Source organism: Lontra canadensis, unplaced genomic scaffold, assembly GCF_010015895.1.
Source record: "Lontra canadensis isolate GAN:19392208 unplaced genomic scaffold, GSC_riverotter_1.0 scaffold9, whole genome shotgun sequence".
Taxonomy (NCBI): Eukaryota; Metazoa; Chordata; class Mammalia; order Carnivora; family Mustelidae; genus Lontra; species Lontra canadensis.
This window is the reverse complement of record NW_022631003.1, coordinates 24,303,478-24,447,656: the sequence shown is the minus strand read 5'-3', so window position 1 is coordinate 24,447,656 and position 144,179 is coordinate 24,303,478. Positions and strand designations below refer to the sequence as shown.

The 144,179-nt window shown below is 35.1% G+C and overlaps 2 protein-coding genes, 1 non-coding gene and 1 pseudogene across 4 annotated transcripts; 2 read left to right on the top strand and 2 right to left on the bottom strand.

The window, feature by feature from the left end:
* Positions 1 to 30,174: 30,174 nt before the first annotated feature.
* Positions 30,175 to 40,141, top strand: RERGL (RERG like). Of its 2 annotated transcripts, XM_032855091.1 has the most exons (5): positions 30,175 to 30,277; positions 31,593 to 31,649; positions 35,859 to 35,932; positions 36,987 to 37,135; positions 39,533 to 40,141. In XM_032855091.1, exons 1-5 carry the CDS (start codon positions 30,175 to 30,177, stop codon positions 39,813 to 39,815), a joined length of 666 nt encoding a protein of 221 aa, XP_032710982.1. In that variant the 3' UTR covers positions 39,816 to 40,141. The 2 variants fall into 2 exon arrangements, with proteins under 2 accessions (XP_032710982.1, XP_032710983.1); XM_032855092.1 differs by lacking the exon at positions 31,593 to 31,649 and having other exon boundaries at positions 30,177 to 30,277.
* An 11,688-nt stretch (positions 40,142 to 51,829) lies between these two features.
* Positions 51,830 to 55,427, bottom strand: LOC116866399 (annotated as a pseudogene).
* An 88-nt stretch (positions 55,428 to 55,515) lies between these two features.
* LOC116866398 (60S ribosomal protein L21-like) lies at positions 55,516 to 95,640 on the bottom strand. Its single transcript, XM_032855391.1, has 4 exons — positions 95,138 to 95,640; positions 91,423 to 91,481; positions 82,374 to 82,557; positions 55,516 to 55,524 (listed from the first exon to the last, which is right to left on the bottom strand). Exons 1-4 carry the CDS (start codon positions 95,612 to 95,614, stop codon positions 55,516 to 55,518), a joined length of 729 nt encoding a protein of 242 aa, XP_032711282.1. The 5' UTR covers positions 95,615 to 95,640.
* On the top strand, positions 58,694 to 58,844 carry LOC116866485. Its single transcript, XR_004382414.1, has one exon. It is a non-coding gene; the product is annotated as a U11 spliceosomal RNA (small nuclear RNA).
* Positions 95,641 to 144,179: the final 48,539 nt, after the last annotated feature.

Genomic DNA, 144,179 nt, shown 5'->3' with positions numbered 1-144,179 from the left:
AATATTTATAAACAAAATTATGGTTTAGAAATAAATGATAAGAAACCAAAATAAATCAGAGATAGAAGATACACAGTGGACTGTCTAGTGAATGCAGGCACATTTTCAATGGAATTTTATGTTAGACATTTCACTAAATGAGCTGAAACTTTTTCCAGATACATGTTATAAAACAAGTTCATCTGCAAGTAATTTAATTTACTTATGTGAAAAAGCTCAGCAATGCTCTGTGTGGCATTAGGTGTCTGAGACATATCACAAAAGCAATTAGATCATATGGGAAACCAGCTGTGCATCAAGTAGATTGCTTTTATCTAAGTGATAAAAACCTTGTAGAGTGTGAACAATATTGGGTATAAAATGTAACATTTTAAAGAGCAACATAAAAGAGGAATAGAATGAACAAGGGAAATGGCAAATTTGCACAGGGTGTGTGCAACTGGAGGAAGAGAAAAAGGAAGGGATAAAGATTTGTATTGGTTTGTGATAAACTATTCACCTGTTCTGAATTTAATCAGAAAAACCTCAACATCATTTAATTTATCAAATAGGTGATCCCAATTTGTAGTTCAGTCACTCTGGGAAAATTCAGTTTGTAGGTTATATTCTAAAGGAAGGTAGACATGATGTTATCAAAACCTGTTCTTTACCAGGGAAGGTTTGGAGAAAAAGAGGTGAGAAGGAAGGGAGGAAGGGAAGTGGGCAGGTAGGCAGCATAGATGAAGAGTAAGAGAGAGTCTTGTTATTGGATTATTTCGATGGACATTCATGATTAAGAGGCTAGTTCAGACAGACCAGCTCCTATCATCCACACGGGACACTGTGATTTTGGAGTCACTGAATAAATGTTAGACGAATGAATGGATGGATGATCTTGCCTGAGTTGGAGAAATAAATTTCAAGCCAAGGAAAAGGGTAGTCAAGAGTACCACAAGGTTTTCTAAGTATTATTAAGGAGGATGTTACTTAATAACTTTCTAATGTAACTTTTAACATCCACTGAGTCTGTTTCTTACTAATGAGATTTTATATTTTAAATAGTCCCAAACTTTGTTGCAGTTTAAGAACACAGCTGCAAACTACATCTGATTATGAACAATCACATATCTGGGGACAAGAGAGTATTATTTCCCATTCTAAATTATTTATAATTGTTACCATGTATTGAGCATTTACTATGTGCCAGGCCATCTACTAACCATATTATGTTTATTAAGTTTTTTTAGTTAATTCAAACAACTTTTTAAATTTAAAAATCTTATTTATTTGTTTTTAAAAACTTATTTATTTATTTGAGGGGAGAGAGAGTTAAGTAGACCCTGTGCTGAGGGTCTTGATCTCATGACCCTGGGATCATAAACTGAGCTGAAACCAAGAGTGAGATGCTTAACTGATTGAGCCACCCAGGTGCCCTCACCATGTTTTTAAAAACTTCTTTGATTTGATTGTGATGTGCATCTGTTTTTCACGTAGTGATGTATGGACAGAAGAGCTAATATAAAATGGAAAATCATATTTGAATTGTGCTGTTCGGGAGACTGGTGTTATTTAACTAAATTGTAGCCACTGAAATTTTTGCATATCAGAACCATACAAAGCAAGGGCTGTTTGTGTGTGTGTGTGTGCCCATGTGTGTATATGTGTGTGTGTTTAGAGAGACTTATTTCAATATTGAATTCTTACAGTAAACATATAAAGCACTCCACTTAAAATTTTTAAAAATCATCTTACAATAAAATTAAATAGGTCTTCTGTGTTTATTCCTAAGTAGTTCATAATACGCTGCTATTTTCTGAATGACATATTTTACTTTCAGCATTTCTAACTGGTAATTGGATATTTTTCTTAACATACTGACCATTTGTAAGATAATTTGTTTTCATTTTGTTTCTTAGGTTTCTCAAAATATGACCATAACATCTGGAAATAATTTTATGTTGTTTTTACTTTCATAGCAATTATAACTCATAAATTATACAATTATTCAAAATTTATAAATGTGTAATTTTTCCTATTTTACTGCATCAACTAGTATGTCCACAATTCTCTCTCTAAGGTTCTAAATTAAATGTAAAATCTAGTATTTTATACTTGATTAAGTTGTTGACTATTAGTTTCTCATCATGGTTTGGAAATTTTATTACATTATTAATTTTTTTTAAAGATTTTATTTCTTTATTTGACATACACAGAGAGAGAGAGAGATCACAAGTAGGCAGAGAGGCAGGCAGAAAGAGAGGCAGAAGCAGGCTCCCTGCTGAGCAGAGAGCCTGATGCAGGGCTCAATCCCAGGACCCTGAGATCATGACCTGAGCCGAAGGCAAAGGCTAAACCCACTGAGCCACCCAGGCATCCCACATTATTAATTTTTAAATAATACTATAAAATCAGATAATAAACTATCAAACATTTACCTTCTGACTCACAGATATTTTTATAGGTTTCCTAATATTACTTCCTGAGGGTACTGCTTACCCACTGAAAAGAGTTACAACTTTATCCAAGATGCTTCCTTCTATTTGGCAGGTCATGTCCCATGTCTAATTAGAAATGTTCCAATGTGTACTTGATATGCTTCCTGAATTTATAACATTGATTTGGGATTTTCTTTACATAACCTCTTGGTCATCAGAATAGAGAAATAGAGATTAAAAAAGATCTGTGTCTTCACTCAAGTCAATTTTTCAGCCAGAACCTGAACTTCTATATTTTTTTCATAACCTAGTCACATCATCAGAGATGGGAGAGAAATAATTTAAAAATTAAAATAAGAAATGATCAATATAATTGTCACCATAATGTACTGCAAAAAGCAAAATGGCTAGAAATAAGGAAAACTCAAATCTAGAAAATTTTTGTCTTTTGCCTTCCTTTCAGTGCCCCACAGCCACAATCATGAACATATCTATACTGTTTTATCAATAAGTTTTTCATTACATTTTACTCCAGAAACTCAGATACTTTCATAAGGATTATAGAAAACACATAGGGTATTATTTTTGATATTTTGTTTTATGTCACCTCTTCTTCATCTGTTTCACGTGCACAGTAGAATGAAACTATTCAGTGAACATTTAAAAGAATGAATGTTTGTGTGGTCTTGTGTTTGCTAAGAGCAATTATATTTTAAGCAGAATAAGCACAATTGTGTATATTTGTTTTCTGTATACTTCCGTTCTTTCTTCATCTACGGGTTATTTTGGGGTAGTGATAGGCAGCTTGGCTCCTTTTAAGAAGTTCCATACTGGTAGCTTCCTGTTCTAACAATTATATTTCAGCTGTGGACAAGCTTAAATTAATATGGATTTGGTTATAAGGAGAATTTACTAATTTCTGCCATCAGGCCCATTTAATTACCCTTAGATTCCTAGGCATTGAGCTAATAATTATTTTTATTAATACCGTCTCACATTCACATAGATTTTAAAAGAACTTTGAAAACAATAACTATGATGTTATAACTCATAAGCTCACAGGACATTGAAATATAATATTTTATATGTTGCCATTCAAATTAATTTTAAATCTTAAAAGAGGCACTTGTGTAGCACAGTTGGTTAAGCATCCAACTCTTGGTTACAGCTCAGGTCATGATCTCAGGGTCGTGAGATCAAGCCTGCATTGGGCTCCATACTGAACATGGAGTCTTCTCTCTCTCCTTCTTCCCCTCCCCACCACTTGTACACACTTTCTCTCTCTAAAATAAAAAACAAATCTTAAAAAAAAAAAGGTAAATTATTTTAATATAAAAAATGCTTCAAAAGAAGTCAAATAATTGAAACCTATTATCAATAAATTATAATAGTACTTAAATGAATAGAGTTCAGTATCACTATGAGAATAGGTGACAGATAAATGAGGTAGAATACAAAGTATGTATGTAAATATAAGTTACATTCCAGCTGGGGTTATCCCTCTTTTCACTACTATCTAGCTGTGAGTCCCTTGCTGGCCTCTCAGTTCCAGTGGCTTATGTGTCATAATCACTTCAGCCTCAGAATTCCTGTCTCTGCTTCCTTTCTGTGTACTCCATATTAGCCTATTGAGGGAAGTCATCCTTGCTTGAATATTAGACTTTGTAGCAGAATATACAAGTGTGAGTATGACAGAATTTTTATGTGGCAGCAATAGAAATATTTTAACATGTCTTTCTTAACTATCCATCCCATCTCACTTTCCATATCAAGCACATTCTGTCATTATCTTGTTTAGCATTTTATTTTCTAAATATTGGGCTTAGAAATTTTTATTTATTTTGTTGACTTTGTATTTTTTGTCTTTCCCTGGACCAAAAAGTAAAATATATAAGAGCTTTGTCACCTAATATCTACATTATTCACATTAATGTCTTTGCCATAAGCATTCAATAAATATTTGTTGAATAAAAGAGGGAGAAATCTCCATTCTTCAAAGTCCTTCTGCCACCTGGCAAAATATCCTAATATTTCACCTGGGACTTGCTCTGTTATTTGACATTCTCCTTTCTGCCTTTTGTTACTACCCTCTTTAGGAATTCTCTTTCCCCTTTTTTAGCTTATGTCTTCGGAGCAAATACATCTTGCCCCATGATTTCAAAGAATCATCTTCCATCCCTAAGCAACTGTCAAAATATTTCTCCTTAAAGAAAGTTCTGGGGGTGCCTGCCTGGCTCAGATGGTAGAGCATGTGATTCTTGATCTCAGGGTGATGGTTTGAGCCCCATGGGTGCCCTGCAGTTTACTTAAAATTAAAAATTTAAAAAAAGAGAGAGAGAAAGTTTTGTATTAAAAGGAATTCTGTCCCTAGCAATTGAAATGATATTCATTTATTTTGCCTCACACAAAGTTAGTTGGTAAATAATGAAGGTTATATTTGAAACCATTTGAGAAATCATTCATTATATATAATAATTAAGATAAATAAATTCAAAATCAATTAATAACAGAATTATTATTTAATTATTAAGGAGAAACATGTAAATACCTCAAACTATCAAATTTCAAATGGATCAAAAAGTTGAAGGTAAGAATCTCATAAACAATTAGATGCCTACGTATAAGTAATTATATAGCTAATCTTCTGGTGGCAAAGTATTTCATCACCACTAAAATACATGAAAAAAAAACTGTGAATTAAAATGATTAACAATAAATTATCTTTTTTCCAATCAAGGTTTTAGTGAGTAAAAATAAAATAATTTTATTTAGTGCTTATGATTGAGGATTGCCTTCCATCAGTATCTAGGCTAGACAGAATTCCTCTGCTCATGAGGTGACTGAAACCTGCATATTTACATAGATTGAATACTTGGTGGTCATGTCTCTATCAAGCTGGCATTTAAAAATTTCCAGTGTACCAACATTCTCATATAAGGAAACTAAGCACTGCATCAGTGGTAGCTTCTGGTTTTCAAACATAACTCATTCTCACTGAGTAATAGTGGCTCAGTTTCATCTGAGAAATTGGATTCAGTCACTATAATGATTCTATACTTTGCTTTCCTGAACCTGCATGGAGAGCTTTTTAATCTTGTAAAGATTGTAATTCCATTTATATATATGGATCTTTAATCCAGGACCAAATTTTTGTAGTAAGAACTTCAGTAGAGTTAAATATATTCAAAGCAGTAATCAAGGCAGAGTGTGTTTAAATGCTGTGAATGAAGGATAAACCGTGAAGTCTTTTTTTTTTTTTGAAATACAACTAATATATAAAATTATATTAGTTTTAGGTATTCAGCAAAATATTGATATTTGTGTATACTGTGAAATTATCACCTCAGTAAGTCTAGTTAACATCTGTCCCCATAAATAGTTACACATTTTTCTTCTTGTGATGAAGGCTTTTCAGATCTGTTTTCTTAGTGGCCTTCAAAAATGCCCTATAGTATTATTAACTGTAGTCACCATCATGTATATTACATCTCCATGACTTAGTTATTTTATAACTAGAAGTATATACCTTTTGACACCCTTCAACCATTTTGCCCACCTCCCACTCTCTGCTTCTGGCAACCACCAATCTATTCTCTGTATCTGTGAGCTTGGTTGTGGTTTTTTGTTGTTGAAATCTTTAAGTAGAGGAAAGATTAAATATATCTGGGTAGACCAGGGTAAATATGAAGGACAAAGTAAATTCTGAACTGGGCCTGATGAGTACTAAAATTTCAACAGCAGATATATTCTTGCTCTTTTTTAAGAGAAGAAATGCGAATTCCAACTTCACAATGTTCTTTCAACACATGCCAGTTTGCATAGATAAAACACTGAGAGATAAAAACATACGTTTTTGTCTCAAAATTTTAGGAAGAGAGGACACATTCACAAAACAAATATGTAATAGAAATGATAATTGCTAGGTAACCAGGATTTGATTAACCAGTCTCATATTTCCATAATAGACATTTTGTGCTATTTTTAGAAAAGAACATTCTTTAGAGTTTTTAGCATCAAATTATCAAAATAACATCAAATTTTATCATAGCTATTCTCCATGGCTATAAAGTGAAAAATGTATGGACATCAATCATATCAAACTCAAGGGTAAAGTTCCTAATTTTTTAAAGTTCCCAAAAGTCATGTGAATGTTTCCTTCAAAACCTATGCCTGAGAAAGGTCAGCCCTATTCTAAAAGTAGAAACAGTAAAGTCATGAGTAGATTCAGAACTTTTCAACCTCTATTTTCTCATTATTGTGGAAATGCTGAGGTTTTAGCATAAACTTCTGCTGATATAGTGAAGGCTTCTTTAGGTCAGAAGATAAGTCAATATTAAGAAGTTAAGTCACAAAACACATTTCTTAATTGCAATAAAACCTCAAGAATTCTAGAACACTTTTTCCCGGATTTATAACCATTTTACTTTAATGTGAATGTCAAATTTGTAAATAAGTTTAGCTAAAAGGATAGAGTTATTAACAAGATGGAAAAGGTTTAATGTAATTTAAAATAATAAAATACAGATTAAACTGTTTAAGCCAATATAAAATATTTTCATATTCTTTAGAATGTTTTAAATTACAAACCTTCTATGTGAGAAACATCTTGAACTGTGAGAAACAGATTGCATCTTGTAAAAGATAATGGGGGGCAATTTGGATTAACAAAGAGACTACTATACCTGCCTTTATGTTGAAAATTTCTTCAAGTCCCTTAGTAGTTATTGACTGCAGTTAGTTCATCTGTTGGAAAATACATGATGTCTACATTTCAAATTTCTCAAAGTTATTCTTTCCTTATCTTTTATCAATGCTTCTAAATATTTAAAGATAAAAATGCATATTTCTTATTGTAATAAGACTCTGACTCCATTTTTAATGTTTCACTGCTGATAGCTTTAACACCATACCATTCCCCCTCCTCCTTCTACCACACATTTGGTCAAGTTGAGAAAAAAGCCTAGGGGTTTCCACATTTGGTACCAGCAGTTTGAATACTATCAGCCCTCTCCATGTGCCCTGGAACCTTCACCTCAGCTCCACCCTGTAATCTTAAAAAAAAGTCCAGAGAATGTCTTTTTTTTTTTTTTTTAAATCACCTAAGCCATTTTGGATCCTCCTGGAAGCCTCACTGCCCTTCCCAGAAAGCCTCAGTATGTGAGCAATGAACCTTCTTAGAACCCCTGGATGTGTGCTATTGGTCTCAGCATCCAAAACAAATTTTTGGTTGGTGGTACATCCTGTTCCTATGGGTGTAGCTGCAACACTTATTTATGAATAAAAACTTTTAAAAAATCTATCCATATTCTTAATTTAATTAATCTGTGACTTATTTAGATGTATTTCTATTAACTTCATACACACAAAATGGTCATTTAGTTTTAAAATAAAGAGTAGTTTTTGGTTAAAAAAGAAGAATTTTTAACTAAAAAGACGTAATTGTAGAAGTCAAATTACATTATAATATTAAAGAATAATAGAAAGAGTAATTTAGAGAGGATGATGTTACACAGCTACAAAGCATATGGACCTTGTATTGACTTCATGAAACGTGGAAGTTTAAAAGAGCAGTTGAGAAAAAAAAAGTGGTCTGGAATTTAAGTGATATAAATTCCTAACATTGAAACAATGAACTGAGTAAATTCTTCCAAGAGCCCTTCCTTTATTTTATTTTATTTATTTATTTTTTCAAGTTTTTATTTAAATTCCAATTAGTTAACATGCAGTGTAATATCAGTTTTGGGTATAGACTTTATAATGATCATCATTAATCCCCATCACCCATTTAACTCATATCTCTGCCCATGTCCCCTCCAGCAATGTTTTGTTCTCTGTAATTAAGAGTCTGTTTTTTGGTTTGCTTCCCAAAAGTCGCCTTTAAAATACCTGCTAGCTTAAAGGACTGAATTAATCTCTAGGATATCCTTAGTTACACAGTTTACAGTTCTAGATGAAAAATGGCTCTGAATTTGGTCACTTGCCTTCAGTTTCCCCTTGAGATGCTATATATTGACATTTACATAAAACTCATAGATAGGTATTGACACTATGTAGATGAAGAAAATATTATTCTAGACCTCGATGAAGACTATGCATCTTTCTCATGGTAATGGTTGGCGAGTCCTTTTGCATAACTGTGTGTAGCAGCAAGAGAAGCAGCACACAAATGCATATTAAAGTTTGATTAGAATTATTTTAAAACCCTGGAGGCCAGGTCAGAGGCCCCAGCTCCCCATGTATAGTGGTAGTACTGTCTCCCCTTAATTCTTTTTCCTCTTCCACCATTCTTTTTCCTTTTCCACCATTCCATAAACTAGAGTGGTGTTATCTTGTACTTCTGTGTGCATATGAATGTCCTAGGTATTTTGTTAAAATATAGATACTAATTTAGTAAATCAGGCATGGGGCCTGCAATTCTATATTTCTAACATGATTCCAGATTATGTTGACACTGCTGGTGTAATAGCAAAAGCATTCTTAGAAAGAAAACTCTCCTTTCAAATGAAATTTTACAAGAAACAGTACATAAACTAGAAAAGTGGTGATCGTTGTTTCTCAGACAGTTCAAATCTCTATGATTGGCAGAAATGTTTCCTTTTATATACATCCTCCATGTTTATGCTGCTGATACCCAACTTTTGTAGCAACATGGACGGGACTGGAAGAGATTATGCTGAGTGAAATAAGTCAAGCAGAGAGAGTCAATTATCATATGGTTTCACTTATTTGTGGAGCATAACAAATAGCACGGAGGACATGGGGAGTTAGGAGAAGGCATTTGGGGGAAATTGGAAGGGGAGGTGAACAATGAGAGACTATGGACTCTCAAAAACAATCTGAAGGGTTTGAAGAGGTGGGGGGGTGGGAGGTTGGGGGAACCAGGTGGTGGGTATTAGAGAGGGCACGGACCTCATGGAGCACTGGGTGTGGTACAAAAACAATGAATACTGTTATGCTGAAAATAAAAAAAAATAATTAAAAAAAATTAAAAAAACAAAACAAAACAACCCCCCCCAAAAAACCCAAAATATACATATTTATCCAGACATGTCCTCTGAGAAGCTGACTCATATCTAACATCCTGAACTTTAAAAGATGAAGTTCTTGATTCTTCATATCTTCTAAGTTGTTCCCAGATCCCACCAACTTTTTTTTTTTTTTTTTTTTTAATCTTAGTACCGGTACCATAAACCATACATCCTGTTCCTTTCAATTCAAAATCGTTAAAGGATGTTGATTTCTTCCTTTACCTTTTTTCATTACTTTCAACTTATTTCCAAATTCTTGCTTATTCTCTCCTCATACATCTTGAATCCAAACTCTTCTTTCCATTTCTGTTGCTTCATTTAAATCACCATTGTCCTTCCCTGCACAGGTTGTTCTGTTAACCTGTCTCATCTCTCCGCTTCCGCTTGTGCCTCTTTTAACACGTTCTCTACACAGTGGCAAAAGTGGTCACCGATAAAGGCTTCCCCTAGCTCTCAAAATACAATCAAAATCTTTGCTTTAACCTACAAGTTACTCCATGGCCTGCTCCATGCCTATCTTTACATTATCTAGTATAAATCCTTCTCCTCAATTTACTACATCAAGAAGTATTAGTTTTCAGTTCCTCAGACATGCCAGATATGCAAAATGGCTCTCCATTCCATAGTGCATGGCTTAAACTTCATGCTCACTCTATAAAATACAACTGAGGAACATCACGTTCCTCCAACCAGATGTATCATCTACGTCAGTGGCCATAGAATATACTTGGACAGGAACTACTTTGGAAATTGGTAAGAATGTAGGGGGTGAACTGGTCTCTAACTACATTGTATTGACTGGATGAAGAAGTTCATTAGGGCTTTGTATGCATCTCCTTTACTTGGACCTTTAGTTATGGCTGAAGTTGAAAAGTGTTTTCAATCATATTGTAACCAACTACAATCTGCTTCAAGATTACTTAAGGTACATGTTAAAATGCCATTTCTTGAGGCAGATTCCCACAGAAATTCTTATTTAATAGGTTTTGTTGTGGCCCTGGAAGCTGTGTTTTAACAAGTCTTCAAGGAGCTCAGTCAGGGGCACTAGTGTGTTAAGACTACTATTTAAGAGGAAATCATCTTTCCAGGTATAATCTTGGCTCGAGATTGTAACTCTGTTGCACAGAAGTTGACAGAGCCTTCATCACAATAAAGCAGTAAAAGTTGCACTTACTATACTTCGTGTCACCTGGGACAGATAATACAGATGTGTCATCTGCTAGTTTTAATGTATGAGTAAATTCTACAGAAATGTTCAGAATCCAGAAAACCCAGAGTGAATATTTGTTTGCTTGTAATTGTGGGTTTTGATACAACACATTTTTCCCCTTTGCTAAAAGAAAGAAGGACAAGAATAACCTCTCAGCCTTCCATAGAAACTGGAGATTTGGAGAATCATAAAGTTCCTAATCTGAAAAGGAACACTGAAATCGTAATGAGGGGGCATTTATTGTGTGTTTATGCATTAACTTACTTATTTCTCCATCATCTGCTTGACAGAGGCACTATAATTATACCTACTTTATGGTTAAAAACACTGCCACCCAGAAAGATTAAGAAAATTATCCAAATTTATATGGCGATGGTGGCAGTTGTTGAGAATTAGGAGTTCCAACTTCTAACCACTACAATTTTTTGTTGGATCTTCTATTGTCTTGGGGGTCAATTTATCACATGCAGGACTGTTGAGACTGCCCTGCTGTTTAAAAAAAAAAAAAAAGTCAACTTTATCAACAAATACTCTGTAAACACCGTTTTAACAGGACATTTTTCCACCCACAGATCAGATGCTTTCTCTAGAAGAGGTGAATTGTCGATTTGAAATGACATTAATGTTTTTTATTTGTTTTCCAAGTCTCATTGATCTGTGAAATAGAGGACTTAAAAAATGTCAAAAATCTGACTCTATTAGACTTAAAGCTGATGGAAGTTTTGGTTTTAATATGGTGGTCTGCAGTCATGAAACCACATTAAGGAGAACTAGGAGACTTGCTAAAGGTAAAAGTGGATTAATTAGGAATTTAGTTAAATATGAGCAAATTTTGAAGAGAGACGAACTGTGGGCAAGAAGGTGAAAATTAGGTCAGAAATTACATATATCAGAGCCAACACCAAAGACAGAAGTGCTTAAAAAAAGGTAAGCAGGATTCTGGAAAGAGGAAGTGGAAAGCCTGATATGGAATAAGCAGCAGAAAGGGTAAAGTGTGAAGAAATATAGATATGCTAAAAAAAAAAAGTTATTATTTGGAACAATGGATACTGGAATTTACTCATGTTCTTTGGCTCTCCCACCAAGCTTGGGTGGGGAATTAAAGACATAGCCTACTATTAAAAACCATGGACTTTTAGTCTACTATTCCTTCAAAAATGAAGTTAGATTACTCAAGAATAGTTAATATAAATTAGATGGTAAAAATCACAAAACATATATAGGATCTATTTCTAATGTTAAGCCCATAGTGTTCTTTAATACCTATAAGTCCTTCAAAATAACTAAGTTATTCCTAAGTTACTTTCCATGAAAAATCAACATAGTTGGAAATTACAAAGATTTGGAAAGACTAATCTTCTGAGCTCTAAGTTTTTGAGAACACTGTCAAATGAATTTAATTGGCATAATTATCTCTTCACAAATAGATTTAAATTGTTTATTTGGATCTGGTTAAAAATTATCAAGGGAAAAAGGAAAGAGCAATTAATTTCATGAGTCCAGATTTTAACCTTTTTGAAATTGCATGGAGGCTATTTAAGGATTATACTTCTAAACTGATAAATTACCACAAACTAGAATTTAAATCAGAGACTAAAATTAATTATCTTAAATTTTTATCTGACATTAGTCTAAATTATTGTACATGAAAGAGCACTGAAATGCTTTTTTTAAATTTAAATTCAGCCACAGAGATTTTGAGAGTAATCGTTCTCTTTTTTTGAAGATTTTATTTATTTATTTGGAGAGAGAGAGAGAGCGTGTGCATCCAAGTGGGATGGGAAGGGGCAGAGAGAGGAGGGCAAACAGACTCCAAGCTGAGTGGGGAGTCCCACTCGGGGCTCAATCCCAGGATCCTGATATCATAACCTGAACCAAAGTCAGACACTTAACTAATGATGATAATAATAACTGGGGAATGAATAAAAATGAAGATGAAACAAGTGAGTATTAGACTTCTGTATTTTTGCAAAAGAAAATTTCACCACATTCACTCCAAAATTGAACGCCTTAATGAATAAATCTAATATCTACTTTATTCTCAGTACCTAAAAAAAAAAAAAAAAGGATCTTATTTATTTGTGTGAGAGAGAGAATGAGTAGGGGGAGGAGCAGAGGGAGAGGGACAGGCCAATGCAGGGCTCGATCCCAGGACTCTGAGACCATGACCTGAGCTGAAGTCAGATGCTTAACCAACTGAGCCACCCAGGTGTCCCTATTCTCAGTACTTCAGTGAACTTTTTGACGTTAATAGTGAGTGAAAACAGAGGACAATATCAGGCTTATGCGTTGAATGACTCACATATTTCTAAAGAACTTTACTCTAGCACCCAATACAATGGCAGCAGTTGCTTCTTCTTTCTTTGTTGTTGTTGTTGTGTTTTTGAAAAAAAAATTTAAAAAATAATCGTATGTGGGGGTACCTGGTTGTCACATTCAGAAGAGCATGGGAACTTATAAGGATGTAATTTCAGTAGAAGGAAATTATTCTATAGGGAAGATTTGAAATACAAGAGGCAATGGTGGACATTTGTACTTTTTAAAAAAATATTTTGTTTATTTATTTGTTCATTTGGCAGGGGGTAGGGGCAGAGGAAGAGAGAGAATCTCAAGCAGACTTCATGCTGAGCCTGGAGCCTGACACAGCTCTATCTCACAATCCTGAGATCATGACCCGAGCTGAAATCAAGAGTCAGATGTTCAATGGACTGAGCCACCCACGTGCCCCTGAACATTTGTATTATGAGGATAAATCTTTTAAAAAGTCACTTTGACTATAGAAACTAATAATAATAAAAACATGTAATTTTAAGGATTAGGAAAAAGAACTATTATTGATACCAGTATTGTGAGGTTTGAATTGATACAGGGTTTGCAAAAGCTTGTATTTTTACCTAACAATATTTAGTAAGGGCTGCAGCTCTACAATCAGATTCCTTTCAGGGTAAGTGTATTTGTTTTGTTCCCATATGTTTTATTTTTAGCTTCTCTTATAATTTATTTTCAACTTTATTTTTGGTAGTGTATTCTTTTTCTTTTTTGGTTTTCTCTTTGAGATATTTTAGTCCTGGATTTGAACCAATAGTTTAAGGACATAAATCTTGATTCCTTATGTTTAGGTGCATTCAAAATTATTGAAAATCATAATCAAATTATGTTTTACATCATGTTAAAAATTGAAAAATTCACAAGATAATCCAAAATTTAGTCACTTGTAAGAGGGTTTTTAAAACTGGTGATTTGGGGGACAAGTCCTGCCAGAGAATATTATCTTGTATTTTTGTTCTAACTTTATATTTGAACACCTTTAAATGGGTTTTAGACATAAAACGATTTCATGGCATTTCATGCATTTGTGTTACCTGCCTAATACTTAAATGTATTTTAGTTCTTGATTAGTGTCTTACAAGATGACAAGTATCTGAAAATATGTGTATTCTAGTTTAAAAAAATACTAGAAATTTCATAAACTTGCTTTTATTTTTCTAAGAAAGTATAAGCTTGTAAAATTGATGCCAAGATTTATTTAAAGCATATATTTGCCAATTTTTAATGTAAAATTTAAGACCTCTGAGTCTGCTTATCATCTGTAAATTAAGTGTAATAATAATTACCTGGTCCATTTCAACCAGTGTGCTATGTAGATTTCTAACTACCACATTCCTCCCCACCCCCCAGATCAAACATAGCTGTCTATTATGTGAGGAGCTTAGAAGTTCTCGCCACTAACAACAGGAAACAAGCTGTACAAACTGAAAAATCAGTAACTCTTCCTAAATTCCTCAAAAGAGTGAGGGCACAGGGCAAACTATTGGGCCACAATTGGAGAGATAGGCAAGTGTGAGCAATCACAATTTACGAGAGCAGGAAGCTCTGTGGGAACCAGTACCGGGATAGGAAAACCTGAACTGGAATTGATGAATTTGCTGGAGACAGTTGTGAGAGTTAAAGTCTCCAGGGGACCCAGTTCTAGGGAGAACCTACACTTTTATGAGTTTTACTTCTAGGAGTTTACCAGATACTCAGAGTGTACATCAGAGAACAATGTCCTCATACTCCTGGTAAGAGGAGAGGAAAAGGAATCATTTTTAAATACCCCAGATCACTCTGTTCTCAACAAAGCCTGCCCGTAGGAGAAAATGACATTATAGAACCTGACCTGCTGGCATAGGACATTACGGGATAACAACTAAGGGTTATATGGGCACTATAAGGGGGATTGTAATATCGGAAAGTTTTTTTTTTTTAAGATTTTATTTATTTATTTGACAGACAGAGATCACAAGTAGGTAGAGAGACAGGCAGAGAGAGAGGAGGAAGCAGGCTTCCAGCTGAGCAGAGAGCCTGATGCGGGGCTCAATCCCAGGACCCTGAGATCATGACCTGAGCTGAAGGCAGAGGCTTAACCCACTGAGCCACCCAGGTGCCCCTATATCAGAAAGTTTTAAAATAAACATATATTTAAAAGATTGAAACACAGGTCATCTCTCCATATGGACTATCTAAGATACTCATTCATATTCATATCCAGATACTCTTATTTTCTGCTTTCTAAAGCTGAGTAATATCATTGAGATTCTAGGTAATATATTTCTTCTTAAAAATTTAATAGTTATTTTATTTTTTTTAATTTTTTTTCTTTTAATCTTTTATAAAATATTTGAATAAATCGAAATTTTAATGATGGGCTCATTAGAAATGAATAAAACCACGACAATACATACAAACACTAGTGAAATTGAAAAGTGGTACTCAAAAAATGATTTTTTAAAAAATTTTTAATTTTTTATTTTTTATAAACATATAATATATTTTTATCCCCAGGGGTAATAGTTATTTTAATAATCAGCTTAATCTCCAATGCAATAGATCCTGAAACTAAAATTATCTTCTCTAATCAGTTTCCATACTGATGTTAATAAGGCAGTTAGCACCCCAATATGATAGCCCTGAAAACATTTCATCATCCTTAACCTATTCTGTTTTTGCAAATAAATTTTCATATTTTTCAGAATTTCTCATTCATTTTCATTACCACTGATCATTCCCAAAGTTATTACCATGTATAGTTGTCTCAGACATTTTTCACCATTTTTGTCTCTTCAGACATGCCTCATTTTATTGTACTTCACAGATACTGCATTTTTTTTTCTTCTAAAGACTTTATTTACTTAATTTGACAGGGATCACAAGTAGGCAGAGAGGCAGACAGAGAAAGAGAGAGAGAGAGGAGGAGGCAGGCTCCCTGCTAAGCAGAAAGCCCGATGTGGGGCTCGATCCCAGGACCCCGGGACCATGACCTGAGCCAAAGGCAGAGGCTCTAACCCACTGAGCCACCCAGGCGCCCCCAGATACTGCATTTTTAAAAATTGAAGCTTTGTGGCAACCTTGCCCCAAGCAAGTCCATTGGCGCCATTTTCCTAACAACATTTGCTCACTTTGTATCTGTATTAAATTTTGGTGATTCTTACAGTATTTCAAATCTTATTTTTTAAGAAGATTTTATTTATTTATTTGATAGAGAGAAATCACAAGGAGGCAGAGAGGCAGGCAGAAAGAGAGGGGGAAGCAGGTTCCTCGCTGAGCAGAGAGCAGGATGCGGGGTTTGATCCCAGGACCATGAGATCACAACCTAAGCTGAAAGCAGAGGCTTAACCCACTGAGCCACCCAGGTGCCCCTTCAAATCTTATTGTTATTATGATATTTATTATGGTGATCTGTGGTCAGTGATTATGACTCATTGAAAGCTCCAGTGATGGTTGGCATTTTCAGCAATAAATATTTTTTAAAGTATGCACATTTTTAAAGATATGCTATTGCATACTTGGTAGACTACAGTGTAGTGTAAACATAACTTTAAAATACACTGAGAAACCAAAAATGACTTTGATTTAGGATGCCTGGGGACTTTAGTTGGTTAAGTGTCTGCCTTCAGCCCAGGTCACGATCAGAGATCCTGGGATAGAGCCCCATCTTGGGTGCCTTGCTCAGCAGGGAGTCTGCTTCTTCCTCTGCCTCTGTCCCTCCCCACACTCACACTCTCTCTCAAATAAATAAATAAAATCTTTACCAAAGAAAAATGACTTTGATTTACTTTGTTATGATATTTGCTTCATTTTGGTGGTCTGGAACCAACCCAGCCTACAATATCTCTGAGGTATGCTTGTATATATTAATTCTGTTCAGTTTCAGCATGTCTTGATTGATGTATTAAAACTTACTTGATATCAATGATCACTAAAGAATAGATCACCCCAAACTGAAGGGTGTGCTGGGTTGGAATGGAGGTGGACATGTGGAACCCAACTCCAAAGATGAATCCATGAGGAGCAGCTGGACTGTCCAGTCGTAAAGTCCAGAGGAGCTCGATGCTTAACTTGAATTCTCCAAATGGTCACTATTTCAACTTCACATCTGGTGCACAGGGAATAGTGGGAACAAATCCAAGTTCCTAGGAACTAAGCTAGTGGTGGAAATGGTTTTTAAATATGTGTCTAAATAGGGCAAAAAACCAACCAAGGCATTGGTGATATGAAAAAAAAATCAGTCTTGAGGAAGAAAATTTCAACATGGTTCCTTAATCAAGTATACTTTTTGTGATTATATTTTCAAAGATTCCTGACAAAATACAGTTCCCTTTGCAACTAGGAAAGAACATAGTTAACTATTGTCACCACTGAATAAAAAAAAAAAAAAACAAGTGTAAGAATAAAGACCACTAAATTAAAGAGATTTACAAAAGGAAATTCTACTTCATATTCTAATGGGGAGGTTTCTGTTCTCGGCTGGAGTTCCTTTGAGAAGAATTTATTTATTTTTTTAAAGATTTTATTTATTTATTTGACAGAGAGAGAGATCACAAGTAGGCAGAGGCTGGCAGAGAGAGAGAGAAGGAAGCAGGCTCCCTGCTGAGCAGAGAGCCCCATGCGGGGCTCAATCCCAGGAACCTCAGATCATGACCTGAGCCGAAGGCAGAGGTTTTAACCCACTGAGCCACCCAGGCACCCCGGGAAGAATTTAATTATTAGAGTGACAGAGACCAAGTTTTTGCTTAGATTAAAACAAACAAACAAACAAGCAAACAAAAACAAGTCTATCAGAGACAGAAGATTTCTTTGTACTACAAGTTATAATAATACTTGGACTTTATACATCTCATCATGTATTAAAACAAATTTAGTAATTTGTCTTGGTTTGATTGCAATCAAAATTGTCAGTCAGCAATTAATACATGGCATGCGGGACACCTACTGTATATTTCATGCATGCTATATATTTATAGGACTGTAATTTGTTTCGAAAATTAAGTTCTGTAACATTTTTGTTTTTTTACATGATACTACAAGCTGATTTAAAAAAATCAGCTTCAAAAAATGCTAGGAGTACGAATCCTTTAGCTTTGCAAAGAGGTATATTAAAACCAAGAGACAGCAAGTTACAGAGGAAAAAAACATTGTAATTATGTATCAAAGAAACTGTAGCTTAAATTCTAGGTTCTACTTACTAAGAGTATTTCTCTGGGTTACATCCTTAAAATCCCCTCTGAGCCTCAGATAGCATGCCTACAAACTGGGACAAATACGATCTATAAGGCTTATTTATGGGTTGTTAAAATAAGCAGAAATATTTTATTTAGTGGTTTTTTTTTTTTAGAATTTCCAAAATATCTAAGGCATTTTGGCTTAAGAAACCATCTAGAAAACCAAATGTGGAGAAGTCTACGTAAACAACTTTCCCTCTTCTCTAGAGATCAAAGTGTGTGTGTGTGTGTGTGTGTGTGTGTGTGTGTGTGTTTTCCAGAAGATCACATAACAATTTGCAATCCCTGTTATAAAAACAAGCTTCACTCTGCACTGAAAGTGTACAGATAAGATGAACTAACTTTCCCATCGGTTCTGAGGTTTTTCTCATGTTAGACTTGTAGAGTCAGCTCACTACTAGACACCCTCATGATGTTTTAAACCTAACATGTCCAAAACTGTAAGCATTTGCTCCTTCCACCTGCTTCTCATAGTGAAATTAAACAACAGTAAATTCTCCGGTAATGACACCACTGTTGATTTAATCATATGAAGTCCGAACTTGGTACCCATCTTTAGATTTATTCTCTCTTTCTCATACCACCTCCCCAGACAAACAATCACCAAATCCTGCTGGTTTTAAAGCTTTCATTGACTAAGTATTTCTCAAACAATATTCCCTTGATCTCATTGCCACTCTAACTCAGACCCTTTGTGAGTTCAAAATAGCCTTGGAACAGCTGTTGCTAGTTCCTTTGTTTTTCTACTTCTAAACCATATTTTATATTACTTTCCAGAATGGAACATTTAATAATAATGCATTACTCTCCTACTTTAAAATTCTTTTTTTAAAAGATTTTTTATTCTTTTATTTTTGAAGATTTTATTTATTTATTTGTCAGAGAGAGAGAGAGAGTACAAGCAGAGAGAATAGCAGGCAGAGTGAGAACCAGGCTCTCTGCTGAGCAAGGAACCCAATATGGGACTTGATCCCAGGACCCTGTGATGGTGACCTGAGCCAAAGGCAGATGCCCAGCTGACTGAGTCACCCAGATGTCCCAAGATTCTTTATTTTTAAGTAATCTGTACACCCAATGTGGGGTTTGAATTTATAACCCCGATATCAAAAGTCCCATGCTCTACTGACTGAGCCAGCCAGACATCTCTCTTACTTAAAAATTCTTGATAACTATTGATGTCCTATAGGATGCAGTGCTTAGCATGCCATATAAGGCCACCATAATTTCACTTGGTTTGTGAATGAGCCCCACTTCCCACCATTTCTACTTATTTTTGCTCTCAAGTAATGTAGAGGTATTTCAGTGCCCAGTAGTATCACCCACTTTCTACCTTCATGACTGTTAAAAAGCTGATCTCTCTGTCTGTAACCTTCTCTACTAGTTTCCAATGGCTTCTGTAAAAAATTACCACAAAGGTTGTAGTATAAAACCACATACAAATATTTTCTATAGTTCCTGAGATCAAAAGCCCAAAATCCATTTCAGTGGGTTGAAATCAATGTGTCAGCAGGGTCCTGCTCCCTCAGAATCTCTAGGGGAGAAGCCATTCCTTGCTTCTTCCAGCTGCTCATGGCTGCCAGCATTCCTTGGCTTGTGGCAACATCACTCTGGTTTTCATCTCTGTGGTTACATTGTCTTCTCCTTTGTGTCAAATACTTCTCTGCCTCCTTCTTACAAGGAGGCTTGTGGTCCCACTTAAGACCCACTCCAATAATCTAGGATAATCTCTTCATCTCAAGATTCTTAACGTAATTACATTTGCAAATGATTTTTTTCTACATAATTTAACATTTACCAAGCTTCCAGATTAACTAGAACCTGATATCTTAAGGGGCCATTATTCTGCCTATTACACCTGCCCTGTAGAATGTACCTAGGTTTCTCTTATCTGGGCACCCTGTGCTTATCTCAATTTGTACTTGATATATAGATATTAAATCTTCCTCACTAAAATGAAAACTTTTCAAGGGCAAAAGATGGATGATTTTATTCATTTTCCTTTCTTACTTGCCCATAATAGGAACTCAATGTGTATTTCTTGATCTTTTGAAATGAAGGCAACTCTGCTCTTTTATTTTCAAAGTAGATGACTTACCCAGTGGGAATAAAGAAGAAAGATAGTATAGCTTATCTCACTGTCCAAAGCACTCACAGCCAGTGTGGCTTGCTTTCTGACCCCAGTGAAATAGCACAAATAAAAATACTTGACTTTTCAAATGCTTATTTGAAGTAATACTTATTATTTCAAACACTTATTAATTCATTTTCTTAGGATAAAAATTCCAAGACAAAACTGGCTAATGGGATTATACAGAGAGTACTGACTCAGAATTATATGGCACACATTAAATAATAGTTATGTCCACACCTGCTTATCTAGTAATGTGAAATGTGATCTAACACCACCATCATTTTTTGCATCTATCAATAAACAAAATAAGGATATACTTTGTTGAGAACAAGCATCAAATAGAGATTTAGGGCACATGACTGATACATGCTGCAGTGATCCCCAGGGAATCCCATCTTATGTAAGTGCAAGCAGGGCCTACGATTTGCTTCTAACTACTAGACTATGGCAAAGATGATGAAATATCAGTCCTAGAATTATGTTACAAGACAAATATATATAAGATACAAACACTAGATCAGTATCTATCATCTATGTATCTGCAAGGGCGTATGGACAAAGCCAAGTGACAAGGAATCATGGGGGGCATCCAAGAACCGAGAGGCCCTGGCTGAAAACCACCACCACCACCAAACAGAGGAATCAGAGTTCTCTAACTGCAGGGAGACTGGAAGTAGCTCTTTTACCAGCAGGGCTACAGGGGAGATCACAGCCCCAGATGCACCTGGATGGCAGTCTGGTGAGATCCTAAATCAGAAAATTCAGTTGAACAGTGCTACCTGGATCTGATCTGTTGAAGTTCTGAGATAAATATGTGTTGTTTTAAGTCATCAGTTTGTGGTAATTTTTTATGCAGCCATAGCAAACTAATGTAGGACATAGCCTTTTTTGGTAATACATAATCAGCAAAAAGATAAGGAAGTCATGGTCTTATAGTAGTAAAAGCCATAGAAGAAAATACTTGGTATAAAGCAAAACTGGGGAAAAAAAATTACATTTACTTCAAATGAGAAAGGAAATAGGATATCTTAAAAATTAACCATGGCTTTATGTTTATGAATATAAAGAAATAGTGCTCTAATGACATAACTTTTTGAAAAAATTACCAATGAGATGAGGTAAGAAAAAAAAGTCACATGTAAACACGTATCATAAATCTGTTGGAATAACATCACTGAAGCTAGAGCACAGTATCAAAATCTTACCAAAAAAAGTTGAAAAAGATAAATGCTGTTTCACATAAGAACAGATGAACAGGAAAAGGAGAGATCTGTGGTGGGTGGTGGTGTGTTACAGTGAAAAGACTGCAGGCTTTAGGCCCACCTGCTTCACTGTTTAGCCTTTGTATAACCCTGAGCAAATTACATTTTGAAATATGCTACTAGGGAAAATAAAATTAATTCTTGGAAATTACATTAGGGTTCTCCACAGAAATAAAACCAATAGGACCTGATATCCATCTATCTATCTATCTATCTATCTATCAAGAAATACATATATATACACATAATATATACATTATATATATGTATACAAATACATAATATATAATTATACTTTATATAAGTAATGTATAATGTAATGTATATTATGTAAAGATAATATATAATATATAGTTACATAAAATAATATATAATATAATATGTATAAAGAAATCTATATAGATATACAAATAATATACAAAATATATAGACATTATAAAAAATTGACTTATATGACTATGGAAGCTGAGAAGTACTAGGATCTATAGTCAGTGAGCTGGAGATCCAGGAGAATCAATGGTGTAGTTCCAGTCCAAACCCAAAGGCCCAAGAACCAGAAATGAGGGCATAATTTCGAGTCCAAAGGCGAGCACATGTGAGACCCAAGAGGAGGTAAACAGCTGATGTTTCATTTATGATTCAAATTTATGTGAACAGAAGCGAGGCGCACCTATTCCAGGCTAGTCCCCCCAAACCTCCCACACATGATTTGTCATGCCCTTTCCCTTTCCACTGCCCCCGGGGGCAGGATGTTTGGAAGCCAGGCATTGAAGATGTTGGATGAGAGCTGTTTCACTGATCAGGAACACATATTTAGTATTTTATGTGAGCAGGAAATACACTTTTCTTCTGTTTGAACCATTACATATTTTGAGGTCTATTTATAACAGTCTTTCAGAGGAATCATACTTTTTATTCATTCAATTCCATTTAATTGTAGGATTCAGCTTGAATTCTGGAAATTTAATTTTGGAATATTTATTTCTAAAGGGTAATGAAAGGAGTTGAGAAAATATGAGTAACGTATCCTTCTCACATCTGCATCGCTCAGCCTTTCAAAGTCCTATTTCTGCAGAATGTGCACTCGGTGAAGTAAACCACGCGTTGCTCACTCAAGCTTCCTGTTAGAGCAGCTGCATTACAGAGGATGACTGTTTTTGAAGACCATAGTCACTATGTTCTACTGACCAACTTCAAGTGATTAGGAGAGAGCTAAGAGCTAACTAAAATTTTAGTTCACTTGCAAACTTCTGACAAAAACTAAAGTAGCTTCGACGAAAATTACCAGTGTCTGCAGAAAAACTGACAGTCATTTTTAGAAAAGAGAAAGAGGGCGGATGGTTGAGTTGTAATTATTATTAGCTATCATGTTTCAACTATTATAAACGTAGCAGGAAACTAAAACCTTACGAAACAATAAACACTTCAAGAATAATTTAAAAGTGTAAAATAAATACTGAATCATTTACCTTGAAAAGATAATTGCAATTATAAGTATACACGCTGAGAAAAATTAGCAGAGGTATTCAATTATTTAGTCCCACACATGCTTTGAAAACCTTTGCAAATTGGTGAGGTATTCATTATTTTTCTTTAAAAAATAAAAAACAAAAACAAAACGGGCCCATGTAATTTAGTTAATTACAAACATCACATATTGAATAAAATTTTTCTTTAGACTACGATACTGAAATGAAAGATTATCTTTCAAAACTTGTTTTAAAAGTGATTAGAATTATAAAGGCATAACTGTCATAGGTCAATTTTATTAATGATGTAAACTGAGTTTTTAAATTGTTTGGGAATGATATAAGCCTCTTTACCTTGTTTAATTGAAATTCACACACACACAGTATATAGTAAAAATTATCTATTTGTTATGTATTGCAGTGTAACTTAGAAAAATACTGGTTTATAAACGTGAAGCTAATTATGATAGGGATTATATATTCAAGTTCTACTGAAGAATGTATCAAACTTTATATTTTTCTTTAAATTGAAATTAATGTGTACAATATTTCAATACAATGGCTGCAAATAAGAAAGCACTCTTAAAAATTGTGTGTGTGTGTGTGTGTATATTTTTATATGTATACTCAAGGTATAATCTTTGTAATAAGCTATAAAGGAGAAGGTAAAGATATAGAACAGGTCTGTAGGAGAGAAGATGTCATTCATCACGAATCAATCTTGTAATTTCAAAATCTGATTAACGTCAGCTTCAACCAGGAAGAACACATAAGATAGAACTGAATAAATAGTTAAAGGAATGATACAAAAACAATTCCTCGAACTGAGAAGCGGAATGTCTAGAATGAGAGGGCCAAAGGAATGACAGTACAATGAATGAAAACAATGACATGCTCCAGAAAATAAGGGTGTGAAGTTTTAGAACACTGCTGAGAGAGAAGAGCATCTGAAAACTCCTAAAACCAGTCAATAAAGGAAGAGAGAGAGACACATTCACACCAAGAGGAAGGGAGCTGAGGCATGAGGGGAGGAGAGGAAAAAGAAGGGGTAAACCCAAATTAGTTGCAGTTTGTAGACTAGGTTGGTGTTCAGTATTCAGATTGATTTGTTAAATTTTAAGCAAAGACACTTGAGAGGCTCTAAGCCAAGAACTATAACCATAAATAGGTACAGACTCTAAAAATAGTCTTCCCAGACCAAATCATGTGGGAGTAGTTTTGTTGCATGCAATCTGTTTCACATACAAGTTCAGGTAAATAGCCAATCCATCAAAAAGGAATCACACATACCAAAAAGAAATCTATGTGGGCAAATGTAATGAGCAAACTGTTAGAATATAAATTGATGAACTAAGCAATTATTAGTTCTAAGATACATATATTATAGCCAAAAAAATATTGAATAGAAATTTGTGTATTCTAGCCACTATTAATACTAACCGAGGTTTTGTAACAATTGCAATAGCTTCAGCATTTGGTTAGGTAAATGTCTGGGTGTGAATAATTTCTTTGCAAGAGATTTGGAGGATTTGTGATTGCAGAGAAATTGCTTCTAATCTCTGGCTGAGAATGCTATCTGTGCTATTTATGTCATGATACATGGCATAGAGTGCTTTTGGAACAGAAGAGAGATAGAGCTTAGCAATCAAATGTTATTTTTTTCTGTAAATTTTCCCTCTAGATTGCTTACCTTACCTCAACATAATGTGGAAACACCTGAACACTCTCGATGTAGTTTAAATCTGTTAGCTGTTTGAAAACATGTGCTTTGTGAGATTAGAAGAATACCATTTTCTTCTTTTTAAAAAAAAGCTAGTCTTTCCTGAAAAATTTCCATATTATCACATAAAAGTATCCAGAAGTAATTCCATTTTAAAAACATTTGTTTGTTTCCTGCTAGAACTTTATTTCCTGCAGTAACATGGTGTATAATTTCAGGTGGAAAAAAAAAAAAAACACCTCAATTCTGATGAAAAGAATCCATTTGTATCTAGATACTTACTTTGCTATTAATAAATCTACAAATTCACACAATTTGGTCAATCATCCCATGGGACAAACATAACCAACACTTAAAGATCAACTATGAAGTTATTAGATAGGTTTTTTGGTATATATTTTTCGTTATGTATTTGTATATTTTTCTTAAGAAGACTGTTCCCTCCCTACATGTATTTGAAAGATTATCTCATATATATGTCAAAGACTATGTAACTTTTCTTTTTTTTTTTTTTAAGATTTTTTTTTTTTAATCTATTTGACAGAGAGAGATCACAAGTAGGCAGAGAGGCAGGCAGAGAGAGAGGTGGAAGCAGGCTCCCTGCCAAGCAGAGAGCCCGATGCGGGGCTCGATTCCAGGACCCTGGGATCATGACCTGAGCAGAAGGCAGAGGCTTAACCCACTGAGCCACCCAGGTGCCCCTGTAACTTTTCTTAGTTTAACTTTCAGACTAAGATTTTTAATATTTATAACTTATTTTTCCGCATGCTATGAGGTACACACATAACTTGTTCTATGATTTTTTCTAATAGCATCCACACAATTTAAAAATAACATGTATAAAAAATGTTATATTCATAATGAACGCAGTTTCTATACTCAAAAATCTATTCTATTAATGAGCATATCAATCCCATTCTAATAAAATAGTATTTTTTTATTATTATTTGGTTCAGGAAAGGTATTTTGTCACTCTCTTGCCTAAAAATCTCTCAATTACTCTTGCATATTTTCATTTCCCAAATAAGCTTTCTACATTCAATTGAAACATCTTTGTTGGGATTTTAATTTTCATTGCATTTTACTTTTAGATTAATTTGGTAATTATTACAACATTGGATCTTCGTATTTGCTTGTCCATGTATTCAAATCTTATTTCATAAACTTTAATGAACAGAGAATTTGTCATAGAAATATTATACATTCTTTTCTGGTTTTATTCTTATTTCTTTTTTTCCTTTCTTTGTGAAAAGGACTAGGTTTCTATTATATTAGAAGTTAATAACGTACCCACTTGAAGTTTCTCAGAGGATAAATGTAGTATACCTGGAAAACATTTTATTTATTTTTTTTTATTTTTTAAGATTTTATTTATTTATTTGACAGAGAGGGAACACAGCAGGGAGAGTGGGAGAGGGAGAAGCAGGCTTCCCGCCAAGCAGGATGCCCAGTGCGGGGCTCGATGCCAGGACTCTGGGATCCTGACCTGAGCAAAGGCAGACGCTTAACGACTGAGCCACCCAGGCGCCCCCTTGGAAAGCATTTTAAAAACTACATGTTATATGCTGTGTTAAACATGTGTTAGTTGTTATTTTTATCATTTGGAACTACTGTTTTTATGTTTATCTTTTACCTGGTCATCTTACTGAATGGTTTTATGTATGCTAATAATGTAGATAATATAGTTAAGGAAAAAATGCCATTTGTAAATCATAATCATTTTTCTTCCCTTTTTCATATGTGCTATTTCTTCCCCTCATTGTGTTGAATAGGACTACCAGTTCTATGCTAAAATTAACAGACAAAATACTTTTTTCTAGAGGAATATTAAGAGTAATAATTCTATAGGTATTTGTTATTTTTCTAATATTTGATTTTTAAAAAATATATAACCTTAATAAAGTTAAGAAATCCCTTACATCTGGATTACAAAATTTTTTTTTTATTTACTTTTTTAAGATTTTATTTATTATTTATTTATTTGAGAGAAAGAGAGAGAAAGCATTTGTGATTTGTTGGGGAGTGGAGGAGGAATAGAGGGAAGGACAAGCAGATTCTGTGCTGAGTGGGAGCCTGCCATGGGGCTGTATCCCTCAACACTGAGATCATGACTGAGACAAAATCAAGAGGCCGACTCTTGGGGTTCCTGGGTGGCGCAGTCTGTTAAACAACCGGCTTTTGTTTTCAGTTCAGGTTATGATCCCAGGGTCATGATCCCATGGTTGTGGGATCAAGCCCCATGTTGAGTCCTATGCGGGAGAATCTTAGTTTGCTTGAGTCTGTCCCTCTCCCTCTGCTGCTCCCTGCCCCACATGGGAGCTCTCTCTCTCTCAAAATAAATAAGTAAGTAAAAAAAAAAAAAAAAAGAGTTGAATGCTTAACTGACTGAGCCACCCAGTCCTCTCTCTTTGTTTGTTTACTTTAAGCGGCTGTTAAATTCCATAAAATGCTTTAGGTTGCATATTATTCATATACTTTTTCTCTTTTATCTTGGTGCAGTGTATTGGAAAATTCTACCAAATTTCCTGTTGTTCAATCAACTTGTCATTCTACTAGTTCATGACAATTGGCTCTTTGAATAACATTTCTGGATTTGATTTGCTAATATACTTAGGCCCTGGGAATCTATATTAATAAATAACATTGTATTTATATGTATTTGTTTACTATTTGTACATGTGTACCATTCGTGTCTTGTTTAGATTATGATAGACACAGAAAATGAGATGGGAAGTAGCCCATCTTTTCAAGGTTCTAGACTAGTAGAATGGAACAAAGATATTCTCTTTCCTTAGAGATTTTATTTAATCCACCCTTCTGAATCTGAAACAATTGGTGGAGAAACTCTGCATCTATTCTGTCAGAAATTACAGGGAAATGAGATTAGCTGAGAAGGGCTGGTTAACCTGACCTCAGAAAAACAAAAATTAAACATTAATATTATAGAATTAATTAATACCTGATGTGTAATTAGCTGCTTATTTTTTTTTATTTTAATGTCCATCTCCTATGACTAGAATCTACAAGTACTTTGTTCACGAATATGTTTTTAGCACTAAAAATAAGTCAAGTCCATATTAGACACTCAATAATTTTTTTCATTCAATAAATGAATAAAGTAATAAACTAATTTTGTTTTGGTTGTGCATAAATATATATTTAGGGAAAAGTGAGAGGATTCAGGTAGTATAAGTAATATGTCTATCAGAATATTGATATTTTAGCACACTTTACCTGAGGCCACAAACAAATATAAACACTCTGTTTCTTAGAAAAGTGTGTACATAGTTATATTCTCTCTATTCTGGTTTATAACTTCACTCTCCTTCAACAGTAGGCTGTTTTTTTAATCAGATTATTTTTGGAATTCAGTAGAAGTGGGGAGGAGGAGGATATGGTGTAAGAATGGAGGTATTTTGATAACCAACTATATAGTATTTTCAATATCATGCATACTATGAAGTTAAGTTTTTCCTTCCTATCAGTAGATATACTAAACTTCCTAAAGGCAGTGATCAGAACTTTCTTAAGAGGATAAGAATAGAATTTCTCCAAATAGAGGGGGAAACATCCAGTTCCATAGTATAATAAATCATCTGGTAAACTTCCTTTTTAAAAAAAGAATTTATTTATTTATTTTTTTGAGAGAGAAAGAAAGAGAGAGCATGAGCAGGGGGGAGGTGTGGAAGGAGAGGGGAGAAGCAGGCTTCCCTCTGAGCAGGGAGCTGGATGGGAGATTTGATCCCAGGACCCTGGGATCATGACCTGAGCCAAAGGCAAACGCTTAACCTACTGAGCCATCCAGGTGCCCTGGTAAACTTTTAATTTTTTAATAAAAAATAATTACTTGTTACTTTTAATATAGGTGCATGGGTTAAAGATAAAATAGCTCATTTAAAAATTTTTTTATACTTTGTAATGAAAGGAAAATTTTGTTTCAGCTGTTACTTTGTTGATCGCACAATTTGCCATTTGCCATATGTTCTTTTCCCTTTTTTTTTTTCTTTACAGAATATATTTCTTCTTTTGGAATAGATACATCTCCCTAATCCCCAATCACTCTTTCTTTCTTCTGTTGGGTTTCAAGCTTCTGCTTATGTTTCAAGCTTTATCTACTTTTTGAAGTCCTTTCCATCCACTGCTCAGTTTTCCCCAGCCTTTGGTTAGAGCCCTATTTTAGCCATGATCATGTTTATTGTAATTATAATTGTTTCATTTTTCATCATAGTATACTGTAGCTTCATTAAGGCCAAAAAAGTTCTTTATAATTATTGACCTTGTAAACCCAACATAGCTTCAATGAAAAGTGGCAGTTACTGAACATTTGTTAAATAAATGCATTTAAAAAAAATCGCGTTATACCTGTGATCAACCCAGCTTAGAAATGGAACTCCTTTACCGGGGCCTCAAAATTGAGTAGATAAAATTGAATTCTTGTATTTGTTGTACTTTTTTCTCAACCCTCTGATTCATACATATACAAATGGGGAAAGAGAAAGGGAAGAAAGTAATACAGGGATTTGTGGTAGGGAAAAGTGGTTAAAAGTATGAAAGATCCATCATTTTGCATATTAAATGTACCTCTTTAGGTCATAGCAGGAGTAAATATATCATAATACCCCATCCAAATCTTATTCCTTTTTTTGAATTTCTTTTCTTACTAATTATTAAGTACTCTAGAAGGAAATGTAGGTTTCTGTTTATTGCTTTTTAAGCAAAATGAAGCTGCTTGGTTTATTTTTTTTTCTCAGAAAACTCACTATTGTCTATTGGCATAAAATTTAAAAAAGAGAGAAGGATTGTTTATCAGGAAAGACAATGTAAAACCCTTTGTGTCCACATATCTCATTCAGAGCCTCATATGACTCACATGAGCCCCAAAACATGGGCTGCATATTTGCCCTATTGTCAACCCTAAACTAATACATTTGAGGTAGCCATCCTCTTCCTTCTCTCATTTATTTTCATGAGTGAGTTAACTTATTCCCCTTGTCTTTCACAGAAGAAGCCCAAGAAGCTGTAGGCTCATGTATTAATAGAAAAATCAAAACTGATCCAATCTAAGTAGATTTACAGGAATGTATACTCATCATCTAAAAGCTTTCTTAATGAAATCATCTTTCTACATCCTAAGGAAAGGAAGATTCTGTGTACATAAAAATAGAGGATTGGGAGCTAAGCTTTCTTAGCTTAGTCTAGAAATTCTTAACTATTGACTTAAGAAGACTTTAAGTCTGAACAGTAACTGCAGTGTTTTGTTTTGTTTTCCTTAGCGAAATATGTTTAAAAAGACTCCAGGAAAACATTTTTTAAAGTTATTATTGGATGATAGGACTATGGGGCGGAGTTGGCCTTAGAGAAATTATAGCAGCATTAATAAAAAGTATTTTAAAAAGCACATGCTGGACTCAAGTCAGTATAGCTCCAGAAGACAGGAGCAGAAAGACAAGATGAATGATGTGAAACTTGCTGTCTTGGGTGGTGAAGGAACAGGCAAATCTGGTGAGTGGTGTTGTTTCCTATGGCGTGGTTCAGAGAGGAGAAAGAGAGAGAAATATATTGACCTAATAGATAGATACAGCTATATAATTATGCATATTACTTTTATTTTATTTTGTTACTATATAATTATTACATATTACTTTTCATAAGGAATTTTCATTTTTATGAGTAAATAATATAATTAACTGTATATTTATAGAATTTATAGACAGTTTGAGAAAGATATGTGTTAATTTATACCTTTTTAAAATTCACAGGAATAATAGTAAATGCCTCCATCACTGTCCCACCTACTTGTCACTCCACCACACCGGACCTCACATCCACTAGTAGCCAAACAATGGTGTTGAACTGATTCTTCTGCTCTGAAACTAAGGGTAGAGGAAAGTTCATGGAGACCTGTGGATTTTTAAAATCAACTAATTAATTAATTAATTAAAGAGAGAGCATGAGCAGAGGGAGGGACAGAGGGAGAAGGAAAGGGACAAGCAGACTCCGCTGAGTGTGGAGCCCAGCTCCGGGCTCGATCCCAGGAGCCCTAGATCATGACCTGAGCTGAAGTCGGATGCTTAACAAACTGAGCCCCCTAGGCATTTACTGTTGTCTAGTGGCTTGGATTATTTTTTAAATGCAACATTACTAGAGTGAAAAAACTAAGGATGGGCATGGCTTTATAGATGCCCGGGGACTGAGCAACAGGTGCCCTGACTTTGGAAGCCATGGATTTGTTTTATTTCACTGGATTTCATTTTTGGTTCCATCATGATGGTCAGGACACCACCAACAGAGCTACCTGAACTTCCTGAGCCATACACCTGGCCAGACCCAGGAGCTAGAACAAGATGAACTGACACTAGAGGTCCTTTTCCGGGTGTCCTGGAGTTTGAAGTCCCAGTATCTTCACAACCAGCTATAAATGCTTGGTCTTGTCTTTGTCACTATTAGCACGCAGCACCTTGGAGCCAGATTTAATCCAATCAAGAATATAAAGAGATGTTATAGTTCTTGAATTTCAAACTTAATGAGAACTCTGTTTCTGTTACATAAAGTAAGCTGCTTTACCTGTTCGCATTCATGAATTAATTACATAGTGTTTTGAATAGGCAGATCACTTTCTTTCTAGTCTTTTGATCTTTATGGTTGTACAGTGAAAATCTTGCTGACTATTATTTAGACTAGAATTTAATAAAGCTTTAAGGTCTGCATTAATGCTTGGTAATTTTTGAGCTGAAAGATAAAACCTTATGTATATAGCTAAGTTGTCTGTGTCCTAAAACAGAAAAAAACCCTAAGTCTAGCATGTTTGTTTTTGCAGCCCTCACAGTAAGGTTTCTTACCAAGCGATTCATTGGAGAATATGCCTCTAATTTTGGTAAGTTACCACTCGAGACTTTTTTTCACCTTTAAAATGTCAGCATTTCAATTAAACCACAATTAAGATCACTGAAGCATTTTGATAGAATTTTCCATTGTTGCACTTTTATACAGTGCAATATATTTATAAATATGCAACATATTTATACAGGTTCTGGTTGGAAATGCCAAAATAGGTACTTGAATTGAATGTTCTTATATGATGTTAAGTGAGATGGATTAGAAAGGCTGATTGTTTCAGGCTAGAATTAGAAGAACATTGAAACTGAGATTCCCCTCCCCCAATATTGTAAAGCATGTGAGTATGAATAATTTTGTAAACGATAAAACAGTTCTGAAATTAAATAAACATCTGTTGAAAGATAAGGACAAATTAATTATAAAATTACTAGAACTACAAAATAAAGCTTATTTTAATTGTAAAACTGTGTGAAAATAACAGGAAAATTATGCCTTGATTAAAGATCATATCATAATTATCTAGGTGGCTTATCTAAGTTTCAGAGAAATTCAAAACAGGTGCCAGAGCACCTTAATATAATCTTAGAAGCATTTTACTAACTTTGCTCTAAATTCATTTTGATCAGAATTAGCATGACATATGGGAAATACCACAGTGGGGCATTAATAAAAAGTGAGGAATTTTGCCAGAGTTTGAGTATATTTTTGACTCAGCAATTAATCAATATAATGGTACTAATATCTCACCTGACTTAAGGCATGAGGGAAAAGTATTTTTGCATTTTAAACAAGAACAACAGATTTATTAAAAACAAACAAACATGAGAATTGGGAAAAAGGGATGGGACCCCTGGGTGGCTCAGTGGGTTAAGCCTCTGCCTGCAGCTCAGGTCATGATCTGAGGGTCTTGGGATCGAGTCCCGCATGGGGCTCTCTGCTCAGCAGGGAGCCTGCTTCCCTCCCACCCCACTCTGCCTGCCTCTCTGCCTACTTGTGATCTCTCTCTCTGTGTCAAATAAAGAAATAAAATCTTTAAAAAAAAAAGAGTTGGGAAAAAGGGGAATGATTTTGATTTTTTTGTTTAATAATTCCTCGAGTAATAGGAAGTTATCATTACAAGTGTATTTTTCCATGAGAAATAATTCCCTCCACTAAAAAATATTTTTTAGTGCCTCCATTCGTGAGGTAACATTTCTAGAGAATTTTAAAAGTAACTTTAAAGTATTGTATTGCTTTCTACATGTATCTAAGATACTATTTTAGTAATAAGACATTGTCAATATGTTAGGGAAAGTGCTTGGAAAATTATTTAAAAAGAAATACATAGAAAGAGAAATTCCTATTGTTTCATTTCTCAGGTCAAAAACCTCAGTCAATATAACACAAAATAGGGGCTCCTGAGTGGCTCAGTGGGTTAAAGTCTCTGCCTTCAGCTCAGGTCATGATCTCAGGGTCCTGGGATCGAGCCCCGCATCAGGCTCTCTGGTCAGTAGGGAGCCTGCTTCCCCCTCTTTCTCTGCCTGCCTCTCTGCCTACTTGTGATCTCTCTCTCTGTCAAATAAGTAAATAAAATCTTAAAATCTATCTATCTATCTATCTATATAGACACACAAAATAGGAGTCAGGCATGAAAAAATGTTCCAGAACAACAAAACAAAGCAAAATATAACATAAATAAAACCACACCTAAAAATAACAGCAGCAACAAAAAACGTCCCATTAATCTTTTATAAGATATAGGTATGTAAACAAATGAAGTATGTACAATTTTGGCTGGTATATTTTCATTAAAAAAATAAAACTTGGAGACATTTTGAAAAGATAGTCAAATGAGCAAAAGGTTATCCTTGCATAAGGACAAAACAGAAAAAATGACCTCATCTTGTAAGTGAAAACCAGAAGGGAAAAATAATAAAATTCTAAAAAGTTAAGAGTTTGTGACCCCTGCTGGCAGTTTTTGAGTTGAGAGTAGATGTTTTTAAATTTCTAGAAGGAACTTTTATGGTTCACAGTCAGTAGTAAACCTATGAAGTTAGACGGAACTGTCTGAAAATGTACTTTAAGGTTTAATTAAACTATAACAGATTTTATTAAATGTAACCTAGAAGGAATTTAATATTCATCCCTAACCCCCTGAAGTTAGTTTCCCAAATGCTTGCTACATCTTTTAAACTATGGGTTACATTGCCAGAGTGGGGCATGATTTTTGTCAGTGTACCATTTTGGAGAGAAGTAGGTCTTAAATTAAACCCCAGAGGAAAAGTTACAGAAAGGTAGTCCCTTGTTCATTTAACAAATATTTATTGAGCACCTACCATGTCCCAGATACTCTTCTAGGTATAGAAGCTATAGCAGTGAACAAAAAAGACAATTATCTAAGCCTCCATAACATTTAGATTCCAGAAGAGAGGATCAATTTAAAAAATTAAGTTATGTCACATGATCATAAATGCTATGAAGAAAAAGAAAACAGCATGGGGGAATGGCACTAGTATGGTATGTGGCCATTTAAAATTGGGTAGTTAGGGTAGACTTCTCTGAGAAGGTGACATTTGGACAGAGACATAAAGGTGGCGAAAACTGAGCCATGAAGATATCTGTGGGGTTACGGGCAGGCAGGAGGAACAATTATCAAAATTCCGAGGCAGGAAATTTCTGAAAAAGTTGAGGAATGGTATGGAGGATGGTGTAGCTTAGGTGCGAAAAATTCGAGGGAAATAGCCAGAGAAGTCATGGGGGACTAGACAATGAGGGCCATTCTTAGTCATTTTAAAGGCTTTGCTTTATCCGAGTGAGATGGGGAGCCACTCGGAGAGATTTGATCAGACAAGTGATATGATTTGGGTACAAGATTCCCTTTTGCTCCCGTGTTGAGAATAGAGTAAGCATGAGAAGGGAATTAGGAGAGGGTTAAAGCACAGAGATGAAATAGGAGGGGTTTTGTAATAATCTAAACAAAATATAATGATGTTCTAATAATAGAGATGATGAGAACAGACAAATTTAAAATATACTTTAAAGATAGGATAAAAAGGAATTTTTAATAGGATAAATATGGAAGGTAAGAGAAAGACAGGATCAAGGGTGACTTAAAGATTTTAACCTGATCAGCTGGATTTATGGGTATGTCATGTAATGAAATGGAAAACTGTGGAAGATAAAATCTTTTTAGGGAGATCTGAGATTCATTTTTGAGTGTTTAAGGGTGAGATGTCTGTTCGGTGTTTAAAGGAAGATGTGCAATTGCAGGAGTTGTTTGCATCTGAAGTTCAAGGAAGTGGTCTAGGTACCGATATAAATTGGGTTCCTTAGCAAAAATTGTTCTATAGAACTCTGAATGAGTTTAGCAAGGGAGTCAAGATAGAGAAGAGATCCATAAACTGGACCCATGTTTTGAGAGGGAGAGGATATGTTGGGGAAAAATAAAAAAGATTAATACTGAGCAACAAGGAACAAAGGAAAATAAAAAACAGGGGAATATGTTGCTTTGAAAACCATGTGAAGGAAACCTTTTAAAGAGGCAGGAGTGATTGACTGTATTAATGCTAGTAGGGCAAGTAAGATCAAGATATAGAATTACCCATTGAATCTAAAACCATAACTTTGATAAGAACAGTTTTAGTTAAGTTATTGGAGCTAAAGCCTGATTGGAATAACTAAAAGAACTTGGGGGAGAGAAATTGGACATGGGGTGGGGGCGGGGGCTGGATATGTAACTAAAAGGCCAACAGAGAAATAGGGCAATTGTTGAAGAGATTGGGGGTTCTAAAGGATTGTTGTTAGAAACTCAGCTGTTAATAATGATGTAGTAAAGAAAAATTTATGATGCAGAAGAAAGAGATAAAATTGGTGGGGTCATGTCTTTCAGTAGATCAGAGTAATTGGTAACTAGTGTATAATGAATGCATTGACCTTAGATAGAAACACAGATAACTCATCCATAGTTATAGGATGGGAGATAAGTATATAAGCACCATATTATGTAGTTGAATAGATATGGTGGTGAAGTTTATTTGTAAGAAATACACACACACACACACACACACACACATATGTATATACACATATATATGAACAAATAAATACATGTATTTGACCACTAACATTTAAAAAAAAGCCACTGTACTATTCTATTAGAAGATAACCAATTGCATTTGAAAGATTGTGATTCAAATATGAGTTCCTTTTTTTTTTTTTTAATTCTGGAGTATTTCCATACTGCAACAAATATATGCATATTTTTCAGAATCTATCTATAGCAAGCATTTGTATTTGGAAGGGAAGCAACTGAATCTAGAAATATACGATCCTGGTTCTCAAGTAAGTAAAACAAAATATGCTTTTATTTTATTTTTTCAATCATGATTTGAAGAAGATTGGAGAGAGTAAGTGAAAATAAAGTTGCCAATCTTAAAACTGAAATTTATTCTCAATTAAAGTTTTAAAAGATTATTTTTAATATTATAAATTCCATTATCTAGCTTCTCTTTAAAGTTATGACAAAAATTACCATAGTACAAATATCTTTAAAATAGCGATATCAGACTGCATTTATATTTCAAGGATTTCACAGTATAGCTATTAGAAGTTAATAGTTTAGGGGCGCTTGGTTGGCTCAGTTGGTTAAGCATCCACCTTCGGCTCAGGTCATAATCCCATGGTCCCTGGGCTTCGGCTCCCTGCTCAGTGGGAGCATCTGCCTTAGGCTCAGGTCCTGGTCCCAGGGTCCTGGAATCTAACCCTGCATCAGGCTCCCTGCTCAGCGGGAGGCCTGCTTCTCCCTCTCCCACCCCCTGCTTGTGTTCCCTCTCTCGCTGTGTCTCTCTCTGTCAAATAAATAAATAAAATCTTTAAAAAATATATAAAAAATAAATAAAACAACTCCAGGACACAGATTCATTTAGTTATGTAAAATATCCCTTTAATGTTCTCAGCTAAACCTTATCGGTGTTTTTTTTTTTTCTCTGATTTAAATCTAGTATCAAAAATCAATAGATAACCCATTTGCTAATACTGATAGAAAATATTTTCTCTTTTCAAAACAAATTTGTGAATATTAATTCAAAGGGCAATTATTACAGCTTATCCAACTTTCAAAAAATTTAAGATATTTTCTTAAAGAAAAGTTGCAAATGAGATAGATAATAAAACTTTATTATACTTTCTCTTTATTTAAAGCATTTAATCACTTTTAATTAAAGAAAGAGTGATAAGGAAGAGAGAATAAAGGAAACTACATTTTAGAAAATATCATCAGTCTTTGGCTTATTAATGTCTCTTTTAGGTGAAATGGGCTTTCTATTAATTAATTGTCTAAGGTGTAAAATGCAGGTGAACTGTACTACCAGTTTCAATGTGCTTGATTTGTTTTCAGCCACAGAAAGCAAAATTTTCCCTCACAAGTGAGCTGCACTGGGCAGATGGGTTTGTTATTGTGTATGACATCAGTGACAGGTCCTCATTTGCTTTTGCAAAAGCACTGATCTACAGAATTCGGGAGCCACAAACTAGTCATTGTAAAAGGTAAGATATTCTTCATTCCTATCTCCTTTCTTTTGAGTAAATCATCGTATAGCTATAAGCATCATTAGGAAGAGTTTAATACAGCCTTCCAATTACAAAATTTAACAGCCCTGAACAATTCACCTTCCATTCCACAGGAGTTAGACATGTAGTAAAAGGAATAAGATGAGAATACTTTATATCCCGGCTGACATAAACAGTTACTTGCTCTGAGTAAATGGCTATTTTACAAGACAGACTCTGTTGTTAACATGACACTCACTTGCAAAACCCTGGTCCTCTGTATACAAGACAGTTCACTTTGCAACCTTTTCTTTTCATTCCCACAGAAATGTTAAGGATACTAAATAAATCCAAATTTATTACATTTGGCATCCAATTCCTAGTCATTGGGTTGCTCAATCTATCAAAGCAAAATAGACTGAAGAGTCAAACCATTACAATTTCTAAATGTGAGAATACATTTTTCTCTTTCACCTCCTAAAATAAAGAGCTGATCAATGATTTCCCATTGTAATTGTTTTGACACAAGTAGCTTGAAGGAAGACAGAACTGTCTCTTAAACCCTTCTTGTATTAGTAGGTGTAAGTTTAACCATATGAATTTCCCACTTAGCTTTCCTTATTTTTTTGTTTTAGCCTTTTGCATTTAAAATATTGATGTTTGTTCAAGATGCTGCTACAAAAGATTCTTTGTGCTCTGGATCAGATTTGCCCTGAGAGCCTGAAATAACATTCTAATCTGAGAATCAAGAAACACAGTATTAGTTCTGAAAATGTGTATATGTGTTTTATATCTATTTTAATGCCCCCTATCAAGAAAACATGGATAATAATTGATCAAGGGTATTTCCCTGGAGTCAATCAGCGTACATTCTTGTTATATCTGATTGACCTTAGGAAAACCACTTTAATCTCTAGACCTAATTTTTCTGATTATAAAACTGATAGAAACATGGTAGAAGAAAAGGATATGATTTTACCAACGTACCTCAGAGCTCTGATTTCCTTTAATATTACAGATTTTTTTGAACTCCATTGTTTTAAGCATTAAATACCTCATATTTAAGTAGCATGACTTAGATAAGTTATAGTAATAAACTTTTTTTGCTATTCCTCCAAATCAAAAGAATCACTTAAGAATAATCAAAAACATAAAAGTGAGAACACCTATTTGATATTTTCCAGGCAATTTTATTAATGTACATAATGTATTAATGTATTTTTCAGCATTTCTGGTTCTCAGTCTGTAGATAGACTAGAATAGCAAAATATGTTACTGTTTTATTTAAAAATTGCATCTGATATTTGTGACTCAGTCTTCAAAATATTTCACTTACTCTTTCCCATTAATCCTTTACGATAATTTTCTGAATTTCACAGAAAAAGATATTAATACTCTGAAAAGTCTACATACTGTGCTTTTTTTCCCCTCACCACTCACACCATCATGTAAATGAAGCCAGCTTTGAGCAGAATATAAAGACAGTATCTCTTCAGATAGAGTTGAAGACTGCATTTGTCCATATTTCCCCTCAAGTGGATAACTTGGCAGAGTTCCATGGCATTTGAGGACTAGTTGTCTTACTATAGCCTTCAAATGAAATTCTGTTTTAGAAATGTGTCACTATAACCAAGGAGAATACATTGATATTTGCTGAAGACATTATCTTAACAAAGAAACGTATTGATTAAATAAATAAAAAATTGTACAAGGTCCTGAGATCATAACGTTTTTCTCTAGAGTATGGTATAATGGGTATTCACAAAGAACAAACAGCAGTGAGTATTGAGTAATATTTTCTCTGGGGAAATCCTATCTAAATTGTTAAATTACAGTAACTATTCAGCAAAGAGACATTAGTTAGTCCTTCTCTTTCCATTGATAAGGAAATGAAAAATAATACTTGGTAAGCATCTTTTGTTGCCTGTCACTGTGCTAGGTATTTTTACATCCATCATTCAATTTAATCTCTATGAGAATTCTGTGTAATGAGTGTTATTTTACCATTGTTTTACATATAGGAAAATTGAAAGTGGGAAGACTCACAATCATGCCTTATTAGTAAACAGACCCATAATTCAAGAATAGGTTTATATCAGTGCAGATCCTATGCTTTAAGAGTCTTGCTGCTTCTGTGTCACACACTACGTTCTATCTAAAATAATTTTTGCAAGTAAGTGGGGATATGTGTCATAGACATACATAAGACTTTAAGGAACACAAACGCATGTGCGCACACACACACACACACGCACTATACACACACACACACATATATATATATATCTATATATATATATATATATTTTGGTCAGTAATTAATTTTGATATACACTTAATGAGAAAAAAAAAAGATGCAAAATAATCTTGCCAGAGTTGTGTTCTATATTTCAGAGCTGTGGAATCAGCTGTGCTTTTGGTTGGTAACAAGCAAGATCTCTGTCATGTACGAGAGGTTGGATGGGAAGAAGGGCAGAAGCTGGCATTGGATAACCGATGCCAGTTCTGTGAATTGTCTGCAGCAGAGCAGTCTCTGGAGGTAGAAATGATGTTTATCAGAATTATCAAGGACATCCTGACAAACTTCAAACTCAAAGAAAAGAGAAGACCCAGTGGATCTAAATCAATGGCTAAATTGATCAATAATGTATTCGGAAAGAGACGGAAATCTGTTTAGTAGATGTGTAATCCTAGGGGATTTATTATATCAGAGAGTTTCAAATATTCACATGATAATGAAATTTACCCTTTGTATGCAGTCTTTTTTTTTTTTTTAATAATTCTCTTAGAAAAGTGAAATGGCTGAGCATAAGCCATAGCTTTGTTTTCAGATACACAGTTTGCCTTTTTGGTTGTTTGTATCTGTATGCTCTGCTTCACATGAAACCTTTTTCTCTGTTACACAGAATAGCACTCGCTATAACTTACTGATGCATTGCTATCTGATTTGCCTTGCCAAATAAACTCTGCTTAATAATGTTATTAAACTACCATTCCAGAGGCCTCAGTTGACCTTTATTTTATTTATTTCTTTTGAATGAAGTATGTAATTATATTTCATATAGTTAATGTGTTATAGAGCTGAATTTATAAATTTGTAGAAGTTCATAATTTAGTAGAAATGCATGAATTTAATTTTGAAAATGCCTTTACAGGAATTCAGTGAGTTCTTGATATTGCTTACATCTGGATATTACTTATTACTCATACTACTTATTTTACCTATACCTTAGGCCTTAAAGACTTAAATTCCTTGCCTGTAAGTGTAGTCTGTATTTGGTCTCATGATGAAAAATTCTGCCTCTCCTTGTATTCTTTGCTAAGAAGGGTAATTATCATAGAGAAATTAACTTATACAGCTTTTCATATGAAAAAGAGCAGTTGATTTTAGTTCACATAGAGATCCAAACATCACAGGGAAAGAAAAAATAAATGCTATTTGCTAAATATATAACCTTGAAGACCTTATTGCCCTGAAAGAAACACCATATTAGATAGACATTTGGGCCTTCTCAGATTTCTTTGAGTACAGTTTCCTTCAGAAAGCAACTGTTTACCCCCTGCACTTCAGTACCACTGCCGTTGGCCTTGCTCCATTTCAAGTCAAGGTCCTAGACCTAACTTCAGCCAAATCACTGATAAATTAAGGTTAGGTCTCTGAGAAGTTAAACTGGGAGCACAGGCAATGGTACATATGTTGGTTAACATGTATTGGCAGAACCCTGGGGGCCAAGGTGGAAGAGAATCTTGAGTAGAGGGTGGTCCAGAAGATTCAGCTGCAAAGGGGAGAATTCATTGACATGGTGTTACTCAGCATGAGTCATGATTCTGCGCTGTAGGAGTGATACCTAGAGCTCATCCATGTACGTTGCTGTTTCTCAGGAGCCTGACCTGGATGCACTAGAGTAAAAGTTGTGGAAATAATAAGACATCATGTGGTAGAATACAAAATAGTTCAGAACATTCATAAAGATAGAGGAGTTAGAATTGATATGGTATAGGTTGACCCAAAAACCTGCCATCTTGCTGTGTTGCTTGGGACAATTCAGAGGCCTTTCCTTTACTAAGGAAGTAAGGAGGCACAGACAACTTTGAGAAGCTTCACAGTGGCTGTGCTTACAGGTCAGAATTGGCAGTGGGGATGTTGCCATCGAACTGTGCTCCTCCGTATCAATGCAGGTGATAGAATCCTGGAGAGTAGAATCAGGGTGCCGGCATTTAACTAGGTTCCTGTTATCCACTCACTCAGCCCCCAAAGAAGTGATACTATGTCCAGGGTAGAGGCTCCGTTTCTAACACTGGCTGGTTGGAAACTTAGAAATAGTGTGCTCAATCAGCTATATTGAGGCAAAGTCCATATTATAAGCCCAGGCATCTCTTCCATCTGTGGAATGCCACTGTGACCACTATTATCCTGGATCCATTTTGTAAGCACAAGGATGGCCAAGAAAAGAGGCAGGTTAATATCTGCAGGACAGGTCATTCTGTCCACTTGGTTGCAAAGTGAGTTCTCATTGGTGGATGCTCTCTGATGGGCAGTAGCATGATACACAAATATATGTCTATTTTATGCCCTCTCTAGGAGATCCATTCATACAATTTTTCTCTAGTTTTTCTTGTCACTGTCTTCCACTTTTACTTCATATTGATCTCAGACCAACTGGCAAAACCACTGATGGCTGCATAGAAATTTGTACCATGTGCCATCTTTTCTAACATACAAAGGGTAGATAACCAAGTATACACCTCGAAGCTCTGGCAAATGGGACAATGAATTTCTTGGTAACCTCCATGTAACGAGGCCCAGTCCTCTTATGGCGGGCACTAATATCTCAAGCTTAGGAAAGCTTTCTATCAATTCAGAACATTCAAATTAGATTGCTATGTCAATGAGAAATAAGCTTTTTTTTTTTGTTTCAAAGATTTTATTTATTTATTTGACAGAGAGAGACACAGCGAGAACGGGAATACTAGCAGGGGGAGTGGGAGAGAGAGAAGCAGGCTTCCCACTGATTAGGGAGCCTGATGCAGGGCTCGATCCCAGGATCCTGACACTTAATGACTGAGCCACCCAGGTGCCCCGAGAAATAAGGTTTTTATTGTGTAATGTTATTTTAGCAAATTCAGTGATACAGTATTTTTGGCCAATTATTTACAGGGATTTTGTTAATCTTTTATAGACTCAATATTCAATGACTTTATATGTATAAGTATATATGTCAATATATACATATCAGTTTAACCATTATACCTTAATGTTTTTGTTTTATTTTTTTCTCCTTATTCTTGTTTTTTGAGTTAGCATAAGTAATTTTAATTTTTTTTAATTTTATTTTTTATAAACATATATTTTTATCCCCAGGGGTACAGGTCTGTGAATCGCCAGGTTTACACACTTCACAGCACTCACCATAGCACATACCCTCCCCAGTGTCCATAACCCCACCCCCCTCCCAACCCCCCTCCCCCCATCAACCCTCAGTTTGTTTTGTGAGATTAAGAGTCACTTATGGTTTGTCTCCCTCCCAATCCCAATCCCATCTTGTTTCATTAACTCTTCTCCTATTCCCTTCACCCCCCATGTTTCTCCTTATTCTTTTGGGTAATCTCAGTTTTAGAGATTTGGTCCTCATTCTTTAAAATTATTTTCCCAGTTTAAGAAAGATTCTTTTAGGATGATTTTGTGTGAAAAACAACCTATTAATTAATGTTATATGCAAGAACTCTAATGTCAAAATGGTATGAAAAATCTTTAATAGCTTAATCCATGCATATGTGTCTGTGATGATTCAGAGTTCAAAATTCCTCTGTTAAGGATACTAATATTTGTATATATTTTAAAATTTCATTTATTGTACCTTGATTTTTTTGTCAGGATGACTTGGGATGACACATCTTGTTATGAGTCAATGGAACATAGTAATGCAGACAGACATTCTCATACATACATACAAGCACACAAAAGATAACTATGTGCGGTGATGTGTTAATTAACTCGATTGCAGTTTGATTTTGGTAACCACTTTACTATATATATGCATATTAAACTATCATATTACAACTTTACTTTTCAATTTACCTCAACCTGGAAAAAAAAAAAAACAGTTTTACATTAACAAAATTTACATTTTAAGTGCGGTTTCTGTGAAGCAACTTTAGAAATGCACACTTGGGGGCACCTGCGTGGCTCAGTGGGTTAAAGCCTCTGCCTTCGGCTCAGGTCGTGATCCCAGGGTTCTGGGATCGAGCCCCACATCGGGCTCTCTCCTCTGCAAGGAGCCTGCTTCCTCCTCTCTCTCTGCCTGCCTCTCTGCCTACCTGTGATCTGTCTGTCAAGTAAATAAATAAAAAATCTTAAAAAAAAAAAAAAGAAATGCACACTTGATTATTTTCCAGAGTGATACTAAAAAGTACTGGATTAATTTCCCCATTTATGCTGTGACAGTTTTAAAACATGTTCACACATTTTTTTGACACTTCTCCTATCAACCAGTTAAGTCCAATTCCCCTCTCCATGATTATGGATCACTCTTGTTGACTCTCTTTCAACAAACAGAATAAGGTGGAAGTAATGGGTAGGACTTAGGAGACCAGGTTGGGAAAGGTGCTAGAGCTCCCATCTGTTCCTGTGTCATCTGTTCTCAGCTGTCCCATCTGTGCCTCCCTGGGACTCAGCTTTGGGAGCCATGAGTCAACAAGTCTGAATCAGGCTGCCCTAAAGGCACCTGACTGGAGATACCACCTGGGATTAGTAACCACACAGCCACCCAGCATATGAGCAAATCTTCAGGTGATTCTAGCCTCTAACCTTGGACTAGCTGATGCCGAAGAGAGCAGAGATGAGTTAGCCCACAGAATCCAGGTCCAACTGCAGATTTGTGAGAATAATATCGTCGTTGTTTGGGTTTTGTTAAACCATTGCTTTCAGGTTGTTACACAATAATGGATCATCAGAACAGACAACTTATTAAAACTTTTGGTAATTCAGATAATACAAAAGATTTGGCTTTCTTCTTGGGGAAAAATGGTGAAAAAGGATTCTTCCAAACAGCTTCAAAACAGTCCAGAATCCAAAGTCTTCCCACTGTTAGTTTTTTTCTTGGGAATGTAATTCACATGTAAAGCAACTTGCAAAAACTTAAAAAATAATAAATTACAGTTTTCCAAAGTGAGAAAACCACATCTGCTTACAGAGAAACAAATACATCAACATTAGACCATAGAATATTGTAGGTTGAGGATAGCCAGTGTGTCTATAAATCTTGGAGATAGTTAAGCTGTATCACTAGGCTGGGAATTGCCTATGCTGCTTCTAGTGAAAGGATGCTGTCATTCACTTTGGATAAGCTTCAGTGAGATAACACATAATGAGGGGCGACAGCAGAGGAAGGGAATGCCAAAAGGGAGGGGCCTTTAAAATGCTTTTGATTTAATACAAGGCATGCACTATGAATAAAGGGGTTGAATGATACCTGTATGTTTTATAGGTTTATAAATTGGCTGTAGTAAAATATTTTACATCTTAGATCACTAGGTATTGTTTCAGCTTATTATGGGAGATATCTATCTAGAGTTGACTGAATTGTATTAATCTGAACCTAGTTTAATGATGCCTTAACGTTTTTATGGGGGAATTTAATGTTTGCAATAGCCATGTTCCTTATTTGAAAGCGTGACTTATAGGTTTCTCATCTTCCTTCAATTATGAAATCCTTCAGCTAATAAAGGAAAATGATTATAGTTTGCAAAAAAGGCAAAGTCATTTAATAATCCATATAACTGTCTATTGCAGGACTTTGCATAATAATTGTAATTTAGCTATTAGGGATTCTAAAGGCAGTTATCAGTCATACTCTACAATTCTGGGGGAATCACACAAAGCCCAAATTATTGAAAGTATTTTAAATTCCCAAAGAAAAAAAAAGACACACTATAATCGGAAATATACTTTATAATGACAATATATTATTTCAAATCAAAGAAGAAGGTCATCATAATTTTCAAATGTATACCAAACAGATTGTTTTTCTTTCTTTTGGATAAAGATACAATTTAAGTTTACTTTTACTAATGGAAACCCAAGTTCCTCTAAGGAGGAAATTAGCAGACTGTAAAGTGCTGTTGAAATGTGGAATTTCACCAACATTTAGTAATCCCGGAACCACTAAGCATAAAAAATTAAGAAAACAAAAACAAAGACAAAAACAAAAACAGAACACTGAAGATGAGTAAGAGATCAAATTACTTGCCATGATATGAAAGCATGACTGTGAGTTACCGCCGTAGTATTCAGACCATTTTATAGGACCAAAGATGACTACTTAGTAATTAGACACTTGGAAACATTCAAACACATATAAAATTAGACTGGTATTTTTTCCAGATATAAATTTACTTTCAAGGTAATAAATTATTCAGTTTTGCATAATTTGAGTATGGTTCTACACATAAACACATTTGGGGGTTAAAATTCTTGGGTTGAATTGGAGGTAGAATGTTTAATTGATTCAAACAACAGTTATTTAAAAAATAACCAGTTGGTTGATTTTATCAGAAAATTTTAAGGCCTAGACAAAAAGAAGTCTATATTTTACTTACCAATATTCTCCACAATTAGAGCGATTTTGAGCAAAACCTGCTAAGAAGTAGTTTAAAAATTAAGAAATTTGATCATTCTAAATTACCATTTATTTTTTTAATAAAATATTTTTTAAAGTTTAATATATTTATAGAGTAAGACTAATGCACGTGTGTGTTTCTGTATATGTCTATAGATAGACTACTGTACATGTATATCATATGTATATGTAAGTATGTTACTATTTAATCCAATAACCCATTCAGTCAAAGGAATACAAAATATCAAGTGAAATAACGGCAAAGAAATAATGGAAATAGCAAAATAATTTTAAAAAGGAGGATTAACATATGTGAGAAAAGTTGCATTCAAAATTATAAAATTGGGGACAGATTCCAAGATGGATCCCTTTAGAAGAGGAAAAAAAATAGTGCAATTATAAAATGGGGAATGACTGGGTGCATATAAATGTTAAAAGAATTGGTTTGTAGCTATATAAAATGAATAGCTGCCTATCAGCTTAGCATTATAGTTAAAATAAGTGGGCATGAGACAAAAATGAAATTGAACAGATCAGAAGAAACAGAAATACAACAGATACTATGAGATAATGTTCCCATTTGTCTCGGCAAACATTAGAATTTGAAGAATTAGTGGACATCTATAAACTATTAGAAAATTGAACTAGGAGGAAAGTTCACAGAAGGAGAATTTTTTACCAAAAACAAAATATATGTTCTTTGGGTATCTTATTTTATAAGTGACTAACATGCCAACTTAGAAACTATATATAAAATGAAAAAAAGATATTTTGAAAAAATCTATTTTCTCCTACCACATTTTGTCTTGTTGAAATAAATATGTTGGTTTGTGACACTCAGTCTTCTAAGAATCAGGAATAGAACAGCAAATGCTTGTATTATTTTTTTTTTCTTTAATACCTGTGGCTGTGTCAATTATCTAGTAGAGGATACCTCACTAGAGGTTGTTGAGGGAAAATAATGGAAGATAAGTGCAGAACTTTGATTATGTTCTTTTATTGAATATCTTTAAGCAAATTGAATTTCCCCTATAAGGAAAATATAAAACAACATAGCTTTAGTAATTTTATTTTACCTTTAGAGAACCACTAGTAAGGAATATCTATGAAAAAACTTTAATTTGTACACATTGGCATATATTTTTTAATCATGAGGATTTCACTGAGACATTGACTAGTTAGGATGACTGAATCTGCCACTTCCCAATTTTCTATTGAAATTCTAATTTTAATTTGAATAATGACAGTTTATAATAGCATTGAAATTTCATATAACAGAAGTCAGCAGAAACTCAGTGTTTCACTAAGTGAACTGAGAACTGAAATGAGAGAAAAATCATAGTTTATATTTGTGCTACCTTCTTTACTGAAAATGCATAATTTGCCTGGTACAGATTGCTACAGTATACTGCCCTTTCCTTAAGAAAGCTTATACACAGCTTTGCATAATTGGAAAACTGGCCATCCTTCTCTTCCTTCCATGAACATGGTTCTCTGAAATAGCCACATCCCTTAATTTCTCTCACTCAGGACCCAATACCAACACCTTCTTTTCCTTTAAACATTCACAAGTAGAAGAGTAAGAAAAGTGGGAGTGGCAAACTGCTTCTTGGCCAGGACAGTGTTTATGGGTAAAGGCAAACACAGAGAGAAGTAGAGATTTGGTTGCTGGAAATGTTAGGGCAGAGGCTCAAAGATTTGATTTACTATGATTTGCATGTTGTATTTGTTTATTTTATTTTATTTTATTTTTTTTAAAGATTTTATTTATTTATTTGACAGACAGAGATCACAAGTAGACAGAGAGGCAGGCAGAGAGAGAGAGGGAAGCAGGCTCCCCGCTGAGCAGAGAGCCCGACGTGGGACTCGATCCCAGGACCCTGAGATCATGACCCGAGCCGAAGGCAGCGGCTTAACCCACTGAGCCACCCAGGCGCCCCCGCTGAAAAGGAAAACAAAACAAAACAATTTGTGTCCTGGTATTCACTACATATGATGATGGCAAGTTTGAGAACCACCTCTCACGGCCAACTAAATCAATCCTGTTTATGTATAGAAATTATGCTGAGTTGGGCACAATAGCCAGACTTCTGGAGTTGAGACTTGAGAGAGAGAGGTACACTATTCCCTTCCCAAAATAATAATTGAGAGGGTTATAAGATAAGGAGAAGACAGGTGCACCATATATTGGCAAATCAGACCACAGAGCATCTTTCTTTTTATAGGGATCAAGAGACATCAAACAAACAGATAAATCCCCCCACCACACATATACATTAAAAATAATGGACTTTTGAAAATGTTCCTTAAGACAAAAACATAGCAATATTAATTGGAAAGGGGAAAGTATATATATATCTAAAAATAATTTTAAAAATGAAAATTAGAATAGAATTAGAATAGAAAGTCTAGAGCAGACTTTAAAATCTGCATTTTTGGCAAGGAAGAGTCGAATTGGCATTTCAGAACATCATTTAAATGGCATTGATGTAAAACAAGAGAAGATTTTTAAGAACATGAAGAAGGACAAATAAATGAATGTATTAAAAAGCATTTAATGTAAATATTATAGATGTGAAGAATATAATTAAAGTAATAGTCATTATAGTAGATAATACTTATTCCTGGAATATAAACTTAGAAATCCACAGAAGCAATAATCCCTATCCTGGTAGTACAAGCAGATAAAATTCTACATCTCAAATATGATTCAGTGTGTTTTAAGAAAAAGATACATATACTAGTCTCTCAGAAAGTAAAAGCATGTAAAAATTAATTGAAAAAACTCAGCTGACTTAAATTTCTTTGTAATTGTATAAACAGAAGTTACTTAAGAAAAGTAAAACTTCTAGGGGTGCCTGGGTGGCTCAGTGGTTAAAGCCTCTGCCTTTGGCTCAGGTCATGGTCTCAGGGTCCTGGGATCGAGTCCCACATCGGGTTCTCTGCTCGGAGGAGAGCATGCCTCCTCCTCCTGTCTCTCTCTGCCTGCCTCTCTGCCTACTTGTGATCTGTCTGTCAAATAAATAAAAAAAAAATTAAAAAAAAAAAAGAAAAGTAAAACTTCTAAAGAGTTTTGAGGGTAACTGGCAAAATTCTAGTTAAAAAGACAGCTGAATTCTAGTTAAAATGTGAAGGCAAAAGAAAGATTTTCAGATATGCAAGTGTTCTGAAAAAATATTCACAATTAGTGTTATTTAAAAATTATCAAAGTTTCAGTTCTAATAAATAGAGAATAATTGAAATTAAGAATTTAGGAACTAGAAGGCTATAATATAAAAGCAATTGTGGTAGGTCTAATTATATGCATAGAATGATATATGTGATATTATTTATTATCAATGACTAAAGTGATACTTCTAGAAATCTAGGCTGTGAATAATCAGAAAACAAACTATTTCAAGTAGACTTTGTTAAAGCAGAGAACAAATTTTGGTAATACTATTGTCTAAGAATATGGTTAAGCTAGTTACGATAGAAAAAATAGTTATGTGGACTATATAAGCATTTTTTGAGTATATGCTAGGTATGTAGCACAGTGCTAGATGGCGTAAACATATTTTATAAAAAGATAGGAAGTTCACTGCAAAGAAGATATTGTTATCTTATTTTACATGGCTTACATCTTTTACACACCTGAACAGAATTAAAAAGATTAAATCTAGATCAAAGGCCAGTTATTGCCTGAGCTGGAATTCATGAATAAATGTAGCTGGTTCTAAACATCTCTCTCCACCTCCTCCCTCAATACTACTGATAATTCTATACACACGTTAAATCATTTTCCAAATGGTTTTGAATTATACAGGGAGATGCCTGTGTTTTGGTAATAAAAAGAAAAGCAAGATATAAAAGTACAGGTAGGTATGACTCTATGTACAAATGTATCACAGAAAAAGGTTACAAAGGAATATACCAAATGATTATTAGCTCTTGGATGACTATCTCTTTGTGTTTTCCAAATTTCCTATAAATGAACATTAATCACCTTTGTAATTAAAAGACAAAGATTATTATTTTTATTTTTTTAGATTTTATTTAATTATTTAACAGAGAGCGTGTGAGAGAGTACAAGCAGGGGGAGAAGGAGGCAGAGGGAGAAGGAGAAGCAGGATCCCCACTGAGCAGGGAGCCTGATGCAGGGTTCTATCCCAGGACCCTGGGATTGTGACCTCAGCTGAAGGCAGATGCTTAACCAATTTAGCCACCCAGATGCCCCTAAAGATTATTCTAAATGTACAAATGTTGAAAGAGTTTATTGAGCTGATTTACAGTCAAAATTTAGGGATTATATGGATTATCTATGAATTACAAAAACCTCAGCAGTTTACCCTTATTATTAAGATCTTATAGATCTTTATTTTTAATGTAAGTCAAATCCCAAAGCTTATTAATCACATAGATTTTCTATTTTACAGATGCATTTTCTTCTTCCAATTTTCCACAAGAATGTGCTATATTTATAATTTGGAAAAAAATAAAGAATATGTACTTTTTGTATCTTTGATCAAGATAATACACATACAATAAAATGCCTATATTTTAAGTGCACAGTTCTGTGAATTTTAAAGTATTTTTTTAAAGATTTTTATTTATTTATCTGACAGACAGAGATTACAAGTAGGCAGAGGAGATAGGCAGAGAGAGAGGAGGAAGCAGGCTCCCCGTCGAGCAGAGAGCCTGATGTGGGGCTCAATCCCAGGACCCTGGGACCATGACCTGAGCTGAAGGCAGAGGCTTTAACCCACTGAGCCACCCAGGCACCCTGGTTCTATGAATTTTAACAAATGTATTCATCTGTGTAACTGCCATCAAATCATGATTAAGAGCATTTCCATCATTTTGGAAACATCCCTTGTGGTCCTTTCCAAGCAATCTGGAAACCAATTTGCCATTTTTCATAAACATAAGTGTAACTTTATAAACAATAATAAGAATATGCAATTATTATAAACAACAGAAGGAATATTCAGTCTTTATGAGATGACTACTCCCATGTCACATGACTTCAAGCCCCAAGACGTGGATTACTTGTGTGTCCTGTTCACTACCACTTCCACAGGACTTAACCACAGTGCCTGGCACACAGTTGGAGCCCATAACACACTCACGGAATGAAATTTGAATGCATCTTATCTGCAGGCACTTATGTGAGAGATTTTAGTATAAATCACTTTTCAGTGTTTCGTGGATTCCAAACTGGTGACTCTTTCTAAGTAATTCGGTGTTGAAATGGACCTCGAGAAGGCTCGTCGCCAGCAGCAGAGACTCCATCAGTTGTAAGTGCTTCCGATGACGGCGAGGTCTTTGATACCAGATGTCAGATGTCATGGTGCCTATTTTCTCAATCCTCCTTCTTCTATACTACAGATGACATGATTCCTTCTTGCAGGTATATCCATGGTAACCCCAGCTATGACCTCAATCAAATAGGAATTTAAGAGACTACAAGAGTTTTGTATTACTATGTGAGAGAACCGCTCATGCATGGAATCTGTTCTTCATCTAAAATTTGCAGTTGCTGGGGCCCCTGGGTGGCTCAGTTGGTTAAGAATCTGCCTTCAGCTCAGGTCTTGATCCCTGGATCCTGGGATAGAGCCCCATTTGGGGCTCCCTCTCCCTACCCTCGATTGTGAACTCTCTCTCTCAAAAAATAAAATCTTAAAAAAAATGTGCAGTTGCTTATGTAACTTATGTCTTTCTCCTTGTGCAGCTAATGACCTTTATGTCAAGGTATTCATCTAGGAATTGGTGAATCACTAGGTCCTAGTATGTGTGAAACCTACACATATATTCACTTTAAAAACAAATAAAATAACGTTGATCAATAATCTGTTATGGGCCAGGCTTTGTTCTAAGCTTTAGAACGAGAGCAGCAAACAAAACATAAAACTCTATACCTTCATAAAGCTTATATTTCAGTGGGAAGACAGTGATAAACAAAATATGTAATTAGACAGGATGTTGGATAAAGATGAATCCATAAGGACTACAGAGAAAAGTTAGTCTGCCAAAAAGGAGAGGCATGTGGCAGGAATGGCCGGGGAGAAAGATTCTGAGCTATTTTAAATGAGCGTTATGGAATTTGTGAGCAGATCTTTTGAGCAAAGACGCGAAGATCACCAGAGAAGCATTCATGGAACAATACCACCTTGTCGCCGCCGCCCCCCCACCCCAGTCCAAAGCGGTGTGGTTTATTGGGGTCTCGGGCCATGCAGGCTGTGGTGGGGTGGAGGGGCCCTGCGTCGCAGTACTCTCGGAGGATAGAGGTGATGAACGAGGGCCGCCTGCCGCCTGGGCTTGCAAAGCTTTCCACCACCGCACCATCTCTGACCCGAGAACTGTGAGGCCAGGCCGTCCTGGGCAGGGACTTAAGGATGACCTTGGCGGAGTCCAGCTCCAGCTCTCCAGGCAGCTGGAGTATCGCCACCATCATCTTCATACGGTCCTCAGTGAGCTGGTTCCAGGGCTTGTGCTGCCCCGTGGGCTGTAGTTCTCCATCTGGTCGTGAATATCCATGGGACTCCGCAGGTGCACCGGCCCATAGCCCCACTCAGTGCACTTGGACTTCTGCACCGCCTTGGGCCCTCCAATGTGTACACCCAGCTGCTGGCAGAAGTGGGACCGACCCTGTTGGTGGCAATTGGCCACCGACCTCACCCGGAACTCTTAGGGGAAGGGCTGCTTGCAGAACTCACACCCGAAAGGCTTCACCCGTATGGGTATGGTTGTGCTTGTCCAGGTTGGCTTGGGCACAGAGGGTCTTGCCACAGAGGTGGCCCTGGAAGGCCTTCTTGCCCATGTGCGTTCGCAGGTGAAGATTGAGATCAGCCTCCCGGGTAAAGTTGTGGCTGCAGAATTCACACGCAGATAGCCTATCCTTCCTGTGCAGGCTGTCTCTGTTCCAGGCTGGTGCCCCCATTCCTTGCGCACGAACAGCTTCTCCACAGGGAGCTCAAAAACCTCCAGCAGCTGCAGCTCCCTTGGGACACGAAGCATTTGGCGCGGTGGGGGGCACACGTGGGGCTTGACAGCTTGGTGAAGTTTGATCCTGGGACTCTGCAAGGCCCCCTTTGTGAACTGCTGGGGGCGGGAGGAACACTTGTCGGGCGTCTTTCTTCTCTATGTGGGTCGCCAGGTGCCGCTACAGCTCTGTCCTCCAGCGGAAGGTCTCCTGGAACACTGAGCACCTGAAGACCTGCTCCCAGCCCTTCATGTAATTTCGTGGTTTATGCTCCCAGAGTTTCTCCTTCTGAAAATAACACCTTGCACATTGGAGACACTGGAAGGGATTCTCCCCAGTGTATTTCCTATTGTGGACTTTTAGATTGTATTTGCTAAAGAACTTTTTTGATAGAAAAAGGAAGGCCTGACTGTCCTTTCACATGTTTCTTAAGTGCCCTGAATGAAAAATAATTAATTTGTCAAAGTGACATATTTTGAAGTGATACATTCTAATTTCTTTCAAAGGAGTATGGATATCTTCTAGGATGATAGGGATTGGGTGCCTGTTTTTAGATTACGGTGTGTGTGTGTGTGTGTGTGTGTGTGGAGGGGTGGGGAGCAGCACCTAGAGCAAGTATTACAAGCCCAGTGAAAAAAATCCTCTATAGATTTGAGAGCTGACTGGAAAGTCAGAATAGGACAGCAGTAAGAGGGAAGATGATGGCACAGTGTGGGGAACAGACTGGTTGGCCTCAGTAACAGTGAAAAATATAAAGAAATTTATAGCGTGCGGGGGACCTGCTTAGAATTACCAACGAATGTTTCATATACTTCTTCTAGCCCAGAAACTTTTATGTTTACAGTTGTTTGATAAATATCTCATTACAGAAACTCCTAATCCTTTACCCAGTTTTAGGATAAAAGATGCGTGCATGCATCTGGAATTATGAAGACAGACTGAGTGTATGAACTCTGCAAAGGCAGGCTCAGTCTAACTCACAAACCGATAGGAAATCATCTTGACAGTATGCATCAGTGGCTATGTCTCTGGACTTTTTTAATCCTCTTCTTTTGTTACTACTTTTGCTTTTATTTTTAACATTAAAATTGCTTGTTTTTACTTCAAAGTATCTAATATAAAAGTTGTTATCTCACCCTGCTCCTTTAAAACACAGTTATAAAAGCATTTCTTGTATCACCATTAAATTTATTAGTTTCAGTGATATTTTGTTCCTTGTACGATAGGAAGTTAATAGGCCTCGTGAACTGTATCTAGAATACAAGTTGTACCGGTAGCATATTCCAACCTCTAAATGCCTTTCATGTCAGCATGAGAGATACCATCAGGCATTTGAAAGCTCCGGCCTATTTATAAAGATACCATCAAAACCTGCCTGATGTAGCTGACTTATGAATCAATTATCTGAACTACACCAAGTGATGTATCTATTCTGAATTTTAGAGTCATATATTTGAAGCTAAACTACAAACAGATAAACTATTCAACAGCCTATCACGATTCTAATCTTCATGTTTATATCCATCAAATGTGGGGAGAATAAAAGCAAAATCTTAGAGATTTTACTGGGAAGTGTTTAAAAAAAAATAAATCACCCACAAGTTCTCTCTCTCTAGCACACATGCACACATACCTGGCTGTCAAATTACTTATGACCTGAGGGAAAATGAGCACAGATCAAAAAGTAAAATTTAAACAAAATCAACTGCATAGGAAGGATTACTCTTGTAAAGGGGAAAATAACAATTGGTAAAATTTATTCTCATGAGTTCTATGTCTTAAATGGTTGAGTAGTGCTGTAAACAGAAATGACATTGTTGTTGAAAAGTTACAAAGCCATTGGATGTGGAGAGGGAATGGTCCTGTTTCATCCCAGATGTTGTCGAAAATAAGCAAAACGTAAGAGAGATGGGTTTCCTTTCTGTTCTGTGTCTAGGTGATACTTCACAAGATATATTCAATGTAAGGAGCTACACTTCGTTTGTAAATATTAATTATGTCACTTATATCGCTTGCCTCGGAGGATTCAGCTTTCAGGAAAGTGTTGCTCACTCTGACCAACCAAACCCATGAGAAATGGAAACATTAAGGTAACAATGGATTAATATAGACTGGGAAAAGTAGCAACTTTACTTAATGAATTATCTTCTCAATACAAAAACCTGTGTAGGATACCAAATTGATATTAGAAATTTGCTCTTCTGCACAGAATTATACTAAACGAAACTTAACTTACTGCTTCCTCGAAAGACAGTAACTGCTAAGGTGAAAGTAAAAAATAAGAGGCAGGTAGGCAAAAATGCTGATGAAGGCATTTGGAGTTTAAGACAACAGTAAACCAAGATTTCCAAAGTTGTGTTCCCTATAGCAGAATCTCCTGGGGAGGGGGTGTTTGCTGTGAGGGGATAGAGTTAGTTCAAAATGCAGAATCCTGTGTTTGGAAGGGTTGAATTGCTGTGTGTACACCTGAAGCTGGCATTGCTCTCTGTTAACTAACTGGAAATTAAATAAAAACTTAACAAAATGCAGAGTTCTGGGCCCCACTCTAGATTTACTAAATTAAAATCTGTGGGCATATCCTAGAATTAGTCTTAATATATTTTTTAGCACTTCTTAGGCACACTCAAGCTTGAAAAACCTTTTTTGTTAAAGGGGGAGTCAAGAAAGCTGGTACGGTAAGCAGGAGACAGGTCAGGAATGGTGGAGGCATCACGATAAAAGGTTTGGTATTTACACTGAACGTGGTGGGCAGACACTGAGCAGGAGAATGATGGGCACACATGTATGTATTTAAAATATTATTCTACCTGCAGGATAAAGAAGGGCAATGCGAAGAGAAGCGTGAAATCCGGAAAACCATAGTCAGAAGTGGTTGTAAGGATCTAGTCCCGAGATGGTAGTGGGTCACACTCATAATAATTAAAACAATATTAAAAGCCATAGCTAATATTTACTGAACCATTATGTGCCATAAAAAGTGCTTTCTAAGCATTTTCTCACTTAAATTTTAAAACTACCTTATAAGATGGGTGGGAACTATTACTATCCTTATACAGACAAAAGAGAAAACCTCAACTCAGTAATTAAATATTTTATATAATTAGTAAGTGGTAAGACAAGGATTCTAGTCCACATCTCTCTGACTCACCTGCCCATATTTTCAACTGCTGTGATATTGTCTAAAAAGTGAAGCAGGGGAGCATCTGCCTTTGGCTTGAGGTCATGATCTCAGGGTCCTGGGATAGAGCCCCACATGGGGCTCCACACTCAGTGGGGAATCAGTTTCTCCCTCTCCTGCTGCCCCTCCCCCCTGCTTACGCTTGCTGTCTCTCTCACTCAAATAAATAAAAAATCTTAAAAAAAAAAGTGAAACAGCAAATTAGGGAGCTACACAGAAGGCAGAATTGACAGGATCGATGGTTGCTTATATGACAAAAAAGATAGGGAGGCCTGAGATGAGGTGGATTTGAGGTGGATTGTGACACTTTCTATGGACATAAGTAAGTGCAGTAGGAAGAAAAAGAATATATGCAGTTTGGGATTTTGAGTTTATGATGTCCCTGGAATATCCATGCAGGCAGACGAACACAACACTTTGGGGTTCCAGATACAAATCTCTGTAAGACTGTAGTTTGAAGAGTCAGATGCACAGGGAAGAAACTCAAAATCTTACGAAGGGATGTTAAGGTTCAGAGGCTTGAATGTAGTGAGAAGAAAAGAAGGCACACTACAGGAAGCCTTAGGAACACTCACCGGCTGAGGAGGAAGTAACTAAGAGTGTCACCACAGGAAATCTTCTCCAAACTGGGTCCTTCTGAGAGTGACACTAGTAATAAATACAGTGAGGTGATGGTCATTAATGGGTTCTGACCCAGGCTGGTCAGGACATAAAGCCACCCTGTTCTATGGAGACTAAGAAATGAGCATTTCAACAGGCAGGAAAAAAAAAAAAAAAAACAAACAAAAAACAAAAAACAAAAAACAAAAAACAACCAGCCAAAAGTGTTAACATGGAATCCAGAAGCATCTACAGTATCATTGTAAGGTTTACGTGCACATAAACATATTTGCTCTCAGGAAGCCTGATATTTCAGCCATGAGTCATCTTCACGGTGAGCACACAATGAGTGGGAAAAATCACTTACAGAGTGCTGCCTTGTCTGGCTGTCCTAAATGTCACATTCCATATAAAGATAAAATTTCTAACTGGCTTTAAATGGTCATTTCAGTGAAAATTTCATCTCTTTTTTTCTGCCATATTCTTCATTTGTTGTGAAAACTTACAATAACACTTTTTTTCTTTTTTTTTAGAGGGAGAGGTAGGGAGGCACAGAGAAAAAGGGGGAAAGAATCTTTAAGCAGGCTCCAAGCTTAGCACGGAGCCCCACATTGGGCTCGATCTCACAACCCTGAGATCATGGCCTGAGCCAAAACCAAGAGTCACACTTATCCAACTGAACCACCCAGGTGGCCCACACATCTTATTTTTTGCAAGATGTTACAATATCTTCATTTTGGAGATGCACTAAGGAATCGTGATAATGAATAGTTTGCCCACTTTATCATCTGCTGTCCAGAAATGATCTCACGTTGACACATCTAGGAAGATTTGTGCAGATCACTTATCCAACCTATTATTACCTGTTTTTGCATTTATTTCAGATTGTGGCATTTTCACAATCCTATTTCAGATTGTGGGTTAAGCCTTATTTCATTTTGATATCCTGATAGGAACTTGGTGGTATGATTTTCTTACAATTAATGGAGACAATATTCTCAGAATCAATTATGTCCTTTGTTAGAAGAGGAACATCATCGCCTAAAAACTCAGCTCAATTTTCTCTTCTTCCATCAACATCTCCAGCAAACTCTAGCCAAATAGCCTCCTGTTTTTCCTTTTTCATTCTGTGTAGTATTAGTGGTTATTTTTTCCTACATAGCACTTGGGGTATTTTGTAACTGTCTCTTAACACATGAAATATCCCTTGTTCATCATATCCCTTGTACTACATTGTGGATATACTCAGGTTTTATAAATACAAATGCAGAAAAACCAATCTTTGATATATGTATTTTTGTCCCTAATAATCTTGTGACATCCATAATAGAGGAGGACATTAACATGCACAGTTTAAGAATGTAATAAATACTCAAAAAACATTTATTGAAGGGATTAAATTCCAGGATTATTCAAGTACAGAATAATATCTTGTATAAAGCAGATACAGAAATTTTCAGTTTGCCCTGATAACCTACTGTGGTAGGAGAGTGCTTGATATTAAAATGCCCCACTCTTTTTTCTGCATTTGTTATTGTCATTTCAGGATTTGCAAAATAGACTGTACCACCTTGTGTAAGGGTAAACCTTAGTAAAGAGATAGATAAATTGACACTATGTACAGACACGGTACAGAAGTAGCGTGTAAATAAATATACTTTAACTAGCAAAGCATGTACAACTAATTTAAAGTTTATTATAGCCTTAGAAATATTCAAAAATATAACAAAAGTCATTATAATAGGTCTACCTTTGCACAGAAGCTAATGAGAAAGTGTTCTTTCAGGGTACATGGGTGGCTCAGTCAGCTGAGCAACCAGCTCTTGGTTTCTGCCCAGGTCATGGTCTCAGGATCATGAGATCAAGCTCTGGGTCTGGCTGTGCACTCAGTGGGGGGTCTGCTCAAGGTGCCCTTTCTCCCTCTCCCTCTGCCCCCTTCCCACTCATATGCATGAGCTCTCTCTCTCTAAAATAAATATATCTTTAAAAAAAAGAGAGAGAGAGAGAGAAGAAGAAGAGACTATTCCTTCTGCAGCGCCTGGGTGGCTCAGTCAGTTAAGCTTCCAACTCTTGATTTTGGCTCAGGTCCTGATCTCAAGGTTGTGAAATCAAGCCCCGTGTTTGACATGCAGCTGCTTAAGGTTCTCTCCCTCTCCCTCTTCCTCTTCCTCTGCCCCACCCCGCCCTCTTCCTCTTAAAAAAAAAGTATTCTTTTTCACATCTGTATTGAACACAAAATATTACGTAGGACAGCTCCATTGCTCTTCGTGAGGAATTGACATCAAAAGATTTCGGAAGCATAATTTTTTGGTACCTGGGCAGCTGGTAATCGTGGGTCCCAGTGCTCCTTAAAAAAAAAAAAAAAAAAAAAAAAAAAGTCTAGAGCTGCAAAAGAAATACATTTAACATTTAAAGATATATGGGAATGTACAAAAATTGAAATATTTGATTTCTGGTATGAAATAAAATTTGTGACCCTCTAGAACATATTTCTTTGGAGGTAATAAGTGTGATGTCTTCAATACTTAATGTTGTCTCATAAATCAAAGGAAATTAAAAACATTAGTTACTCCACATAAAATGAGTAAAGACCACAAGGAAGAAAATATAAATAACCAATTAACAGATCAAAAATTATTCAAGTTTCTAGTAACCAAAAAAATTAAAATAAAAATACTGAAACATTTGGCCTTGTCTATCATATTGGTAAATGTTAAGATGAGAATAATATTCAGTGCCAAAACCAGGATAGTGAGTCTGGCATTTCCTGCACCCTACTGGTAGCATACACATTTATTAAACTTTAGGGAAAATTAATTTGTCAATATGTATCAAGATCCTATGCATGAAAAATCTGTTTTTTTTTTCTATCTATGTGCATGGCACTGTGTAGACTTAGTACATTTTATTAAAAAATAAAATCAAATTATAAACACAGCAGAATGCTTTAGATAACTCTGCATTATTCATTTCTTCTGACATAATTCTTTAATTATTACTAAATTTTGAGGAGAGAACAAGAAAATATATGTATATTCCCTTTTTCCACATATTTGTTCAGTTCTGTGAAAGTTATACATCCTATGATTTTGTCTAAATTTTCAAATTTAGAATAGTCAAAACTATATCAAAATGTAGGATAGTTTATATTTCTATAATGTTTTCTTTAAATGTTTAAATTATTTCAGTCATGTTTTTATGTGAAAAGGAGAAATGAATTCTAATTTTCTTGTACCATTATATGTTATATACCATTATATATATATATATATACACATATATGTATATATATATATATTCCACTTGATTACAAAAGGTAAATTTATGTCAAAAATTACTTTTGAAATTTAAATGATATGTTTTCACATGGATATATACTTAAAATTATGAAGAAAGTGTTTTCTTTTTTCTTCCATAAGACCCATTCTTTTCACCTGGGTTTGAATTGTAGGCAGCATTTTATTCGTTGTACTCTAATTTTAAAAAATATAAAGGTTAAAAAAAAAATAAAGATCACATTTACTTCAATGCCTCGTCTAAGCTGACTTTTTGGTAAGAGTTCTTACTCTCTCTTGGGTACTCTTTATTTCATTGGCCTATTTTAAGGACTAAATACACTCCTTGGAGGTTTTAAATTCTTTTTTTCATGTTTTAAATTTCCGCTGAAATTAGAAAGAAGAAGAAATAATACACAGGGAAATTAGGCCTCTTTAACTCCTTTAAGACACAAAGAGGTACATACATAAAACTGTCATTGAAATAATATTTATATCTTTTTGCCATGAAATACTTAGTAATTCAGGATTCATTTTACAAATTGTTTTTATTTAATGGGACCTGTAGGAAATTTTAAGGTATTCAACTAGTTACTCAATTAATATATATGTTAATTTTACAGGTGTGCATACTTAGTATAAATATTATCTATTTCAGTTTTATACATTTAATGAATTCCACAAAGTTATTTATAAAACTTTACTTCATGTTTCTAACCATGAATGTGACTATACTTTTTTCATATAATCACCTTCATTTGGTCATTTTATTTTATAGGTATGACACTTAATGAATGTTCTACAGTTACATATTTATGCTTTTTCAATTTTGTTATACTATGTGTTATATTATATGTGTTATTACACACATTCTATGTGTTATTATGCACATATTATACTACTATTATATGTGTTATTACACACTTTTTTTATAGAATTATTATGTAAATAAGATAACATTCAAGAATAGGAGAAAATGTCAAATAATTGCAATGTTTTAAGATGTTTGATACCTCTTGCCAAATTACTTTCCAACTTATACCATCTCCAGGACTATCAAAGGTATGATAGTACCTTTGCTTATCCATTACTTCTTTGCTTTTCAGCATCTTCTACATTTGCTTCTTAGGAGATTTTTTTTCTTATGGTGAAATTCATTTTCTATATTTCAGAAAATTCATTCTGCTACAGAAGAAAGGAAAATGAATAGAGTAACCTACGTGTTAAACTGTGGTTCATGTTAGAAAGATAAAGTGGATCATATATCTGAATATGGAAAGGGATGGGAGAAAGCAGAAATACCTAACTAATATTCGCAAGGCACTAAATATACATGAGGCACGAGGGGCACTAAATATTCATGACATACTAAATATACATGAGACATTCAATATTCTTGCAGTCTTAATTCAGCCAACATTTGATGACTGCCATCATGGCCCCATGAGTCCCTCTGCCCTTGCAAGGCACATTCAGACCTATTTTTGTCCTTGTGTTCATACCATCCTCACACCACGAACACTGCAAACCCCAAGAATCAGGTAGTGTCCTTTCACTTTAATTGCATTATATCCTTGGCCAGTTAAGCACCCATCTCTTTTGCTTTGCTTTGTGCTATGTGCTCTAAATTAGCTCAAGTCATTCAATTTGTTCTGTGAGCCTTTCTGTTCCCTCATCTCTGGGGTAGTTTGTCTGGTAGCATACTTGTACTTGGAGGTTACTTTTGTGTGAAGATAATTTTCCGCATGACACTTTCTTACCTTTGCGACTGTACATTTAAGCACTTCTCATAAATTTAAAACATTTGTAGGTGCTTGGGTTTTTTCTGTTTTTGTTTTTGCTTTGTTTTGAGAGAGAATGTGAGTGACAGGTGGGGGTGGGGTAAGGAGGGGCAGAGGGGGAGGGAGAGAATCTTAAGCTCCATGTCCAGTGTGGAGCCCAGTGCTGGGCTGGATCTCACATCCCTGAGATCACGACCTGAGCTGAAATCAAGAGTGGGATGCTTAATGAACTGAGCCACCCAGGAGCCCCAATCTTTTAGCAAGCATTTAAGTGTATGGTACAGTATTATTAACTGAAAGCACAATACCGGACAGCTGGCCTTTAGAATTTTTCATGTTGGAGAAGTCACCTTTTTTATGACATTTTCCCCCCCTATATCTCACAGGAGTTCTGGGGATTAAGGAGGACAATAACGAGAGTATGTTTTGCATGGCAGAACCAGCTATATGAGAGTAAGAAATTTTAGTATTTGGGTTGTCATACTCTTTATTCTTGCCTTTCTGTTGGTGCACCAGAGTCAGCTGTTTTTCAGCAGTTTTAAATGTTGATAAAATACTTTTTCCCTCACTCTGTAGTAGTATAATGCCATAATGGTGAACATACAATTGTATTATATGTAGTTAAAGGTGATGGTGTTTGCAAGAAAGCTCCTTGCGAAGATAGTTGCATTTTGATATATCCATACATAAGGATGAATGAACAATTCTAGTTTCCTTCTTTGCTACTGTTGAATTAACAGGAAAAACATAGAATGTGTTAGCTGCTGCTACTAGAATCCTCCCAGGATATCTATCTCTATCTCTATCATCTCTATCTCTATCTCTATCTCTATCTCTATCTCTATCTCTATCTCTCTATCCTGGGAGGATTTTATATATATATATATATATATTTATATATATAATTTATATATATATATACTAGAATCCTCCATAATCTTATATGGAAGCACATAGGAGAAAGGCCTCACCAGTATGACAAGTGAGGATGACAAGCTGTGGGCACATGGGTGGCTGTCTCCACTCGGGAAGAATAATTCTCTGGTACTTAGAATAAAAGTTTTCCCTTCCTAGGCACCAAAGAACACCAAAATGTTCTTTCACCCTTTCAAACTGAAACAGGGACCACATACTTATATAGTAAAATTAAAGTTGTAAGACTCTTAGAGCAAGTGAAATACTTTTATAAAAGTACTCACTGAACACAACCATAAAAGAGATGAACACCTAGTGTGGTTCCCACAAAATAAACTTTATCAACCGATAATTTAACTGTAGTCTTGAAATAAGAGTGGTTTTATTATTAGTGGAATATATATTTCTTGAGGAATTGAGAGCTTGGAATTAAAAATAGAACAGATGCCCTAGAAGTCATTTAATCTATACATCCACTAGGTTTTAATTAAAATCTTTTATACATACTATTTGCAAAAAGTACTTCTGTGGTAGCCATTGTATGGATGTTTTCTAGTTTATGGTTTCACACATAGGACCTAACAGTTTCCCCCTAGTTCCTTAGAAGAATATCTTGACATAAAAGTCATTAGCTGCACAAGGAGGAAGACATAGTGAGTTACATAAGCAACTGCACATTTTAGATAAAGAACAGATTGCATGCATGTGTTGTTCTCTCACATGGTAATAAGAAACCTTGGCTGTCTCTTAAATTCCTATTGACTGAGGTCACAGTTGGGGCGACCCATGGATATACCTGAGCTTGCAAGAAGGAATCATGTCACCTATAGCAAAGAGGAGGAAGGACTGAGAAAATGAGTACCACAACATCTGATACCCGTTACCAAAGAATTCGCGGTCAGCAGGGCACATACAACGGAAGCTGACATAACATTTCTGCTGCTGGGGTAGGGATACGTGGTCTTGGGATTCATTTCAGCATCAAGTAACATTCAAAAGAGTCATAGATTTGGAGTCTACAAAGCACTGAAGAGCAATTTTTACTATCTTTACTAAAATTTCTCAAATGAGTTGGCGAATACATTCTGAAATAAAAGAATGTATATAACATGTCACAGAGTCAAATATGATAAAAATCCACCTACCTTTGCTCATCTCCATGAAGTTCTAAATATTGCAGAAGTCCCCAGCCCTGACTAACCTTTCTGATTTCATCCAAAACGTTTTTCTCTCTCAAAACATGAATTCCAGCTTTTAATACTATCTCTTGTTTCTTTTATATTATATTGGAGACTGACTTAATCCTGCTCTGATGAAGCAAACTCTTCATCATCCGTTATCATGAATGACTCCATAGTTTCAGTTAGAAACTTCCATATAAAACAGTGAGGTGGAGAAGTTTGCTCTTTGTCCCAGACATACCAGTGGTATAAAAATGCCTTGGAACTGTAAGTTTTCTCTTCTGTTGGTTTCCTTTCTTTTTTTCCTGTAATTTCTTATTCTCTCCACCCCCCCCCCCCCCGCTTATCCATTTTCTTTATGTCCTCTTTTCTTCTCTTTATTATTTTTTCCTTGGGTAGATCACAAAAGTTTTCACAAAAGCAAAATGTAAATTAGCCATCACTTAAAATAAAGTCAATAATCCTTACCACAGCCTGAAATGCTTTCTGTATTGCCTTCCTGTGTCAACCTGCTAGAGCTTATCTAATTACAGGATGCAAAGTCCCTGAGAAGGATTAAAGTTAAGTCTTGGTATTAACTGGGGTGACAGTCACAGTCATGTAAACTTCACCAAATATACCCAAAGCACACACACTCCCTCTTCTTTCTCTTTGTGTCCGTTTTTCCATTTCTTTCTCCATTCCAGTTCTCTTAGTTCATTCCTGATGGTTACTTCTAAGTAAAATTATATACATATACATGTATGGTGAAAGAAAAAGGTGAAAAACAAACAAACGATCATGGATCATTGGATTTCTGGAATCTAGGGATGTGCCTCACCAGAGAGTTGTGAAGGTAATGAAGCTGTTTTGAGGCCCTCATTCTCTTTGTGTTCTTTGAAACTGCCCCCCTTCTATTTTGTCTCTGTTACGTTTACATTTAATGCTTTGCGGATAGAAAAATTTACACACACCTCTTTTCAAATTAGAGCTTCACCCTTACATTTCTTTGTCAGTTGTCACATCTTGAAAATAAAAATAACAATATCTATTTCATCGAATTGGAGGCATTAAATCAGAGAGTATATTTGAAGGACTTCATGTAATATAGAGCAAACAAAAACCAGTCCACACGTGTTTCTTATGTCCTCACTTATCTTTCTTTACTGGAAATATATTTTCCTGAATGGGTCTACTATCAGAAAGCTAAACTAAAAGGAGAAGTTTTGTCACTGAATTGGTTGTCCTGAAAGACTTCAATTTTAAGCTTTATATGTAATAAAAAAGTATCAAATTTATTCTATATTGAAGGGGATTCTAAAATGTTTGAGCTGGTAGAATTGAGATATAATTTCTTTCAGTAAATCTTATCTGCTGGAGAGGATAATGTTTGAATATTCAGTTTTATTAGTCAGAAAGCTTCTTTCACTATATTCTTGTTAATAAAATCATTTAAATATGTGAAACATGAAAGAAAAGAGAAACATTATGGTTTCCAAATCTTTACCTGGTTGTAGATTATCAACATCTGAATATCACAGTTTTACTTTAAACACAATGATGTTTTATATCTTGCACTAGACATCATAGGAACCATTAATCTCTATTTTTAATAAAACTTCATAACTAGATAAGTGTAGTTGTTAAATAATTTCTTTTTATAGTAAAGGCTTTTATAATTAACAAGCCAGACACTGATTCAAGTCATTATCAATTTCTCTGTGATTATTATAGCTTCCATAATAATCTGCACTCTATTAACATGGATTTGGTTGTACTTTAAAGAGCAGCATCATTAGCTTTGGTTTCACAAAGAGTGAGAAGAAAGTAGACTTTTAAATTCACGGGGTCTCAGAGTTACAAACTAACACCAAATCTCTTGGACCAAAGACGCAAATAATGTTGTACTTAATTTTAAACACAACTTATTTTTGTTCCAAACTCACTTTGGGAATTTGTATTCATTAATCATCTTTACAATTGTCTATTTCTTATTTAGATTTCAAATTTGAACAGAGTAACACCTAGAAACTCTGCAGTTACACAGCAGAAAACCTACTTAGTTATAATTAATATTTATCTTCCAAAGAAAAATCATCCCCCTAGGGGTGCCTGGGTGGCTTAGCCGGTTAAGCCTCTACTTTTGGCTCAGGTTATGATCTCAGGGTCCTGGGGTGGAGCCCCACATCGAGCCCCACATCGGGCCCTCTGCCCAGCAGGGATCCTGCTTCCCCCTCTCTCTCTGCCTGCCTCTCTGCCTACCTGTGATCTCTGTCTGTCAAATAAATAAACAAAATCTTAAAAAAAAAAAAAAAAAGAAAAATCATCCCAGAAGGAAAGTCCAAGAGGTACAGTCATTCATCAACTATTTTGTAAATGTGGTTGAATCTAGACAAATAGTGAGTAGGTAAGTCAATAATGATATTCTATTAATTGAACAGATGAAAGTTCAAAAACAACTAAACATCTAGAAAAGAGCATGCATTTCCAGAAGAAGATTCAAGAAAATGATTAACTTTATACATTGTTACACATGAATTTATAAGTTCTATGGTAAGGACTTCAATTCTGCAGGAGCTAGATTAGTTCTTGGATCAGCGTCCTCGTCTAATATAGAGAAACAGAAATCAAATACATATAATTAAATAAATGAAATAAAATGAATAAATACATAAAATGAATAAAATACATCTGACAGATAAAACATAGGGAAAAAAAAACAACAACAACATCTGTTTGAAGGAAGTAGACAGTTCCTGGAACAAAAAGAACCAGAGAGAATTCTGAAGGGAGAAAAGCTTAGAGATAAAGGATGGCTTCCTGAATACTCAAAACCTCCAGGGCATCTACCAGGCTAAGCATTTGGGGCAGCTGGAAGTCTACCGCAAAGCCCAGAGGAGGGTTACTGAGAAAGGATGGGGAAAACAGAAGGAACGGATGGAAATTTACAGACTCATATACATAGCTCATAGTTAATTTCCTTCAGTACATTTACCAAATGCTGAGGTTGCATGGAGCACAGGTCTAAAGTTTTGCAGAAGAATTTTGAAGAATGTACGAGACTGTTACTGTTCTCATGAGGATAGAGATTAGAGGTTTTTACTGATACAGGAAAACCCCACAGAATACATACTATTTTTATTTAAAAGTAAAAGCAAAAACAAAACAGAAACCTGGGAAGCCGTATAAATCAGAGGTGGATCAGCCTTATTAAACTTCAGCCCAGCCTTGATTTACCATAATCTCTTGGCAAGAGGAAGATGATCAGCCTCTTCTCTATCTGATCTGTGAAATGAAGGAGAGAACTTTCCAAGATACAGAAAATAAGACATGAAAATAGTATACAAGCCTCTAGACTATTTTAGAAACAAAGTGTCTGGAATTTGATCAGAGGTTAAAAAACATGTCAAAAACCAGGATCATAAGAACAAAAGCCAAAGGAAACAGAAAATATAAATGGGCATCTGTGTAAATGCTGATAGACATATATAGATAGATAATAGCTAGACAGATTTAACCAAAGTGGCTAGAAACATCTAACACTAAATTAGATACAGTATAAGATTAGAGAACTAAATGATATGACAATAGAAAACATTTGAACATTTGTATTGTGGAAAAATTATGAACATTGAAAAAAAAGTGTGTAGAAATAGACTTAAAAGCATTACTGTTGATGAAGTCCAGAAGTAGAGGGCATAGAATACAAGGAAAAAATCAATACCAGAACTGTTAGAATTCAAACAAAATTAGAACAATACACTATTGGAAAAATTAGTTAAAACACATTCAAGAAGTACCAAAATACTCCTTCAGTATGAATATAATGGTAACTCTACCTAGGTACATCCCAGTATGAGCACTGAAAATCAAAAATAACAAAAAATAAAAGCAGGCAGAGAAACAAAATCACATTTCCTTCAAAGCAACAAGGAAGCTGATGGCTGACCTTTCCATGGGTGTGATGAGAGCTGGAGGAAATTGAATTAAATCTCCAAAGTGCTGGAAGCAATTAACTCTCACCTTAGAAATCACCTATATCCAGTGAAAATATTTTTCAAAAGCAAAGATGAAATCGTTTTTGGACAATTAAAAACTGAGGGATAGTTTACAAGTTTAGAAAAACAAAAATTGAGACAAATTGTCACTAGATAATCTGTAACAAAAGAAATACGAAGTGAAGTTCCAGCAAAAGGACTTTCTAGCAGAAAACAGAGCTATGCAAGAAGGAATGAGAGCCCCCAGAAAGGGCACATATAAGGGCAAATACAAATGAATATTGATTGAATACCAATTTATAAAACAACATAAGGTCTTACGAATTTTAAATCTCCATGAAATATGATAAAAAATGGTAAATAAAGTTGAAGTTTCCTAGGGTCTAGTATTACTGAGAGAGTGGAAAAAATGGTGCCTGGATGGCTCAGTCAGTTAAGCAGCTGCCTTGGGCTCAAGTCATGATCCCAGGGTCCTGGGATTGAGCCCTATATCAGGCTCCCCACTCAGAGGGGAGCATGGTTCTCCCTCTGCCTGCCGCTCCCTTGCTCATGTTTTCTCTCTCGCTCCCTCACTCTCTGTCTCTCAAATACATAAATAAAATCTTAAAAAAAGAAAAAAATGAAATAAAATAATTATATTAGACTATGAAGTGTCAAATATAAAATATTTTAAAAATATGTAATGACTACTAAACAGAGAGTAAAAGATAAATTAGAAAACTAGCAAGGTAAATCTAAATAATAAAAAATTTTTAAAAGATTTTATTTATTTATTTGACAGTGAGAGAGAGAGCACAAACAGGGGGAGCAGCAGGCAGAGGGAGAGGGAGAAGCAGGCTCCTTGCTGAGCAGGGAACTCAATGTGCGCTCGATCCCAGGACCCTGAGATCATGACCTGAACCAAAGGCAGATGTTTAACTGACTGAGTCCCCAGGCACCCCTAAATAATAACAATTTTTGATTTACACATAGAAGGGAAGAAAAGGGAGATAAAATCATAAGACAAATGAATTAAATGCCACAAAATTTTTGATATATTTAAAAACCCAAATACATCAATATGTATGTTTTTATGTAACTGAACCAAAAGAGGAAGACATAGATTGCCAGACTTCCTAAACAAAAGACAACTATAGCCTGGTTATAAGAGATATTTTTAAATGTAAGGACACAGAGTGATTCTTACAAGATGGAAAGCAACAAAGCATGCAAACACTAATCAGAAGAAAGCCAAACAGCCCAAAAAGTGGACTCAAGGCAAGAAGGACTTAAATTGTTGTATTTCAAAATATGCTTCAAAATATAAAGAATCTGTCAAAAGTTGACAGAAAACAAAGAGACAAATGCATAATCCTAATGGAAGACTACGTTAAGCAAAAAGAAAAAGAAAATGTACAGAAGATTTTATTATAATTAAGAAATTCAACCTGTTAGACATATAGATAGTATATGGATTCTTTTCCATAGCATATATAGTACTTCCTCAAGTTAACCATGCACTGTTATTAAAATTAAATGATTTAATTACTGAGGGCATGGTTTCTGATTATAGTGAAATTCATCTAAATGATAATCAGAAATTCTCTATTTCTCAGAAATGAAACAAAATGCCAATAAATAACTGAGAGATCAATGAGAGAAATGTGGTAGAAATTGGAAAAAAGTCAAATCAAATGGAATGATGATATGACTCTTGAAGTAACTTAGTCACACAAACAGGAAGGAACACTTTCTAAGTTTCTGGGTTCAATTAAGCCTGACAAAGGAATTTAAAAGGAGAAAATTACTGACAAAAGTTACTGAGCAAAGTAAATGAAAAAAAAAAAAAAAACTCAACAAAGAATACCAATAGAATTTAGAAATATATATGCATATATTCGAAATCTATAAGTATATGTTTATGAACACTATATGAATGCTTACTTAAAATTTACTATGTATATGTACATATACATACATACACATATGAAAATCTAACAAACTGAAGTTTATTTTAGGGTTGAAAGGTTGGTTTAACATTAGAAAAAAATAATCCATACAACTCACCACATTTTGAAAGGGACAAAACTCATTCAATCAACTTGTTAGTTACAGAAGAGATAGTTGACAAAATTCAGTGTACTTTCCACAGTGTACTGTCCCCAAAAAACACCCACAAAAAAACTTTTAACAAATCATGAATAGCAAGGTACTCCCTTAACCTGAAAGGAAATTCCTACCAAGAGCTCCTACAAAACAGAAACATATATTTGATGAAGACTTCATGAAAGGAATGGCCCCTCCTCTTGCCATTACTGAATATTGATTTGAATCATGTCCATGTCCAAATAGTCATGAAGACGAATGCTCAGAGCAGCAGTATTCTCCATAGCCACAAACCTGGAAACATTTCCAATGTTCAAATGAACTAGAATGTATAACTTCTGGTCTGTTCACTCAATGGAATAGTGTAACATAATAACGACAAATAAACCACATTTACCCACAATGACATGAAGTGGTGACATGGAGGAATCTCAGAAACAGAACTTGAATGGACAAAACATAGTACAAGAGTGTGCACATATGTTACACACATTATATGCTGTTGTGGGTGCAGAGAGTGTGTGCCCTTGGTGATGTAGCTGGAAGACAATAGAAGGAGCTTTGGGGGTTTAGATCATCAGTTCGTTTTTTTATCTTGGTGCTGGTTACATTATAGTTTCATTTCTGCAAATTCATCAAGCTGTATGCTTTTACACTGTATACACTTTCCATGTGAATATTTCTTTAAATTAAGTTTATTTAAAATAACATAAAATAAAGATTCTGAGGGAATAGAGTGGTAAAATCCAAATACATCAGATTTAGAGGCTAATTTTGTATTGTAAAGGCATAAAAGGAAAGAAGATCGCACACTTATTTTGTGTAATTATTCTCCATAAAAAGAAATTGCTTCTTTTGATCCTATCTCTTGGTATATGTATATGTGTACGTGTATGTGTACATGTATGGATATGGATATGAACATCTCTTTCTGATGCTCAGATCATTACTCATTTCTGTGGAAAAAAACCACCATTTTAAGAGGAGGGCAGCCCAATTACCGTAATCAAATCATAATTCAAGTTTAGATCTGAAACCTATATACTCCAGCATGATGGATGATGCTGCTTGTGAGTTTCAAACAATTTAATATTAGCCTCATTGCATTTCTCAGTAGTTGGTCTTGAAACATGAGGCAATGTTTTCTTCTGCCAGTGTTCACAACAGACTTTATACAAAATTTAATAAAAAACTTTTAAAGAATTTTCATCCCAAACCATCCTGTTCCTTATTCCTTTTCAATGGAATGTCTTAACACAGTATATACTAGAAGACTTAAAGTGTACACACACACACACACACGTGTGTGTGTGTATGTTCAGCAGTAGAAAGCATTCTTTCATCTGTAATCTAATTGTAAATAATCTATATATAAAAGCAGCCCTTAATGTAGTTCTTTATCTTTTTGGAATAATGTGAAAAATACTGGACTTTTAAAACTATGATGAATAATGTTCTTTGCTTTAATCAAAACATATATTTCAACTGCTGTTAACCTACCATACTAAACTTGAACCTAATAAAATATTCTAAGCATGTGTAAAAAAGGTTAATGACAATGAAATGTTTTTCATCTACATCTTCTCCTTAAGAACCATTAGAGCTAACCACGTAATAAATCTATTTTACAAATCTTGTTATTTTTTGCCTTTTTCTCACATTTCATTAAGTTTCTCTATGTATATCACTAATGAATACATACAATAGCTATTAATACATTTTCACATAAACAAATTAAAAATTATATTCAAGGATATGTCAGATTTTTTTCTAAAGTACTTTTATGTTTTTATAATAACTTTTAAAAAATGAGTTAGAATAGTGTAAAATTTTGTTATGTCTTCTGTAACAAATTACCATTAGTACTCCCTTTTATATGGTTATATATATATGTTAATATGTTATTAAATTATACGAAAGATATATGATTTCTGAATATCAGTAGAGCATTTGAGATAGAGATAAAATAATATGATGACATATTATGAGGGGCAATCCTGTATATTTTTCTCATAGCAGCTTGCTTGTAAGAAATGTTTTTTGATAAAAAAAAAAAAAAAGTAGAAATTACCTTCAGAGAAAATTCCAGGATTCAGCACTATTTGTGTATGGCAAGAAAATGCTCATAAAAATTATAATGCTACCAAGCTAAAGCAATTAATGTATTTATTGATACAGGTAGGGATTCATAGATTTTTAAGGATTTTTGAACTCTCTCGTGGAGACAAAAGTAGAGATGCATTTATGGATTTTAAACAAGATGCTAAAATGGTAGGTTGGTATTTCTGAAGATTTTCTTTGGCAAGGTAACAAATGGATTGAAGATCTATATGACTGAACTACAATGCATTTCAATGATGATGTTTATTTGATAGATTAAATTTATGTCTGTGGAAAAAAGTATTAAAAGTAGTAAATGATATGTTTATGCATTGGAAGACTACACTTGATCTTAGCCAAAAGGATGAGAAGTGATTACGCATGGAAGACTGAACATAGATAAGATATCCATGCCCTTTTATTGGTTGATAGCCTAAAAGCTTCTATCAAAACTTAAGCAAGTCTTTTTTTTTTTTTTTTTGTAGTCACAGGAAGGTTTTTCGTAGATTTATATTGAAAGAGAGGCTCTACAATAGCCAAAACAATTTTGAGAAAGAGGAATAAAGTGGGAAGAGTGACTCTCCCTGGAGTTGAGGCTTCCTAGATAGCTAGAGTGATGAAGACAATGTGCTATTGGCAGAGAAAGACATAGAGGTCAATGCATTCCAACAGAGAGCTCAGAATAGGCCCATATAAAATGTCCAATTGGTTTTTGACAAAGATGCAAAAGCAATTCAATGGAGGAAAGAGCCTTTTCAACAAACTATGCTGGAGGAAGTGAGCATCCATAAGAAAAAAAGAACAGAGCGTAAGCCTCACACCTTATAAAAATTAACTCACAATGAATCATGGGGGTGCCTGGGTGGCTCAGTCGATTGAGGGTCTGACTCTTGATCTCAGCTCAAGTCTTGTTCTCAGAGTCCTGAGTTTAAGCCCCATGTTGGGCTCCATGCGAGGCATGGAGCCTACTAAAAAACAAAAACAAAAACAAAACAAAAAAAAGACAACAACAAACCATGAACTTAAATATACAATAAAAAACAGTAAATTTTCTAAAAAAAAAAAATTAGGAGAAAATCTTTGGGACCTATGATTAGGCAGAGTTTTAGACTTGTTATCAAACAAACAATCCATAAAAGGGAACTCCAATAAACTGGATCTCAGTAAAAGTAAAAAGTTTTGCTCTGTAAAAATCCTGTTAGAAGAATGAAAGGACAAAATAATATAATTGCAAGTCACATATCTGACAAAAAATCCTTTTAACTATACTATATAAAGAATTCTTAAATATCAACATTAAGAAACCAAATACCTAATTAGAAAATGGGCAAAAGGTGTAGACAGACATTTCACAGAGAGGATATACCAAGAGAAAATAAACATTTGAAAATATGTTCATCATTAGTCATTACAAAAAGGGAAAATAAAATCATTTAGCATTCACAAGACAGAGAATAGAAAAGAAGGAGCTGCACAAGAGAACTCTTTTTTAAAGGTCTCTGGAGGTAATCAGCAGAGCACTAATTGGGGAAACTGTTCATAGAGAGGATAAAAACATATGAAAGTCTTAAAGAGTACATGGTGATCACATAGGGCCAGGAATCGTGCTTATTCCCACCAGCCAGACTAGAAAAATCTCATAACTCATAGGACTTTGATAAAGTTTGGAGATGGGTCTTGCCTTAGGAGTGGTGAGTAATTCACGTTAAACTAAATACTGCTCTAGTCTTGCCAAACAAACATAAAAGATAAGACACAAAAAGATCAAACTATTTCTGAGTAACACTGCATACCAGCATGAAATGTGAGAATATTTGTAAGAATAAAAAAAAAAAAAAAACCATCCAGCACCCAGCAAGGTAAAATCCAAAATGTCTGGCATCCAATTAAAGATGATGAAGCCTGCAAAGATTCAGGAAAATATAACCTGTAAAAAGGAAAATAAACAATCAAAACTAACTGAGAACTGACATATATGTTAGATTTGGTGAAAAAGGATATAAAGAGCAGTTACGTTAAAATAGTTAACTAGAGACATAGAGGAAATAATAAAAAGACCCAAGTACAACTTCTGACATGACAAATACACTGAGTATAATTGACAGCAGATGACATTGAAGGAGAAAAGAATTAGAGAACTTGAAGACATAACTACAGAAACTTTCCAAAATGAAACTCAGGAGAAAACAATTAAGAGGTCAAAGTGTAAAAGTGAACTTTGGACAACTTCAAGAAGCCCAATATATGCATAATGGTGATCCCCAGAAGAAAGTAGAGAACAGGGAGGCAGAAAAAACACTTGAGAAATAATGACTGCAAATTTTCTAAATTTGATAAAATATATAAAATCATGTTTTCCAAGAAGCTCAATAAATCTTAAGCACAGAAACCTAAAGAAAATTACACCAAAGTACATAATCAAATTGCTCCAAGTGAATGACAGTCTTTTTTCAAAAGATTTTTGAATCTTTTGAAAAGGGAGAGGGAGAGAGAATCTCAAGAAGCCTTGGTGCTCAGTGCAGACAGAGGCCTACACAGGGCTTGATCCCATGACCCTAAGATCATGACCTGAGCCGAAACCAAGAACTGGAATTTCAACTGACGGTGCCACCCAGGTGCCCCAAGTGTTAGGTCATGATCCTAGGGTCGTGGGATCGATCCCTGCATCAAGTCCCACACTGGGCTCCCCCCTCAGTGGAGAATCTTAAAAAGCAGCCAGAAGAAAAAACAAAACAAAACATATTACTTACAGAAATCAGATAAAGATGACAGATTTCTCACTGGAAATAGCATAAGCAAGAAGAAATTAAAGCAACATCTTTAAAATATTGAAAGAAAAAAATAAAAAAAATTATTGCCAACATAGAATTCTATATCCAGCAAAAATAAATTTTACAAAGGAAGATAAATAAAGTCTGTCAGACATAAAACAATGAGCACACCTGTCAATCAGAAGGAAAATAATACCAGGTGGAAATGTGGATCTGCACAAGGAGTAAAAAAACATTGGAAAGAACTATATGGCTAAAGAGTTTTTTATTATTTAAATTTCTTTAAAAGGTAATTCACAAAATGGAAATAATAGCAATGGGTTCTTGGATTTATAATATATGCAACATTAAAATATATAACAGTATCACAAAAGCCAGGAGAAGAGAATGGAACTATACTGATGTGAAATCCTTATGTTACACTTTTGATATAAAAGCGTAGGAAGGTGGATATATTCAGTTAGAGGTGTACACTATAAACCCTAGACCAATTAAGATAATAACAAAAGAAACAGACAAAATGGAATCATAAAACATACTAGTTCTTCCAAAGATAGGAAAAGAGGAAAAGAATGGATGAAGCAAATAGAAAATAGCGAGGTAGTATAAATTTACACATATAATTACACTAAATTTTAATTATCTAAATATTTATTTAAAGGCAAAGTTTGTCAGATTGCATAAAAACGTAAGACCCAGGGATGCCTGGGTGACTCAGTGGGTTAAAACATCTGCCTTCGGCTCAGGTCATGATCCCAGGGTCCTGGGATCGAGCCCCGCATCAGGCTCTCTGCTTGGCAGGGAGCCTGCTTCCTCCTCTCTCTCTCTGCCTGCCTCTCTGCCTGCTTGTGATCTCTGTCTGTCAAATAAATAAATAAAATCTAAAAAAAAAAAAAAAAATAAAAGTAAGACCCAGCTGTATCTTGGAGAAACAAACAAAACAAAACAAAACAAAACATAAGCTATGAGTTAAAAGGGTGGAAAAAGGAATAGGATACTTGCAGTAATTAAAGAACACTTAGCATATTATATTAATGGCAGACAAATACCATTTATTTATTTATTTTTAAAGATTTTATTCATTAATTTGACAGAAAGTAAGCACAAGTAGGGGGAGCAGCAGGCAGAGAGAGAGGGAGAAGCAGGCTCCCCACTGAGGGGAGAGCCAGTGTGGGACTTGATGCAGGGATTGATCCCACAACCCTGGAATCATGACCTGAGCCGAAGGCAGACACTTAATGACTGACCCACCCAGGTGCCCCCAGACAAATACCATTTAGAACACATTCATACATGAATAATACATAGACGCTCCACTCATATATGCACAGATTTTATCCCTTTATAACAGAGGCAAGAATTTTTAAAACAATGTTTCATATGCTTCTGCTTTTCTTGAGCCAGGAAAGTTCTTTCAGGATTACAAAATGTGGCTTTGGTTATGAAGGACCAAGATTTGGAGAACCAAAAGCCCAATATTTATAACATCAGCCACTAGGCAGAGAAAAGAGTAAGAACGTGAGGTCAGAGCAGTTTTCCTACCACTAGAAAAGGAGATACTGGTACTTTTAGCCTGTGGCAAAAAAACACATCATAGAGGAAAGAGTTAGGGTGTCTTTGGAGGAGAGAGAGGTGTGCTGGCGCAGCAATTAGGGGAGAGCTAAGAGCTAATTGCAAAGTTGTAAGAACACGGAATGCCCCCCTGAGTGTTACAACTAACAGTTTAAAGTGACTAAAGAAACAGCAAGTGCATTAAAGGAAACTCGGTCTGAAGTAAAAGTATAATCAGTAGGATTATGTTTGGGATATTAATGAGGAGCATTAATGACTCTAAGTCTCAGTAAACCTGAAATATTTAAATTAAGTTTACAGTGATCCAGAAGCACTTTAAGGCTAAAATTCAGAGTTCCTGAAAAATCAATCACTATGAACCTTTTCCATCAGGAATCTTATTTAAAATAAGTATATGTGGGGGAAAAAAAATGGCACTTGCTTTCACCGAGGGAGTGTTATTTTAGGAAGTTTTCTATGTGGTGAGGTATTTTACATACGCAGTAGTAATCATAGTTATTATAGTAACATAATAGTGAACACTTGGAATCGCCAATGAGGCATGGGGGTAGTTAATTTACATGTTTTCCATTTTTTTCTTCTCCACGTGTCAAGGGAAGTATTTTTATCTCCATTCCACATATAAAGTGACTGCTACTCAGTGACATATCTAAATGGTTTGACTAGAATTGGCAAATTAGACTCCAACCAATCTAACTCCAAGACCTCACCTTTTCAACAGGATGACAGATCATGAGCCTGTAACTAATAAAACAGAAAGAAAATAATATTGCCAAAACAATAGTTTCCCATATGAACAGTATGATCACTTTTGCACGTGCAGCTGAAGGCAAATTCTTCTAATCTAGTTTCTGGGGATTATATATAGGTAGTGAGAGTTCCATTTAGAATTTCTGAGATTTAAATTTGACCATCAGGCTAACCTTAATTTCAATCTACTACAACTTTCTCCTCTTCAAGCTGCAACAAACTGATTCTAACCAGCCGGTTCTTCCCGGGTCCCATTTCTCTCATGTTTTTACTCAGTATCAGCTTTACTTTGCTGATAGTCTGACCCTGACGCTGGACTCCTGCTCTGATCACAAGGGCCCCCTATCTATATCAGCCATTTGAGATCTCTGTAGGGTTCATTTGGTTCAAAGAACAGAGACTCATTCAAGCTGTTTAAATAAAAGTGTGCTTTATAATTAGAAGTCACGTGGGCTGAATTGGGAACAAGAATTCCTTCAGTAAATGAAGCATCTCTGGAGACCAGCTACATTCTGTTTCTTTCTCAGGAGGAGAGAGGACAGGCTATTAGTGAAGATGGTTTCACTTCAGTCCTCAGTGGAATGACCTATGAGCTACGAGCTCTTGGAAAATAGTTTCGTTTTCCTCTTCTGTAAAATATAGATCATAATAGCACCTACACCTTAAGCGAGTGATGATTAAATGGTTATAGCATGGTTATAGCTATTATATTTTGCCTGGCCAGCAATCTGCCTTAAGTATGTGTGAACTTCACTACTACTTTCCATAAACTTCATAGTCACTTAAAAAAAAAATTTGTTGAGGTGATTGTCACAGAATATAAATTTAACCATTAAAAATGTACATTCTCCATGTTGTGCAACCATCACCTCTATCTAGTTCCAAAATGTTTTTATCTCCCCAAAAGAAAACCGAATCCCATTACATAATCTATTTCCATCTCCCCTCCGCCCATTTTTTTAGAAAATTGTGGTAAAAAATACTACATACAATTAACATAAAATTTACATCTTAACTATTTTAAGGGTACTGTTTAGTAGTGTTAACTGTGTTCACATTGTTCAACACATCTTTAGAAATTTTTCATCTTGTAAACCTAAAACTCAGTACCCATTGAACAACAACTCCCCATCTCCCACTTCACCACCATTCTACTTTTTGTTTCTAGAAGTCTGACTAGTTTTGATACCTCCTGTAAGTGAAATAATACAATATCTATTTTGGGGGGACTAGCTTATTACACTTAGCATAATGTCCTCCAGGTGCATCCATGTTGAAGCATCTGGCAGGATTTTCTTCTTTTTTAAAAGTCTGAATAATATTCTATTGCACATATTTACCATATTTTCTTTATCCATTCATCTGCCAGTGGACATCCAAGTTGCTACCAGCTCTTGGCTCCTGTGACTGACTAATGCTACTATGAACATGGGTGCACTTAGAACCACTTTTGACTTTTAATTTTATCTTCAAGGTTTCATTATTCTCCTCCTACGACACACCTGCATACTGTTTTTCCTGATTCTTAGTATCTTTCTCTACCTCCTAGACTTTGCTTATAATAATAATAAACACTTTAATCAGTATCAGTCTGATTTCATTAGATGATATGAAGTATCAGATTTTTGTGGCAGATTTATTACCCTTGTATAACAGTTATGATTGTTTCAGTAGCAAGGTTTTGAAAAATGCAGTTCAAAGCCTCTGTCTGTGACCCCCTATTTTTGTGCCCATGCCAGGATTATATTGTATCAGAAATATCATATTGCTGATTATTTCTTAACTTACCACTTATTTTATCTAGGATCCAAGCCTATCAAAGCTTTCCAACTTATTCTTCCCTTATTTGATAGTCTTTTCCTTACCTACTAATGGGTTATTTTTCACTCTTGTAGCTTCAGTGACTTCATTCCATTAAATTACTCGTTTTCCAGTTTAAGACGGCAACAGAAAACTAGAGAATATTTGAAATGAAATGTGCTGGTCTTCTCCAGCTTGATCTGGATTTACACACGTGCACACTGGTACAGAGAGTGAAATACATATGGCCATTGAGCAAGATATAACTGTAATTAGAGAGAATATTAATCAGATGTTCTATAATCTTGGGTAAATGCACATAATTAAATACCTATAAAACAGTTATTCTGCATATGCATGTGTATGCATGATTCTTTGCTTTATTTAAACTGAACTTTTTTTTTTTTAAGACTTCATTTATTTATTTGACCGACAGATCACAAGTAGGCAGAGAGGCAGGCAAATAGAGAGGGGGAAGCAGGCTCCTGGCTGAGCAGGGAGCCCGATGCGGGGCTCGATCCCAGGACCCTGAGATCATGACCTGAGCCGAAGGCAGAGGCTTTAACCCACTGAGCCACCCAGGTGCCCCAAGAACTGAACATTTTTTAAAAATATTTTATTTATTTATTTAAGAGAGAGAATGAGCGGTGGGGAGGGGCAGAGGGAGAGAGAGCAAGAGCAGCAGACTCTGCTGAGCAGGAAGACCAACATGGGGCTCGATCCAAGGACCTGGAGATCATGATCTGAGCAGAAGGCAGACACTTAACTGACTGAGCCACCCAGGCGCCCTTGAACTGACCTTTTTCTATAACACTTAAATTATTCAAAATTTTTCTATTTCTCAACTTCACTAATTCAAAATATAGCTCAGAATTAGAAATACAATGAAGAAATCATATATGTGTGTGTGTGTGTGTGTGTGTGTATCTCAACAATTCATTAATAGAAAGTGTGCCCTCCCATTTACACCTATTCTTTAGATGAACTCAATGTTGCTGGGTAGCTGCCATTAATATGAACAGATACACTGAAGAGAAACCCAAACAATAAGAGTTGGAAACTATCTGGGAAGACTTTTTTTTCTGTGTTACTGACACAAATAGAATGAAAATATAATTAATTTTAGAAAAAAAACCCACTAGTCATACCAATGAAACCACCACTGTGTTCTAAAACACTTTTAGTTTGTTCAAGTCTTAAAACTTATTCGGGCTTCCCAATTTCTATAAATCAGAATCAGGCTGCAAAATCTGAGTGATACCTTGTCCGGGTGTGGCTAAGAAGAGAAAAGACGACAAAGAGCCCATTAGCCATAAGAGCTGGGGTCTCTGCGAATTTCTACCAGAGAGTGTACTCAGATGTAATTAAGCAACTTTCCTCAGTGATCCCAATGATCAAGGACCCAATTACTCCACGCTGGAATAGAAGACAACTGGTCTTTTCAAGGTATTGGCCATAGGATCTGCTTCTGAACATGATGGAGAATCCATACATCGTCAAGTGATTTTAGACTTTGAGCTACATAGGACTTCAGGTCTTCCCCTGAGAAAGGAGTCTCAGCTTGTTCCATATGTAGGAAGGAACGTTTGGATGGATACTTGATTATTGACAGTCAGTCTTTGCAGGGAATGCTAGTAACTATCCATAATATAGATATATTTCTTCACAAGCACATAACTAGCCTGTATTTCCCAGTTTCTCCTCCACAGGTAGTTGTGGCTATGGGATTGAGCTCTGGCTCATTTCTAGTGGAAATGCTGGACTACTCCCAGATCTGATGTGTGCCCCCTTTTCCAGTTGACTGAAATGATGATGCCCAGGGGATCTTGAAAGTCTCTCACTCAAGAGGGAAAGAAGGCATTGGCTTGGGTTCCTAAAGAACTATGTAGAGTCACTGCCCTGAAGCATTACTTATGAGATAAAACAAATCATTTCATCTTGAAATAAAAAAAATTGTTCTTTAAATAAACCACCTGTAATTTTTCAGTCCATTTAATTTTGTAACATACTGAGAGCTTATTGTCCTATTTTGCTGGCAAAAAATGGGGCTTGTGCCTCTATTACAATACCATGATCGTGGGATTAAAATCAATGTTAAATGTGATCACTGCTTTCTAAAACATCCTGGATTATTTGTCTGAAAACAAAAATGCCCAAATTTTGCTTCTTCTCTGGTCCCATTAAAATGTGAAAAGTGATTCAATTTTCAAAGTAGTAGCTGCCTAAGAATTTGAAGAACTTGGAAAACAAGCTTTTTTCTAGAGTCTGAAGCTCAACAGGGATAGAGCAGATTTCAATATTTCTAATTAAACTGACAGAATAGGTGATGATAACATCTGGGGTTTCTTTTGGTAATAAAACCTATTGATGTTGCTGACCTGAATGTTTCTTATCTGTAAAAGACAACAAATGAAGATAAGCCGAGTTAAAAAAGTGGAAAATGGGAATAAAGTCACCACTAAATAACTAATTCTTAAATTTCAACATGAAGTCTCTCCTAGAAAATGCTTCTTAGGAAAACTTCATTTAATAAACATTAGATCAATTAGTCTATATGAGTTTTTCATAGCATTTAAGAGATACTCGAATATAAAGACACCTGGGTGGCTCAGTCGGTTGAGCGTCTGCCTTTGGCTCAGGTCATGATCCCAGAGTCCTCGGATCAAGTCCCACATCAGGCTCCTTACTCCACGGGGAAGCTGCTTCTCCCTCTGCCTGCTGCTCCCTCTGCTTGTGTGTTCTTGCTCTCTCTCTGACAAATAAATAAAATCTCTTAAAAAAGAGAGAGAGAGAGATTTGAATATAGACATGAAAGCTGTTAGAAAAATCTCTTCATCTCTCAAAAATGTATCAGGTTAAAATGTACTCTTCCTAGTAAAATCCAATTTTGAAATCACAAGTCCATTTGCATCCACTAGAACAATTCTAAATTTTGTTTTTATGGTGTTTGTAAAAATAAAAATAAGAGCATACTGGAATGGATATCTAGACAGCACACTGTTAACTTAATATGCACTAAAAAAAAGAAGTCCCCTTGTGGCTATCCCTTAACATTTGACCAACAAAACAAATCAAAACAAAACAAAACAAAACAAAAACCACACACTAAAAGAAGTAAATCTGGCCATATATATATATATATATATATATATCTATCTATCTCCAACCTGGTTTGCAATATTTGAAATTACAAGAGATTTTTGCAATATAGAAACAAATGTTTCTTTAAAGGCACTCTTATTTCTTTTTTTTCTTTTTTCTTTCTTTCTTTTTTTTTTTTTTTTTTTGGCAATCTTACTTCTAAGTAGAGGATTGATGAGGTAATCATCAACTTCTGTAGTTTGGCTATAAGATGGAGGCAGTGTCAACAGATGGGTCTCCAAAAAAAAAAAAAAAATACTAAGAATTGGTCCTTTTAAGCAGCTCCGAAGTAAAGTAAGCATGAACAACATAATGCTACTTAACTTGTAATTGTGACAAGCAGAACCAAAAATTATATTCAGGCTGGGCAAGCAGCACGTGTTCTTCCTTCTCTGTAATTAGGCTGCTTATTTTCTCATTTTAATAGTCTTTTTTAGGAGGAGTATTCCATCTAGTATTCGTATTCTTTTTGTTTCAATAAGGTCTGCATTAGGTTTTCCAAAGTATCTGATTTGGACATATTCTCTTACCTTTTGACCTTCTGGGTACACTGTCGCAAGAAAGAAGAGTGGCAGGAGCAATTCAGGCAAATGTGAGTGCGGGTGTCTGCCACTAGGGGGCGAGCAAACACAGTCCTGTGAGAGTTGGCCCGGGCTGGAAGGAACTGAGGTGGTTGGAGAATCCACTTTCTGAGCACCTTGGGGCTTGCCATTTCTACATATGTTATATGCAGTTACGTAATTTTTACAAAAGCTTTGAAGGTAGGATTTCTTTATTTAAGGATAAATAGCCGTTCTGATGCTTCCAGATGCTGTGATTGGCCCCGGGGACAACAGCGCTAGAAAGGCTGCGTTTCAACCTGGCTTCTGTCATTTCTTCCCCTAGGAATTCCTGCTATTGCTTGAGAACCATAGGGAGCAATTGAGAGAAATTGCAATGACACTGGGAAGAAAGGGTGTCCGCTGCTTTCTGACTTTCCCACAACACACACACACACACAAGATTCTCAAGCTGAGACGGGCCAGAAATGGGCAGGAGTGGGAGCAAGGGCACACAGCTGCAAGCCTGGCTGGCCAGAGCCCTTCTCCTGTGGTACCTCCTGCTCAAGGCTGTGGGATCCCTAGAAGTCAGAGCTGGGGAGGAGCAGGAGTGCAGATGAAGACACAATCGTGACAAATGTAGAACGTATTTTTTTTCTAATTGAGAATCTAGACACATGTAACTTCTATTATACCTCCACATTTTTTTTTCTGTGTTTGTTATATTATTGTCTGTAATTTTCTTTAATAAAGGTTTTCCACGTGTAGCTTCGGGCTATATAAGATGGAATCTTTTCCAATTTTTTTGGGTGGGATTCAATTTTAAGTGAGGTCATCCACCAAATAGCATTATCACCTACTAACAAGGCTTAAATGGATAGAGGTCACTTTGATAAGGAAATGTCCTAAAAGATTTTGTATTAACATAGCAAAGAGTTTTTCTTTTAGTTGGTTTTTTTTTAAGAGTTTATCTATTTATTCATGAGAGTCAGAGAGAGAGAAAGAGAGTGAGAGTGGCAGAGGCAGAGAGAGAAGCATCTTAGTTTTCACGAATGGAGAATATAAGGAGGTATCTGACACCTTACAATTGAGATATGATGACTGCCTGAATAGCTAACTTACTTTTCCCGTATTGTATCATGCTGGGCTACAACGACTTTTCAAACTATTGATTTTAACCAAAATTACTTTTATTATGCATAAATTACAGAAAACCCTAATATGAGTGTCCTTCTTTGGAGTTCAAAAAGCAGATCGATACTTAGCTCAGATACCCAGAAGTTCAGAGAAACATATATACATATATTTAATTCTGATCTCTTGTTTTTATATATTAAAAATAGGACCTCTGCTTTCAGGGAATACATATGTGACATCACTATTATAGAGCATTACAGAGACAAAGTTTTAAAAAATGTATATAGCATTTACAATACAATACTCCTAACTCATGTAAGGAAAAAGTTTAACTAAATCAGAAAAAGTAAAGAATATTTTGCTATTTTCTTGTCTCTCTAGACACCTGGAATGTGCATATCAAATTTTGTTACAAAAAATGTTACTTTAGTGAAAAATTCCTCCACAAGAAGGACACACACACACACACATTTTAAAGAGCCACAAACAAACAAAAAAAAAAAGGTAAGCCTGAGCCAATTTCAGTCTCTCTTATTTCAAGCAATATTTAATGCAAAAATAATTTCAGTATAGTAAGATATTGTGAGCAATGTCTGTTATTCACTGTATAGGATTCAGTCACATAGTGTCAGTTCTTTTTTTTTTTTTTTTTAAAGATTTTATTTATGTATTTGACAGACAGAGATCACAAGTAGGCAGAGAAGCAGGCAGAGAGAGAGGAGGAAGCAGGCTCTGCTGAGCAGAGAGCCCGATGCAGGGCTTGATCCCAGGACCCTGGGATCATGACCTGAGCCAAAGGCAGAGGCTTTAACACACTAAGCCACCCAGGCACCCCCATAGTGTCAGTTCTATATCCTTTCTTTATTTGCTGTTACATAATAGCCCCAACACTAAAAAACAGTGTAATCTAAAAAAAAAAAAAAATGGTTTTAAAGCAACTTCATTTTGGAGATTTATTGCTGTTGTGATAATCACATCCTCACAGTCGAAGCCCCATTTGAATGCCGCGATATATCGATATATCTGCAGCATGAAAGGTAAATAAGCTTGCTCAGCATGGGTTCTACTCCCTTGTGGTCTTCCTTATGTACTACCTTGTAGCAGGCGTTCTGGGTGTAATTTAGGTTGTACTGATCATGTGTGCTCAGGTAAGTCTTGAATTCGGAGCTAATCTAAGGGAAGAGAAGGGCCCCACCATGAATAGGGCTGGTGGAGCAGAGCCTGGAACCTCTTCATGCTTGCATCACAGCAGGCGCTACGTTCCCCAAACCAAGAGGTGAAGTGGTCGTTCTGGGATCTCCAGATTCCAGCTCACATTTTGTGATCACGAAGTCATAATTGAGGGGAGCAGTGTCTGTCTTTCATTTCCTGATTTTTGTCATGGGCCGTTTAGTGGTCATTTCTATGGTGTGATTCTTGAATTATTCAAGGGTGCCCAAACACTGATCTGTAGCACTGTATTTCTTTTAAGTAACATTTTGCATGAAATAGCTAGAGCACTTTCTGTTAGCTATAACTGGACCCCGACTGACACTGTTTTCACAAAAATGACCCAGTGATAAAATGAGAAAAACCTAAGAATTTCTGAAGACTTTTCAAAAATTACGTATTAGAAGAATATGAGAGAGAGAGAGAGAGAGAGAGAGAGAGATATTCCCAATATACTGTATCTGGACTAGAGTAGAACAAAAGAATAGATCTGAGACTACTCAAAGGCAAGGCTAATTAAGCTTTGGTGGCCTATTTTCAATCACCCCAGAAAGGCAAATGCTCTGCCCACTTCCTATGTTTTAAAACATGTTATGAAAAAAACCTCCATGATTTTCTTCTCTACAAAAGAAGGAGGCTATTGTTCTAAACAATAGTTCTCTGTGGGGGTATTTTGGTTGTTGTATATTGGTTGGTTGGTTTTTTTGTTTTTAATGTTTGTAGGAGTGCCTGGGTGGCTCAGATGGTTAAGCTCTGACCCTTGATTTTGGTTCTGGTCATGATCTCAGGGTTGTAGGATCAAGCCCCACATGGGGTCGTGCCCTGGGCATGGAGCCTGCTTGGGGTTGTCTCTTTCCCTCTGTCCCCTCCCTCACTCTCTCTCTCTCTCTCTCCCTCCCTCCCTCTCTGAAAAATAAAAACAAATGTTTGCAAAAGTATGACTTTAAAGTTAATATTCTTCATCTGAACACTGTAGATTTGCAAATTCCTTCAGGTGGTCTGATGCTCTGAAATTAAATGCAAAAAGTTGTGTATGTAAATATGGAAAGCTTTCAAGTGAGTGATCTATGTAGGTGATCTCCAGATTTTCAAAAGGTTCCATCATCCAATAGCCAAGAAACAAAAGGAATCCTATGGGCCATACATGAAAATCATTCCTTTTACATTATAGTTACACTCCTATATGAGTGAAAAAATTCCTATGTTCATGTGATACTGATTTCAATTTTTATAACTTTGCATAAAGAGTTCACGATAGTTCTTTGTTTATCAGTACCATATTTGAAATAAAGAAAAAAAAAGTCATTGGTTTATTCAAATGGAAGTTTGTCTTAATATTAGGGTAACTTATAGAATTATCTTCTATGATCTACAATAACAAATTATAATATTTTTATTAATTGTCCAAATAAAACAGTCACTATACGATTGCATAACATGGTGAATCTCTTTATATTGAGTGTATATTATGGGATTCCATTCAGGTAAGGCCCAAAAGGAGGGGGAAAAAAAACCAAACTAAACTATAATGTTTCTTTTGGAATGAAGAGAGTTGTTCAAGGGATTCGAGGGGGGCGGTGGGTGTTCCCTGGCATCAATAATGCTCTATATGTTTACCTACTTGTTGATTATGTGGCTGTGTTCTCTTGATGATGATTAATTACACTGCAAACTAATGATATATACACTCTTTGTGCTTTACTTCAATGCAAAGTATTTTGCAAATTCCTAAATAAGAAGTTCATTTCCTGTTTAAGAGCTCCAAAAATTTCACCAAACACTATGTTTGTACTAACTACCTGGTCAAGTTCTATGGCTTCCCTGCGCTTTCACCGTGTTTTCCCTTCTGCCTTAAACTGCTCTAATATTCTGCTAGGCATTGTCATTGACCTTTAATCACTTTTGAGGTCATACCCAGTATTCTAAGGTAAGAGGTCCCTTAATATAGTTCCTCTGGACATTAGCTTAAGGAAACCTGTGGGCTTGCTTGTGAACCATGTGGAAAGTAAGAGGTAACCATGTTCTCATTTGATCTTTCATTTATTTGATCTTTTATTTACTGTATTTGTCATTTGATCTTTCATTTATTCAGTATCATCCTCTTTCTTTCTAAGACTCCAAAAAATTCTATGAGGTAGATGTTATACTTTTCTCCTTAGTATTTTATTGTCATAAATCCTAGAGACAGGAAGAGACCTACCTAAGAAATTTTAGTCTGACATCTTCTACTCCCTTATAGATTGAGTACGCAAAATTAGAATTTCAGATGCTTCCTCTTTCTAGAGATCCATACCTACATTTGAGAAAAGCTGCTACATGATAAAATGATATATATTCTTAGAGTGATAACAGGTCTAAAAAGCTAAATTCCTATGTTGAAAAATAGTGCTTAGACTACACATCTTTTTTGCTGGCATTAATGACTTTTTTTTATAAATCTTTTAAATTAATGTTACATACAAAAAACTATTATTTCAAAACAGGATTGACAGAAATATACCTATCTAGGTACAATAAGACCTCTTTTGTTTGTTTAGTTTAAGATTATATATATATATATATATATTATTATTATTTTTGATGGTCTATATTTGAGAGAGAGAAAGAGAGAGCATGCACAATAGAGAGCGCACAAGCAGTGGGGAGAGGCATTAAGGAGCCAGAAGCAGGATCCCCCCTGAGCAGGGAGCCCTCTGCAGGGCTCAATCCCAGGACCCTGAGATTAGGACCCGAACTGAAGACAGACACTTAACCGACTGAGCCACCCAGGGCCTATAAGACCCCTTTTAAATACATACCTAGAAATAATCATAAAATCTTCAACTACAGCTTAACCTACTATAAGGGTTTTTTCTTTTTTCCCTAAGATGATAGCAATATAATTGAAACTGTATTTGAATACAGAGAATCTTATCTGTAGGAACTACCAATATAATTATACCAAAATCTTGTTCAAGTAAGTGCTCTCCCTTTATCTTCTACCCATTGCAACCACACTAGCTACTCTTTTTACATTATCAACTGATGAATGACATGAGCTAATTTGCTTTTCCTATCATTACTAATCAGAATAATTAGCAATCCCAAGTAAACTCTAAGGCACATCATTCCTTTTTATGAAAATGTGATTTTGAATTCAAGTTAATGTGGGGAACCCTGCAACCCATAACTGACTTTTGAATACTTGGAAGTCACATTGATGCATTAAAAGTTCCAAGAAGTTTTTCAGAAATAACACTTAATTGACTTTCATCAAGCATCTTAAAAATGTATCTGCCATAGAAATCTTGTTTCATGTAACATTAATATCCTACTTATGGGCTCTGCAGAATACACTTGGAATAACTAATAGAGATCACTAAAAGATCACTACTCACTTCTGCTATTTCCTTAACACTGTATCATGGGTGCAAGGTTCAGACTTCACGCCGTTGTCTATATCCTCATGTGGCTTTCTTGATCTTGTTTTTTCTTTCACTTTAAGGCAAAGAAGAAAGTCCCACCTTTTATAGTATGTGGGAAAGTCTTGCATAAATCTTCCCCCTGCACCGTAATATCCAATTCCTCTGATAACTAATATTTATGATGTTGAAATAAGAGTTTCTCCTTATTAATTTTAAAACATAGACAAATGCATACCTTAGAAATTTTTCTAGTTTTCTCTTCCGTTGATATTTTGATGAGAATTCCTCCTTCCTCCAGGTACACATCTAAGCTTTCCAATGTATATTTATGTATGAACATTATAGAACTAAGGTATTCTTTTTGAAATATTTACACTTTTATTTACATTTCTTCTAGTGGTGAATAGAAAAATGATAGAATATGTGGACAACTATTTACATACCAGTTAGAAAGAGCAGAAGGCAATAGAATTAGGGAGAAACATATAAGTTATTCAAAGTACTCTAAATAAAACAATGACCTTCCCTGCCCAATCCAAGGGAATTTATTCACATTATTTTGTGTGTTCATGTAACAATCATGCAAATGACACTCCCTAGACTTGTCAGTGTGTTGGAAAGAGTCATAATCTTTCAAAGGTAATATTATACTAAGTATAATCATAATAATTCACAGGAAATAGTCATAATCTTTTGGGATAGTGTCAAAGAAGAATTTCATAGAGCAGAGTGGTTAAGACTATGTACCCAAATCTTGGTTCTGAGAGTTATCGGTTGGTAGACCTGCTCTCTCTGCTTTACTTTTATGATCTGAAAATGATAATAGTAAGGGTATTTAAATAATTTAATGCTAAGAAAAGAACTTGATATAATGCATATTACTTTTATAGTTCCAAATACTTTCTGTAGTTACTGATGCTTAGTACATATTTGGAATTGTGAGATGACTTGAAAGCCAATATTTATTCACTAGAACAACAAATACAAGGTGCTTACAATGTGTTTTGTAAAGTTCTGAGAATTTTTTTTTTATTTTTTTAAAGATTTTATTTACTTATTTGGCAGAGAGAGATCACAAGTAGGCAGAGAGGCAGGCAGTGGGGTAGGGAAGCAGACTCCCTGCTGAGCAGAGAGCCTGATGTGGGGCTCGATCCCTGAGATCATGACCTGAGCCAAAGGCAGAGGTCCAACCCACTGAGCCACCCAGGGACCCCAAGTTGTGAGAATTTAAAACACCACTCTGATCACGGTGCCAACGTTTCTGCTCACAGACAGTTCACACACTAGTTGGGAGTAGATAGACAATAAATAATCTGAATGGGATGACAGAGTTAAGACCCAAATGACAAAATAGTGTCCACCATCTGAAAATGTGAGAAAACAACAACTTTAAAGAATATCTGATGTCATAATGGAAAGATAGAAAAAGAGATTATGTGGGCAAGTATTTAACTGCTTATAGTCAGAGAAAGCAGAAAACAATTAACGGGTGTATTTGAGAATCAGGAAGTCCAGTGGAGCTGGGCACTAATGCACTTAATGGAATGACATCATTAATGAATAGAACAGACATGATTCTACCTTTGTGGATGTCATCGACTGCTACAATATTAGCACTTTAATTTTAGGGACTTTCATTTGCTTGAAAGAATCTCAAATGAAGCTAATGCATTGGCCTGTGGAGTATTAAATGAAAGGGTTAAAATATGGTCTGGAAGCGGAAAATTAATACAGGGGATGTTTGTGACATTTAATTTCTTCAAATGTGTTTTCTCATCTGCAAGATGGGGATAGTCACAATTGTCCTGCTTACTTCTCAGGGTTATTGGGAGGATTGAATCTAATGGTATATCAAGAACATTTCACAAAATAGAAAATGGTAAGCCATTGGAAGTTATTGTTACAAATGCCTCATTTTTTTCTATAAGGTAGTTTTACTACCTCATCTCTTTCTAGTCTATTACTATGTCATTGAGGCCTATTCCATTACACTTTTTAAAATTAAAAGCAATCCCTTGCAGTCTCCTTCTACCTTACATGATTTTTCTATTTTTTCCATCGCGTTTATACACATTACCTTTAACAGAACACAGTGAAGGTAGAAATTTTTGTCTATATCATCCTCCATATCTAGAACAGGTGTGGCAAGAAGCCAGTAGTCAATAAATATTCGTTGTAAGAACGAATCATCATTAACTTCATTGTAAGATTCTTTTTTTTTTTTTTTTTGCATTGTTTGTTAACATATGTTAAAAGAGACAAGGAAGGAGCGCCTGGGTGGCTCAGTGGTTTAAAGCCTCTGCCTTCAGCTAAGGTCATGATCCCAGGGTCCTGGGATAGACCCCCCCCCCCCCCCCCGCATTGGGCTCTCTGCTCAGCGGGGAGTCGGCTTCCTCCTCTCTCTCTGCCTGCCTCTCTGCCTACTTGTGATTTCTGTCAAATAAATAAATAAAATCTTAAAAAAAAAAAAAAGAGACAAGGAAGACAGAGTTATTCTCAAGGTCAAAAGCAGACAAGGCAGAGAGGAAAGAGGAATGGCCCAGGGAACACTCTTCCCTTGATTCTCTTTACAGGCTATCAGAGCACTTTGCTGGCTCTCCTCTCTCTGTCAATTACACATAATTGTAACTTTTTAACCCTACTTTACCAACCCTTAAGGAGATGCAGCTGATAGGGAGTATGAAGACGCTTTGAAATTCCCCAGCTCATACAAATACAAGGACTACTGCCATAAATAAAGATAACTAAGCTAAAATAAAAAGTAGATGCCTAGATATCTGTGCTGAGCGGGAGTCCCTGTCTTTAGTAATTCTCTGCTTAACCTAAGTTAGCCTCAGCACAATTTCACTTCATATGTTGCTTAAGAGAAAAACAAAACTACTTCCTAATTGAAATGTGATCTTATTTTAAGTTGTTTATCATATATTGTATTTCAACCATAATGATTGGATTTTACTCCTTTAATCAAGATAGTATATTAAAAGAATGAGTAGGTGTGTTTTTTTTTAATGCTAAGCAAATTATACTAGAAACTAGTTTGTAATTTGTGATTGTGCATGATTCTGATAGTGAAGAAATTTCATTACAGGTAGGTTGAAAAACCAGAATGCATGTGCATTTGCATGTCTGGATGCAGGTAAATAAATAGTAAAGCTCATTGATAACAGAGGCCATTATAATTTGAATAAGTTATATTCTCTCTAGGAGAGATAAAGGGTAATGAAAGACAATTCGGAGCGAGTTTGTTATTACTTCATCAAATACCTCAGCCTCAAGCTGATAAAACTCACTTGTATGGTTCCCTTGAGACGTTAACGACAACGATGCTGACAACCATTTGTAGTGATTTCTAAAATCATTAATATCACCATTAAATGAGTTTGTGATGTAGTGGAACACAGGGTAAAGCCAGAGGTGAAACGACTACATACACTTCCATAAAACCATAAGAAGTGAGTTATGAGGGATGATAAAATGAATTGTATTCAGCCTGGACAGATGCAATGAGAAGATAATTTCCCAATGAAACTAACAATGGGCCTTAAGGGCATATTAGTTATGTTACTTATAAATACTCAGACTTATATAGGAACGTAATTTGCTTAAATCTTATTAGCCCAATTTTGAAGTAAGTACTTTTGCAAACACTAATTATGTTGACCGTTTATAGATTATGCTGATATTTATTCTTTATTGTTCCTTAATCTATCAATTCATTGTGTATAATCTTTCCTGACTAGAGATCCATATAGAGTCATTTTGGAAATAGATGACTGACTGCAAATATGACAGAAAGGGTCATTTTGCATTTTGTTTTGTTTGTTTTAATGTAGTGGCTGGTTAATAAGAGGGTAGGTTTCATTAATACACCCTTCATTTGGGTGTGACATAAAATATACCATTTTTTAGGCAAATTATAACTTTAAATTAATAAATGTCTAACCAATAATTTTAAATTAATTAATTAATAATAAATTAATAAATATTTAAATTAATTAACAGTGACAAAACATCCTACTTTTAAGCAGATATCTAAGATTAGACATACTAGCTTGAATCTAACATCCAGATATCACTTTGAAAGTTGTTCTTACTTTAAATTTTCAACTACTATTCAGTAATTTTTGAACCTTACTTACTTACTCGATACTTACTGTCATGATAGCTTTTAGCTCTTAATTTCTTCTGTGCTATTACCTGTGACTGTAATTCAATAGAGCACATCACCTTGCAGTGAGGATTTTTAGGTGAGGAGCAGAATACCAAGTTTCTGAAATATATGAGGGTTGTTTAAGGAAAAATTCAGAAGGATATCTGTAAGATAAAATATTCTTCCAGAAGATGTATTTTTATTGGCATAATTTATTTCATTAAAAAAATTCAGTCACATTTGACAATAAGTAGAACTGTTTACCTTCTTACATATGAGTACATAAAATAAAAGAGAATATTCTGGCTATCTTATAAAGCACAAAGACCTGATCACATAGCAACCAACACTTATTTTGTCATCTCATTTTGAAATTTTACTTTTCTGTTGCTCTCATTGCGTGTAAAAAAAAATGAAATGGGGGCACCTGGGTGGCTCAGTGGGTTAAAGCCTCTGCCTTCGGTTCAGATCATGATCTCGGGGTCGTGGGATCGAGTCCAGCATCAGGCTCTCCACTCAGCGGGGAGCCTGCTTCCTACTCTCTTTCTCTCTCTGCCTGCCTCTTTGCCTGCTTGTGATTTCTGTCTGTCAAATAAATAAAATCTTAAAAAAAATAAATAAATAAATAAAATGACTGGGGCTCTAGCAAAACCCTCTGCCTCTGCTTCGACTGCTCACGGAATTCGCTGCCTATGAATTCACAAGCTCATCTGTTAAGTTTGGCACTTGACAGTTTACTTTTTTGGGTAAATTTTTTTTAAAGACTTATTTATTTACTTATTCATTTATTCAGAACATGTCAGAGGAACAGAGGGCCAGGGAGAGCATCTCCAGCAGACTCCCTGCTGAGTGGAGAGCCTGACAGGGGGCTGGATCTCAGGACACTGAGATCATGACCCTGATTCATGAGGGGAGGTCATGACCTGAGCTGAAGTCAAGAGTTGGAGGCTTCATTGACTGAGCCACACAGGCACCCCATTTATTTGAGCGAAATTGAACCGCAGTGAGCGAGCACTCATTTATTTTGTCTTACCTCTGCCTGCTTCTTTTCTTGTCATTCTTCCAGCTTCTGTGGTCAGGAACAGCTTTACAATCATCTATTTGTCAGTTTTATTCACAGATGCTCTCTTCATTATTCCCTGTCCCAGCAGGGAGTCCTCGATTTTGTTATTTTGTTTCTACCTGTGTTTTAGTCGATTACCTATTGTATCATCAGCTCATTTATCTTGCTATCAATCTTTCGCCTCAATAATGAATTGTTTACCAGATTCCTGCTCGGATTTGCTGGCTCTGACACCTGACTCACAGGGTCGCTCACACCAGGACGCTATTGAAGAACTGGGCAGCCTGTCCCAGTGCCCCACATCTGTCCTGTCCAAACAGGCTCCTGATTATTCCGTGCTTCTTTCTAGGATCACTCTTCACAGTGCTGATATTAACGTTGCCTGATATTTGTGTCTAAGAAACTTTGCCAGTTACCTTACAATTATTGCCACACACATTACAATCCATTTTATGCTATTCCATCATTAAAGCACACATCCTAGAGTTTTCTCCATTTCTACGCCTTCACTTAGTTGCCTTTATTCTTCTGAATCACAGTTAGTATCTAATGGTTTCCTCCTTGTTTTTCTCCATCATTCAAACTTGATGGTTATTTTACTTCCTAAACACTTCTTGAAATGATTTCTTCTCTACGACCCTGTTTACCATCACTACCATTCAGGTCTGTATCATTTCTCACTTGGTTTGTTTTGGGGGCTCTATACTAGTTTTTATGGCCTTAATCTCACTCCCTTGGATGTCATCTTCCAGGTGCCAGATTAGTCTTTCTAAATGGTTTACTGACCTTATCAATCAATATTTATGAACATCTTTCAAAGGCTCCTAACTATTTTCAATAAAAAAAAAAATCAGGAGATAGTCTTAAATTACAGTGACCTTAGAATTTACTGTCCAAAGTGGGACACATACGAGTTAAGGGGAATGCTATTTCTAGTTGTGTCAGCATAACTGGCAAAAACCTGGTAGATGGAAATATGTGGTTGCCCAGGTTAAGATCCTTTCCATGGTCTGGTATCTGCGACTTCTGTTTCAATCTCAACTTTTCTTAACCTGATCTCAAAATTTAAGTTCTGTATCTGCCTTTACTAGTTTATAACCCAAAGTGGTCTTTCATGCTGTCCCATCTGTTTGGACCGCTCCCCTCCATTCATCCTCTGCTTGGTTCATGCCTAATTCTTCCTTAACACCGAATTTAGGAGTCATCTACTGTAGGAAGCTTTCCTTGACTCCCTTAGGGTATGGCTTCAAATAATAACATCTATTTGGGCTTGTTATATTGCTATTTAGATATTTTTCTCGTCTGTCTTCTCTGCTAAACTTTGAGATCTCTATCTCCCAAAGGGAAGAGACTGTTTTTCATTTCTGCAAACTTAGAATAACACTTAGTAGTTGTAGCACTTATGGATTTGTATGTAATAATTATACAGGCTTATTTTGTTTTATTGTGCTTTATTGTGCATCTATTGTGCATCTCAGATATTGCATTTTTTACATATTGAAGGTTTGTAACAACCCTGTGTGAAGCAAATCAACTGACACCATTTTTCCAACAGCCTTGGCTCACTTTGAGTCTCTGTGTCACATTTTTCAAAGTTTTCATTATTATATTTGATTGGTTGCAATCTCATGATAAAACTTAAACGATGAGGAGTTGCTTCTTATGGACAAGCAAAGAAAGTGGTTTGTTGAGTTGGAATCTACTCCTGGTGAAGCTGCTGTGAAGATTGTTGAAAGGATTTTTTTTTTCTTTTATAGTCTTGAGGTCTTTTATTTTCTTTATATTTATATGCCATGAATTCATAGGAAATGGGTTCCAGCAGTTCGGGCTCCTTTTCATTGGTTCTCATGAAATGTGCTTCTCTGGGTGGAGCAGGCTGATGCTTCAGTTGAACCCAAATACCTTTCTCTTTGGCTTCCTTCTTTTCCTGATCATTTTCCTTTACACGCTTCAGGAAGCTATCTTGGCTCTTTGAATCTTTAATATGCTCAATGCGTACATTAATTCTCTTGGCAAGAATCTTGCCCTTAACTTGTTTGTTTACAACAATGCCAACAGCATGCTGGGTAACATTGTAGACTCTTCCAGTTTTGCCACGGTAACATTTGTGGGGCATTCCCTTTTGAACAGTGCCCATTCCCTTGATGTCCACAATATCACCTTTCTTGTAGATTCGCATGTATGTGGCCAAAGGAACAACTTCATGTTTTCTAAAAGACCTAGCAAACATGTAACGGGTACCTCTCCTCTTTCCCTTTGTGTTGGCCATTTTGGCAAATTACTGGAAGATGGCGGTTCCGGCCAAAAGGGCTGTTGAAAGGATTTTTGAAAGGGTTTAGAATAGTCCACAAACTGAGCTGATAAAACAGCAGCAGAGTTTGAGAGAATTATCTCCCATTTCGAGAGAATTCTACTGTGCATGAAATGTAAGCATCATCTATACAGAGAATTCACTCATGAAAGGAAGAGTCAACTTCATTGCTGTCTTATTTTAAGAAATTGTCACAGACACCCTGGCCTTCAGCAACCACCACCCTGATCAGTAGCCATCAACACGAAGGAACACCCCCCGCCAGCAACAAGATTATGTCTTGTTGCAAGTTCAGACGATGGTTAGTAATTTTTAGCAATAAGGTATTTCCCTTATAATACATATTTTTTTGGACATAATGCTACTGAACTCTTACTAGACTGCAGTATAGTTTAGTGTAAACACTTCTCTGCACAGGGGAAGAAAATTATTTGACTTGCTTGTTTACAATATTCATTTTATTGTAGTAATCTGGAACTGAACAGGTGATGTCTCTGAGGTATGCCTGTAGAGATATGAAAAGGATACCATACTTGAAATAAGGAAATTTATAGTCTATTGGAGAGACAGATAGATAAAAATGCAGTATGTATTAACGGAGAGCATGTTCTAAAGCAATCAAGTAAGCTTTAAGAAAATAGGCAGAATCCAGGGGTGCCTGGGTGGCTCTGTCAGTTAAACATCTGCCTTCGGCTCACGTCCTGATCCCGGGGTCCTAGGACTGAGCCCCACATCTGGCTCCCTACTCAGCGGGGAGTCTGCTTCTCCCTCTTCCTCTGCTGCTCTCCTGCTCCTGCTTGTGTGCTCTCTCTCACTCACTCTCTTTCTCTCTCTCTCAAACAAACAAATAAATAATCTTTAAAAAAGAAAATAGGTAGAATCTACTTTATCTTGAGGTGGAGCAGGAGTTTGATAGGTAGAATAAGTAGAGGAAGGCATCAGTGTATGTGTCCTCTAGTCAAGGGATGAAGAGAACCTCCACTTACTTGATCAAATCATGGGACTCAAGCCTGATCAGCAGTGAGATTACATTATGTAAATATTATTCTCTGTTGAGTTTTTGAAGGTCATTGAATAATAATGCCCTCCCCACTCCCGAGAGCAATTTATTTAAAAAAACAATTTGTCAAAAATTTCAGTAGGAGGAATGATTGAATCACAAAAACTTGTGAATTTCAAATATACTACATTTCCTCTCTTGAGAGATCAAAGAGAAGAGTTGCAGGGAGTAGATACAAACTTTTTTCTATCTTTTAAAAAATATCTATCACAAGGAAGTGTGCACAGAGAAACAAATATACTCTCAGATCCTTGCATATTAAAACCAAAGTAACTGGATTGTCTTCAAGAGGCACAGACATACAGTTTCAACGAAAAGAATGCCTAGAACTTTGTAATGGTTACCTGAGATCAATGTTATTTCTTATAAACAATCAGTAGATAAAACAAATACATAATACAGGTATTGACTTATGAATACTTAGGTAATCTGTACAGTGGTAATTCTTTTGCCTGACTTACCAGAACAAAAGAAAAAATTCTGTTCTGCTTTCACAATACAATTCTTACTTCACATAGAGGTCACTTAGAAAAGTAATTTAACCTTTTAATCTGACACGATAGATTGTTAAAAACAAATCGCAAAGAAAACATATTACCCAGATATAGTTATTAGGTGTATAGATTACCATAGGCCACATTAATTAGTTCCAAATGATGTAAATATAGAGACATACATATTTTTAGGCTTTTCTTGAAGCACAGTCCTATACTCTTACATACCAATTTGCTGGCATATGAAGTAATAAAGTCTCATCCAGCTTTGTTTAATTACAAACTATGGATCACCTTCTTTATAATAAAGTTAGCTTTCCAGATGTGTATTTAATGCTTTTTCCTATTTAATCAATTTGATGTTGAATATCCAAATATTTGGCTTTTACCTCTGTGGTCTTTGTTTACTGTGTTCTCAGTGTTTTTTATCTGGATATCTTTGGTGACAAATACACAGAGCCCAAGGATAGTTAAAGTATAAGACTGAGATTCATAAATCTAACTTCTATCCTTTACTTTGTCATAACTGGCGGTAACCTTGAGGAAATCATTTAATCTCTTTGTGCCTCCATCACTTCACTATAAAACTTGGATAATGATACTTATCTCACTGGATAAGAGGGAGATGTTAATGTTTGTAAAGCCTTGGAGATCTTCAGATAAAATAAACTAGAATGGAATTGCTAATGTAAAGAAATCACTATTGTTATGTTCTTTCTCTAATCATTTCAAGATATCCATAGATACATTTATATATATGTATATATATAAACTGACCATTACAAGGACTTTATCCATGTTACTTTATTTAAATTAGTCACTGGAAAATGTAATACACTAGATGCAGAAGGGTTTTTGTGTAAGACATATCAATTGTTTCATTAAAATGAATAAATTTCCATTCGACTTGTCATTCTTTAGGGATGAGATTCTCATGCATAGTAAATACATTTTTATAGAATATACCTTAGTCCCTGCCTTAGATAGATCTAAAGAATCACAATTCTGAATTGTTCTTATTGTCAATTTCTAGGATTTACAAATTAATCAAATATTAATTATTGAAACATATAAGCATCCAGAATCTTTGTACTATACACTTCCTATTTTCTCAAATCACGCATTAATTTTATTCAGATGACTTAAACCATTCCTAAAAGGAGGAAGGGCTGTAGGAAGAAGACTTCAAGGTATAAATTGATAAACTTGACCAAGTTTCTGTACTAAAGGATCTTATACTACAGTGAAACACACACTGCCTCTAATACAGGCCCTGAGAAGATGTGATAATCCAGTACAAACTAAAAAATGGGAAAAACATAAGCGCAACCAATTCTGGCTGGAGGATCTGAGAGAACTTTATGACAAAGAAGTGAATTTAATGTGGTCATAGGAGGGTAGTTGGTTAGGATGGCTTTGTGGGAAGAAAATGACCTCAAAAGAGGCAGATACAGCAATTTAAACTATACCATCAACGGAGATGATTGGATTCAAGAGAACCAGAAGCCACATAGCAGCATGTAATTGTCAACAGCAAGGTGTATGCAATTACTATAATGAGCGGGCAAGATTGGAATGGCCAGCAGGAGGCCATCAATACATGGGAATATGTGACGAGGGTGCATAAACCATTATGTTATTAGGGGTAAGGAGATGGGCAGCCAATGAGGTCATTATTTGACTAAATATCAGAAACAATAAACAGTTGATGAGCAGAATGCTAATGTCAGTTACCACAGTGGAAAATCACAATCTGGTTTTCTGACTTGCAATATATCTTCCAAGGGCTAATAGATATATTAGGAATGGAAGCAGTACTGAGGAACATAAAACACCATTATGACCCTCCATTAGAGGCAGGGAACACACAGGTCAGATGATAAATGCATTTTTGCCTCAAGTTTGCTTTACAGTGGATCCAAAGGGTATGAGAACCAATCACTGATCATTTTTCTAGTCATGGGTTTGTCATTAAGATAAACACACTTAGCAGCTGACAGAATCCTCACACTGGCTAGCTGTGGAGTAAGAGTCAAGCTTTCACTGTAAGGAAGGCCACACACACATCTGTGACCCACATAGAAAATCAGAAGCAATGGATATCTCAAGTTGAATGGCAGTGATTAGACTACGGGTGTGGTAGTCTTGTCATACCGCTGTTTGTTTCACCAAAAATCCTGAAGATTTGCAAATGGTAGAATACAGTCTTAAGCTAACCAAGGGATAGCCCCACTCTCAGCTGATATGCTGAATATGGATTTGGTACTAGAACAAATCAACAAAGCCTCTAGCACTTTCATGTAGCTATTGATTTGGTGAATGTGTTCTTTTCATTCCTAAGAAGGAAGAGGAGCAAAACAGTTTGTATTCCTTTGAAGTGGACAGCATTACACCTTCATTGTTTTATATTATAGCTGTAATTATTTTCTTGCTCTTTGTTACAATATAGTGCAAAGTAAACTTGATCATCTGGATATTCTACCAAATCTCAAATTGTTCTCTTACACCGATGACATTTTTAAGATCATATTCAGGAAGCAAGCAATGGAAAGAACTATGGTAAAGTACCGTAGGGTCTAAAATAAACCCTGCAGAAATACAGGGGATTTCCTTATTAGTGAATATTATAGAGGTACAATGATCTAGCATATCCCATCTAAGATAAAGAATAAGTTGTTGTTTCTTATAACTCTTATCTCTAAGAAAGATACACAGTGCTAGGTGGGCCTCTTAGGATATTGGGGGCATTAGTAACACATTTATTGACTCTGAAGACCACTAGTATTGAGTAGAAGACAGAGCAAGAGCAATAAAATGAGCATTTAAGTTTCATTTCTGAAATTTTTTCCAAAGAAAAGTCCAAGAATTTAGCAGCAGAGATCCCTAGGTTTCTGGTTCTCTGCAGACCATGTTCTCTGCAGCAGAGACCTAGATCGTTCAGAATCCAGCTTCTGGAATGCAACTGGGCTCTTAGAGGGACCATTAACAGGCATCTGTCAAGCGATACAGTAAGTTCATCACAGGAGACAGGGAGGCAAAGATAGCAATACTCCCCTAGCATACTATACCGGTAGGGAAAATGACTTGTATTATCATAGGATATAGAGTTGATGCTACATAATGAGGACCAGTAAGTATATATCTGGAAATCAGAGAATCTCCTATGGTTTCTTTGTCCCTGCCCAATAATGGGCAATTGCAGCAGCAGCAGCTTAAAAGGCATCATAACCAATGGTGGTCCTCTTGGAAATTAGAGACTGAGTTACTCCACTGGGCAATAATAAACTTAGACAATAGAAGTGCCGGCCATGGATGAAGTTCATGTTGAATGAGTGGTATGGGAGCTGTATATATTGTTATAGGACATGAATGAGCGCAAGGAGTAGTCTGCAGCAGACTGTTTTGATATCCCATCCATATCATTTTGGGCTTTCCCAGGACAGTACACTCTGGTCTATCTTCCAATTATTCAAGTTTCCTTATGATTAGACTCTACTTTGTCCACGCGCCAGACAGAGAAGTATTGGGAATTGACATCCACCTCAGGAGTAACCATCCACCAATGACTGAAGGAAATCATTGAATAAATACCCCAGGTCCCTTAATTTGTGGGAGAGATAATTTTGAAGTACAGATTCTGAACTGACTCCCAGATTCTCCAGCCTCGCTGCTGCTTTTCCCACAGATGTTCTGTGGTTTCATCTCCCAAATGATCTTACTATCAATTTTGTGTTTCTGGCTTTGTTTCTGGTGTAACTCAAACAAAGAAAATTGACTTAATTATTTGAAGTGATTCGTTACAGGTTAATGGGAGACTGAGAAGAATTATATTCCAGAAGAGCTTATTTTCAGTATGTGAGTTGTGTGCAACTTTATTGTATGATTTCTTTGGCAAAAGTCAGGCCAGAACTCAATATTTTCATTTCTTTCCTTCCTTCCTTCTTTTCCTTCCTTCCTTCCTTTGCTTCTTTGTTTCTTTGTTTCTTCTTTCTCTTTCTCTTTTTTCTCTAGGGTTCTATAATGGTTTTCTTTTTCATTATGGAAATGGAATTTGTTTTTATAGTAAAAAATATCAATTCAAAGATAAAATTATATGACAAAAACCTTGCTCTTCTTACTAATAGTCTTGCAATGCTAAAATTTTTGCTTATTTTCCTTTAAAATAATACTTGATTCTTCTAAGTTATGCCACTCTCAAATGGAATTTTATTCCTTTATTTTTTTAAGATATTAAAAACATGACTTTATGCCTATTATGATCAGACATTTGCAGGTTACTGGTGATATGGTAGTTAACGGTAACACTGTCCTTTCTCACTTGCATTTAAAAATATATGAGGAGGGGCGCCTGGGTGACTCAGCGGGTTAAAGCCTCTGCCTTTGGCTCAGGTCATGATCCCAGGGTCCTGGGATCAAGCCCCACATCGGGCTCTCTGCTCAGCAGGGAGCCTGCTGCCTCCTCTCTCTCTGCCTGCCTCTCTGCTTACTTGTGATCTCTGTCTGTCAAATAAATAAAATCTTTTTTTTAAATAAATAAAATCTTTAACAAAAAAAATACATGAGGAAACAGACGTTAATTACAAGATCACATGCATAAACTTCTGCATTTTTTTTAAACTTCTGCATTTTATAGAAACAATGGAAGCGAACATAGATAAATATAATCAGGGAAGTCTCCCTGAGGGAGTACCATTTGATTGAAGTCTGATTAATTGGTAGAATTTACTAATTTGAAGAAAAGTAGGGCAGAGGTCAGGCACAGGAAATTGTGTGCAAAGGTACTTTGGCTAGGAGTAGAAAACATCGATTGAATGTAGAAGGCATGTGTGATTGAGATGTGAAAAAAAAAGGAGAAAGCATGATAACAAAGATGACTGGGAAACAGACCAAGATCTTTCAAAGAAATTGAAAGCCAAACAATTTTTAAATAACATAGATGGTTATGTGGGGGTAATATAGTCAGCTTTGCAGTTTGTAATGACTGCTTTGCCTGAAATATAGGTATGGAATTGGAAGCATTGAGAATGAATGACAGATTGGTGAAAAGTCCACAATTGTCCACGTGAGCAATGATTTCTTGATCTAAAACAATGATGCTAAGGAAAGAGAAAAATGTGCAAATGTAACAATACTTAAATCAACAATATTTAAAAGGAAAAATTAATGGGACTTTCAGATATATTAATAATAAGGGATATTGGTCTACGCAAGAAGATGAGTGGTTCAATACTATAACAAACTGGAGAATAACAATTTCAGGGCAAAGTTTATGGGTTTAGGCATAGATATGTGGAGCTTGAAGAGCCTTTGAGAGATCTAAATAATACCTTTACAGCGAACAGTAGCTTAAGACAGCTGGAGTTCAAAGAGGTTTGGCTAAAAGTTGTGAATTTGGGAATCATAAGAAAATCTCTCTCTCTCTCTCTCTCTCTCTCTCTATCTATATATATATATACATATATATTTGCATGTGTGTGTATGTGTGTATCATGGAGTTCTATGTAACTTTTTGTGGAGGAGATTGGCTATAGGGGAAGTATAGCGTGAAAAATGATTACCTTTGAGATTATGTTCTGATGTCTTTTCCAGTCACCCACTTCCCTTGTTCATGACCTTATGTACTTCTCACTTTCTGTGTACATATCAGCTATTGTTTCTCAATATGTTTTTCAAGTTTATTTGATATAATTGTTCCTGCTGCAGATGATAATGACAAAGGCAAATGTCATATAATCATAACACAAATAATGGCAGCAAACATATATAGCATGTAGAAAAGGACCAAAATGTTTATATGAATGAAAAAAATTAATTTTTAGAACCATACTATAAGGTAGGTATCCTCATTTTATTTCCATCTCAAATATAGGAAAACTCAGTTACAGTGAAGTTAAGTAATTTTTTAAATGACTTTATATTAGAAAGCAGTAAAGTGCAGATACAAAGCCAAGCACTCACCTCCAGAAACTTTGCCATTAACCATTCTGCTGTTCTAACAGAATATATAATTTTTTATTTTTAAAAAATATTTATTTATTTATTTATTTATTTATTTAGAGTGCAAGAGAGAGGGGCAGAAGGAGAGGGAGTAAGAGAATCTCAAACAGACTTCCCATTGAGCACAGTGCCTGAAGTGGGGTTCGATCTCTCAACCCTGACATCACAACCTGAATGTAAACCAAGAGTCAGATGCTTAATGATTGTGCCACCCAGGTACCCAGAATATATACTTTTTAAAAGTGGACATCACTCATTTACTAAGATAGACAATATTCTAGGTCATAAAGAAAAGTCTTAATAAAATTGATTTATTTTTGAAGTCCTAATAATAAAAAGAAAGAAAAGTCTTAATAAATTTAAAAAGATTGAAATCTTCAAGGTGTGTTTTTTGACCATAACAAAATTAGCTATAAATCATTTTTAAAAAAAGATGTCAGGAAGAATCATCAAACATTTGAAAAAACCTTTAAGACGACTCTAAAAATAGTAGACTAAAGCAAAAAATTCACAGAGAAAATTAGAAAACATTTTGAACTGAATGAAAAGAGGAAAATACAACATATCAAAGCTTGTGGATACAGTTAACATAGTCCCTAGATAGAACTATATTGAATAAGGGATGCCTGGGTAACTCATTTGGTTGGTTAGGCAACCAACTCTTGATTTTGGCTCAGTTCATGATATCAGAGTGGTGAGATGGAACCCTAGGTGGGGCTCTGTGCTGGGCATGGAACCTCATTAAGATTCTCTTGCTCTCTCTCCGTCTGCCTCTCCCTTCAGCTCACTCGCTCTCTCTTTCTCAAAAAAAAAAAGAAAGAAATATATTGTGTTAAATGCGTCTATTAAAAAACAAAAACAACAAAAATCTATGATCTATGCTTTCACCTGGAGAGTCCAAATAAAGAAAAATTAATTAAATATTAAGTGGGTAGAGAAAAGAAATAATTTTTAAAATGACCAAAATTCGGGCACCTGGCTGGCTCAGTCAGTTGGTTCTGACTCTTGACTTCAGCTCAGGTCCTGATCTCAGGGTCAGTGTATGGAGTTCTGCATTTGGCTCTGTCCTCAGGGTAGTGTTGACTCTCTCCTGCACACCGCCCCCCGTTTCTCCCCTCCTCCTCCTCCTTACTTACCTGCACATGTGTTCACTCACTCTCTCTCAAATAAAATCTTTAAAAATAAATAAAAATGACCAGAATTCAATGAAATAGAGAAATTACAGAGAAAAATCCATATTAACACTATACTGGGAGCTTTAGCTTGTATAATAAGACAATTTTTAAAATGTTTTACTTAAGATTTCTAATCTTTCCAAAAAATCAGAAAGGAAAAACTTAAAATGTCTTTATTCAGAGATGACATGATTGTCTATTTGGAAAACCTCAAAGAATCTTCAAAAGCCTTCTGGATTAATAAGTAGGAATAGCAAGTTGGCAAGATACAAAGTCAACTGACACAAGTCGACAGGTTTCCTATATCAGAAATGAATAATTGGAATTTGGAGTTTTTTAAAATGTCCTTATAATAACTTCTTCTGAATACTTAGGATTAAATAGAGCAAAATATATACAAGTGTTGTAGGTAGATACTACAGTTGAAAGAAATCAAAAACTTAAACAAATGAAGAGATAGTTTACGTTCATAGCTTGTACAACATGAAATAGTTAAGATGTGAATTCTTCCCAAATTGAGCTATATTCAACAGAATTTTAGTCAAAATCCCAGGAGATATAAGTTAGGTAATGAAAAACTGACTCTAAAATGTTGTAAATGGAAAGGCAAAGTACCTAGAATGGTCAATAAAATATTGATGAAGGGGAACAAAGTTGGAGGACTGACATGAACTGATGTGCAGACTTATTTTAAAGCTACAATAATCCAGACAGCATGGTATTAGTGAAAGCACAGGTGCATGGACAAATGAAATAGAAGACAGAGCCCAAAATAGACCTAAACAAATATTCTTAATGTATTTCTTGACAAAAAAATTCAAAGGCAATTTAATGGAAAAAGTATATTATTTTCAACAAATGATGCTGGAAAAATTGGACACCTATCTGCTGAAAAATTGAACTTAGACACAATTCATATACTTCCAAAAATAGGTAACTCAAAATCAGCCTAATATAAAATGAAAAGCAATAAAACTTCTACAAGGAAACAGATAGGAGAAAATCTATGTGACTTTAGAGTTAGTGATAGAATTTTAGATACAATATCGAAAACACAATCCATGAAAGGCAAAATGGATGCACTTGATTTTATTAAAGCCAATGTTTCTGCTTTGCAAAGACACTGTTAATATACTGAAAATGTAAATCACAAATTGGGAGAGCAAACGATTAGTTAGTTACTACAAGTTAATATTCCATAAATCAATACCAGAAAACTACTTTTTCCCCCACAATATAATCAAAAGATTTTAGTCCAGTTACAAATCTTCTGAGCTAACTTGAAAGTGATATTTCTTCTCTGTTGGATGCTGTCACCAATGTCTGAATCCATTTGCAAAAGATTAGTGTTTCTACTATTAAAAACAGAAATGCCAATAGTAAAAAAAAATTATTTTCAGTTTCAAAAATATTTTTATTACATAAATTGCATTTTTGAGAATTGGACTATGTTAAAAAGGTTTAGAATAAGCAAAAGAAAGGCATGTATAGTGGAAGTAAATATACTTTTTGCATAAATACAAGACAATTCACTTAACCAAGAAGTATCAATAAAACTAAATTCTCATTGAAATCTTATACCTAAACATTATCACTTATAACTAAAAAAATGAAAATCAAGTATTTAAATTTATATAGCACAATAAAAACACAAAGATATTGAACTCCAGAAATTAGAAGCAAAGTTTATTTCATATAATATAATGAATAATAGCTAACTCTTACATACAACATGAGATATTTCATTTTAGAAGAAATAAAATGGAATGTTTTGTAATAATCTATATCAAATCTGAAGGAAAGGGTGACAGTATTTATGAATTAAGAATAAAATCTTTTAGAGTACATTCCCTAGAGAAGAGGTTTTAAGATTTGTTTCCCTAGTCATATGCCAACCCTCTTAAAGTCATAGTAGCTATAGTCAATTTTTGAAATGCCTTTTACAACTGTCAAACTAGGTAAGATTACAGATTTGTTGGCTTTTCAAAGTGTGATGTCATAAAGTCCCTTTTGCTTCAGCAAGAATCATTATTTGTCTTTTTTGATAGGCTGTTTCACATGATCAGTAAGAGAATCATGGGAATAATTAAAGGGGCACTTAGAAATAATATCTCTGACTAGTTCAGTAAGTATTACTTTTTTTTAAAGTAAGGAACATAAGAGAATTCAAGAACCAGGCTAAAATTTTTTTTTGGTAATATGGTAGAGTTTATTTTAACTATAAAGGTTTAAAAGTATGATTAAAAAATACTGAATTTTACATTCATATATAGAATGTGTCAGCTTCTCACCATGTTTATTTTACATATCTCATTTGTAAGTTTATCTAAAAGTTTCTGAGTGAAAGGGTACCTGGATGGCTCAGTCAGGTAAGGGTCCAATAGCATGCTGCTGAGCAAATGAATCAAAGATGAAATCAAAAAGAAAAATTTTGAAAATACCTTGAAAACGACCCAGCAATACCACTACTTGGTATTTACCATAAAGATACAAATATAGCGATCTGAAGGGGCATGTGCACCTGAATGTTCATAGCAGCAATGTCTACAATAGCCAAATTACAGAAAGAATCTAGATGTCCATCAACAGATGAATGGATAAAGAAGATGTGGTCTATATATACAATGGAATTTTACTCAGCCAGCAAAAAATGAAATCTTGCAATGATGTGGATGGAACTAGAGGGTATTATGTTGAGCGAAATAAGTCAATCAGAGAAAGACAATTATCATATTATTTCACTGGTATGTGGAATTTGAGAAACAAGCAGAGGATCATAGGGAAAGAGAGGAAAAAATGAAACAAGAAGAAACCAGAGAGGGAGACAAACCATAAGAGATTCTTAATCTCAGAAAACAGACTGAGGGTTCCTGGAGGTGGGGGGTGGGAGGGATGGGGTGGCTGGGTGATGGACATTGGGGAGGGTATATGCTATGGTGAGTATTGTGAAATGTGTAAGCCTGATGATTCACAGACCTGTACCCCTGAAACAAATAATACATTATATGTTAATAATAAATAAATAAATAAATAAAGCAAGCAAGCTAGCCAGTTTAAAAAAAATACTTTGAAAAAAGGAAAATATAAAAAGAATTTATCAGAACTTAGGGAATGAAGCAAAAGAAAAGATAAAAGTGGAGTTTACGGTCATAAAGGCCTACATTTAAAAAAGAAAGATCTCAACTAAACAATCTACCTTTATACCTCAAGGGACTAGAAAAATAAGAACAAACTAAGTCCAAAATTAGCAGAAGAAAGGAGATAACAAATATCAGAGCAGAAATAAATGAACTAGAAATCTGAAAGGTAGAAAAGATCAGTGAAATTAAGAATAGGAGTATTGAAAAAACAAACAAAATTGACAAATCTTTACCTAGACTTACCAAGGAAAAAATCAAGGGGACTTACATAAATAAAATCATAAATGAAAAAGGAGATATTACATAATTTCACAAAAATAAAAAGAATTATACATCAAAAAATTAGACAACATGGGAGAAATGGATAAATTTCTAGAAGTGCACAGCCTACCAAGACAAAAATATGAAAAAACAGAAAATCTGAACAGATCAATTACTAGAAAGAAAATTGAATCCATAATAAAAAACCTCCTAATGAGTGCCTGGGTGGTACAGTGAGTTGAGTGACTGACTCCAGGTTTTGGCTCAGGTAGTTATCTCAGGGTCCTTTGATAGAGTCCACATCAGGCTCTGTGCTCAGTGTTGAATCTGCTTAAGATTCTCTTTTCCTCTTCCTCTACCCTCCCTACCTGCCCTGCTTGCACATATATGCGTGCTCTCTCTCTTTCTCTCTCTGTCTCTAACAATGAATAAATACATTTTTTAAACAGAACAAAACAAAAGACTTCCTAACAAAGACAAGCCCAGGACTAGATGCCTTCACAGGTGAATTCCACTAAATAATTAAAGGAGAATCAATGCCAATCCTCAAACTCTTTCGAAAAGTTAAAGAAGAGAGAATACCCCAAAAGTGTTTTACAAGGCCAGCATTACCCTGATAAAGACACAAACCCAGATAAAGACACAATAAGAAAGACACAACAAGAAAAGCTATAGACCAATACCCTGGATGAAAACAAAAGAAAAATTCTCAACAGAACACTAGCAAACTGAATTCATTAAGGGGATCATTCACCATGATGGGGACTTACTTTTGGAATTCAAGGATAGTTCAACATATACAAATCCATAAATGCGATACATTGTATTAATAGAAAGAAAAACAAAAATTTTGTGATCATCTCAATAGATGCAGAAAAGCATTTGACAAACATCAGCATCCTTTCATACTGAAAACTCTCAAAAAATTGGGTATAGAAAGAATGTATGTCAATATAATAAAGGTCATATATGATAGACCTATAGCTGTCATTACACTTAATGGTGAAACATTTAAACTGTCATATAAAATCGAGAACAAGACAAGGGTACATACTCTTACATACTCTTACAACTATTTCCACATCATGGTGGAAGTTACAGCTAGAACAATCAAGCAAGAAGATATAAAGCTATCAAAATCGGAAAGGAAGAAGTAAAATTTCTGTTTTCTGAAGACACTATATTGTATATAGAAAATCCTAACCACTCCACATAAAACCTGTCCATCTTTTACTTGTAACTACAAGTCTTTACATTTAAAAAATACAGTAATATTTCAGAATTCAAAATCAACATACAAAAATCAGTTGCTTTTCTATCCACCAATAATGAACTCTCTGAAAAAGAAATAAAACAACTCCATAGCATCAAAACCAATAAAATACTTAGGAATAAATTAAACCAAGAAAGTAAAAAACCTATACAAATGTAGAGACCTTTGATGAAAGGAATTAAAGAAGGCACAAATAAATGGAAAGATATTCAGTGCTCATGATTAGAAGTTAATACTTTGAAAATATCCATACTACCCAAAGACAACTATAGATACAGTGCAATCCCTATCAAAATTCCAATAGTATTTTTCACAAGAACAGAAAAAAAAATCTAAAATTCATATGGAAACAAAAGACCTTGAATAGCCAAAGCAGTCTTGAGAAAGAAGCAAACTGGAGGCATTGTGTCTCCTAACTTCCAACTATATTACAAATCTGTAATAATGGAAAAAGCATGGTACTGGCATAAAAACAGACACATACACCGATAGAATAGAATTGAGAGCTTAGAAATAAACCTTTGTATGAATGGTGAACTAATATTTGATAAAGGAGCCAAGAATACTCAATGTGGAAGGGAGAGTCTTTTTAAAAAATAGGGTTGGGAAAACTGGGTATTCACATGTAAAAAATGAAATTTGACCCCTATCTTATACTGCCCACAAAAATGAACTCAAAATGGATTAAATCAAACATAAGATCTGAAACTATAAAACTCCTAGAGGAAAACAAGGAAAATGCTCCTTGATAATATCTAAGCAATGATTTTTTGGAAACGATGCCAAAAGCACAAACAACAAAAACAAAAATCAAAAATCAAACAACAAAATCAAAAATCAAACATCAAACAAAAAGGCATCTGCACAGCAAAAGGTCTAATCAACAAAATGAAAAGCCAACATATGGAATTGGAAGAAATATAGAAAACTGTACATCTGATAAGGAGTTAGCATGGCAAATATATAAGGAATACATACAACTCAAAAGCCAAAGAGCAAATAATTAAATTTAAAAATAGGTAAAGGACATGAATAGACATTTTCCCAAAAAAAACATACAAATGGCCAACAAGTATACAAAAAGGTGCTCAACACTACTAATCATCAAAGAAATGCAAATCAAAACCATAATGAGATACCACCTCATATCTGTTAGGATGCTTAGTATCAAAAAAAGAAGAAATAACAGGTGCTGGCAAGGATGTGGGGTAAAGGGAACTATTGGTCGCAATATAAATTAGTATAGTTACAATGAAGAACAGTGTAGAACTTTCCAGCATAATTAAAAATAAAACTGCCATCTAATTTAGCAATCTCACTTCTAGGTATATATGCAAAGGGAGAGAAGTCAGGATCTTGAAGAGATATATGCACTCTCATGTTTGGTTCAGAATTATTCACAATAGCCAATATATGGAAATAAATGTCCATTGACAGATGGAAAAAAGAAAATATGGTGTGTATGTGTGTGTGTGTGTGTGTGTGTGTGTGTGTGTAGTGTGTATATGTATATATTTACAATGGAATGCTGATAAGCTATGAGAGAAGGAAATCCTGCCATTTGGAAAAATATGGATGAAACATTAGGGCATTATGTTAAGTGAAATACATCAGGCAAAGAAAAAATACTGTTTGTTATTGCTTATATATGGAATCTAAAATATCAAAGTCATGGAAACAGAGAGTATATTGATGGTTACTAGGTGCTAGGGAGTGGAGGAAACAGAGAGATACTTAGCAAAGGGCACAAACTCAAATGTAAGAGAAAGAAGTTCCATAAATAACATGGTGACCACACTTCAACACATTGCATTGTATACTTGAAAGTCACTAAAAGATTTTAAATGTCCTCTCCATAATCACAACAATATAATAATTGTGTGAGAGAAGAATGTTTTAATTAATCTTATCGTGGTAAATATTTTGCAACATATACATGTATCAAATCATCACATCTACCTTAACCTTGTTATGTATCAATTATATCTCAATAAAGCTGGAATAATTAAATGAATAAATAGGTAAGTAAACAGACAAACCAAGAGTTCTTTCCTAATCTGAGTTCATGAAGTCATCGAATTATTTGAAGTAGATTTTTGTACTGGATTGGTGGTAGTAGTCCAAATTTATTTTATTTCAGTGCAAGTTTAATTGTTCAGGCTACTCGTTAAAATACCTTTCCCTTCTCCACAGATAACAATTTTGTTCTGTTCTGTTTGATATTCTAGCAAATATTTATATATTCCTGGGTTGCTTCAGAAGTAATGCTATAAGCAGGCATCCATGCTTGTCACCAACAATACGTTGGTTGTAAAATGTCAGTACTTAGGAGCCCACAGTCCACATGCACAGAAAGGTGGAGGAAAAGCAGAAAAATTTTAATGTAATGATTATGAATTGAATCTGCCCTCCATAAAATTGGCCTCAAATTCTGTCTCTATCCATAACTATGTATATGATCGTGGACAAGTTATTTAGGCTTCTTACCCTTCAGTTTCCTTTTCATTAGGTTGAGATAGTAATAGGAATAATATTAGCTGACATTCATTGGAATTTTGCTTTGCATCAGGTCCTATTTGAAATTATATAAATAAAATTTCAATATATATATTTCCGCATCTCTAGTCATGAAGAAAAAACTAAACTTTTGTTCTTACTAAAATTGAGAAGTTGTTATTGCCTCGTAACCTATCAAAAGCTGATTAATGCTTTGATCCTCCTCTAATATTTCCTATCTTAGTGAACAGTATCACTATTTCTATTGAGGAACCCAGAAATTTGGAAATTATCTGCGTTACCTCCTTCTTCCTTCTTCCTCCATACTTATTCCACCATCATCTCCTACCAGTTTTAACTAATTTAGAACCATCTTCTCTGCTTCTACATTGACACTTCCCTAGACAGATTTACTTTCATCTCTCACCTCTATCACTGCAATCCATTCTTTTATTTTTTAATTAAAAAAAAAATTTATTAGAGAGAGAGCACAAGGAGGGAGGGGGCAGAGGCGGAGGGAGAAGCAGACTCCCTGCTGAGCAGGGAGCCCCGTGCAGGACTCAATCCCAGGACCCCGGGATTATGACCTGAGCTAAAGGCAGACCCTTAGCTAATGGAGCCAACCAGGTCTCCTACTGCAATCTATTCTTAACAGTTCATCCCATGTGAACTATTTTCTCTCCTCTAATCCCTGCCCCTACAGGGATTAGATGCAAGTATCATCATGGCAGATGTTATCTGATGATAGCATTCTGGCCCATTTCCATTAATTAGGTGGGAAAATACATGTAAATTACAGAACACCATGAATGCAAATGTTGACGTTGGTAGAAAAAAGGAGAAATTCTGAAGGTAAACTTGGTTGTGAGGAAGAGTATTGACATTTAAACTGAGTTTAACCTTCTGTTTTGCCACCAATTAGCTATGTGGCCTTGGGCAAATTACTAAAACCCATCCAAGTTGCTTATCTTTAAAACTGTGCTTAAATGAGATAATTTCTAAAACACAATGTTGCCCTGAAATTGTCTGATTATATTTCAAATGACTTAAAGAGAGTAACATAATTCTGCTCCTATAATGAAACACAGGTTTGTAACTGTATTTTACACAAATGAACTGATTATTTGATTTGTGAAGTTACATATACTTTATATGCTTATGGAGATAAACATTGTCTGAATGGCATTTTCATACCTTGAAAAGTCAAATGAATATTCTAAAACCAAAATCATAGGAACATCTTTCAACTTAAATAAGACTAGAAATTCAAAGTTGCTTAACATTTCTTTCAAATCAAAACTCTTGGAGCGTTCACTGCTCTCCTCTTATCCATTCTTTAGTTCCTTGCTGACATTTATAAGAGTAAACTTTCTTCCCCCCACCCCTTTCCTTCAAAGAAATGGTGGTGACAACAAAAAATGTGGGTATTTTTAGATCTGATTTAGAGGATAGTAGTCTATTAGATATTTGCTTCTGACCCTATCTCCAATAAAATTAAATTGATGTCATTGACAAGTAGTAGTATTTGACGGATGTGTTTATCAAGATGGTGAGGAATGATTGTGGGCGGCTCATGGGAATGTAAGCAAAAGTAATGAGACAAACTGAGCCGGTGAAATCACAGCCCACGTCTCAGGACAAATGCCCTAACAGTACTTTGACCTCTTTGGGGAAATTGCAAAAGATCTATTTTTTTCTTTTCAGTACATTCAAAACTTATAAAATATCTGGCAACTGAAGTTAAGATGGCAAAAACAGACTTATGAACTCGCCCTCATATAGCTGCTTCTCAATTGAAAGGGAGTTATAATTCTGAAGCTCACCTTCTACGAAAACACTTTGGTTTTGGCTTTGGTGGCTTTTAGGCTTATATTTAGTCTGCCAAAACTTTTGCTTGTTTCCCCTTTTTTTTTTTTTAACATAAAGAGAGAGAGAATGTGTGTGTGCACTGGGGCAGGGGGAGGCAGAGGGAGAGGTGAGACAGACAGACAGACAGACAGAGAATCTTAAGCAGGCTCCATACTCAGCAGGGAGCCTGACTTGGGACTCAATCTCAGATCCTGAGATTCAGATGAGGAGTCCCATGCATAACCGACTGAGCCACCAGGCACCCGGATTGTTTATTTTTTTATTTAACTTTCCTTGACTATACTTATTCAATTATTTATTTACTTATTCAACTCTTCATCAACTGTGAAGAAGAGGTCTTCACTAGCTGCATTCCTGTAATGTCTTAACTTGGTTGTTAAGATTTACTTTGTTACTGGCCATCTTTGTTTTTATATATTATTAGCACTCACTACAACACATGAGCCAAGTTACAGGTATACATTTATCGGTCTTAGGTGAAAAATTCTCTCCCTCCCCCACCAAACAAAGATGTCCACATCCTAACTCCAGCAACTTGTGAATATTTTACCTTCCATTGCAAAAGGGATTTTGCAGATCTGGTTAAAGCTGAAGACCTTGAGATGGGGAGACTACTCTGGATTATCTCGGTGTGCTCAATCTAATCACTCAAATTCTTAAAAACAGAGAAGTCTTGGCTATGGTCAGAGAGATGAGACCTTGTTATCTTTGAAGAAGGAGGAAAGGGACCACACGTCGAGGAACACAGGCAGCCTCTAGATGCTGGAAGAGATCAGGTTACCTAAAGTTTACAGAAAAAAATTCAGCTTTGTCTTGGTTTTAGCCCAGTGGCACTCATGTCAGGTTTCTAACCAACAGAGCTATAAAATAATAAATTTGCAATGTTTTAAGCCACGACTGTTGCAATTTCTTATGGCAGCAATAAGAAACTAATCAAACATTAGTTCCTCACTGAACCATTTGTCCTTTGAATATGTTATCTATGAAGACATCCCAAAATTGTTCCATTCATCATATAATCCTTTTTTTAAAAAAAATAACTGTATGTAGCCAGCATTGAGTTAAGTACAGAAGCCATTTAAACAAATAAGGTAAGACCCCTATTAAAAATCTCACATTCAAACATGGGATTAATAACAAAGCAAAATGTATATTATAGATATGCAATTATTGTGTGTATATATGTGTATATATATATACATATATATATATATATATCATGTGTGTGTGTGTGTGTGTGTGTGTGTATCACTGCTATTATCAGAACTGAGAAGTAATTAATTTCACACAGGGGTGAAGCAGTGGGAGTAGTATACAAGAAAGCTTCAGAGAAGTGAAATTTGAACTAGGATTTAAAGGTTGAGTAGGTGCCACTAGATAGAAAAATGAGAAAAAAGAATTAAATCTAAGTAGAGTAGGATGAGCAAAAGCAAGATATGTGACCAGCTGGATCCAATGTGCTCAAATCAAAATTTTGTTTGTCTCTTTATTTTAAAATGTACTTTGCTTGTTAGACTGCATGCTAAGATGAGAAAAGTTTTGCTCACTACTGAATTCCCAGCACCTGGAAGAGTGCTAGCACACTGTTAGCCTGCCTTTCTTCTTTAATGTGATCTAAAGAAATTTGTTTAAATATAGAAATATTTTACATGTAGTTTAACAGATTCAAAACATACACTTAGATTTGCATTCCATATTACTTTGGAGGATTATGCAGAATTCAATGTGTCAAATTCAGCTAATATATGGTACATGGGAAATAAAACTTGTAAAATTGGAAAGCTTATATACAAGTAGATATGATATTGTAAAATATTTCATGGACCCTACTGTCACACGTTGTAGTATAGGTCAACTTTATTTCAATTTTTCTAAATGTTGATATCACCTTAAATAACATCTATTTTTGACAGTACAAATAATACAAAATGCAATTTTTATCTAAGACTGGTGTGTATCATCAAGTTTAATTTGACTGAAATTTTTTGAAGCACCTGATTTTAGATGATCTAAAAGTAAAAATACACTCTACAACCACTCCAAATTTATTATAACTAGGAACAGATGTTCAGCAATATAAATTAATGAACTTTGCTTTTATTATACTGATTAGAGTTTTTTTTAAACCTTTTAATAGATAATTGATTTTTTGTAATCCTTAATTTTAGTTTATTATAAAAATGGGTATTTTTCTACATTTTATCCTTTTAGATTGCACATTTAAAAAGATTTTTAATGCTCATTTCTTCATTAAGTAAAAATTCAACCATTATTTCAAGTTAAAAGAGTTTATTTCTTATAGCTCATAAAACATTTCAGATTTTACTCACATCTGAACACTCACTGGAGACAGAAGAAATATCCAAAGGACAATTTTTCTGTTATTTTCATTTCAGTTGAAGAGCAAAAAGGCAAAGGGATATGATTTGAGAAAGTCAGCAATACTGAACTTTTAAACACTAGATCGCATGTAAGAGGATATGGACCTTCCGATCTAAACGGTTTTTTTTGAAGTTAAGTACAAGGTGTACTTGGCGTTATTGAGGTGTTTTGGATACACGGAGTTAATATGGCAATATATTTTGGTGCATAGAACAATAAAATCTATGGAAGAAGAGAAGTCTTCTTTTATGTTTCTAATCAGGAGAAAGTACTTCCTTCTGAATAAGTTAGAAAAGAAAGGAAGAAAGAAGTAAGAGATACTATGCTCTCGCAAAAATAAAAAAGCCCTCTTTTTTGTATAGAAACAGAGGCCTGGATGCAGGATAATTCTAAGGTATAGTCTTTCTTTTTTTTTTCTTTTTGTAGCATCAATAATGCCTGTGGCAGAGACTGAGAAATATGGTTGTTCTAAGTGGTAAGTAATGGAGTCTGTGATGCCAAAAGCTAGACATCTGAGAACCAACTGTCTAACTGCTGAAAGGATATGAACTATAAACTAATATAAAGATAAACCTGTACAGACTACTTTGTATGCTGCTTAATTTTACTATAATGAATCTATTTGTTTAAGTTTTGTAGACATATTCAGAGTTGCATTTGAGTCTATGTGGAGGAAACCTGATTGGGTAACATAAACCAGTAACCAATTTCATGGTAATAAGGAGTTCCTGAAATCAGTTCATGCTGAGCTTTCAATGCTGAGAGGATCTAGACATTTTCCATCTTTCTAGTCTGCTAACTTTTTTTTAAACTCTTTAAAGCTTTTTTTTTTTTTCAGTTTTATTGAGAAATAGTTGGCGTACATCACTGTGTCCGTTTAAGGCATACAGCATGATGGTCTGATTTACATATATTGTGAAATGATGACCACAGTCAGTTCGGCTAACAACAATGATCTCATATTGAGACAATAAAAAGGAAGGAAAGAGGAAAAGAAAAAAAAATTTTTTTCTTGTGATTAGAACTCAGACTTTGCTCTTTTAACAATTTTTCTATCATCATACCGCAGGGTTAACTATAATTATCATATTGTACATTACATCCCTCGTACTTATTTAACTTATAGCTAACGTTTGTACCTTTTAACCACCTTCCTCCAATTCCTTGCCCCAACTGGTCTGCTAACTAATACACGGTTATCTTCTTTATGCTTCCAAAAATATGTCTACTGAAGTACTGGCCACTACATCCATGTCTTACATTTTGAAAAATAGGAGCATGAGCAAAGGGTAAATAAAATACATGTCAACTGAGTCTCTAACTTTTTATCAGGATATAAAACAGTGGCTTTTTGTAAATGTGTCTGGGGAGGCAAGTGTCTATAATCATGTATAATACCATTCTCCCAAATGGGGATTCTGCTAACAAAGCAAGAGAGGATAGGTATTAGACAAGCATTTAGCAATATCTCCTATTTTGTCTTTGATTTTTTTTGGTTGTCTAATGTTGCTTATTAAGCTATTGTAATGATTAATACATTTAGCCAATAAAATCAGTGGGGCCTGAACAAACAGCATAATTACATCTCAGAGGAAAAAGACTATTCCTCATAGTTTGGACTACGGTACTATTTAAGATATATTATAATGATCTGGTGTCTGTAAAGCAATCTTGAAGTTTTATTTTTAAGACAATTAAAAATGGTTTAAATGAGACCTCTTCTAATGATTAAAATGGCGATGTTACTGGTCAGAGAGCAGGTTCCAAACTCAAGTTCGGCACCTCATCACTGGAAAATCAGTATTTGAGAGAGAAGTCACAATGGGAAAGGAAAGTTTGCTTTATTCAGGAAGTGGGCAACATGGGAAGATGGTGGACTAACATCCCAAAGACTGTACTCCCGGTCCAGGTGAAACCGGAGTGTTTTAAGGGGGAAGGCATGTGAAAGGGGGTGTGGCCAACTACCTGCTGGAGAAGCAGGTGCTCAGACAGGTGTGATGCTGAACAGACTTGCGGGCATCAGCAGCAGGTGTTTTAAAATGTAGTTAGGGCTTATCTTCTGAGAAAATTTGGCCCTTTATTCTTCAACACCAGTGAAATCTCAAAGGAAAATAAGCTAGTTCTGCTATAGACCAAGGGACTCCAGTTAGCAAACAAAAGAGTACTAAGCTTGAAGCAAGTTAACCCTTAAGTTCCATTGGAGTGCTCTTATAGTTTCTTTACCATTGTTTTAGACAATTAAATACATGAAAGAGAAATAATAGCTGTAGATACTCCAAGGAAAGGGGAACAATTTTCATTAATACAAATATAATTATTTAAGACATTTAAGAAAATCAACTGAAATATGCTAATGGGGTAATTTGGTGAGAGGAAAATATAAAAATTCAGTAGTTTCCCTATAAAATATCAAAATAATCAAAGAAAAAGTATAATGGTGAAAGCCTTAGCAGTAACAATTTAAACCAAGTAACAGAACATGAAATAACTTTAATAAAATAAATATAAAAATAAAATAAAATTAAAATAAAATAAAAATTAATGGAAAAATGAAAAAGCATATGCTCACATTTAGAGATACATGAGAAGTCTTGGAAAATAGAAAAAGGTACTATATTGCTCATATGTTAGAGGCCTGGATGTTTATAAAAATGTTGATGCTTTCAGAATTATACCATATATTCAGTATAATTTCAACATACATCAAATGTATTGTGTTTATCTAAGTATGCTATTGAGAATAGTTAGGATAATTTTGAAAACAAAGTCAGAATGAGTGTAACCACCCAGGATATAATACTCTTCTAATCAACTGTATAAAAACATAGATTGGTAGATGAAGCAACTGGCTGTCTCAGTTAGTTACGCATCTGCCTTTGGCTCAAGTCATGATCTCCGGGTCCTGTGATGGAGCCCCACAATGGACTTTCTGCTCAGTGAGGAGTCTGCTTCTCCCTCTGTCTCTCCCTCCCACCCCACTTGTGCTCTCTCTCTCAAATAAATAAAATCTCAAAAAATAAAAATAAAAACATAGATTGGTGGACTCTATAACTATAATGAATTGTCATTAAATTGGACCTAAAACATAAGACAATTTAATATGTGCTAAGTAAGGCATCATAAATCAGAGAGCAATTATCCCTTTACTTATGTAGAATTATACTGAAAAGTTAGGAAGTCATTATAATGGATATATTAAATTTGACTTTAAAATTTTAAGCTTCTTATACAAAACTTATAGCTAAAGTTTAAATTTAGTAACATAAAATTGTATTACAAAAAACAAAAAACAGCAAAAAATTTAAAATATGTTTGTTTTCAGTGTTATGAGTGGAAGTCATTGACAAAACTTTATTAGATATAGTCTAAATCTAAAATTATTTTTGAAAAATAATTTATTTTTAACTATCATAGTATTTAATAACTATCTCTACAAACTATGTTTTAAATTTTAGTACTTTATTTATTACACAGATATATTTTTGAATATTTATGTTGTTCAATTAATTGGTTGAAATGATAGAGTTAAAGAGATATGGAATTTGATACTTCACTCAGTTTAAAATTGAGTAAGGAAGGTATACATGCAAGTAGTTGTAGAGATTATGCAGAATTATGTAAATTATATGATAAAAATATTTGTGGTAAATGAGTAATCAGTCATTATAATTATTTAATGATTTCTTTCTAATTCCCATGAATATTCATTATTTTTAGAGCATACACTAACTTAATAAAGACCCATTTACATATAATAAGTTTGAGGTTCTATGTTATGTGTTATAAAATCAATGAAGCCAAGTAAAAAAAAAATTCATACTTAGTTCTGCAATGCCTAAGTTCTGCAAATATTTAATCAAAATAAAATTAAGATAACATATACAGAGCCGAATTGGAACTCCAGATAAAGAATAAAGTTATCACTTCCTTTATAGTTTAAATGTTCATGTAAATTTAATTAATTTAATCAGGGTCAATAGTAGAATGGAATAATTGAAAAAAAATTCTGCCCCACCCCAATTTTAAAAACCATTGTTGTTGCTGAATTTTGCTGTTTTGTTTATGATCAACTAATTTTCCTGGGCAATTGCTTTAATTTTTAATTTTACAGCTTTAGATTAATTTAATTATTTGGGCACCTTAATCTTGTCATTTCAAATATATCCTTATGGATCTTTATTAATATTATTATTCTATAAAATGTTTAATAAAAATTGATTTTCCAAAATTTGTGTGTGTTCAGTTGTATTGATTTTGGCAGTTTTGACAATAAAAGCAAAGAAATGTTATTAATAGAACATTTCATAACTCAGTAAAATAAAAGCTAATTCTATTGATCTGAATTACATATTGTTCAGTTTACCATTTATGTGACAATATCTTCTTAAAAAACACACACACAAAGGAAATTAGTTTGAGGCCTTTAATAATTTATTATCATAGAACATGCAAATGAGGGTATCAGAGCAGCAACTCAAATGACATAAAACTAGTCAATTCAAGAAATACTAATGCTCAGAGTTTGGTAAAATTTTCAAGTAAAAAAGGATATTTGGGCAGCAGTACATAGTCCAGAAAGACAGACATTTTGATAGTAGGAAGATTTCCATTTAAATTTGCTGGTGTGAATATATACATATATTTTAAGAGCAAGGATTCACTTTTTCTCTACTGTATTCCCAGGACTTTGTCATTAGTTCAATAAATGTTAAATAAATAAATGATAATGTTAAATATAAATGTTAAATAAATGTTAATGTTTAATAAACATGAAAGAAAGAAAACAAGAGAGAAAGCAAGAGGGGGAGAAAGGGAAAGAGAGGAGGAACAAGAGAAGGAGGAAGAGGAAGGAAGGAAGGAAAGAAGGAAGGAGAGAGAAAGAGAGAGATGAAGAAAGGCATATCCCAGGTTAGTCTCAACTACAGAATGTTATAAATTGATACCTTAGTACACTAAATAAAATGATAACTTTTTTAATGCATCTGGAAGTTCTAAATCAACCCGCTTTAAAATGCAAGCCACTCAGTATTACTTCTCTAAAGGACAGAGTCTTCACAAATGCTATAAGAAATAATCACTGAGGTATAATTTCCTTTAGTTAATAAGGAGTGTGTAGTCAATACAGAGCATTAATTGTGTGTAGTGGGCCAAAGAAAAATATGTTAATATGTCTGTGATTTGAGGTCGGTTCCATTTGTTATGTAGAAGACTGTGTCCTTCTGTTGGAGCTTCTTCTATTTTTTTTTTCCCCACAAAACGTAAACTATTTAATTCTGATTTTTAAAGAGCAAAATAATTTACTATATTGAAACAGCCTATTCATCATATAAAGCATTTGATTCTGTCACCTCGAGTGCTTGTTAAATCACTTCCAGCTGCTACAATCAAGGGCCAGGTACTTCTAAGGTCTGGCACTTTCTGAGCTCTATTACACCTTTAAGTATGATTCTTCAATCCAATTCTAGCCTTCATAATAATCAAGTGCCCACTCCAGTTAACTTCAAGGCAACTGGGAACTTAGAATTCTCCATATGTGTCTGTATCTGATTTTCAATCAGACCTCTTCATCCAAAACCTGAAAGGTTCTGAATATCTATGAAGTAGTATAGTAACATTTTCACTTAAAGCAGTGTCAAGAGCAGCATCATTGAAATAAAACTTTGGCAAGGAAACTAATCTATAAAAGGGATACTTCTCCAAACCAACAAGGAAGTAAGTTAACGATAGAACTGAGAAGTAATGTATTCTGTGACTGTATCTACATGAATCTATTGATTAAATAATTTTCCTTCAAGGTGGAATTCAATGTCATTTAAATTACAAGGAGAAAAAGAGAAATTCCATGTTTAAGAATCTATATCAAAGCAAGTTCATTTGTTCAACAAATATTTATTTAGCATCTATTAGGTCTATTAGTGATTTATGCATGTATAAAATAAAATATAGTTAACATGCCATAAAAGTAACAAAATGAAATTCAGTGACCTTTAAATCCCTAGTTCAAGCATTCACTTCACTCTTTTCTTTATATTCAAAAACAGTAATAACTCTAGAGATACAATTCATATACCATAAAATTTATCCTATTCAAGTGTACAATGCAATGGTTTCTTTTAGCATATTGACAAAGTTGTACAACTATCACCACTGCTTAATTTTACAACATTTTCATCACCTAAAAAGAAATCTTATTCATTAACAGTCGCTTCCCATTTCTCCCCAGTCTTCCAAGCCATAGGCAACCACTAATTTACTTTCAGTCCCTATGGATTTACCTGTTCTGGACATGTCATATAATTGGAGTCATCAACTTTTCATGAGCTTGCTTTACTCAGCATAATGTTTTTAAGTTTTACCCTTTATTCCTTTTCTGTGACTAAATAACATTTCATTGTATGGATATACCATTTTGGTTTTTCCATTCCCATTAGCTGATGGCAATTTATGTGTTGTTTCCACCTTTTGGCTACTATGAATAATCTGCTGTGACGATTCATGTACAAACTTTTATGTTGTACCTATGTTGTCAATTTTCTTGGATTTGCTAGCTAATTTAGTATGTCTATGAATATGACATTTTAGTTGCAGCCAACATTCTTCCTCACTTGGGAACTAGTTATACTCTACTCAAAATTGCTAGTTGAACATTTTTAGTGCTGTTCTTAGTTTGATAACTTCATTAATTTTCCACTTCTGACAGATGTTTCTAGATAAAGGAATATTTGCCATATATTTTTCTTTACCCCTAAATTTGTTGATATATAATTGACATATAGCATTGTATACATTTAATGGGTAAGTGTGGATTTGATACCCTCATATATTACAAAATGATTACTAACTGAGTGCTAGCTAATAGGTCAATCACATCATATAACATTACTTTTTTATTGTATAACATTTACTCTTAATAACTTTCAAGTATATAACACATTATTAATATCATCATAATTCTGTGCCTTGGCTCTCCAGAATTAATTCATATTCTAGCTGGAAGTTTGTACACTTTGGTCAACACTTCCATTTCTCCCACCATCTTCCTGTCTGTGGTAATTACTATTCTACTCTGTTTCTGTGAGTTCAGCTTTTTAAGATTCTACAAATAAGTGATACCATGTCATACAGTATTTGTCTTTCTCTGTCTTACTTATCACTTAACATTAAGCCTTCAAAGTCCATCTTTTTGTTGCAAGTGACAGGATTTCCTGGATTTTTCTTACAGCTGAATAATATTTCATTGTTCTTCTTTACTCATTCATTTGTTGAAAATCATTCAGGTTGTTTCTATATCATGGTTGATTAACCGGTATAACTGGGAGGTAAACTCAACAGAATTCTCTATGAATGAGTTTGGAGTATGAGAGATTGAGAGTAATTAAAGATGCTACAGGTTTTTTGGCAACTAGAAGGAAGGAGTTGCTATCAATTAAACAAGAATGCCTTCAGAAACGTAGTAAGGGAAGAGGAAATAAAGGTCCATTTTGTGACATGTTAAATTTGAAATGTGTCATGAAACCTAAGATTACCAAAGAAGTGAGTATAAACAAGCATGAAGTCCACAAACAGAGGCCTGAGTCATTTCAAATTTAACAAGCTAGAGTGATAAGAGGAATCAACAAAAGAGACCAAGAAGCAACAATCAGTAGGGTAGTATGACAATTAGATGAGTGTGCTTTCCCAGATAGATAAAGAAAATCTTTCAAGAAGGACAGAATTAAAAAAAAAAAAAAGAAAAAGAAAAAAAAAAGAAAAGAAAGAAAAAAAAAGCACAATTATAATGGATGTCAAATGCTGATGATTGGTCAATCATGAATTATGACACTTGACCATCGGACTGTGCAATAAGACTCAACAGTGTCCATATGCCCATAAGGGATATTCTAACAAAGGGAGAGTGCAAAAACTTGATTGGAGTAGATGTAAGAAAGAAAAGAATAAGTAATTGGAAACAGTGAGCAAAGACCACTCTTGAGGAATGTCAAAAAGTAGTGTCAGAGGAGGAAATGGATATGGAGTCTTTTTTAAAACTACACTTTTTAATTTAAAATAGTGTTAGATTTATAGTACAGAGAGTTTCTGTATACCCCATACCCAGTTTCTTCTATTAATATTCTACACCAGTATTGTATGTTTGTCACGATGAGCCAATATTGATACATTATTATTAACTAATATCTATAGATTCCTTAATTACATTTTTTTTCAGTTCCAGGATCCCACTGAAAATACAATATTATATTTAGCTATCAAGTCTCTTTAGGCTCCTTTTGGTTGTGACAATTTATCAGAATTTCCTGTTTTTGGTCCATAGCTTTCCTATCTTGAAATGTCTTTATCTGGTTGTAATATTAATGTTGGCCTTATAAAATGACTTAGAAAATATTGATTTTTACTTATATTTTCTGGAAAACATGGAAAATTTGTCTTATTTCTTTGTTAGAATTTCCCAGTGAAATCAATTGGCCTGAATGCTACACTTTTTTTTTTTGAGTATTTTGAACCAATATTAATTATTGGTTAAATTTATTTAATAGTTGTAGAGCTATTCTGATTGTCTCTTTCTTCTATGTGAATTTTGAAACCTTGTGTCCTTTAAGAACTTGATTGTCAAATTTGTGGACATATAGTTATTGATATTTTTTATATTAGCAATTGCATGGGATCAATTGTGATATCCCATCATCTGTTTCTGATAGTAGTCATTTGTGTCTTCTGTTCTTTTCCCTTCATTAGCCTGACTAGAAGTTTATTAGTTTTATCAATATTTTCAATTATCAGCTTTAAATTTAGTTGATACATATATTTTTTCTTTTTGGCCTATTTCAATTTCATTTATTTCTGTCCCAATTTTTATTATTTCTTTTATACTTGCTTTCATCTTATATTGACATTTTTTTTTCTCCACTTCTCTAAGGTAGAAACTTAGGTTATTGATTGTAGATCTTTCATATTTTTAAATAAATTTTCCTCTAAGCACTGCTTCTGCTGCATCCTACAACTTCTGATAAATTGCATTATAATTTTCATTTCAATTCATACATTGATTTCTTTTTTAATTCCATTGTGCTCTAAGCTTATACTTTGTATGATTTCAATTGGTGGGCTTATGGTCAGCATATTGTCTATCTTGGTGAATATTCTATGTGGTTTGGGAAAATGTATTCTGCTTTTGGTTTGTTGGAGAACTCTTGAATTGTCAGTTGTATACAGCTGATTGAAAATATAGTTTAGGTGATCTATATTCATACTGATTTTGTATCTCTTTGATTTATCAGTTACAGAGTGTTGTTGATATCTCCAACTCTACTAGTGGATTTGTCTATTTCTCCTTTTACTTCTATTAGTTTTTGCCTCATGTGTTTTTATGCTCTATTTAGGGAATGCACATTTAGGATTCTTTTGTGTTATTATTGAATTGACCTCTTTATTATTATTTTTTATTAACATATAATGTATTATTTGCCCCAGGGGTACAGGTGTGTGAATCAACAGGCTTACACATTTCACAGCACTCACATACCCTTCCAAATGTCCATCACCCAGCCACCCCCATTCCTCCATCACCCAGCCACCCCCATCCCTCTGCCTCCACCCCCCAACAACCATTAGTTTGTTTTGTGAGATTAAGAGTCTCTTATGGTTTGTCTCCCTCTCTGGTTTCTTCTTGTTTCATTTTTACCTCCCTACCCCCCACGACTCCCCACCTGCCTCTCAAATTCCTCATATCAGAGAGATCATATGATAATTATCTTTCTCTAATTGACTTATTTTGCTTTGCATGATACCCTCTAGTTCCATCCATGTCATTGCAAATGGCAAGATTTCATTTCTCTTGATGGCTGTATAGTATTCCATTGTATATATATACCCCACATCTTCTTTAACCATTCATCTGTTGATGGACATCTAGGTTCTTTCTATAGTGTGGCTATTGTGGACATTGCTTCTGAAAACATTCAAGTGCACGTGACTCTTTGGATCACTACATTTGTATCTTTGGGGTAAATACCCAGTAGTGTGATTCTGGGTCACAGTAACCCCTTTATTATTATGTAATACCTTTCTTTATTCCTGTTGGTTTTCCTTGATCTGAAACTGCTTTGTCTGAAATATTATAGCTACATTAGTTTTCTTTCAAATTAGTGTTAATGTTGAAGGTTTCTTTCCATCCTTTTACTTGTAACCTACAATTCTTTACATTTAAATGCATTTCTTATAGAAAACATGTCATTTAAAAAAAAATCCACTCTGACAATGTCTTTTAATTGATATATTTAGAGTGTTCAAATTTAAAGTGATTATTAATATACTTTTTAAATATTTACCCTGTTTAACTGGTTTTTACTTTTTTGCATTTGTTCTCTTTTTCCCGTTTTTTTTTACCTTCTTTTATTTTAATTAGGCATTTTATTTAAAAATTTTTTAAAAGATTTATTTATTAGAGAGAGAGAAGGATAGGAGAAAGAGAATGCAAGTAGGGGCAGGGGCACAGGGAGAGAATCTTCCAGCAGACTCCCCACTGAACTCACAGTCAGACACAGGACTTGATCCCAGGATCCTGAGCCAAAACCAAGAAATGGACGCTTAATCAACTGAACCATGCAAGTTCCCCTAATTGGGCATTTTATATGATTCAATTTGATCTCTTCTTTTAGAGTATCGATTATACTTATTTTTATAATTTTCATAATTCTTGTTCTAGAGTTTAGCATACACATAATTAAATAATTTAAGTCTACCTTAAATTATACTTTAAAGAACATTATATGGTTTCACATGGAGGGCACTTATCTTTCAATCAACTCCTTCTTCCCATTCCTTGTAAAGTTGCTGTCAATTATTTCATTTAGACATAAGTGATTACAATCACCCATTATATTATTACTACTTTTAGTTTAACCATATATCTTTTAGATCAAGTTAAGAGTAAAAAAATCAAAGTTTTTATATTTTCATTTATTTATTCTCTGCAACTCTTCCTTTGTTTATGTAGATCCAAATTTCTTCTTGTATCGTATTTCTTTTCTCTAAAGAACTTTTAACATTCTATGCAGGGCAAGTTTGCTGGTGATGAATTTCCTTAATTAATCTTTATCTGAGAAAGTATTTCTTTTTCACTTTTAAATGATACTTTTGCTGGATATAGATTTCTAGGTTGACTTTTGCTTTCCTCCAACACTTTAAATGTGTTATTCTACTCTTTTTTAATGGTTTCCGACAATAATTTCACTATAATTATATCCATGTTATTCTGTAAGTATTTTTTTAAAGCCTATAGCTTTTTAAAAAATTATTTTCTTTCTCTGAATTTCTGTTGTTTGAATATAATATGGGTAGAGTTTGGGGAGTTTGTTTTTTATTTATTTTACTTGATGTTCTCTGAGCTGAATCTGTGGTTTGCTGTCAGTCATGAATTTTGGAAAGTTCTCAAATATTGTTACTTCAAATATTTCTTCTGCTCCATTCTTTATTTCTTCTTCTTTTGGTATTCCAGTTGTGTATATATCATCCATTGAAATTGACCCTTAGCTATTGGGTATTCTGTTATGCTTCTGTTTTTTATTTTTATTATTTTTGTCTATGTATTTCAATTTTACACATTTTTTACTGATTCTTTCCTCAGCTTTATTGGATTTATTGATGTGTTATCAAAGGCATTCTTCATTTTTGATACAGTGCTTTTGATTTTCAACATTTACTTTTTATTTTTTCTTAGAGCTTCCATCTCCCTGTTTATTTTACTCATTTATCTTGCATGTTGTCTGATTTTTCCATTAGCTCACTTATTAATCATAGCTATGTTAAATTGCCTGTCTGGTAATTTCCATAACTGTGTCATATCTGAGTCTGGTTCTGACATGACTTCATCTTTCAGACTGCTTTATTTTCTTTCTTTTCTTTTGGCATATGTATATGTCAAACTAAAGATGTTGTACTGGGTTAAGGGAACTAAGGTAAATAAGCCTTTAGTGTGAGGATATACACTAATCTGGCTAAGAGTTAGACTGTGTTTTACATTTGATATATCTCTAGATGACAGAAACTCTGAATTTCTATAGTGTTATTATTTTTTTAAATTCCTTTCTTTTTTATTTGGACTTCCCTTTGTATTCCTCTTCAACTTGAGATATTGTGTCTTGCAACACCTCCAGCTGTAATCCATTGTTAATATACTAAATCCCTGTTGGAGTGATGGTAATGTGTGGGGAAGGGTTATTATTCTACAATTTTCCTATTAAATCTGTTTAGCGGTCTGTGTCTTAGGGCTGTGAATTTCACAACTGTTCCTGCAGTGATACAAGGATTTTTTTTTCTCCCTTGTCCAGTATCCCTTGTTGGGCTGCAGTGTTTTCATCTATTTCCATGAGGCTCCAATTCATTTTGACTGTGTTTTGTTTTTTTTTTGTTGTTGTTGTTGTTTTTTCCTCTCTCAAGTGAGACAGAGTGACTAAAGGGCCCTGGAGTAGGAGGAATGAACTTCTGCTTATATAGAACAAAGCTCTCGCCAACTGTTTTTCCCTGGAGAGTAGGACTTTTTTAGAAACTTCTAAGCACATTTAACAATAAATATTCTGTTGTCCTGCAAAAGCCATAAAGGAACATTCTCACTGCTTTATCTTGAGAGACTGATGGGTTTCCTTCATATAATGCTCATGAAAGTCTGGAGGGTCCTAGTATTGAAATCTCTAGGAATTTCTCACTCTTATGCTTGTCCACCCTTAGTCTCAAGCAATTCATCAGAATTACCTTTTAAGCGTTTCAGTAAGTGTTTCATCATTTACTTTCAGTTTGCCCACCGTTTTTCTTGTTGTTGAGGTAGGAGTGACAGCTTCTAAGCTCTCTACATGTAGGGCTGAAATAAGAAGTCTAGAGAGTAATTTTTAAGAGTATCCAATGTTATGACATGTTTATATAATTATGGCAATATAGTAGAAAATGAAATATTGAATATGAAGGACAGAAAAATTTGCTGAAGAAAGCAAAGTCCTTAAATAGGCGAGTGGGGTTAAGATCAAGTTCATAGGGAGAGAGTTTAGTTTTAGATAGGAACACAGATAATGTATTAGTTGAATTTTATCTCCCAAAAAGAAGTAGTCCTAACCCTGAGTACCTGTAACTGTGACCTTATTTCAAAATTATGTCTTTTCAGATCATCAAGTCAAGATGAAGTCATTAGGGTGGGCCCTAACCCAATATTAACTGTATTTTTATAAAAATGGAACATTTAGGGATAAACACACAGGGATAATGTCATGTAAAGATGAAGGCAGGTATGGGGCTGACACCTCTATAAGTAAAAAAATAACGATAATTGCCAGGAAACCCCTAGAAGTCAGGAGAGAATCATGGAAATGATTCTCCCTCATAGCCCTCCTAAAGAACTGCACCAAGGAACAGGACATCCTGACCTCAGACTTTTAATCTCCACAACTATTAGAGAGTAAAATTATGTTACTTAGGATACACAATTTGTGGAATTTTGTTATAGCAGCTCATGAAACTGACACACACAGTAACAGGAGAGAAAATACATTAGTCAGAGTTAGCAGGTGGGGTGGTGAGATGGAAGAGGTGTGCAGAAGTTGTCTTTTAATTATTTTTGTTTTCTTAAGGTAGAAGGTAGCAAAGTCATGTGTCAGGAGTGAAGATGGGAATGTTTTTAAAGCAAACAGGGGTATGAAATAGACATCTGTGAGACTGAATAGGAATAGACATGGTAAATATAATTGACACCCAACTTGATATTAGTGGTTTGAATTTACAGTGAGAATTCAGTGTCAAGTAGGGAAATATGACTCAAATTAAGGAAATTACAATGATGATAGAGGTTAAAGGTTAGATTCCAAAGAAATATATAAAAGGCATAATTAAATTTATCTGGCGATTGAAAATAAGGAATGAATGAAAACAGGGGCGCCTGGGTGACTCAGTGGGTTAGGACTCTGTCTTTGGCTCAGGTCATGATCTTGAGGTCCTGGGACCAAGCCCCGCATTGGGCTCTCTGCTCAGTGGGAAGCCTGCTTCCCCCCTCTCTCTCTGCCTGCCTCTCTGCCTACTGGTGATCTCTCTCTCTGTGTGGAATAAATACATAAAATCTTCAAAAAAATAGAAAATTAAGAATTAAGAAAGCTAACTGGACTTTTAACATGATGAATCGATTAAGTGAGAATAGCAAACAGAAGGAAGAAAAACAAAATGTTCAGTTTTAATCCCGTTTTCATTTTTAACTTTACTGACATTATACCACATCAGTTGCCTTAAATATTTAAATCAGTTGCTTGAACAAAACTTATTCATTGGCCAAATTACCAAGTAAGGCTCAACAGTACTTTATTAACAGGATAATAGAATTTACATCTACTATTTTGTTAGTTATGTAAAAATAGTAACACTAATTACTTGGTTTTTATTTTTTAAACACTATCTGCCAAGTATAAAAAAGAGGTCCATCAACACTTTTTGGCTGAGGTTGATTTGACTCAAAAATTTTTTCGAAGTTCTGGTTCATAGGAATTTAAAATGTTATCAGCCAAACAGTTGATCCAGGAACTCTGTGAAAATTCAAAAAGTCACAAGCATAACTTTATATGTGTGGGAGTAGGTGTAACTGAAGACCCACCTGCCATATATAACAATGAGTTTATCCTTTTTTCCATAGATAAATCCTCTGTCTTAATAAGATAGCATCCTAGACATCATGGCATTACTTACGTTAAGCTATTTTATCTCCAGTCATTGAATACAAAGGAGAAATACTTTTTTTATTTCTTGATAATCCTATATAGTATTTTTAGAATTATCTATGCACAATTAAGAAATAGTTCTTCTTTTCATTCTCATTTTCATCTTCCTGAATGTGCTAATGTGCTATATTATATTTTAATGATAACAAAAGCAGCTTATATTAAGCTCATTGTTTAATTATTCATCTAAATGTATTTTATCCATTCTTTGCTATACGTTAGGCTATTTTAAGTGATTTACACTTTCCCCTAAGAATAATGGAAAGCTATTGAAGAAGTTTAAGTAGGAGAATCAATTAATTAGCTAACACTTTCTAAGAAATCACTCCAAAACTTGGTAACTTAAAACAATGACTTCATCTCAAGATTCTACAGGTCAGCAATTTAATCTAGACTAAGGGACTGGTGTTTTTGTTGTTGTTGTTATTTTGTTCTTGGTCATGCATCTTGTTGTTATTGCTCTTGGTCATGAGTTGAGAGTCAACTATGCTGATCTTGTCGAGACCCCCTGACTTGTCTGGGGCTTTGATTCAGCTATGCTCCACATCTGTTATCCTCTAGTAGGCTGGCCCATGTCAGAGACAGAGGTCTCAAGAGAAGAAGCAGAAATAGGCAGCTCTATTGAGACATGAATTCAGAATTGGCTTGTTATCACTTCTATAGCCTGTTGGCTAGAGCAGGTCATAAGATCAGCTAAGATTTGAGGGGTAAAGAAATAGACTCTTCTTTGATAGGAGAAGCTATAATTTTGCATTCCAAAGGTGCAAATACAGGGACATTGAAGAAAAGTGGAGATATTTTTATAATCAATACACCACAGAAAGTGCTATAACAAGACTCACATTTTAGATAAAATGTTCTGGTTTCAGTGAGGAGAGCAGATTAGAAGAAAGCAAGATACTATCTAAAGAAACCAAGATATTATCTATTATCTCAACCACAGGTATATTTCAGGACTTAATATTTCCTTTAAAAGACATTTGCTATATGGAAAAAGTTATATTTTTATGTGTTCTTTTGTGTCTGGTTGTTGTTGACTTAAAAATAAATGTAGCCTTGGGGTGCCCGGGTAGCTCAGTCAGTTGAGCAATGATTTTTCAGATCAGCTCAGGTCATGATCTCATGGGCTCTGAGACTGAGCTTCACATAGAGTTCTGTGCTTGGCGGGGAGTCTAGTTGAAGATTCTCTCCTTCTGCTCCTCCCCCACTCTCTAAAATAAATAAATAAATCTTAAAAAATATATCTTCAAAAAATATTAGCAAATCAAATCCAATAGCTTATTTAAAAATACTTATATCATGACCAAGTTGGATTTACTCTTGGAATGATAGGACGACTCAACATATGAAAATCAATCAATATAATACACTGCATTAGTAGAATAAAGGACAAAAACTGCATGATAATCTTGACTGATGGAGTAAAGCATTCTACAAAATTTAATATCTTTTCATGATAAAAAAAAATTCAACAAACTAGGAATGGAAAGAAAATATTTCCACATAATAAGGGCTATGTATGATAAACCCACAGTTAACATCACACTCAATAATGAAAACCTAACTCCTTTCCTCTAAGTTTAGAAATAATACAGAAATGTCTACTTTTTCCTCTTTTATTCAACACAGTACTGAAAATTTCAGTCAGAGAAGTTAGGCAAGAAAAAGAAACAAAATTCTTCAAACTTCAAACGAAGTACAATTTTATCTGGTTGCAGATAATAGAATGTTATATGTAGAAAATCCTAAAGTCACACACACACACACACAGACACACACACACTCACTCAAACAAACAAAAACATCCATTCTTGTTCAAACTAACAAATGAATTCAGCAAAGTTGCGGGATACAAAATAATAAAACAACCTTAGCCAAAGATATAAAAGAATCATACGTCCAAAAGTGAAACTTTGTTAAAAGAAATTAAAGGAGGTACAAATAAATGGAATGGCATCCATGTTCACTTTAATATTAAGGAATCATCACTATCCAAAACAATATACAGATTTAATGCAATCCCCATCAAAATCTCAGCATGTATGCAGAAATAGAAAAATCCATCCTGTAGTTCATATGGGATCTCCAAATAGTTGAAACTATCTTGAAAAGAAAAAGTTGGAGGTCTCATATTTCTTGATTCAAAAACTTACTACAAAGCCAGACTAATAGAAACTATGTGATATTGGCATAAAGACAGACATACAGATTAACGGAATTTAATAGAGTGCCAGAATTAAGCCTTGCATATATGGTCAAATTATTTTCTTTCTTTTTTGGTTTTGGTTTGGTTTTGATTTTTTTTTTTTTTTTTTTTTTGGTCAAATTATTTTCAACAAGGTTGCCAGCAGGCTCTATGCTCAGGGCAGAGTTTGCTTGGGATTCTCTTCCTTTGTCTCCACCCCCTGCTCTCTCACTCTCTCTCTCTTTCAAATAAATAGATAAATAAGTAAAATCTTTTAAAAAATGTAGACATACATGTAATGGAATATTATTCAACCACAAAAAGGAAGGTTATTCTGACACATACTACAACATGGACAAATCTTGAAGGCATTATGCTAAGTGAAAGAAGCCAGTTACAAAATGACAAAGTACAATTCACTTAAATTTGGTACCTAGAGTAGTCAAATTTGTAGAGACAGAAAGTGAATGGTGTCTATCAGGGTAAGTGGAAGGAGTTGTGGGGAGATAGCATTTAATGGGTATAGAGTTGTAGTTGAAGATGGAGAACTTCTGGAGGTGGCTGGTGGTGATGGTTGAACAAAAATGTGAGTGTGCCTAATGCCACTGAACTGGACACTTAAAAAGGGTTGAAATGGTAAAATATATGTTATTTATATTTAACTGTAATAAAGAAAAAGTGAAAAATGCATATTTTTAAAAGATTTTATCTATTTATTTGACAGAGAGAGATCACAAGTAGGTAGAGAGGCAGGCAGAGAGAGAGGGGGAAGCAGGCTCCCTCCTGAGCAAAGAGCGTGATGCGGGGCTTGATCCCAGGACTCTGAGATCATGACCTGAGCTGAAGGCAGAGGATTAATCCACTGAGCTACCCAGGTACCCCCCAAAATGCATATTTTTACAACATAGGAATTTTTTTCTGGTACCTGCCTTAGGCAAGCCTTCAGTGATCCAAGAGTAAGCATGTATCAGGTCTTAGAGACTTGAGGTAAATTCTAAATATATTTTCACTTCTGCCCACTGGTCTTGATCTGAAAAGTGAATCACTTTTTTTTTTTTTTTCACTCCATTGTTATCTGTCTTGACAATATGACCTCATTTATCCCCTGAAGTGAGTGGAGGTTGCATGTGTTTCTTTTGTGCAGAAGAAATAAGGGGAATCATATGGTTCTGATGATACTTGTCCTGCTACAGTGTGACTGTCACATTCAAGCTAGCGACTACAGTCTTGATCTCACTCTACAGAGAATGTGAAGAACTGTGATTAACATTAAATGGATATAATCTTGAGTCTGAAAAGTTGCTGAAAGGCACTGAGGTTGCAGGGCCATTTGCAACTACAGCATAGCTGAGATTACACTGACCAATGCAGCCCAAGATAATGAATTAGTTTTAAGAACTTAGTATATTGTCTTTATTAATCTTTATTTGACTGTTTTATCATTTGTGTCAGGAACTAGAATTTTTATTTCAAGTTCAGTGTACCAAAGTTCATGTTCCAGGGTTCTAGCCAGACACAGGGGATGGCTAGTTCTCTGAATTTATTTTCTAATTCTAAGAGAGACTGTTTGATAGACCTTAATTGTATTTAGTGTATATAGGTGGTATAGCCCCAGGACAATGGATGGAGTATGATGCTGTCCTTTAGCACAAATATGGCTGCCGGGTACACCTCTCTATTCATAGGAAGTGGCAACATCTATAGACTGGATAAGCAATCAGCTATTGCTACTATACCCCACATATACCATTTATACAAAGAAGAGACAGAATACAGGAAATCAAAAGAATCTAAACATGCCTGTAGAAGCTGAACATATAACTCCAACTATGAAAAGGAAGACAAAAACCTTAAATATATTAAATTCATACATCAATAATTTAGAACTTATATGTCATTTAGAATAACCAATCCTCAACCTCTTGTTAACTATATGTAGTAAACAAAAATACAAAATACAAAAAAAAAAAATCAAGATGCCTTGAGTTCCTCCCCACCAAGTAACACAATCAACAGTTTCATTGTTTGATTTTTTCCCCCGTTTTGCCTAGAGTTTGACAGAGATATTTTGTGAAGAAATATGTAGAGTTATTTACAAGTTTTTTTTTTTTTTGGCCCTAGCAAATTTCTTTTAGATACTATTTATTTGACTTGAAATGTTTATATAACTCTCACAAGTTAATAAAGGAAAACGTATTTTTTATCAGAAATATCTGTTTTTTTAAAATATCTGTACACAAAATATCTGTATTTTAAAATATCAGATATATCTGATTTTTAAAAATATCTTTGGAGATTATAATAAAAGTAGCATAAAATTTGTCTTAATGACTTCAATTGCTAAAATCTCTAATGCCTAATTGTTATTGAGTGCTTACTATTATTTTGAAAATAGCCATATAAAGGTTTATGGGACTTATTTACTTCAACTTGCTATTGAGAATCTGGCATACCATTAGATTTCTACTTACTTTTTAGGTAATATTATTTCACATATAAATAATCATGAGTGCTGTCCATTAGTACTTCTGTGATGACAGAAATATTCTTTATCTTCAATGTCCAAGCCACTAGCCACTTGTAGCTATTAAACATTTGAAATGTGGTTACTATGACTGACAAAGTAATTTTAATTAAAAAAAGATTTAAACAGTTTCATACAGTTAGTGGCTGTTACAGTAGCCAGCACAGACCTAGATCTAAATCTCGATAACCTGGAAAATACAGTTGATTATTTAATGTTTTTAATGTCTTAATATGATCCAAATCTGTGGTCTAAATGACCCAGTAGTATTGGATAAGGAGAAAAGGAGTTATGGATAAATCTTTTAAGCCTATACTATAAGATTGGTTTTAAAGAGAAAGACTGTAGAAAAATATTTTAAGGAATGTAGACATAAGCATTTTTTTAAAGCTTACACATTTACATATAATAGAATTATAAAAAAACTAAAAGATTATAGCGGGAAAATGTAATTATAAAAAATGTAAATGCCACAAGTTTTTATTTGGTAAAATGAAAGAAATCACAGTGCAAAATTAACATTGTAAAAAATATACCACATACATCTAAGTGAGTTACAAAGGCAATTATTTAGATCAATATTAGAATATATTTCTCTTTATATAGGATAGAGATTGAATTACCTCTCTCAGCTAGTCATTTTTTAGGATCAGAATAAAACTTACATTTTTTTGATGCTGCATTCTGTTTATTTCATATATTTAATTTCTGTAACTAAATTAGTAATGACAGAATAAAATTATATTCTAAGACATAGCAAGTGTGTTATTATTTACATTGACTTAAAATCTAGTTTTCATAGGATTTGTACTTTCTGAAAATTTTCTTCAGGAAACACTTGATAATAAGATTTGAAAAGATAGGAACATTTATAAATATATATTAAAATCATGAATATTTGGGATGAAATGTATCACTACTCTAAAGATAAGTGGAAGAAACAGTATCTTGGCTTTTGTATTCCAACAAATAAGTATATTGCAGAAAGTCCTCTCAGAAGTCAGAAATATCAAGTAATTTAAAGTTTTCAATATTAAAGAATCATACAAAGTTAATGCATACTGAATTTATAAGTAGTAATGAAGACAGTAACAATTTCAAAGGTAACCTGTTTCTAACATAAAACTTTAATTTTTTTTTAAAGATTTTTATTTATTTGACAGAGAGAGAGAGAGATCACAAGTAGGCAGAGTGACAGGCAAAGAGAGAGGGGAAGCAGGCTCCCCGCCAAATAGACAGCCTGATGTGGGACTCGATCCCAGGACCCTGAGATCATGATCTGAGCTGAAGGCAGAGGCTTAACCCACTGAGCCACTCAGGTGCCCCTAAAACTTTAATTTTTGTTAAATGAATAAAATATAATTGTTTTTTCAAAAGATCTTTTTTGGTGGATATCTTCTTTCATGCAAAATTGCTCTTATTCCTTTTGAAACCATTTTCTTAAATCATACTGTAAAGGTGATTGGTACAGTAAACATGCCAGAAATATAGACTTCATAATTGACAAGTTTGGATCATTTTCCTTGGAAGGCCAAAAGATGGTGCTGCTGTGTAGCTGAGTTATTGTTCCTCAATAATCAAGTGCCTTCTGCAGTTCCCTTCAGCGACTAAAATGGCGGAAATACATCTGTCATAAGAGCAAGTAAAACAGGTCTGAAAATGCAGTGAAACGAATCAGGTAACAAATTAACTTACAGTGATACCCAATGATAATTGGACTTAGTGAAAACTGACAGTTGCCTAGTGGCAAAGAGGTTGGTAGTCTCTTTTTGTGTTATGTGTGGACATTTCTGAGAATTCAAGTTAAACACTCCTTGTGAAGAAGTCAGAGGTTAGAGTAGAGGCAGGAAGAAGAAGAGATAGAGAGAGAGACTTTAAAGAAATTGTCATCTTATGAGGAAAACCTAATAAGTCAAGTACTAATATTTCCATTTTAATAATTTAGTAACTTTATAATCTCAGAGTAAACCTCAAAATTATTTTTCCTTCAAAACTATTAAAGATTATTTTACAATTAACATTAACTATAAATGCTCTTCGTTTTAGTCACTACATTATGCAGAGCTAGACTTTTCCTATTTTAATTCTTTAATTTTAATTTTATACTTCATCACATCAAACTCTATACGTACTCTTAAAAGTCAAATAGTTTTATAATATATATAGTAGAAATTTAAAAAAAAAAAGAAACTTCTTTATACCTCAACAACCCCAAATCTCTGCTCCTCAAAGGAGGCCTTTTACACCAACGTTTTATTCCTGTATTTTGTTAGTATCTTATACTTTTAAATAACATAATTATTTTATTTTTTCCTGTGTTAAATGTATCTATTCACTTCCTACTGCAAATTTTCTATTTCCCCTCCATCATACACGTCTTTCTCTATTTTCCCAGTATTGTTATATCCATAGTTGTTTTTGTTAAATAGATAATACTATCTGTATTCTGAAAATGTGAACATTATTCACTGTTGGGCTATGCAGTACACTAGGGTTACATTTAATTTCTGTACAACTTTGTGTATTTTAGAAGATTATACTCCATATGGTTTTCTTAATACTGAGTATCTATCACTGTAGGAAGTTTATAATTTATCCCCAAACCCTACTGAAGTGTTCATTTCCTCTCCACACATTTAAACACATTATCGGTATGGTTAACATAGTATTAATTATTATCACCATGCTGTATATTAAATCTCCAGAACTTACTCACCCTACATAACTGAAACTTTGTACTCTTTTTTTCTGGAGGAAGTCCTTGAGAGCGTATGGCCACCTGCTAACTCTCAAGCACAACCCAGGCAATCAAAGACTCCTTACCAACTCCCCTGTCCTTGAAATGTGTGCTCCTCTTGCCTTTTATGCACTAGAAGTTTCCCCAAGGATGTAACTTGAGACAGTAATGTGCTGTTGAGATGTGTGTCTGGATGATATAAATGACTGCACCCAGTTAAGGCATCTATATAAGCTTTTAAGGTTCTGGTGGGCAGCTGTGCAGATCTACTCATCTTGCAGCTGCCCAAGACAAGCCTCCTAAGTGAGCTCCCTTGCTCGTTAAACCTGGCTCCTACCAGCCTGGAGCAACCTGCCTTTCTTCAGTCTTTCTAGGGCTAGTTTGTGAACCAACAGTTAGTAAGCCAGCCAGGAGACCAAAGAAATGGGCCTTGGGAAAGAGGCATCCATTGGGGGAAATCCTGCATTGGCCATCAGTTTCTCCGTGGGGAGAAGTTCCCACAGATCAGAAGCCTGTGGACTGCCAGCTGCTTTAAAGTACTTGTTTGGGGAACTGGGCAGAGAACAAGGTGGCAGAGAAGGAAAGCAAATGGCTGCCACAATGAACTGGCCTCTACTGTAGGCAGTTCAGCTGGCCACCAATGTCCAACTAGAGGCCGAAGCTCAGGTTAGAAAGTTGGAAGAAGAGCTGAGGTCAAAGCTACTGCTCTGCTAGCTTCAGGGCAACAGACAAGGTGGGAGAGCAGGATAATCAGTGGGAGACCTCAGCATGCTCTTTTGCAGAGCTAGGAGGGTGCAGGCTAATGCAGATGAAGACCTGAATGCTTGTGACAAAGGCTGATAGGACGCTAAGAGGTGGAAGCCCTGGGAGGGTGAGGAGGGTGAAGAAGAGTGTTGTGCTGATTGACAGTGAGGCGGATGAAAGCCTCCTGCCATCCGACCCCAGACAAAGGAAAGCAAAAGCAAAGTAACCCCAGCCAGCAGGGCAGCTCCAATTCAGGAAACGTTCACTATGAGAGAATATACTCCCACTGAGCTTATTGATACAGCTGCCAAGTTCCAGCAAAAGGCCAGGGAAAGTATCCAGGCGTGGTTAGTGCAGCTAAGGGAATATAGGGTGGGGGGGTGGAGGGAGGAGGAAATATTGGCATTTCTCCGACCAGGCAAGAGGCAGAGGAAATGAGCAACATCACACACACTTAGCCCTCCACTAGTGCCTACACGGTGCTGGGAGGTTCAAGGTACTCATGCCTTACACACTGGTTTATTCTAGCCTGCAGGGAGGCTTGGTCCTATGAGGGGACTTCCCTGGGCATATGGGACCCTGGAAATCTGTAGAGGAGGTACAACAAATTCTTAGGGAGTTGGGAATGATATAGGCCATATACAACCCTGTCTTTGAAGGCCCTAATTGGGCTGCCTTCACTGCAGCAATGAACAATAGGATTTTCCCGTCCACTCCAGCACCCGGTGGGGGACGCTTATTATCCCTGCTGAGCCCAATCATGGAACAAGACATTTATGATGTTGGGAAACCCGTTGTTGATTTGAGGAAGACTGATAATTCCCAGGAATGAGTATGGGCTGTGGAAAAGACCTGAGACAGAGAGGGAGCTAGAAAAGGTAAAAAGGCTATCCCAGTTGGCTCTAACGTTTCTGGTTAAAATAATCTGGAAGCCAATATATTTTGACCACATTGCTTCAGGGATTCCATTTGAATAGATAGACTGTGTTGGTTGGCCTGTGCAAAGTCTTAAAACCAGAACGTTGTTCGGACCTGTACCATCTTCTCCTATCATTCCTGATGCCCCACCTGCCAGCAGAGGCCTCAGGGATATGGTGCTATTAGGTGCTATGCCTCCCACACCTTGCATACAGGATGCAGACCAAGATTGCCTCCAGGTAAGGGCTGTTGGAGGTGATCAGAACCCTCACATCAAGCTCACTATGCACTGGTTCTCCAGAAATAAACAAAGAGTGACCTCTGCTTAACACCAAATCTGAATGTACTCTAATACAGGGTAACCCTCAGGAGGTTCCTGCTCCTCTCAGTGCTGTTGCTAGTTATGGAGGGCAAACAGTTATGGTCAGGAAGTTCTCTCTGACACTGCAAATTAGGTATTCTTTCTCATGAGAATGTGAGTTTTTGTCTTTACGATAACAGATGTACATATTGTACATTGATGTCTTGTCCCTATTGCAGTGTATGTACATGTGTGCCTATTGTGCCTTGTGGGTCAAATTGCAAACCTCTATTGGGTAAATTCCACCTCCCTGTTAGTCTGAGAAAAATGCCAAATGGGAACTGGTAAGCCCACCACTCCCACGAGGGGTGGTAACTGTCAAACAATATAAATTCTGGGGGCAGAAGGAGATAGGACAAACTATGGAAGAACTCCCCCAAGTGGGTATTGTACTCCCTGCCCAGAGTGCTTTCCATATCCCTGTATGACCTGGGAATAAGCCTTGTACTCCCTGCCCAGAGTGCTTTCCATATCCCTGTATGGCCTGGGAATAAGCCTTGTGGCAGAAGACAAGTGCACAGCTGAGAACTGAACAAGGTAACACCCTCCCCCCACACAGCTGTGTCCAACACTGCTGCCATCTTGGATACATTTGCCAGAGTCCTAGGAGTGTACTAAGCTGTGTGGACTTAGCAAAGGTCTTTTTCAGAAAACCTTTGGCACCCGACTCACAAGATCAATTTGCCTTCACATGGGAGATGCAACAATGGACCCTTCAAGGGCTTCCCCAAGGTGACCTGTACAGCCCTATCATACGTCACGGGATGGCAGTGTGAGATCTCTCCGTTGTCCTTCCCCACATCAGTACAATGGGCCCATCGCATTGATGATATGCTGCTAACATGTGAAGATTTCTCTCTGTTGCAGGACACCTTGCATGCTTTGTGGAGACAATTGTGAGGGAGAACATGGGCAGTGAGCCCACAGAAAATTCAAAGCCCAGGCACCATGCTCAAGTTTTAAGGAGTCATTTTGTCACGTAAGACCTGTCTTGTCCCAGAAGCTGTACCTGATCGGTCAGTTTCAACCTATTCAACCCCTAAGAATGTGAAAGAGGTACAAGCCTTTTATAGGGATTTTGGGGTTTGGAAGCACTTTTATCCCCTTCCTGGCACAACCCCTCCATCCTTTATATTCTGGTATTCTTTATATTCTGGTAAAAAAGAGCACATGTGGAACTGGGAATTAGAACACCAAGCACCTTTGAAAAGGTGAAAGTCGTAGGGAGGCAGATAAAAGCTCTGAGCATCTCCCAAGCAGGGCTAGTATTTGAATTAGATGAGTCTGTGATTCTAGGAGGTGTGGGTTGGGCACTGTGACAGAGACAACAAAAGGAGAGCGTGTCCTTTAGATTTTGGTTCTAGCTCGGGGGAAGGAGGGCAAAAACCCCTTCTGCTCTCGTAGAGCTGCAGCTCCTCATGGTATACCCAGTGCTCCTCTAGGTAGAGCCTTTCATGAAAGAACAGTACATTGTGGTGAGAACTTCCTTGCTTATGAAGGGTGAGCAGAGAACACGGTCCATGTTCTGCCACATGGCTAAGAGGCACGTCTATTTGGAGCACCCTTTGCCTAGAAATGTGGGGGGTCGCTAGGTCCTGTAAATTATGTATATCTTCCAAATAGTCCTACTCCTATTTTTCTGGCAGCCCCTGAGGTCTATAGACAGGGAGCAGGGGGCATTCCCACTGAAGCCTGACACACAGATCCATCTGGTCTGGTCAATTTACCCACAAGGACTGTAGCTTCTCTTCAACTCAGCACTGACACCATGTGGACGGAAACAGGAATAAACTGCGTCAGCCCGAGGAGTTTGGCTGGTGATCACTTAGTGGGCCCTGCTATTAACCATTTGTACTGACAGCTGAGTGTTCTGAGGGGATTAAGCCTATGGCCTGGACAATGGGAAGCCAAGGGATTAATCATCACAAATCAGCCCTTGACCAGGGGATAGGGATGAGGGTGTGTGGAAAGACATTTGGGTTCACGTGGAAACTCCTGAGGTGGTTCTCACCATCTTCCACATCCCAGCTCATAAGGCAACACCCCCTGGCAATTGGGAGGCAGATGGCCGAGTTTGTGTAAAGCCCTAGCAACTGACCCTTTCAGAGATACAGCAGATTGGGTGCATAAAAAGAGTGGCCACCGTCATGCCTCACTGTGATAGTATATTGCCAAGGCTGTTGGGTTGCCCTTAAAGTCCAATGCTGTTACAGTGCCTAAGTAGCCTGCCCTGTGTGTTCTGAACAATGCCCACCACAACTGCCAAGGAGTCTGGGACCATCCACTGGAGTTCCCGGCCTGTAAGGGAAACTAATATTGATTTGACAACTTTCTTCTAATGTGTGTTGCTATAAATTCCCTCTAAATACTGCTGTAGCTTCCTCTCATAACTTTTCTTACCGTGTGTTTTCATTTTTATTCAAGTTACAGATATCATTTTTAATTATTTATTTGATCTGTGTGCTCTTTAGAAATGTGTTATTTAGATGGCAGTTATTTGGGGGGTGTTTCCAGATATCTTTCAGCTCTTGACTTCTAATTTAATTCCAAGATTAGAGAATACACAGTTTAGAGAATACACAGTGCATGATTTGAAACTATTTAACGTTATTGGTATTTTATGGCCCAGAATATGGTCTCTCTTGGCAAATAGTTTATGTGTAACTGGAAATAATGTTTCCTAATTCTGTTGGTTGGTAGTGATATCAGAATCTTCGATATCCTTACTGACTTTCTGTCTACTTATTCTATTAATTATTGGTATTAATTAATTATTTCTGTCTACTTATTCTATTAATTATAAGGTGTTAATCGCTCTGGTTGTAACTATGGAGTTGTCTATTTCCTCCTTTGGTTCTCTTGAGTTTTTGCTTCAATTTGAGCTGTTATTAGGTGCATAAATGTCTATGATTTTTATGCTTTCTTAAATTGACCTCAATCATTATGAAATGACACTTTGTAACCCTGGTAATATTTTGTGCTCTAAAATATACTCACCTGATATTAATATGCCCTCTCCACCCTTCTTTTGATTAATATTAGCATAATATACATTTTACCCTTCTTTATTTTTAATTTACCCATATTTTTATTTTAAAATATATTTCAGGGACATAAGTCCAGTCTTGCTTTTTTTAAAAAAATCTAACCTGACGATTTTTTTATTCCTGTGTTTATTGTTTACATTTAATGTTGTTATGCATATGATTGGATTTGTATCTATCAGCTTGCCATTACTTCTGAATATATCCCATCTCTTCTTTGTTTCTGTTTCTTTTTTCCTGTCTTTTGTATTAATAGAAAAAATTTTTAGGACTCCATTTTATTTTTTGTTGGCTTATTTGCTATAATTTTTGTTTTATTGTTGATTGCTTTGGGGGATTATAGTATACATCTTTAACAATCACAATATACTTTCAATAATACTATGTCACTTTAAGTAGAGTTCGAGAACCATAGTATTTTTCCAGTTCTTCTCTGCCTGCTTTTTTTCAGTTGAACTATTCCCGACTCTATGTGATCACATTTCTGGTGTTCAACTCAGGGATGAAATTCATTCTTGGCTTTCTTTGACTGCTAAGTCAGTTATTTTGGACTACTTTGAATTTATTTGCCTAAGAATTTTGTCAGTCATTCCTCTTGTCCCATTCATTTTGTTCTTTGGTTATTATGTCCTTTTAGATACTTCCTACCAGTATTTCAATGGGACTTTGGGAGAGGATGAATTTGTTTAATCAACAGAAAACACCATTTCATTTTAATGATATGTTTATATTCAGACACACTGCCTTGTAGGAAGACAATTTTATAACTTATATATTGCCTGAATATAATACTTACATTTCCTTTACTCTACCTCATTCTCAGCATATTTCCATTTCTAACCTCTCTACAAGCTCTACTGTGTTTTTAGACTGAGAACCAAATGTCACTACCAAATACTTAGTATTTACATTACATTTTCTTTCTTTCACAGAAACTTGTTTTTCTCTGGACCTTGTTTATTTCCCAAAAAGCATTTAAGGGAAATGTGGCTTTTTTTTTTTTTTTCCATATATTCCTGTAACCGATAGAGAGAGGTCAGATTTTTGTCTTCTCTACTGAAGTCCACATCATTTCATTATACCACCTTTCCCAATACCCAATACTGTAGTTCATCGACA

Bases quoted from the DNA above. Each gene is read 5' to 3' on its own strand.
- RERGL (XM_032855091.1), top strand. From the start codon at position 30,175: ATGCTGGACTCAAGTCAGTATAGCTCCAGAAGACAGGAGCAGAAAGAC. The intron at 31,650-35,858 runs GTAAGTTACCAC...CATATTTTTCAG, and splicing joins AGAATATGCCTCTAATTTTG to AATCTATCTATAGCAAGCAT. The intron at 35,933-36,986 runs GTAAGTAAAACA...ATTTGTTTTCAG, and splicing joins TATACGATCCTGGTTCTCAA to CCACAGAAAGCAAAATTTTC.
- LOC116866398 (XM_032855391.1), bottom strand. From the start codon at position 95,614: ATGGCCAACACAAAGGGAAAGAGGAGAGGTACCCGTTACATGTTTGCT. The intron at 91,482-95,137 runs GCATATAAATAT...TAATGATTTTAG, and splicing joins CCATTTCCTATGAATTCATG to AAATCACTACAAATGGTTGT. The intron at 82,558-91,422 runs GTGAGTTTTATC...TAACATATGTAG, and splicing joins GTCTCAAGGGAACCATACAA to AAATGGCAAGCCCCAAGGTG.